Here is a 144,179-nt window from a genome sequence, read left to right on the forward strand (position 1 = left end):
ATGCGTGCGCTTGTGTGAGTGAGCTGTCCATCAACACAGGAGACAGTGAAGAGTAATGGGGAATGAGGTTAACCCCCTAGAGTCGATGTCCGCGCCCCCGTGGAAATCTAATTAGCATGATACAAAAATACCCATCAAAATCCATCGGTTTAAGCTATAGAAATGTTAAGATCACACAGAACACATTTCTCTCTCATTGTTGTTATTATAGCCATGGGCATGGGCTGCGTCTCAATCCACCGCATCCGCCAATGGCGACTTTCCGCATCACAGTTTTCGTCTGAAGTCGGTACCACTGATCTGCTAACATCTGTCTGTAGTGTCCGAACGGTTTAGCCTACGAACACATACATGTCAGTTGTTTTGCTCTAGAATCAAATCAAATCAAATTTATTTATATAGCCCTTCGTATATCAGCTGAAATCTCAAAGTGCTGTACAGAAACCCAGCCTAAAACCCCAAACAGCAAGCAATGCATGTGAAAGAGGCACGGTGGCTAGGAAAAACTCCCTAGGAAAAACTCCCTAGAAAGGCCAAAAACCTAGGAAGAAACCTAGAGAGGAACCAGGCTATGAGGGGTGGCCAGTCCTCTTCTGGCTGTGCCGGGTGGATATTATAACAGAACATGGTCAAGATGTTAAAATGTTCATATGACCAGCATGGTCAAATAATAATAATCATTGTAGTTGTCGAGGGTGCAACAAGGACGTCCGGTGAACAGGTCAGGGTTCCATAGCCGCAGGCAGAACAGTTGAAACTGGAGCAGCAGCATGGCCAGGTGGACTGGGGACAGCAAGGAGTCATCATGCCAGGTAGTCCCGAGGCATGGTCCTAGGGCTCAGGTCCTCCGAGAGAAAGAAAGAAAGAGAGAATTAGAGAGAGCATATTTAAATTCACACAGGACACCGGATAAGACAAGAGAATACTCCAGATGAAACAGACTGACCCTAGCCCCCCGGCACATAAACTACTGCAGCATAAATACTGGAGGCTGAGACAGGAGGGATCAGAAGACACTGTGGCCCCATCCGATGATACCCCCGGACAGGGCCAAACAGGAAGGATATAACCCCACCCACTTTGCCAAAGCACAGCCCCCACACCACTAGAGGGATGTCTACAACCACCAACTTACCGTCCGAAGACAAGGCCGAGTATAGCCCACAGAAATCTCCGCCATGGCATAACCCAAGGGGGGGCGCCAACCCAGACAGGAAGACCACGTCAGTGACTCAACCCACTCAAGTGACGCACCCCTCCCATGGACGGCATGGAAGAACACCAGTAAGTCAGTGACTCAGCCCCTGTAATAGGGTTAGAGGCAGAGAATCCCAGTGGAAAGAGGGGAACCGGCAAGGCAGAGACAGCAAGGGCGGTTCGTTGCTCCAGCCTTTCCGTTCACCTTCACACTCCTGGGCCAGACTACACTTAATCATAGGACCTACTGAAGAGATAAGTCTTCAGTAAAGACTTAAAGGTTGAGACTGAGTCTGCGTCTCTCACATGGGTAGGCAGACTATTCCATAAAAATGGAGCTCTATAGGAGAAAGCCCTACCTCCAGCCGTTTGCTTAGAAATTCTAGGGACAATTAGGAGGCCTGCGTCTTGTGACCGTAGCGTACGTATAGGTATGTACGGCAGGACCAAATCGGAAAGATAGGTAGGAGCAAGCCCATGTAATGCTTTGTAGGTTAGCAGTAAAACCTTGAAATCAGCCCTTGCCTTAACAGGAAGCCAGTGTAGGGAGGCTAGCACTGGAGTAATATGATCAAATTTTTTGGTTCTAGTCAGGATTCTAGCAGCCGTATTTAGCACTAACTGAAGTTTGTTTAGTGCTTTATCCGGGTAGCCGGAAAGTAGAGCATTGCAGTAGTCCAGCCTAGAAGTAACAAAAGCATGGATTAATTTTTCTGCGTCATTTTTGGACAGAAAGTTTCTGATTTTTGCAATGTTACGTAGATGGAAAAAAGCTGTCCTTGAAACAGTCTTGATATGTTCTTCAAAAGAGAGATCAGGGTCCAGAGTAACACCGAGGTCCTTCACAGTTTTATTTGAGACGACTGTACAACCATCCAGATTAATTGTCAGATTGAACAGAAGATCTCTTTGTTTCTTGGGACCTAGAACAAGCATCTCTGTTTTGTCCGAGTTTAAAAGTAGAAAGTTTGCAGCCATCCACTTCCTTATGTCTGAAACACAGGCTTCTAGCGAGGGCAATTTTGGAGCTTCGCCATGTTTCATTGAAATGTACAGCTGTGTGTCGTCCGCATAGCAGTGAAATTTAACATTATGTTTTCGAATGACATCCCCAAGAGGTAAAATATATAGTGAAAACAATAGTGGTCCTAAAACGGAACCTTGAGGAACACCAAAATTTACAATTGATTTGTCAGAGGACAAACCATTCACAGAGACAAACTGATATCTTTACGACAGATAAGATCTAAAACAGGCCAGAACTTGTCCATGTAGACCAATTTGGGTTTCCAATCTCTCCAAAAGAATGTGGTGATCGATGGTATCAAAAGCGCCACTAAGATCTAGGAGCACGAGGACAGATGCAGAGCCTCGGTCTGACGTCATTAAAAGGTCATTTACCACCTTCACAAGTGCAGTCTCAGTGCTATGATGGGGTCTAAAACCAGACTGAAGCGTTTCGTATACATTGTTTGTCTTCAGGAAGGCAGTGAGTTGCTGTGCAACAGCTTTTTCTAACATTTTTGAGAGGAATGGAAGATTCGATATAGGCCGATAGTTTTTTATAATTTCTGGGTCAAGATTCGGCTTTTTCAAGAGAGGCTTTATTACTGCCACTTTTAGTGAGCTTGGTACACATCCGGTGGATAGAGAGCTGTTTATTATGTTCAACATAGGAGGGCCAAGCACAGGAAGCAGCTCTTTCAGTAGTTTAGTTGGAATAGGGTCCAGTATGCAGCTTGAGGGTTTGGAGGCCATGATTATTTTCATCATTGTGTCAAGAGATATAGTACTAAAACACTTTAGTATCTCCCTTGAGCCAAGGTCCTGGCAGAGTTGTGCAGACTCAGGACAATGGAGCTTTGGAGGAATACCCAGATTTAAAGAGGAGTCCGTAATTTGCTTTCTAATGATCATGATCTTTTCCTCAAAGAAGTTCATAAATGTATTACTGCTGAAGTGAAAGCCATCCTCCATTTGCGAATGCTGCTTTTTAGTTAGCTTTGCGACAGTATCAATTTTTTTTCCGGATTGTTCTTATTTTCCTCAATTAAGTTGGAAAAATAGGAATAGAATGCCCACAAGCCTCACAAGACTCGTCTGAAGGTAGTCCGGTACCGGTAACTAACGGAAGTAAATATGGAAGTAGTTTAGAGCAATAAAAAAAAGAGGTTAAATATGGGTCATTTTGTTTTTGTTACAAAAATCCTGATATTTCTTCTATCTCTCCGATAGAGGACAGGCACTTTAAAACAATCTTCCTTTTAAAACATGTTTTGACTATCTGTTTTCTATGTATGAATCTGTTATTCAAGTTTTTCTATGGGTTAATAGCAGTAAGGCCAAGTATTTCATCAAAAGGGGTCCTAAAATTCATAATCAAAGAGCTAAATGATCCTTGGTATGACCATCTTAAAACAATTCCATATGTTAGTTTAGTAGAACTCCAACGCTGCTGGGTTTTTCATGATCAACAGTTCCCCGTGTGTATCAAGAATGGTCCACTACCCAAAGGACATCCAACCAACTTGACACAACTGCGGAAAGCATTGGAGTCAACATGGGCCAGTAGCCCTTTGGAATGCTTTCAACACCTTGTAGAGTGCATGCCTCGATGAATTGAGGCTTTTCTGAAGACAAAAGGCGGTGCAACGCAATTTTAGGAAGGTGTTCCTAATGTTTTGTACACTCAGAGTACAATCTCCACAGGAGCTTCTAATCAGCAGGTTTGCATGGGAAAGAGTTTTGGCTTTCCATAGTGACATCACCATGCTGTAAATTGGTTAATAGACCAATAAGAAAGAGAGTTCCAAACCCCTCTGCCAATAGCAGTTCGTTTTTAGTTTTCCCATCCCCCCTCATAACACTCCCAGACAATCCTAGCAAAATTCTCGCTTGAGAAATATTTTTTTTGCTGAAAAGCTTTTTATGCTCATTTGAATGGAAATCTGTTACTAATAAGGCACTTAATAGTACTATTGTTAGTATTTACTTAAATGTTACCCATGAAAACTGAATAGTATGTGTACATATAGCTAAGGTATGCCAACCATGTTTCACCAACAAAATAACAGAACAAAAACGAAGGCGCAAAGTGGCTCTGATATCTGGCTTATTTGAAGTGTTGATAGGCGAACAGCCATAAAAAGCCAAGTTAATAAGCAATTTAAAGCTTTAAACCCGGGCCATGATGAAAGTTTAATGATATCAGCACAAATTTCCCGTCACATAATCTCCCCATTTAATAAGTCTCCACTGTCAGCAGAACGTTGACGAAAAACAAGCCTAATCCCTCTGATTGACATCTCCAAACTAAATTGGCTGGGAAAAGACTTCAAAATATTTCAGGCAATTAATAAGTGCATTCTTCTCTTTCTTTTGAAAGCCAGTCTGGAATGTTCTTTGGTGGTGTAGTTATAGAGGTGAGAGATTGACTGACTGAGGCATTGTTGGTGTATTAGTGAGGTCGCAGAATGGTCACCTGTGATCTGTACTCACAGCTTACCTCTGTAGGCTATAGCTTAACTACAATATACACACTGTACGTATCAGTTCTGGATCATTATGATACTTCTGATACAGTACTGTATATAGAGCACTACAGGGATCCCTTCCTGCCTCAGCATGTAGCAGGGAAACATAGGACACTGCACACACACACACAGATTCATTATGCTAGCTTGCTCATGAGACAGGATGTCATTAGACTTGAACCAGGCTCATGTTTCTGCATTAATAAGGTTGTCAGGGGTCATCAGTGTTTTAATTGAACTTTAGTCCCCTCTTACGTTTCGCACGCACGCACACGTGCACACACACACACACACCCAACCAACCTCACATACTTGAGCAGAGTGTAATGCTGTCAGTCCATCATCACAGCTGGTTCCTTAAAGGGGAAAGGGCTTAGTTATCAGCTGACCCCTAAAGACGCATCCATCCACACCCTAATGTAAAGGTAACAGGGGCAGGTGTGTGTGGGAAATAGGAGAGAGGATTAAAATAAAGCACTCCAACCATCATTTATTTGATGATGAGAACAACTTCTGGAGTGTTCAGCTGGCAGCTCAGTAAATAGAAAGTTATGTTGTTGGGTTTTGTTTATGAAGTTTTGGATGAGTTGCTGCAGGTGTTTTGGAGCGTTTGGTGCAGACAGCAGACGCAGGTCAGAGACAGACAGAGGGTTGGCATCAGAGCCTGCAGGCTGCAGCACACTGAGAGTGTAGTAGGGCTTCCAGAGTTTGACTGCTCTCTGTTTATCTTCTCTTCTCTCCTCTCCTCTCCTATCTTATTTTTCAGCTCTACCCCACATAGCACACAAACCTCTGCCAAACATAGGCACGATGGATCCCGGGAAGATGTAGTTTAGACATTGTTTGCTAATTGGCAAGACGTCTTGCAGATGTATTTAGAACGTCAACAGCTCTACACCGTTTATACTGTACGTGGGCTTTTGGCACAGACCAAACTAACCAGAAGCATCGAATGAGAGTATAGAATGGATATGTAGGAAGAACCAACAAAGAGAGGATAGACACAGTAGAGACAATGTAAACAAAGACAGAGATTCTGTGAACAGTCACCTGAATCCAGCGGAGGCTCCTCAGAGGAGGAAGGGGAGGACCATCCTCCTCAGTGAATTTCATAAAAATAAAAATAATGAAACATTAAAATCCTTTTTAGATAAAACTATACTAAATATGTTCACGTCACCAAATAATTGATTAAAACACACTGTTTCGCTATGAAGGTCTACAGTAGCCTCAGCAGCACTCTGTAGGGTAGCACCATGTGTAGCCAGAGGACAGCTAGCTTCCGTCCTCCTCTGGGTACATTGACTTCAATACAAGCACTAGGAGGCTCATGGTTTTCACCCCCTTCCATACACTTAAACAGTAATTATGACAACTTTTGAGGACGTCCTCCAACCTATCAGAGCTCTTGCAGCATGAACTGACATATTATCCACCCAATCAAAGGATCAGAGAATGAATCTAGTACTGAAAGCATAAGCTACAGCTAGCTAGTACTGCAGCGCATACAATTTGGTGAGTAGTTGACTCAAATAGATAGAAAGACAATAGTTGAACAGTTTTGAACAAATTAATTTCTTCCAAAATTAAGGAGAAGCAAGAGTGAGAGAGAGAGCCAGCTATATTTCGTAGTGTATATCTATTTTTTTTTTACTTTCACTTTCACTTACTCAGCTAATGAATGAAGCTAGTTAGTTTAGCCTACTCAAACACCCGGCTCAAACAATTAGCTGGCTATGGCTATCCCAAAAATGAACTCTTCCAAGTCAAGGTAAGCTTTTGGTTTTATTAATTTATTGCCACCAGGGCCCGCCGGTGTAACTTCTAAACTGCTTGCTGTACACTGTACTGTATGATTGTAGTGCGTTTACAAACGCGTTAGTTCTAGTAGCTATGATGACTATGACGTTAATATGGTGAAAACGATGTAGGCTGTGTGTAGTGGTTAGCTGTTATGATATGAAGGTTTGGCTTGGAAAGGTTTATTCACCTGGCCAGAGGCAGCTGTTGTATTATGCTCTGAAGTCCACAAGCGAAGGGAAAAGGTGAGAGGAGGAGAGAGCGAAAATGCGAAAAGGAACTAAATATACAACGAGCAAAGTGATCATGAAGTTTATATGTGGCTGCTAGTTCTGTGTTTGCGTGTGATCAGGGGTGTATTCATTCCACCAAAGAAACGGGGATAAATATACCTGAATTTGTCCAATCACTGTCATTTGCAACTGTCAGGCTAATGATTACAACCCAGATCAATAGGACCATGTTAATGTCCTCTGTCAAAATAAACTTGCATTTGCCTCTCTCTAGTGGTAGGCGGCATCATTACATCCATTTATATCAATTCACTGCAAAGTTACCTCAAAAGAGCGGTGTTAGAAAACCATTTATCCAGCTCAACTGCTTCACGGCACAGACATGACAAAGCAATCGCTAAACTTGTCTCGAGCAGGCGGATCTAAATACATAACTTCCATAGCTCTACGATAAAGAATGTATTTTTTACGTCAGAGGCAGACACATTGCTTATTCTCAGAATGACAAAATCGATCCCTTTACATCGCCCTTGTCCCCTGTCTATAGGTGGGACGTACACTGTTTAAATTGCCCAAATGTTGATTTAGACATTCACAAATGTAACAGATTTTGACTATCAGTAATGTCATGATATTTTGGTAAAGTAATAAAGAAGGTGAAATATTTTGTATAGACGTTCCTAAAACAGATTATAACTACAGTTGAAGTCGGAAGTTTACATACACTTTAGCCAAATACATTAAAACTCAGTTTTTCACAATTCCTGACATTTAATCCTAGTAAGAATTCCCTGTCTTAGGTCAGTTAGGATCACCACTTTATTTTAAGAATGTGAAATGTCAGAATAATAGTAGAGAGAATTTCAGCTTTAATTTCTTTCATCACATTCCCAGTGGGTCAGAAGTTTACATACACTCAATTAGTATTTGGTAGCATTGCCTTTAAATTGTTTAACTTGGGTCAAACGTTTCAGGTAGCCTTCCACAAGCTTCCCACAATAAGTTGGGTGAATTTTGGCCCATTCCTCCTGACAGAGCTGGTGTAACTGAGTCAGGTTTGTAGGCCTGCTTGCTCGCACACACTTTTTCAGTTCTGCCCACATATTTTCTATAGGATTGAGGTCAGGGCTTTGTGATGGCCACTCCAATACCTTGACTTTGTTGTCCTTAAGCCATTTTGCCACAACTTTGTCCATTTGGATGACCCATTTGCGATCAAGCTTTAACTTCCTGACTGATGTCTTGAGATGTTGCTTCAATATATCCACATCATTTCCTGCCTCATGATGCCATATATTTTGTGAAGTGCACCAGTCCCTTCTGCAGCAAAGCACCCCACAACATGATGCTGCCACCCCGTGCTTCACGGTTGGGATGGTTTTCTTTGGCTTGCAGGCCTCCCCCTTTTCCCCCCAAACATAACGATGGTCATTATGGCCAAACAGTTATATTTTTCTTTCATCAGATCAGAGTACTTTGTGCCTGCATCTTCACAAGGTCCTTTGCTGTTGTTCTGGGATTGATTTGCACTTTTCACACCAAAGTACGTTCATCTCTAGGAGACAGAAAAGTCTCCTTCCTGAGCGGTATGACATCGGCGTGGTCCCATGGTATTTATACTTGCGTACTATTGTTTGTACAGATGAACGTGGTACCTTCAGCTGTTTGGAAATTGCTCCCAAGGACGAACCAGACTGGCAGGTGTCTTCACTGACATTTTCAACATGTCCCTGATTGAGTCTGTAATACAAACATGTTTCAAGCAGACCACCATAGTCCCTGTGCCCAAGAACACAAAGCCAACCTGCCTTAATGACCACAGACCCGTAGCACTCACATCCGTAGCCATGAAGTGTTTGAAAGGTTAGTAATGGCTCACATCAACACCATTATCCCAGAAACCCTAGACCCACTCCAATTTGCATACCGCCCAAACAGATCCACAGATGATGCAATCTCTATTGCACTCCACACTGCCCTTTCCCACCTGGACAAAAGGACCACTTATGTGAGAATGCTATTCATTGACTACAGCTCTGCGTTCAACACCATAGTACCCTCAAAGCTCATCACTAAGCTAAGGATCCTGGGACTAAACACATTTTTACATTTACATTTTAGTCATTTAGCAGACGCTCTTATCCAGAGCGACTTACAGTAGTGAATGCATACATTTCATACAATTTCATACATTTTTTTTTCCTGTGCAACACCTCCCTCTGCAACTGGATCCTGGACTTCCTGACGGGCCACCCCAGGTGGTGAGGGTAGGTAGCAACACATCTGCCACTCCGATCCTCAACACTGGAGCTCCACAGCGATGCATGCTCAGTCCCCTCCTTTACTCCCTGTTCACCCACGACTGCATGGCCACGTACGACTCCAACACCATCATTAAGTTTGCAGACGACACAACAGTGGTAGGCCTGATCACAGACAACGACGAGACAGCCTATAGGGAGGAGGTCAGAGACCTGGCCGGGTGGTGCCAGAATAACAACCTATTCCTCATTGTAGCCAAGACTAAGGAGATGATTGTGGACTACAGGAAAAGGAGGACCGAGCACACCCCCATTCTCATCGACAGGGCTGTAGTGGAGCAGGTTGAGAGCTTCAAGTTCCTCGGTGTCCACATCAACAACAAACTAGAATGGTCCAAACACACCAAGACAGTCGTGAAGAGGGCACGACAAAGCCTATTCCCCCTCAGGAAACTAAAAAGATTTGGCATGGTTCCTGAAATCCTCAAAAGGTTCTACAGCTGCAACATCTAGAGCATCCTGACTGGTTGCATCACTGCCTGGTACGGAAATTGCTCGGCCTCTGACCGCAAGGCACTACAGAGGGTAGTGCGTACGGCCCAGTACATCACTGGGGCTAAGCTGCCTGCCATCCAGGACCTCTACACCAGGCGGTGTTAGAGGAAGGCCTGGTGTCAAAGACCCCAGCCACCCCAGTCATAGACTGTTCTCTCTACTACCGCATGGCAAGCGGTACCGGAGTGCCAAGTCTAGGACAAAAAGGCTTCTCAACAGTTTTTACCCCCAAGCCATAAGACTCCTGAACAGGTAATGAAATGGCTACCCGGACTATTTGCATTGTGTGCCCCCCCTACCCCCCCAACCCCTCTTTTTACACTGCTGCTACTCTCTGTTTATTATATTTGCATAGTCACTTTAACTATACATTCATGTACATACTACCTCAATTGGGCCGACCAACCAGTGCTCCCGCACATTGGCTAACCGGGCTATCTGCATTGTGTCCCACCACCCGCCACCCACCATCCCCTCTTTTACGCTACTGCTACTCTCTGTTCATCATATATGCATAGTCACTTTAACCATATCTACATGTACATACTACCTCAATCAGCCTGACTAACCGGTGTCTGTATGTAGCCTCACTACTTTTATAGCCTGTCTTTTTACTGTTGTTTTATTTCTTTACTTACCTATTGTTCACCTAACACCTTTTTTGCACTATTGGTTAGAGCCTGTAAGTAAGCATTTCACTGTAAGGTCTACACCTGTTGTATTCGGCGCACGTGACAAATAAACTTTGATTTGATTTGACTTGTGGAGGTCTACAATGATTTTTCTGAAGTCTTGGCTGTTTTCTTTTGATTTTCCCATGATGTCAAGCAAAGAGGCACTGAGTTTGAAGGTAGTCCTTGAAATACATCCACAGGTACACCTCCAATTGACTCAAGTGCTCTCAATTAGCCTATCAGAAGCTTCTAAAGACATGACATAATTTTCTGGAATTTTCCAAGCTGTTTAAAGGCACAGTCAACTTAGTGTATGTAAACTTCTGACCCACTGGAATTGTGATACAGTTAATTATAAGTGAAATAATCTGTCTGTAAACAATTGGTGGAAAAATTACTTGTGTTTTCTCAGACATAAATAAACAATTCCAGTTGGAAGACTGGTTTTTAAACGGCATGTACCGCCACTGCCTGAATCCCACTACTGTGTACTCATAACCTTCTCTGACAGTCTAATGTTAATCTCATTTGTGGTAATTGCTCCAGTCATATCTCTTTATCTTCCTTCAGCGGTACATAACAAAACAATGGCTTTAGGCATAGTATATCATTTAGTGCGGAATATTAAAGACTGGCACCCTATTCTCTGTCACCATAGGGCCCACATGGGGCTCTGGTCAAAATTGGTGCACTATAGTGTGGCAGTATATCTTGAACTTACGTGACTAGCGTGTAGAGGAAGTTTTCTCCATCTGTTGCTATGGGTACCCGTGGAGAATGATGATCCACTGTTGTATTGATGCGACTGGGTTACTTTCATTTATCCAGCACAGCCATCTAGTGGACTAACTTGAGCATGGCATGCAATCGCTTTACCAACCATTGGACACTTTGATTCCACACCTCAGTATGTGGAAACACAGTAAAGAAATGACCCTAACAGAGGTTGATTTTGGAAAGACCCCTAGGCATGGTATACCAGGGTTGAGATTAATTCCAGTCAATTCAGGAAGTGTAACTGACATACCAATTCTAATTATCTTCTATGCTTTTCAATGAGGAACATCTGGAATTAGAATTTGGCTTACTTTCTGAATTGACTGGAATGAAAATGGAATTGATCCCAACCCTGCTGTATACTGTATGTCTTAATAGGTCATAGGAACAATGCTCTTTATCCCAGTGAGTCCTGGGTGTAAGCTATACCTGAACCTCATAGGGGCCTTTATGTGTTATTAATGTGTTATACTCTGCTCCTGAGGGGGATTATTTATTGATTAACTGCGTTTTCTGGAAGGATGTTTGTCTGATCTGAACACTTCTTGCATTGTGTCTTTGTTTAACCCCTCAGGCACTGGCTGAGTCTAGTAGAATGGGGGGTAACTGAAACCCTGAAACAGATCTCCCCGGCCCCCACCCCAATCCTGCTGCTCACTGTAATAAAATTCTAGTTGTTTCAACTAATTATTATTAAGTAACTTGTTCCACAGCCTTTTTTAATTTACTCACATTTTTGGTTAAATTTGGCCCAAACTTCTGTCAACCTAAGTTTCTGCTGAGTTCCACATTTTATTTTAGTGAAACTTTACAACCAACAAAAAAAGAAACAACCAACAAAAAAAGAAACAACCAACAAACCGTGACAACAGAGGTGCTACATGGACTGACTCAAAATAAGATCCCACAAACAACAGGTGGGAAAAGCCTGCCTAAATATGATCCCCAACGAGAATACCATATCAGGCCAACATAGAAATACAAAACTAGAGTACCCATCCTAGTCACACCCTGACCTAACCAAAATAGAGAATTAAAAGGATCTCTAAGGTCAGGGCGTGACAGTTACATTGCTTTTGTGTCTCCAGGTATGCTCACCTCAGAGAGTCTCGACCTCCAACCTCTACACACTGTTTGATCTGACTGTTAGATACACACACACACACACACATATGCATCTGTCCCGACTTCTGCCGAAGCTGTTTCCTCTCCTTGTTCGGGCGATGTTCTGCGGTCGGCGTCGCCGGTCTTCTAGCCATCATCGATCCACTTTTCATTTTCCATTTGTTTTGTCTTGTCTTCACACACACCTGGTTTCAATACCATCATTACATGTTGTGTATTTAACCCTCTGTTCCCCCCATGTCCTTGTCCGGAATTGTTTATTGTAGTGCTTGTGCATGTTATGCTGGTGTGTAACGGGTTTTGTTTACCCATTGATTTATTGTTCTGTTAACGGTGGTTTTATTTATTAAACTGTGCCGTTATAAATCAGTTTTTGCTCTCCTGCGCCTGACTTCTCTGCCGCCAGTACGCACCCCCTACAGAATCCATGCACTGTCACATCCTGACCAGTAAAGGGGTCATTTTGTTATTGTAGTTGGTCAGGACGTGGCAGGGGTGTGTTGTTGGGTTTTTTGGGTACTGTTCTATGTCATCTATTTCTATGTGGTTATCTAGTTGTTCTATTTCTATGTTCAGGTTTTGGTTTGGCCTTCAATTGGAGGAAGCTGTTCTTCGTTGCCTCTAATTGGAGGCCATATTTAAGTCGGGGTTTTCAGCTTGTGTTTGTGGGTGGTTGTTTCCCTGTATAGTCTGAGCACCTTACGGGACTGTTTTTCATCGTTTGTTTTTGTGTAAGTGTATTTTGGGTTTTTCTTCAATAAAAGGAAGATGAGCATTCACGTACCCGCTGCGTTTTGGTCTACCTTTAACGACGCTTGTGACATGCACACATGCACATACACTCACACAGACACGCACACACTGATGGTGATAGTGGCTGATAGTTCTGCTGAAAATGTACAATATATTCCTGCTCCCTTTGTAAACATGAAGGCTCAATATAAACAAGTTGATGATAGCTATTTATTACCTGTTTTCATTTTTTGCACACACATTCAGCTTATGATCTGTTTAACATACATGTTTTGAGGAAGTGAACATTTTCCTTTCCCTAGATTCATCCCCCATCTCCTCCTCCCACCTCCCCAATGTTCCCCTCCTCCCCCACCTCTTCTGCCATACTCTCCTTTTTAAATGTTTACACATTGCCCTCTGATTGTGCAGGAGGGACAGATTTGGGCGACGGCATCAGAAAAAACTTTCCCCACATCCTTAAGAGTACCAGACACTTCTTCCTCAGTACTAAAGGAACAATGATATCATATCCTCTACTTTGACCTCCATCAAATTAAAATTATTTCCTCTGTCTGGTTAGATGTGATTTTTACTCTGTGTGCTGGGTTGTTGCAGATGCCCCATTCAGTGGCGACCCGTCATTCAGGGCTTTTTTTTTGGGGGGGGGGGGGGCTTGCCTGTTTTGCATGTTATATATCATTGAGTTAATAAAGCCACATACAAACATTATCTCTTTTTTGTTTTCTTGAGTAAGGCATCTCCGAAATGCAGGTGTTTCAGCCTTGTTCAGCGCTTTCTGTGGTGGTGGGGCAAGCCAGCAGAAAATACAGAGCGTTGCGCCGTGATTGGCTCAGTGTTCTGTCACTCATGGGGACACTACGTCACCGCAAAGTCTAAGAGGAGACCTCGGAAATTCAAACCTTTTGGGTGCTGCCATAGAGTTACATTAGAAGTGGCCATCCAAGAAGGCTCAAGGTCATTGGTCACAGATAAAATGACGTCAAATAACATATGTACAGAAGCTTTGATTGGACTGATCATGTCAACATCATACTTTCAAAATCTTAGTTAGCAGTCATGAATCAAGTCGACAATCTACTGGCAAATCCTTTTTAATCCTTGTCATATGAAGAGAAATAATGAAGAGAAATTATAGATTAAACGTATCAGTGCTCATCTGCCATTGGACATAAACATTACACAAAAAGTTGGAAATCGCAAATTCAATGAGTGGTTTGGAAGGAATCAGTGACAGTGTCTGTGTGGTCTCAAATCTGGGATTAAGGGGCTTTTTTCAAGTTTAAAATGATAAACATTCAACATTGGCCATGCTGTCAATGAAGCATGATTTGTCCTGCGCTCAAAACAACTGTTAACTCGGAACTGCAAAAACTTGACTTCAGTGAGATCAAAACAACTGGTGAATCGGGAATAAACAAGCTCCAACTTGGAAAATACATTTTGAGCGTCATCCAACTCGGAATTGTAAATCCGGCCTTCTGATGTTTTGGAAGTACCATAAATCCAGAGAATGCCAGACTTTGATGACAAAATTTGCCCACGAAGGCCCGAAGCTCCACCTTCCTGTTCAAGTGAGCACAGCACAACAAGGTGAGTCCAAAAATGTATAGTATGCTGTTCCATAAATGATGTAATATGCCAGGGAGATATGTATACTGTAGCTGAGAAAGTAATACTAAGTGTATGTTGTGTAGTAAGATGTTAGTAGCCCATGTGCCTCACCCAAATAATTTGGTCTATTTATCCCTCTTAATTTCACCTAAAGTTCTGACTGAGTGGTGCACATGTAGCCTTCAACCTGTTTTAGAGAAATGTAATCATCGAAAATTGTAAGAGCTTTCATTTTCTGCTTATATGCCCCCTTTATTTATCCTACGATTCAGACTTGGTGTACAGGGAGAACACTGTAAGAACGGCCCATGTTCTGAATTCTATAACTGTACAGTACCAGTCAAAAGTGTGGACACACCTACTTATTCAAGGGTTTTTCTTTATTTGTACTATTTTCTACATTGTAGAAACTATGGAATAACACATATGGAATCATGTAGTAACCAAAAAAGTGCTAAATACATTTTAGATTGTAGATTCTTCAAAAACGCCCTTTGCCTTGATGACAGCTTTGCACACTCTTGGCATTCTCTCAACCAGCTTAATGAAGAATGCTTTTCCAAAATTCCTGAAGGAGTTCCCACATGTGCTGAGCACTCGTTGGCTGCTTTTCCTTCACTGTGCGGTCCAACTCATCCCAAACCATCTCAATTTGGTTGAGGTCAGGTGATTGTGGAGGCCAAGTCATCTGATGCAGCACTCCATCACTCTCCTTCTTGGTCAAATAGCCCTTACACAGCCTGGAGGTGTGTTGGGTCTTTGTCCTGTTGAAAAACAAATGATAGTCCCACTAAGCGCAAACCAGATGGGATGGCGTATCGCTGCAGAATGCTGTGGTGTCCACACTGGTTAAGTGTGCCTTGAATTCTAAATAAATCACAGACAGTGTCACCAGCAAAGCACCCCTACACCATCACACCTCCTCCTCCATGCTTCACGGTGGGACCACACATGCAGAGACCATCCGTTCACCAACTCTGCATCTCACAAAGACATGGCGGTTGGACTCATCAGACCAAAGGTGTCACGACTTCCACCGAAGTTGGTGCCTCTCCTTGTTCGTTCGGCGGTCGACGTCACCGGCTTTCTAGCTGCCACCAATCTACTTTTCTTTGTCCATTTGTTTTGTCTTGATTGTACACACCTGGTTTCCATTACGTTATAATTTATTCCCTATTTAACCCTCTGGTTCCCACATGGTTTTGTGCATGTTTGTTCTTTGTTAAGTGGTCGCTCTTTTGTGTTGAGCTGGATTGTTTTCCCTGTATGGAATTAGTTTGTGATTTATTTTCGAGTAAAGTACATTTTAACTCAGACCTGTGTCCTGCGCCTGACTCCGTCCTACCCGCTGCACACTGACACTTGACAAAAGGACAGATTTCATTGCTCGTGTTTCTTGGCCCAAGCAAGTTTCTTATTATTATTGGTGTCCTTTAGTAGTGGCTTCTTATCAGCAATATGACCATGAAGGCCTGATTCACGCAGTCTCCCTTAAACAGTTGATGTTGAGATGTGTTTGTTACTTGAACTCAGTGAAGCATTTATTTGGGCTGCAATCTGAGATGCAGTTGCCTCTAATGAACTTATCCTCTGCAGCAACTCTGGGTAACTCTGGGTCTTCTATTCCTGTGGCAGTCCTCATGAGCCAGTTTCATCATAGCGCTTGATGGTTTTTGCGACTGAACTTGAAGAAACTTTAAAAGTTCTTGAAATCTTCCAAATTGACTGACCTTGATGTCTTCAAGTAATGATGGACTGTCGTTTCTCTTTGCTTATTTGAGCTGTTCTTGCCATAATATGGGCTTGGTCTTTTACCAAATAGGGCTATCCTTTGTATACCACCCCTACCTTGTCACAACACAACTGATTGGATCAAGCGCATTAAGAAGGAAAGAAATTCCACAAATTAACTTTTAAGAAGGCACACCTGTTAGTTGAAATGCATTCCAGGTGACTACCTCATGAAGCTTGTTGAGAGAATGCCAAGAGTGTTCAAAGCTGTCATCAAGGCAAAGGGTGGCTACTTTGAAGAATATGAAATATAAAATCTATTTAGATTTGTTTAACACTTTTTTGGTTACTACATGATTCCATATGTGATATTTCATAGTTTTGATATATTCACTATTATTATACAATATTGAAAATAGTAAAAATTAAGAAAAACCTTTGAGTAGGTGTGTCCAAACTATTGACTGGTACTGTACATTTCACAGTGCTTAACAAATAGTTATATTGACTAACTGACTTCCCTAGTTAAATAAATGTTTTAAAAAAATCTAAAATAAAACGTCTGTCCTAGCTCACTCATTCATGTCTTAATTGAAATTACAGATTGCCTCTTATCCGCATGTCGTCCCCTTGTGCTATAGTTTGTACATCTCAATTGTCAGCCATATCAGCTATGTTTTATTAAAGGCAGTACATGAGGCTTAATTAACTGTTTCACTGCCAGACAAGGCACCGCTGATAGCCAGGTGTAACAGTGGTAATATGCTGGGACTGCTGTTGGGACAGCTTTATGTAGGCCCTAACAGTTTGTGGGCACCTTTTGTCACCTTTATAGTGCAATTACTGTATTGTTTAGCGTTGTGTAGTGGCTTTGCTGGCATGCATCCCACTTGTTTATTTTTTTGCCCCACCAAGATGTACATGCTAAAATCGCCACTGGCTCCATGTACTCACTAATTACATTCAGATAGATCAGGTCATGGTGTTGTCTAGTTGTAGTTCTTACACTGGCCAGCAGGGGAAGGTAGCATGCTAGATTTATCTAAGAACTCTTACAAGTTGTCATTGGATTGCTATGCTTCCCATGAAGCACATGATCTCCATATGTTCCCCAGGTTGTCCTCATTACTCCCACCAATTACTTTATTGTAATAGACTCACAGCACAGTGGAAATATGGCAAGACTGACTTAGACAATCTGGTGCATAACTGGATCTGCTAGATATAACTACAGTACAACAGAGCCTTTTTCATGAAGTCATATATGAGCTTTAAACAATTTCAGAAATAAACACAGCAGCCAGGAGAAATTTGACCCATGCTTGACATCCCAAACAGATCCAGCCCTCAGTCCACAATACCCTCTCAATTATGCAAGATTTGACCTATGGGTTAACAGAGGTTACCTCTCATTAAAACCATAATAAACAGTTGATGAACAGATCTAGGTCTGTTTCTGATTTACGTCTTTATCTTTGAAGACAGCATGGCCATTCGGATAGAGGGTGGAGTGAGGAGGGCAGAACAGCCAGGACTGTTCTAACGGAGTCAGGGGCGAGGAGGGCGAGGGAAGGCCGAGGAGAGAAGAACAGCCAGGGCCGTTCTGACAGAGGGAGGGTGGGGGTGGATCTATACAGTTCTGATCAAACTTCCGCATACAGTATGTCTCTGAATATATCTATATGGTTCTGATGTGTCTCTGAATAGATCTATATGTATCTGATGTGTCTCAGAATGGATCTATAGGGTTCTGATGTGTCTCTGAATAGATCTATATGGTTATGATGTGTCTCTGAATAGATCTATAGGGTTTTGATGTGTCTCTGAATAGATCTAGGTTTCAGAGCTGGTCATGGGTGCACCTCAGTCACGCTCAAGGTCCTAAACGATATCGTAACCGCCATCGATAAGAAACAATACTGTACAGCCATTTTCACTGACCTGGCCAAGGCTTTCGACTCTGTCAATCACCACATCCTCATTGGCAGACTCAATAGCCTTGGTTTCTCAAATGATTGCCTAGCCTGGTTCACCAACTACTTCTCTGAAAGAGTTCAATGTGTCAAATCGGATGGCCTGTTGTCCAGGCCTCTGGTAGTCTCTATGGGGGTGCCACAGGGTTCAATTCTTGGGCCAACTCTTTTCTCTTTTCAATGATGTCGCTCTTGCTGCTGGTGAGTCTCTGATCCACCTCTACGCAGACGACACCATTCTGTATACTTCTGGCCCTTCTTTGGACACTGTGTTAACAACCCTCCAGACGAGCTTCAATGCCAGACAACTCTCCTTCCGTGGCCTCCAACTGCCCTTAAATACAAGTAAAACTAAATGCATGCTCTTCAACCGATCGCTGCCTGCACCTGCCCGCCTGTCCAGCATCACTACTCTGGACGGTTCTAACTTAGAATATGTGGACAACTACAAATACCTAGGTGTCTGGTTAGACTGTAAGCTCTCCTTCCAGACTCACATCAAACATCTCCAATCCAAAGTTAAATCTAGAATTGGTTTCCTATTTCGCAACAAAGCATCCTTCAATCATGCTGCCAAACATACCCTCGTAAAACTGACCATCCTACCGATCCTCGACTTCGGCGATGTAATTTACAAAATAGCCTCCAATATCCTACTCAATAAACTGGATGCAGTCTATCACAATGCCATCCGTTTTGTCACCAAAGCCCCATACACTACCCACCACTGCGACCTGTACGCTCTCGTTGGCTGGCCCTCGCTTCATACTCGTCGCCAAATCCACTGGCTCCAGGTCATCTACAAGACCCTGCTAGGTAAAGTCCCGCCTTATCTCCGCTCACTGGTCACCATAGCAGCACCCACCTGTAGCACGCGCTCCAGCAGGTATATCTCTCTGGTCACCCCCAAAGTCAATTCCTCCTTTGGCCATCTCTCCTTCCAGTTCTCTGCTGCCAATGACTGGAACGAACTACAAAAATCTCTGAAACTGGAAACACTTATCTCCCTCACTAGCTTTAAGCACCAGCTGTCAGAGCAGCTCCCAGATCACTGCACCTGTACATAGCCGATCTATAATTTTGCCCAAACAACTACCTTTTCCCCTACTGTATTTATTTATTTTGCTCCTTTGCACCCCATTATTTATATTTCTACTTTGCATTTGTATTTATTTACTTTGCCACCATGGCCTTTTTTGCCTTTACCTCCCTTATCTCACCTCATTTGCTCACATTGTATATAGACTTATTTTTCTACTGTATTATTGACTGCATGTTTGTTTTACTCCATGTGTAACTCTGTGTTGTTGTATGTGTCGAACTGCTTTGCTTTACCTTGGCCAGGTCGCAATTGTAAATGAGAACTTGTTCTCAACTTGCCTACCTGGTTAAATAAAGGTGAAATAAAATAAAAATAAATAAATCTATAGGGTTCTGATGTGTCTCTGAATAGATCTATAGGGTTCTGATGTGTCTCTGAATAGATCTATAGGGTTCTGATGTGTCTCTGAATAGATATATAGGGTTCTGATGTGTATTTGAATAGATATATAGGGTTCTGATGTGTCTCTGAATAGATCTATAAGGTTTCGATGTGTCTCTGAATAGATCTACAGGGTTCTGATGTGTCTCTGAATAGATCTATAGGGTTCTGGTGTGTCTCTGTATAGATATATAGGGTTCTGATGTGTTTCTGAATAGATCTATATGGTTTTGATGTGTCTCTGAATAGATCTATAGGGTCTTGATATGTATCTGAATAGATCTATAGGGTTCTGATGTGTCTCTGAATAGATCTATAGGGTTTTGATATGTATCTGAATAGATATATAGGGTTCTGATGTGTCTCTGAATAGATATATATGTATCTGATGTGTCTCAGAATGGATCTATAGGGTTCTGATGTGTCTCAGAATGGATATATGGTGTAGGCCGTCATTGTAAATAGGAATTTGTTCTTAACTGACTTGCTTAGTTAAATACAGGTTAAATAAAATAAAAATATATAGTTCTGATCAAACTTCCGTATACGGTATGTCTCTGAATAGATCTATATGGGTTCTGATGTGTCTCAGAATGGATCTTTAGGGTTATTTTGTGTCTCAGAATGAATCTATATGCTCTGATGAATGTCTCAGAATGGATCAATATGGATCTGATGTTGTCACATTCGCTGGAATAAATGTCGGACCAAGGCGCAGCGAATGTTGAGTTCCACATTATTTATTAGAAAGTGAAACTTAGCAAAACAAACAATAAACGAACAACGAACCGTGACTGCAGAGATACTACGTGCACTAACTCAAAACAATATCCCATAACCCACAGGTGGAAAAAAATGCTACCTAAGTATGATCCCCAATTAGAGACAATGATAGCCAGCTGCCTCTAATTGGGAATCATACCAAACACCCAAACATAGAAAAACTAAACTAGAACCCCACATAGAAAATAATAACTAGAAAAAACCCCAGTCACACCCTGACCTACTCTACCATAGAAAATAGGAGCTCTCTATGGTCAGGACGTGACAGGTGTATGTCTCAGAATGGATCTATATGGCTCTGATGTATGTCTCAGAATGGATCTATATGGCTCTGATGTATGTCTCAGAATGGATCTATATGGCTCTGATGTAAGTCTCAGAATGGATCTATATGGCTCTGATGTATGTCTCAGAATGGATCTATATGGCTCTGATGTATGTCTCAGAATGGATCTATATGGCCCTGATGTATGTCTCAGAATGGATCTATATGGCTCTGATGCACCTTTACTGCATGTCTCTCAGACAAAACAGCCCTATGGAGGTTTTCTGGTGAAACTATATTGTCTGTATGATTGTCTGTATGCCCATGAACTTTGTCCATGCATAGATGTACATGAGTACACACTATATTTATAAAGTAACAATATTTAAAGTGATACTGATTTGGATCTCACTATTCAAAACCCAGTAAGAGTTGTTGACTTTGCTACTTTGAGATTCTGAATATCAATGAGCTGATTGTCTGGGTAACTGAGCTCTGGGTGACCTCCCTCCCTCTCGCACTGATCACGACATCACATTGAACATAATGACAGAGGGTTGCCGTGGAAATCCTGCAGCATGACCATCGATTGATCTTCTTCTTCTTCTCTCTCTCTCTCTCTCTCTCTCTCTCTCTCTCTCTCTCTCTCTCTCTCTCTCTCTCTCTCTCTCTCTCTCTCTCTCTCTCTCTCTCTCTCTCTCTCTCTCTCTCTCTCTCTCTCCTCTCTCTCTCTCTCTCTCTCTCTCTCTCTCTCTCTCTCTCTCTCTCTCTCTCTCTCTCTCTCTCTCTCTCTCTCTCTCTCTCTCTCTCTCTCTCTCTCTCCTCTCTCTCTCTCTCTCTCTCTCTCTCTCTCTCTCTCTCTCTCTCTCTCTCTCTCTCTCTCTCTCTCTCTCTCTCTCTCTCTCTCTCTCTCTCTCTCTCTCTCTCTCTCAATTCAATTCAATTCAAGGGGTTTCATTGGCATGGGAAACATATGTTAACATTGCCAAAGCAAGTGAAGTAGATAATATGCAAAAGTGAAATAAACAATAAAGATGAACAGTAAACATTACACTCACAGAAGTTCCAAAAGAATAAAGAAATTACAAATGTCATATTATGTATATATACAGTGTTGTAACGATGTACAAATGGTTAAAGTACAAAAGGAAAATAAATAAGCATAAATATGGGTTGTATTTACAATGGTGTTTGTTCTTCACTGGTCTCTCTCTCTCTCTCTGTCTGTCTGTCTGTCTGTCTGTCTGTCTGTCTGTCTGTCTGTCTGTCTGTCTGTCTGTCTGTCTGTCTGTCTGTCTGCTCTGTCTCTCTCTCTCTCTCTCTCTCTCTCTCTCTCTCTCTCTCTCTCTCTCTCTCTCTCTCTCTCTCTCTCTCTCTCTCTGTCTCTCTCTCTCTCTCTCTCTCTGAGGCAGGCAGAATATTCTCCTGTGAAGAAGTTTGATTGCTGAATGGTGGAATGCAACTGTTGCAATTCAAGGAATTTCCTCCACAATAGTTAAGAGGAATGCGCCTTCAGCTCGGAGAGAGGGAGGAGACATTCATCCAGTCTTAGATAAGGAAATGTGAGGACTTACAGTACAGTTAGTTCATGGTTGAGTGCCAATGCTGAGGAGAGGTTCTCCTTCACTGTATTTAATGGTTGTGTCCCAAATGGCATTCTATTCCCTACATAGTGCACTAGGTTCCTGGTCAAAAGTAGTGTACTATAGAGAATAGGGTGCTATTCGGAATGCAGGAAATTCCTTCGCAGAAATGTCCACTTATAATCTACATTAAATCTGAGTCAGTTAATATCTAACTATACAGCAAACTCATCAGTAACCGTTACCATGACTGCAGAGGTACAGTGCATTCGGAAAGTATTCAGACCCCTTGACTTTTTCCACATTTTGTTACGTTACAGCCTTATTGTAAAATTGATTGGATTGTTATTTTATATCTTAAATCTACACACAATACCCCATAATGACAAAGCTAAAACAGGTTTTGTGACATATTTGCATATTTATTTTAAAAAAATAAAAAGCTGAAATATTACTCAGTACTTTGTTGAAGCACCTTTGGCAGCGATTGCAGCCCCAAGTCATCTTGGGTATGATGCTACAAGCTTGGCACACCTGTATTTGGGGAGTTTCTCCCATTCTTCTCTGTAAATGCTCTCAAGCTCTATCAGGTTGGATGGAGAGCGTCGCTGCACAGCTATTTTCAGGTCTCTCCAGAGATGTTAGATCGGGTTCAAGTCCGGGCTCTGGCTGGGCCACTCATGGATATTCAGAGACCTGTCCCGAAGCCACTTGGCTGTGTGCTTTGGCTCGTTGTCCTGTTGGAAGGTGAACTTTTGCCCCAGTCTGAGGTCCTGAGCGCTCTGGAGCAGGTTTTCATTAAGGATCTCTCTGTACTTTGCTTTGTTCATCTGTCCCTCGATCCTGACTAATCTCCCAGTCCCTGCTGCTGAAAAACATTCCCACAGCATGATGCTGCCAATACCATGCTTCATCGTAGGGATGGTGCCAGGCTTCCTCCAGACGTGACGCTTGGCATTCAGGCCAAAGACTTCAATCTTGGTTTCATCAGACCAGAGAATCTTCCTTCTCATGGTCTGAGATTCCTTTAGGTGCCTTTTGGCAAACTCCAAGCGGGCCGTCATGTGCCTTTTACTGAGGAGTGGCTTCCGTCTGGCCACTCTACCATAAAGGCCTGATTGGTGGAGTGCTGCAGAGACGGTTGTCCTTCTGGAAAGTTCTCCGATCTCCACAGAGGAACTCTGGTGCTCAGTCAGAGTGACCATCGGGTTCTTGGTCACCTCCCTGACCAAGGCCCTTCTCCCACGATTGCCCAATTTGGCTGGGCGGCCAGCTCTAGGAAGAGTCTTGGTGTTTCCAAACTTCTTCCATTTAAGAATGATGGAGGCCACTGTGTTCTTGGGGACCTTCAATGCTGCAGAATCTTTTTTGTACCTTTCCTCAGATCTGTACCTCGACACAATCCTGTCTCGGAGCTCTACGGACAATTCTTTTGACCTAATGGCTTTGTTTTTCTCTGACATCCACTGTCAACTGTGGGACCTTATATAGACAGGTGTGTGCCTTTCCAAATCATGTCCAATCAATTGAGTTTACCACAGGTGGACTCCAATCAAGTTGTAGAAAAATCTAATGGAAAATCTCAGGATGCACCTGAGCTTCATTTCGAGTCTCATAGCAAAGGGTCTGAATGCTTATGTAAATAAAGTATTTCTGTTTTTCTTTTTAATGTATTTGCAAAAATGTCTAAAAACCTGTTATCACTTTGTCATTATGGGGTATTGTGTGTAGATTGATGAGTATTTGCATTTATTTAATCAATTTTATAATAAGACCGTAACATAACAAAATGTCCAGGGGTCTGAATAATTTCCAAATGCACTGTATGTGTCTAGCTGTACATGTAGTCAGTCGGCTCAACCAAGGCGTACAGCCACTGTAGCCTACATGTACAATACCCTTACTAGCTCCAACTTCGCTGATATCTACTTTATTGAGGAAAAATGTTCTTACTATGACTGTAAGTCGCTCTTGATAAGAGCGTCTGCTAAATAACTAAAATGTAAATGTCTTATTACCGTCATACATCAGTGTTGTTGGTCGCCATACTGGCATCAGACTGGGGATTAGGGTTAAGCAGGCTTCCAACCCAACCAGGCCCAGAGTCAGAGGCCAGCAGACCAGCAAGCCAGCAGGCCAGCAGGTCATACAGCGCTCAGCTGGGTTAAGCAGAGGGAGAAAATGTGGTCAAAGACTAAACCACACTGTTATGTACTTCAATGCACAAACGCAAACTTAAACATGCTTGCACACACAAACAAAAATGCACACATGCATGCATGCATTCAAGCACACACACACGCACACACAAACAAAAGCACACTCACAAACAGATACATGCTCCGTCTGTGAGCGAGAGATTGGCTGAGGCTGTCTTAATCCCCAGCCATCGATGTCTGAGGACGTTGGGAGATGATGTGGAAACCGGCCACTAGAGGCAACAGTAAGCGATGTTACCTTCAAGTAGATTTGGTTTTGCTAGGGCGTTGTGGACAGGGATTGTCAATGGGCGTAAGAAAGCCATAGAAAGTTGTTTTTGAGATTTGTTTTAAGCCTATCCTTAACCTTAACCCATACCTTAACCCTTTGATGTTTATGCCTAAAATTAAGATTTCGGAGTTAATGTCTGAACTTAACCTTAAACACTTTGAAATTTGACATTTGCAACAACTTCGAAATTTGACATTTGAGAAACATGGATGAACGTCTAATTCTGACTGTGAGAGCTAGTTGCAGCATTCATGGCATGTTCCATAGGTATAAGCTCTCCATTCAAATGTGATTGATTGAATGACGAACACAAGAGTATGTTCAATACCCTGTCTCTAGCATAAGATCATGTAGTCCAATTTCAAACAATTTGAGAAAGAAAAGTACGATGTTTCTATGTCGAGAATGTCTCAAATTATGTCTCATAATATTTATTTATGAAGTCAAAAGGTAATTTCATAGTTGTGATGTCTTCACTATTATTCTACAATGTATAACATAGTCAAAATAAAGACAAACCCTTGACTGGTACTGTACATGAGCCAAAACAATTATTTACGTTTTAGCAGACGCTCTTATCCAGCAAATAGGGTTAAGCACAGCGACAGATTTTTCACATAGTCGGCTTGGGGATTCGAACCAGGGAAACATATCAGTGTGCTCTCTCTCTCTCTGTCAGAATTCTCTCCATATTATCAGCAATAGCAGCGTTCAGATAGCAATATGTTTGAATAAAGCAGAGACAATTGGCATATTGCACCATTCTCTATGCATGTAGACACTGGGATTTTAGTTTTCAAAATATGTGCATGCAATAATGTTGATTATGTGTAATGTATTTTTTTTGTTGAAATGGCTGTGTGTGTACTTAATTGAATAGACCCAAATTGTGAATCAACAAGAAATATGTGACATCATCATCGTCATTGTGACATCATCAACAAATTGAAACATTGTATAATGTTTTACATGTTCCAGACAATGAATGATAAGCAAAATGTTGTGGAATAGGTTATTTTGATCCTGGATGAACCCTTTGTAGGTTAAATGATAGTCATGTGTTAACTGGGTTACATCTGCCCTACTATTCTCGGTGAGTATGGCTGTAGGCCTATGCAATAAATGTCACCAAAAATAATTGAATGTCCTGCATGTGAATGGATTCTTGAAACTGTATTTTACCATTTTATTCCTCGAGGCTATGGTTTATTATGCTCTGTCAGAGGGGCATGAACCATAACTGAGTTTGCAGGTTTGCCTAGATGTATTTGTCGCTCGTTTCCAGCAACAAATGCGTATAATTTACAGGTACTAAAAGTGGACTCAGTCCGTTCCCACTGTCCTTGATCCTATTGCCCAGACTTGCCACTCCTGAATAAGGCTTGCTCTTGTTATTGATGTCGCTTGGCTTGTGCACTGCTGGTGCTGACGTAACCTGACGCACAAAGACAGAGGATCCGCCTCCAAACTCGACTCACTCGGCAACCAAGTCAGTGCTCAGTGCTGTGCGCACGGAGCCCCGTCCCCGCTATTGTCGTTTCTGCTCTGCTGTTTCTCTGTCATCCCCTTCCCTCCATCACTTCCTCCTACATTATAATAGTTTCACTGTGACTGCCTGCGGTCGGCTAACAAGGAAGCGTGGGGAGCGTGGCTCTTCACTTTCGTAGAGAGGGCGTATGGCGGACAGTCATTATTCAGACAACAACAGCCAAAGCATATTAATCCAAAACAAGCAACCGGGACGAGGAGAAATTCGAACTGCAAAATGGCAACAACCACTTATTCTGGATTATGGTCGTGACATGTTATGAACTCTTCGCAAAGTTTTAATGTCATGTGTATTTACTTTGTTTTTAGCGCACCATAAAGACAGCTTTCCAAACCCCTGTTTTGTATCGCTGTCAGTTACTTTTATTCATTGAAATTTGAATCACTGTCCTGGACTGCGTGGTCGTGTACTTGTCCTTTGCGTTTTAAATGTGGCACACTCACTGACCGCCGCCGTGCTGCACGAGTCCTTTAATAATTCAGGGTAAATCTGTGGACGTGTGTTGGCACCAGCGACCGACATGGGGGCTAAGCAGAGCAGCCCAGCCGCTAACGGACGGACCAGGGCTTACTCGGGTTCGGATCTACCTTCTAGCACCTCTACTACCAGCAATGGGAACGGTAGGACTGCAGCCATGGCAATGAGCTATCACTCCTACGGCCAGTCGGCTCATGGGGCCTCGGGAACCACAGTGACCTCCAGTCAACACATTGGCCCCAGGACGAGGTCCGTGGGAGGCAGTTCTGGAGGGTCTGGGCCAAGACCCCAGTCAGGCATCAACATCCCCAACAGCAGTGGAGCCTACAGCTCGCAGGAGTCTGGCAGCAGCACCCCGGAGGAGGCCGAGAGGGACAGGTCCAGCGGGGGGCAAGGGGGTCCCCGGTTGTTGATTGGATCATTACCAGCACACCTTTCACCTCACCTTTTTGGAGGTAAGAGACTGGCTGACAATAAGGTAGCAACATGCAGCAAGCAACTTGCGTCTGTGTAGTGTTGATTCTCAGTTTTATTCACGGAAATGTCACCTTCTCTGTCTAAATGGGTTTTCTACCTATTACTCACAAGTGTGGACCAAATGGGTCCTAACCTCAGTTTTACAGCTACATGCAACTTGGATGACATGTTTGTAGTAATAACTGTATAATAATAGTGTTGTAACAACATTTTAGATTGTTTTATTTATTTATTTATTTCACCTTTATTTAACAAGGTAAGCTAGTTGAGAACAAGTTCTCATTTACAACTGCGACCTGGCCAAGATAAAGCAAAGCAGTGCGACAGAAACAACAACACAGAGTTACACATAATAAACTAGCTTACAGTCAATAACACAATAGAAAAAAAAGAAAGTCTATATACAGTGTGTGCAAATGGCATGAGGAGGTATGGCAATAAATAGTAGCAAAGTAATTACAATTTAGCAGATTAACACTGGAGGGATAGATGAGCAGATGATGATGAGCAGATGATGGTGTGTAAGTAGTGATACTGGTGTGCAAAAGAGCAGCAAAGTAAATAAAAACACTATGGGGAAGAGATAGGTAGATTGGGTGGGCTATTTGCAGATGGACTATGTACAGCTGCAGCGATTGGTTAGCTGCTCAGATAGCTGATGTTTAAAGTTAGTGAGGGAAATGTTAGTCTCCAGCTTCAGCGATTTTTGCAATTCGTTCCAGTCACTGGCAGCAGAGAACTGGAAGGAAAGGTGGCCAAAGGGGGTGTTAGCTTTGGGGATGACCAGTGAGATATACCTGCTGGAGCGCGTGCTACGGGTGGGTGTTGCTATGATGACCAGTGAGCTGAGATAAGGCGGCGCTTTACCTGGCATAGACTTATAGATGACCTGGAGCCAGTGGGTCTGGCGACGAATATGTAGCGAGGGCCAACCAACGAGAGCGTACAGGTCGCAGTGGTGGGTGGTATAAGGCACTTTGGTAACAAAACGGATGGCACTGTGATAGACTGCATCCAATTTGCTGAGTAGAGTATTGGAAGCTATTTTGTAGATGACGTTGCCGAAGTCGAGGATCGGTAGGATAGTCAGTTTTACTAGGGTAAGTTTGGCCGCGTGACTGAAGGAGGTGTTGTTGCGAAATAGAAAGCCGATTGTAGATTTGATTTTGGATTGGAGATGTTTGATATGAGTCTGGAAGGAGAGTTTACAGTCTAGCCAGACACCTAGGTATTTGTAGTTGTCCACGTATTCTAGGTCAGAACCGTCCAGAGTAGTGATGCTAGTCGGGCGGGCGGGTGCGGGCAGCGAACGGTTAAAAGCATGCATTTGGTTTTGCTAGCGTTTAAGAGCAGTTGGAGACCACAGAAGGAGTGTTGTATGGCATTGAAGCTCGTTTGGAGGTTAGTTAACAGAGTGTCCAAAGATGATCATAGTTTACAGTCATAATGCATAGGCTATGATTCAATAACCCCCGCCTCATCCTCTTCCTCCTCCTTATCTTCCCCGTCTTCATCCTCCTCCTTATCACCATCATGTACTTTTACAGTGCACACCATAGTAAGGAGTGTTCATTATCGTCAGTGAATGTGATACCAAACAGCCTTTTTTGGAACGATGGAGAGCATTCATCTGATCTCTGCAACCACAACCCACATCATATCCACTTCAGTATGATACATCCCTGTCAATGATCATCCCACATTTAAAATAAAAAGAAAAAATGTATTTCACCTTTATTTAACCAGGTAGGCAAGTTGAGAACAAGTTCTCATTTACAACTGCGACCTGACATGACATATAGTTGTCGGGGAGACAGACTACCGTAATTTCCGGACTATAAGCCGCAACTTTTTTCCCACGCTTTGAACCTCGCGGCTTAAACAACCTCGCGGCTTAAACAATTTTTTTTCTCTCAAAAAAACACATTCACTAAAATGGGCCGCATGCGAAGAGCAACTTATGGTCAAGTCTGCCAGTGGGTCCTGACAGCGTGGAGCTGCGTGGAGGCGTGGAGGCAAATCCACTATCATCAACGGGTTTCGAAAGGCTGGACTGCTGCATGTTGAAGAGGGCTCAGCGGGGGATTTGCCTCCGGATGAAAGTGACGCAGGGGCGAAAATCTGATATCAACTTTGGAGAGGACAATTACATGAAATTTTCTCAAGAGCAATTCCTGAGAGGGACACCAAAAGTAGTGCTGTAACACATAGCCTACATTGTAATATGGTAAATGTATATTGAGGAACCAAAGAAATAAGGTGTTTGCCGTACTCCTAACTACCGGTACCCAAAACTACACAACTAATCACAACAGCAATACCATTGCCTTTAACAAATCTTAGTTCAGTCACCAGTTTAAGTTGAGAGTGGGGGTATCCATGGCATTTTCCAATTATGTTCCTATTTTACAAGTCAAAAAATTTGAGAACCTTTCATAATGTTGCCAAACAAAGACTCAACAAACTTACCTGAGACTCCCTGTCTCTGCCAGTCTGTCCCTGCATATCTGTCCCCAACTCTGCTGTCTGTGTGCCATCTGTTGCCTGCTCTGCCTAATGACATCATTGTGAAACATTTCCATTAGAATTTAATTTCTTTCTTATGAACATTTTATCAACTAGTCTTTGAGATATTAGGCTACTAGGGTTCTTAATATGCGTTTTGGTGTATTGAAAAATACTCTGATGTCCGTCTTTTATTTTTCTGCCATTTTTCTACCTGGCTGGCTGGCTGGCTGGCTACACATACACACAGTGTGTAGGTTATTTACAGTAGGAGATGGGCTTCTATCATCTTCTATCATTCTATTTGGGCTTCGATCTAAAAGGTAGCTAGCAAATGTGAAACGGATTAAAATGACAAGAGTTGACAGCTGTATGAGTTCACCATTTACACAACATATGCTGCAACCTTTTGTAATTTTAATAGTTTGTTTCATATTGGCTGGCTTCCAACAATAGCTGAATTTGCAAAGCTAGCGAGCACCAATTCAGTTTCAGTGGTGTTTCCTATAATCTTTGCTACCCGGGTTAAATAAAGGTGAAATAAAATAAATAAATAAAAGTTCCCTTGCCACAATTTAGCTTTTGCAACGAGACCATTAAATATATTTAAGACAATGGTAGAAGAGTGTAGTTCTGTTCAGTTTGGACTTCAGTTTATCGCTAACCTTATCACAGGGACTTTGAAGCACTAACTTACATCATCTGCATGCTGATCTTGGAATAAATTGACGATAGCAAAGATTCCATCTTTGACGACACCACATAAATGGAATAGGTACTAGCTAGCTTAATAGGTAATATTTGCGTGCTAGCTCTGCATATTCAGCTAGTGTGTGTGCGCGATTGACTAGATTAACCTCACGTCAGTTACGTTCATTGAGTGCCTTTCAGACAGTAGATACGACCCCTCTGTTACCTTGCCAACTAAGGAACTGGCAGTGGATCAAACCATTGTGAGGCAAAGGGTGGGGGGGGTCGCAATCTTTTGAAACTTAAAAACGCGCTATTAAGTGTCTATAATCAGCACAATTGCTTTCATTGCGTATTATTAATATTATTTAAATGACATAGTTATGTTTCAGTGATATATTGGGGGGGACAAATCATATTTTTCCCAGGATGGGGGGGTCGTGTCACCCCCGTCCCCCCCGGGATTTCCGCCCCCGAAGTGACGAGAGCTACAATGAAAACGATCCTATATTGGATGAAGCAATTCTGAGGCTATTCAACTCCGACACCGAAGGAGATGACTTCAGTGCACAGGAGGAGGAAGATAGTGACCAATGACTTTCTTGGTAGGCTACTGTTTACTGCAAATGTTTTATTTTTTGTTACAAGCCGTGTTTCGTTAAAGCCTATTTATTTTTGTTACAAGCCGTGTTTCGTTAAAGCCTGTGCAAAGTTCATTTGTTTCAATGTACCGGTAGGCACCTGCGGCTTATAGACATGTGCGGCTTATTTATGTTCAAAATAATAATTGTTATTAAATTCAGTGGGTGCGGCTTATATTCAGGTGCGCTTAATAGTCTACCGTAATTTCCGGACTAACTCTCACCACCAGTTTCAGCAGACCCTGATGTAGCTAACAGAGTGACATTGATATCTGCTTGAAGAAGCAAAGGTATAGTAGTTGGTTAAAAGTTGGTTATAGTCTACTACTGTAGTTATAGAGCAAGCTAAATAGTGATATGAGAATCACTCCGCCTAAATGAGGCTACTGTCTGTGTCCAGTCTAAGGTGAGACCGCCTAGTCCAGATCAGACTGTCAACTCAGTATCAGCAGGGCTTGGCATGTTTGCCTTTCTCTTCCGACATGCTGTTTGAGGATTAGTTTGGTCTAGGAATTTAACAGATTAGGTTCAGAAAACCACCCAAAAGATTGTGGTTACTTTGCATTGAGCTGCTAAATATGCAGACATGCTGGATAGAGAGAGAAAGAGAGATTACTTTAGAGAAAGTAATTTCACTCTGCTTTCTCCCCATCTCTGAGGGGAATTATGCTCATAAAACAGAGAGAAAGGGAGGGAGAAATGACATGGATTATCTGGGTCTGGGGAATATTTGCTCAGCAATTCTCATGGCTCTGAATGTTCACTTGCCACTGCCACTCTAAATCCATTAGCTGGATTCTCCTTCTTTAACTTTCAGAAAGGGAAGCTTCGACATGCCTCATCTAACATGCCTCAAGAAATGAATCAAGTCCAACACGGGATGTATCTCGATAGCCACCCTATTCCCTATATAGTGCACTACTTTTGACTATAGGAATAGGTTGCCAGTTGGGACGTACCATGATGTTTGTAAGGTTACATGTGATTGTCCAGTGATGGACCATGTTCATGTTTTCTGAGTTGAAGACACAGCTTTGTAAACCATGTTTATTTCAGGCATAGTTCCGTGAATCCCATTAGAATGTAGACCTAAACAATCGAGCACCAACCGATTGAACCATTCAATCATCAACTCAACCCATTGAATTTCTCTCCACATTCTGCAGCCCTGCTCATTCAGACGTTGCTTCTCCTCTCCCTTGTGCCTTCTTTGATACACTCACCCTGATCTCAAGCTGCAATTCAATTAAAACTCTAATTGGATTTGTCCTCCACTCACCTCAGCTGCACTGTTCACTCTCAGATAATATACACAGCCTGCAGAAGCCCTGCTATCGTTTCATAGGAAACAACCAGGTTCAGACTTCACAGATGTATTCACCTCAGCTACACTGTTCACTCTCAGATAATATACACAGCCTGCAGAAGCCCTGCTATCGTTTCATAGGAAACAACCAGGTTCAGACTTCACAGATGTATTCACCTCAGCTACACTGTTCACTCTCAGATAATATACACAGCCTGCAGAAGCCCTGCTATCGTTTCATAGGAAACAACCAGGTTCAGACTTCACAGATGTATTCACCTCAGCTACACTGTTCACTCTCACAATAGAATAGACTACCCAGCCTCCAGAATCCCTGATGTCACTTAATAATCTTAATGCACCACAGGCCAGCTATTCACTCTCACACAATATAGCCTACAGACAGTATATGCCTTGGGTATCATGTCTGGTGTAAGTTAATACTTCACACAGCTGGAGCACCTGTGGTGGAAACAGAGCAGCCATGTCGTTGAGTGGTTGAGTCGTTGGTTGCTCAGATGGAATTTCCCGGCAGCTCTTGTGTTCTGTGTTGAGAGGCCTGCCTGTTCTCTGCTCTCGACCTTCTTCCTGCACCCGTGTCGTGGTGTGCCATGTCAGGGTGAGCCTCAACCACATCAGCTCCACTCAGATGTAAACACAGTTAGAATTTAGACTCCTGTGTGTCTGAGAGCAGAGGGGGAATATTGTTTTACACACAGACACATGCATATATGCATATATACACACACACATACATGCACACACACACACACACATACCTGCACACACACACACACATTATTTTGACTGGCTGGGATCTACTTCTGCTTTTTGAGATTCAACAACAGTGCATTTTCTTTTCTTTATTCATGTCAATGAGTATTTCATGTTTAATGAGTTGAAGACACAGTTTTGTAAACCATGTTTATTTCAGACATAGTTCCATGAATGCTATAAGTGTTTATATTTGGTTCTATTGCTCTTTTCACTGGTGTTAGTGAGTGAGAGAATGTTGTTGTCCTTGGAAGGAGAGAGATATATAGGCACAGTGTACCAAGCAGCTTTCTGTCTACCGTTTTGGACTCTTTCTCTATGGCTGTTTGAACACGTCTCTCTCCCTCTCTCCCTCTCTCCCTCTCTCCCTTCATCTCTCTCTCTCTCCCTCTCTCCCTCTCTCCCTTCATCTCTCTCTCTCTCCCTCTCTCCCTCTCTCCCTTCATCTCTCTCTCTCTCCCTCTCTCCCTTCATCTCTCTCTCTCTAATGATAATGAAATAATAGTTTAGTGGCTGAGTCAGGGTCATGTTAATACAGTATTATCATGAAAGAAAAACTTGACCCTGTTCATTCCCCGCAAGCACCTTGCAGCCGGGTGAGGTGTGTCTTGGGTACAGGTGTTCTGTAACTGTTTTTAGTTATTTATACAGTTAGTAGGCGGTTTTCCCACTGAAAGCTGCTTGGCGACTCTTCTGTTTAACCTTACCACACATTTTAACTTACCCAGGGGAGCAGTGCTGCTGGTCGTTTCTTTGAATATGCTCTTCTACACCACAGATACACCTACTTTACCTATGACACGGCTGCCAAGAGCAATAATAGATGTGTTTATTTGATTTCTGAAAAGAAGTGAAAGCACAACTTGCCTTGTGAGACTATGCGGGGAGGCAGTTTTGACCACTGAGTAAGAGGGAAGCTTAAAAAGGCACATTAGGCGGAAATAAGACCAGTACACAAGTGTGTGCACGACAGTCGCCTGTTTGTGTCTGAAAAAATTGCTCAGTTACTGTAAATGTGTTTGTCTGAAAGCAGGAGGGTCCTAATTCTGGAACAGAGAAAGAACATACAGGAAATATACAATTTTGTCTTTTTTGTTTCTTTTTTTAAATACTAGCTAGTTGTAATATTGTGTTTATGTCGTCAGGGACAACCTGTAGTACAAAGTGTGTCAGGTGGTGTCATGTATCACATTGTTTAATCAGAGTCACACCTTTCCTGCCCCCACTAAGACGTTGAGGGGCCTGGAGCAGATTAACAGGTCCACACACCTGCTGTAGTAAAGGGGTCAACCGTCCGACCTGATCCAACGTCTAGCCCAGACACTCAGAAAGAAAACGTCTGTTTTGAAAAATGTCCTTCCCATTTCATCAGATTGAATTCCCAATGTATATATTTGTTCTCTACCTCTTAAAACACAGTGAGTAAATAACATGAATGGTAGGAGGGAAGACAAGCTTCAGAAGACTCAGTAGGCTGTAATTTTAGTGTCCTGCCAATGAAACTCATCTCAGGGGAGTCCTCATGGCGCTTCCTACAGTCTTCCTCTGTGTGGTGAATGACTGACTGCTGTGAATGACTGACTGCTGGGAGACAGACAGTGGTTATTGACTGCTAATAGTAAATAACTTGAAATAGATATTTCATGGAGTAGCAGTTTCATGGAGAAGTTTTGTTTGAAAGCTGGAGACGAGCTGGCTTGATTTACAGGCTGAAACGAAGGAAGATTGTCTCCCTGTGAGTATTCACTAAGATTGCACTACTGAAAGTATAGTGCTATACCACCGTCCTGCAGTGCTATTGGCTGGCTGCTGCCAATGGTGTCACACCCTGACCGTAGAGATCCTTATTATTCTCTATGTTTGGTTAGGTCAGGGTGTGACTCGGGTGGGAAAATTTGTTTTCTGTTTCTTTGCTTTTGGGCCGAGTGTGGTTCCCAATCAGAGGCAGCTGCCTATCGTTGTCTCTGATTGGGAATCATACTTAGGCAGCCTGTTTTCTTCCTGTGTTTGTGGGAGGTTGTTTTCTGTTTAGCCTCTGTTGCCTGACAGAACTGTACGTTTTAGGTTTTTCGCCTTTTGTTGTTATGTTTGAGTGTGTTGTGGTAATAAAGAATCATGAGCACTTACCACGCTGCGCTTTGGTCCATTTCTCCATCCAACGTCGGCCGTTACAAATGGCCCCCAGCTATAAGCCAAGTCAGATGGAAGAACAGGAGAGCATTAGAGAGAGTTGTCTCCTGGGTGAAATATTCAACTGTAGGTTCCTGTTCCATCCTCAGTGATGGAAGATCCCTAAGGTGTCAACAAGGCAAGACAAAAGAGTCTGTAGAATTATGCAGTGCTGGTTTGCGTGCGTGACCGAGTGTGCGCCCTTCGTTGTTTTTCCTTTCTATTGAATACGCTATTGTCCGGTTGAAATATTATTGATTATTTAGACAAAAACAACCTGAGGATTAATTATTAACATCGTTTGACATGTTTCGACGAACTTTACCAGTACTATTAGGATGTATTCGTCTGCATGTTTTGATCGCCTTTGAGCCAGTGGATTACTGAACAAAATGCACCAACAAAACTGAGTTTCTGGGATATAAAGAGGGACTTTGTCGAACAAAACAAACATTTATTGTGTAGCTGGGACTCTTGTGACTGCAACCATATGAAGATCTTCAAAGGTAAGTGATCAATTTTATCGCTATTTCTGACTTGTAATTCCTTTACTTGGTTGTAAAATGTTTGTATGCTTTTGTAAGCGGGGCGCTATCCTCAGATAATCGCATGGTATGCTTTCGCCGTAAAGCCTTTTTGAAATCTGACAAAGCGGCTGGATTAACAAGAAGTTAATCTTTAAGCCGATGTATAACACTTGTATTTTTTATGAATGTTTATTATGACTATTTCTGTATTTTGAATTTGGCGCTCTGCAATTTCACCGGATGTTGTCGAGGTGGGTCGCTAGCGGAACGCCTGCGCCAGAAAGGTTAAAGCTGTCTTGGTCTAAAGTGCTAGTAGCTTTGTGGTCTGTATTGAGCATGTGCTGTTGGTTGCATGTTTCTGGGTCTGTGTTGGTCTGTTTTGGTCTGTGATTTAGACTGTCTTGGTCTGTGCTTTGGTCTATAGTGGTGGTCCAGAAAGCTAGTTTTGACAGCTTCTCATCACTGCTTTGTTGAAGCACATTTGGCAGCGAGAACAGCCTCGAGTCTTCTTGGGTATGATGCTACAAACTTGGCACACCTGACTTCCGGCGCCGACAAAGATGGCCGCCTCGCTTCGCATTCCTAGGAAACTATGCAGTATTTTGCTTTTTTATGTGTTATTTCTTACATTGTTACCCCAGGTAATCTTAGGTTTTACTACATACAGTCGGGAGGAACTATTGGATATAAGAGCAACGTCAATTCACCAACATTACGACCAGAAATACGAAGTGGATCCTCTGTTTGGCCCACCACCCAGGACAATGGATCGGATCCCAGCCGGCGAGCCAAAACAACGGCACCGCAGAAGAAGGGGCAGACGGAGCGGTCTTCTGGTCAGGCTCCGTAGACGGGCACATCGTGCACCGCTCCCGAGCATACTACTCGCCAATGTCCAGTCTCTTGACAACAAGGTAGATGAAATCCGAGCAAGGGTAGCGTTCCAGAGAGACATCCGAGACTGTAACGTTCATTGTTTCACGGAAACATGGCTCACTCGAGACACGCTATCTGAGTCGGTACAGCCACCTGGTTTCTTCACGCATTGCACCGACCGAAACAAGCATCTCTCTGGTAAGAAGATGGGTGGGGGTGTATGCCTTATGATTAACGAGACATGGTGTGATCATAACAACATACAGGAACTCAAGTATATCCAAGATGGCGTAGCAGTTCAGTTCAGACGTCCTGTCGTGTCCCGTGTATATATATATTTACATATTTTTTTCTTCACTGATCTTTTTACATTTTTTATTCTAAATACTCAACCTCAAAGCACTCTCCTGCAACCCGCCTCACCAATTTAAAAAAGAAAGTATTATTTACCTCATCTGAATTCCACAACAGAAGCTAGCCAGAGGTTAGCCATTTTCACTGGCTAACGTTGAAGTCCAGCTAGCCACGGTTAGCTGTCCTCAGCTATCCATTAGCTCGAAAAGCTATCGCCAGTTTTTGTACAGCGCGACTCAGACCAAAGCATATCGGACCTATTCTCTCTCCTTTCCCCGATTTCTACCGCAGGCTCTGGACATTTACACCTGGATCTTGCAGCTAACTAGCTGCTACCTGAGTGACTATTGGCAACGTCGGTCACGGAATTAACACACATTATTACGGAGCTAGCCAGCTAGCCAGCTGAAGAGTTCCGTCAGCCACTCGTGGGCTATTCCTGAGCTAGCCAGCTGAAGTGTCTCCTGGGCTACAACTCACCTATCATGACCCGTTTTACTGCCGATGCGGAGCCCCATCGGGTCTTCACGACTGGACCACCGACGTTATCTGCCCGAGGGAGTTATCCAACTGGCCCCTTCGTCGCGACGTAACCTGATCGCCCATCTGCGGCCGGCTAATCGTTAGCTGTCTTTTCGGCTGCGATCTGAATAGGTCTATCGGACACTTTTCTTGGGCCACTATAACTAACTATTTTGCCAACTTGGACAGGTCCCCCCTTCCACACGGAACCCCACTAACCTACAGACGGAAACGCACGAGGTGGCTAAAAACAGACCTCCCTCCCATCTTCCACCAGCTTGCTACCTATGGCCCGGCTAGCTGTCTGAATCTCACTGGACCCTTTGATCACTCGGCTAAGCATGCCTCTCCTTAATGTCAATATGCATTGTCCATTGCTGTTCTGGTTAGTGTTTATTGGCTTATTTCACTGTAGAGCCTCTAGCCCTGCTCATTATACCTTATCCAACCTCTCAGTTCCTCCACCCACACATGCTATGACATCTTCTGGTTTCAATGATGTTTCTAGAGACAATATCTCTCTCATAATCACTAAATGCCTAGGTTTACCTTCTCTGTACTCACATCCCACCATACCTTTGTCTGTACATTATACCTTGAAGCTATTTTATCGCCCCCAGAAACCTGCTCCTTTTTCTCTCTATTCTGGACGTCACAGACGACTAATTCTTATAGCTTTTAGCCGTACCCTCATACTTATTCTTCTCTGCTCCTCTGGGGATGTAGAGGTGAATCCAGGCCCTGTAGTGCCTGGCTCCACTCCTACTCCCCAGGCGCTCTCTTTTGATGACTTCTGTAACCGTAATAACCTTGGTTTCATGCATGTTAACATTAGAAGCCTCCTCCCTAAGTTTGTTTTATTCACTGCTTTAGCACACTCTGCCAACCCGGATGTCCTAGCTGTGTCTGAATCTTGGCTTAGGAAGTCCACCAAAAACTGTGAAGTCTTCATCCCTAACTACAACGTTTTCAGACAAGATAGAACAACCAAAGGGGGCGGTGTTGCAATATACTGCAGAGATAGCCTGCAGAGTTCTGTCCTGCTATCCAGGTCTGTACCCAAACAATTTGAACTTCTACTTTTAAAAATCCACCTCTCCAAAAACAAGTCTCTCACCGTTGCCGCCTGCTATAGACCCCCCTCGGCCCCTAGCTGTGCTCTGGACACCATATGTGAACTGATTGCCCCCCATCTATCTTCAGAGCTTGTGCTGCTAGGTGACCTAAACTGGGACATGCTTAACACCCCAGCCATCCTACAATCCAAGCTTGATGCCCTCAATCTCACACAAATTATTAATGAACCCACCAGGTACAACCCCAAAGCCGCAAACACTGGTACCCTCATAGATTTCATCCTAACCAACGTGCCCTCTAAATACACCTCTGCTGTTTTCAACCAAGATCTCAGCGATCACTGCCTCATTGCCTGCACCCGTAATGGGTCAGCGGTCAAACGACCTCCACTCATCACTGTCAAACGCTCCCTGAAACATTTCAACGAGCAAGCCTTTCTAATCGACCTGGCCCTGGTATCCTGGAAGGATATTGACCTCATCCCGTCAGTAGAGGATGCCTGGTTATTTTTTTTAAATGCCTTCCTCTCCAACTTAAATAAGCATGCCCCTTTCAAGAAATTTAGAACCAGGAACAGATATAGCCCTTGGTTCTCCCCAGACCTGACTGCCCTTAACCAACACAAAAATATCCTGTGGCGTTCTGCATTAGCATCGAACTGCCCCCGCGATATGCAACTTTTTAGGGAAGTTAGAAACCAATACACACATGCAGTTAGAAACGCCAAGGCTAGCTTTTTCAAACAGAAATTTGCTTCGTGCAACTCCAACTCTAAAAAGTTCTGGGACATTGTAAAGTCCATGGAGAATAAGAACACCTCCTCCCAACTGCCCACTGCACTGAGGATAGGAAACTCTGTCACCACCGATAAGCCCACTATAATTGAGAATTTCAATAAGCATTTTTCTACGGCTGGCCATGCTTTCCACCTAACTACCCCTACTGCATTCAACAGCACTGCACCCCCCACAGCTACTCGCCCAAGCCTCCCCCATTTCTCCTTCTCCCAAATCCATTCAGCTGATGTTCTGAAAGAGCTGCAAAATCTGGACCCCTACAAATCAGCTGGGCTTGACAATCTGGACCCTTTCTTTCTAAAAATTATCTGCCGAAATTATTGCAACCCCTATAACTAGCCTGTTCAACCTCTCTTTCGTGTCGTCTGAGATTCCCATAGATTGGAAAGCAGCTGCTGTCATCCCCCTCTTCAAAGGAGGTGACACTCTTGACCCAAATTGCTACAGACCTATATCCATCCTACCCTGCCTTTCTAAGGTCTTCGAAAGCCAAGTCAACAAACAGATTACCGACTATTTCGAATCCCACCGCACCCTCTCCGCTATGCAATCTGGTTTCAGAGCTGGTCATGGGTGCACCTCAGCCACGCTCAAGGTCCTAAACGACATCGTAACCGCCATCGATAAGAAACAATACCGTGCTGCCGTATTCATTGACCTGGCCAAAGCTTTTGACTCTGTTAATCACCACATCCTCATCGGCAGACTCAGTAGCCTTGGTTTCTCAAACGATTGCGTCGCCTGGTTCACCAACTACTTCTCTGACAGAGTTCAGTGTGTCAAATCGGAGGGCCTACTGTCTGGACCTCTGGCAGTCTCTATGGGGGTACCACAGGGTTCAATTCTTGGGCCAACTCTTTTCTCTGTATACATAAATGATGTCGCTCTTGCTGCTGGTGAATCTCTGATCCACCTCTACGCAGACGACACCATTCTGTATACTTCTGGCCCTTCTTTGGACACTGTGTTAACAACCCTCCAGACAAGCTTCAATGCCATTCAACTCTCCTTCCGTGGTCTCCAACTGCTCCTAAACACAAGTAAAACTAAATGCATGCTCTTCAACCGATCGCTGCCTGCACCTGCCCGCCCGTCCAGCATAACTTCTCTGGACGGTTCTAACTTAGAATTTGTGGACAACTATAAATACCTAGGTGTCTGGTTAGACTGTAAACTCTCCTTCCAGACTCACATCAATCATCTCCAATCCAAAGTGAAATCTAGAATTGGCTTCCTATTTCGCAACAAAGCATCCTTCACTCATGCTGCCAAACATACCCTCGTAAAACTGACCATCCTACCAATCCTCGACTTCGGCGATGTCATTTACAAAATAGTCTCCAATACCCTACTCAACAAGCTGGATGCAGTCTATCACAGTGCCATCTGTTTTGTCACCAAAGCCCCATATACTACCCACCACTGCGACCTGTACGCTCTCGTTGGCTGGCCTTCGCTTCATAATCGTCGCCAAACACATTGGCTCCAGGTCATCTACAAGACCCTGCTAGGTAAAGTCCCCCCTTATCTCCGCTCACTGGTCACCATAGCAGCACCCACCTGTAGCACGCACTCCAGCAGGTATATCTCTCTGGTCACCCCTAAAGCCAACTCCTCCTTTAGTCGTCTCTCATTCCAGTTCTCTGCTGCCAATGACTGGAACGAACTACAAAAATCTCTGAAACTGGAAACACTTATCTCCCTCACTAGCTTTAAGCACCAGCTGTCAGAGCAGCTCACAGATCACTGCACCTGTACATAGCCCATCTATAATTTAGCCCAAACAACTACCTCTTCCCCTACTGTATTTATTTATTTTATTTATTTTGCTCCTTTTCACCATATTATTTATATTTTAACTTTGAACTTTCTTCAAACTACAAATCTACCATTCCAGTGTTTTTCTTGCTATACTTTGCCACCATGGCATTTTTTGCCTTTACCTCCCTTATCTCACATCATTTGCTCACATTGTATATAGTCTTATTTTTTTCTACTGCATCATTGATTGTATGTTGTTTTACTCCATGTGTAACTCTGTGTTGTTGTATGTTGTCGAACTGCTTTGCTTTATCTTGACCAGGTCGCAATTGTAAATGAGAACTTGTTCTCAACTTGCATACCTGGTTAAATAAAGGTGAAATAAATAAATAAATAAATAAATCAAAAAAGTCATTTTGTTCACCTGACTTAGAATTCCTCACTATCAAATGCCGACCGCATTATCTACCAAGAGAATTCGCTTCGATTATAATCACAGCAGTGTATATCCCCCCCAAGCAGACACATCGACGGCCCTGAAAGAACTTCATTGGACTCTATGTAAACTGGAAACCACATATCCTGAGGCTGCATTTATTGTAGCCGGGGATTTTAACAAGGCTAATCTGAAAACAAGGCTCCCCAAATCCTATCAGCATATCGGTTGTGCTACCAGGGCGGGCAAAACCCTAGACCACTGTTATTCTAACTTCCGCGACGCATATAAGGCCCTCCCCCGCCCTCCCTTTGGAAAAGCTGACCACGACTCCATTTTGTTGCTCCCAGCCTATAGACAGAAGCTAAAACAGGAAGCTCGCGCCCTCAGGTCTGTTCAACGCTGGTCCGACAAATCGGATTCCACGCTTCAAGATTGCTTCGATCACGTGGACTGGGATATGTTCCGCATTGCTGCGGACAACAACATTGACGAATACGCTGACTCGGTGTGCGAGTTCATTAACAAGTGCATCGGTGATGTCGTACCAACAGCGTCTATTAAAACATTCCCCAACCAGAAAACGTGGATTGATGGCAGCATTTGCGCAAAACTGAACGCGCGAACCACTGCTTTTAATCAGGGCATTGTGACCGGAAACATGACCGAATATAAACAGTGTAGCTATTCCCTCCGCAAGGCAATCAAACAAGCTAAGCGTCAGTACAGAGACAAAGTGGATTTGCAATTCAACGGCTCAGACACGAGAGGTATGTGGCAGGGTCTACAGTCAATCACGGACTACAAAAGAAAAATCAGCCCCGTCGCGGATCACGATGCCTTGCTCCCAGACAGACTAAACAACTTTTTTGCTCACTTTGAGGACAATACAGTGGCACTAACACGGCCCGCTACCAAAACCTGCGGGCTCTCCTTCACTGTAGCCAACGTGAGTAAAACATTTAAACGTGTTAACCCTTGCAAGGCTGCAGGCCCAGACGGCATCCCCGGCCGCGTCCTCAGAGCATGCGCAGACCAGCTGGCTGGTGTGTTTACAGACTTATTCAATCAATCCTTATCCCAGTCTGCTGTCCCCACATGCTTCAAGAGGGCCACCATTGTTCCTGTTCCCAAGAAAGCTAAGGTAACTGAGCTAAATTACTACCGCCCTGTAGCACTCACTTCCGTCATCATGAAGTGCTTTGAGAGACTAGTCAAGGACCATATCACCTCCACCCTACCTGACACCCTAGACCCACTCCGATTTGCTTACCGACCCAATAGGTCCACAGACAATGCAATCGCCATCACACTGCAGACTGCCCTAACCCATCTGGACAAGAGGAATACCTATGTAAGAATGCTGTTCATCGATTACAGCTCAGAATTTAACACCATAGTACCCTCCAAACTCCTCATTAAGCTCCAGACCCTGGGTCTCGACCCCGCCCTCTGCAACTGGGTCCTGGACTTTCTGACGGGCCGCCCCCATGTGGTGAGGGTAGGTAACAACATCTCCACACCGCTGATCCTCAACACAGGGTCCCCACAAGGGTGCGCTCTCAGCCCTCTTCTGTACTCCCTGTTCACCCACGACTGCGTGGCCATGCACGCATCCAACTCAATCATCAAGTTTGCAGACGACACTACAGTGGTAGGCTTGATTACCAACAACGACGAGACGGCCTACAGGGAGGAGGTGAGGGCCCTCGGAGTGTGGTGTCAGGAAAATAACCTCGCACTCAATGTTAACAAAACAAAAGAGATGATCGTGGACTTCAGGAAACAGCAGAGGGAGCAGCCCCCTATCTACATTAGTGGAGAAGGTGGAAAGTTTTAAGTTCCTCGGCGTACACATCACGGACAAACTGAAATGGTCCACCCACACAGAGCGTGGTGAAGAAGGCGCAGCAGCGCCTCTTCAACCTCAGGAGGCTGAAGAAATTCGGCTTGTCACCAAAAACACAAACTTTTACAGATGCACAATCGAGAGCATCCTGTCGGGCTGTATCACCGCCTGGTACAGCAGCTGCTCCACCCATAACCGGAAGGCTCTCCAGAGGGTAGTGAGGTCTGCACAACGCATCACCGGGTGCAAACTACCTGCCCTCCAGGACACCTACACCACCCGATGTCACAGGAAGGCCAAAAAGATCATCAAGGACAGCAACCACCCGAACCACTGCCTGTTCACCTCGCTAACATCCAGAAGGCGAGGTCAGTACAGGTGCATCAAAGCTGGAACTGAGAGACTGAAAAACAGCTTCTATCTCAAGGCCATCAGACTGTTAAACAGCCATCACTAACATTGAGTGGCTGCTGCCAACATACCGACTCAACTCAAGCCACTTTAATAATGGGAAAATTGATGTAATCAATTTATCACTTGCCACTTTATTTATATTAGATAATGTTTACATAACCTACATTATTCATCTCATATGTACGCCATACCATCTACTGCATCTTGATGTAATTAGATGTATCACTAGCCACTTTAAACAATGCCACTTTATATAATGTTTTCATAACCTACATTACTCATCTCGTATGTATATACTGTACTCTATACCATCTACTGCATCTTGCCATCCTGATGTAATGTATCACTAGCCACCTTAAACAATGCTGCTTTACAGTGGGGGAAAAAAGTATTTGATCCCCTGCTGATTTTGTACGTTTGCCCACTTACAAAGAAATGATCAGTCTATAATTTTAATAGTAGGTTTATTTGAACAGTGACAGACAGAATAACAACAAAAAAATCCAGAAAAACGCATGTCAAAAATGTTATAAAATGATTTGCATTTTAATGAGGGAAATAAGTATTTGACCCCTCTGTAAAACATGACTTAGTACTTGGTGGCAAAACCCGTGTTGGCAATCACAGAGGTCAGACGTTTCTTGTAGTTGGCCACCAGGTTTGCACACATCTCAGGAGGGATTTTGTCCCACTCCTCTTTGCAGATCTTCTCCAAGTTATTAAGGTTTTGAGGCTGACGTTTGGCAACTCGAACCTTCAGCTCCCTCCACAGATTTTCTATGGGATTAAGGTCTGGAGACTGGCTAAGCCACTCCAGGACCTTAATGTGCTTCTTCTTGAGCCACTCCTTTGTTGCCTTGGCCATGTGTTTAGGGTCATTGTCATGCTGGAATACCCATCCACGACCCATTTTCAATGCCCTGGCTGAGGGAAGGAGGTTCTCACCCAAGATTTGACGGTACATGGCCCCGTCCATCGTCCCTTTGATGCGGTGAAGTTGTCCTGTCCCCTTAGCAGAAAAACACCCCCAAAGCATAATGTTTCCACCTCCATGTTTGACGGTGGAGATGGTGTTCTTGGGGTCATAGGCAGCATTCCTCCTCCTCCAAACATGGCGAGTTGAGTTGATGTCAAAGAGCTCCATTTTGGTCTCATCTGACCACAACACTTTCACCAGTTGTCCTCTGAATCATTCAGACGTTCATTGGCAAACTTCAGACGGGCATGTATATGTATTCTTGAGCAGGGGGACCTTGCGGGCGCTGCAGGATTTCAGTCCTTCACGGCGTAGTGTGTTACCAATTGTTTTCTTGGTGACTATGGTCCCAGCTGCCTTGAGATCATTGACAAGATCCTCCCGTGTAGTTCTGGGCTGATTCCTCACCGTTCTCATGATCATTGCAACTCCACGAGGTGAGATCTTGCATGGAGCCCCAGGGCGAGGGATATTGACAGTTCTTTTGTGTTTCTTCCATTTGCGAATAATTGCACCAAATGTTGTCACCTTCTCACCAAGCTGCTTGGCGATGGTCTTGTAGCCCATTCCAGCCTTGTGTAGGTCTACAATCTTGTCCCTGAAATCCTTGGAGAGCTCTTTGGTCTTGGCCATGGTGGAGAGTTTGGAATCTGATTGATTGATTGCTTCAGTGGACAGGTGTCTTTTTTACAGGTAACAAGCTGCGGTTAGGAGCACTCCCTTTTAGAGTGTGCTCCTAATCTCAGCTCGTTACCTGTATAAAAGACACTTGGGAGCCAGAAACCTTTCTGATTAAGAGGGGGTCAAATACTTATTTCCCTCATTAAAATGCAAATCAATTTATAACATTTTTGACATGCGCTTTTCTGGATATTTTTGTTGTTATTCGGTCTCTTGCTGTTCAAATAAATACTCCATTAAAATTATAGACTGATCCTTTCTGTGTCAGTGGGCAAATGTACAAAATCAGCAGGGGATCAAATACTTTTTTCCCCCACTGTATATGTTTTCATACCCTACAATACTCATCTCATATGTATATACTGTACTCCATACCATCTACTACATCTTGCCTATGCCGTTCGGCCATCACTCATTTATATATTTTTATGTACATATTCGTATTCGTTCCTTTACACTTGTGTGTACAAGGTAGTTGTTGTGGAATTGGTAGATTACTTGTTAGATATTACTGCGTGGTCGGAACTAGAAGCACAAGCATTTCGCTACACTTGCGTTAACACCTGCTAACCATGTGTATGTGACAAATAAATGTGATTTGATTTGGGGAGTTTCTCCCATTTTTCTCTGCAGATCTTCTCAAGCTTTGTCTGGATGGATGTGGAGCGTCGCTGCGCAGCTATTTTCAGGTGTCTCTAGAGATGTTCAATCGGTTCAAGTCCAGGCTTTGGCTGGGCCACTCAAGGACATTCAGAGACTTGTCCCGAAGCCACTCCTGCGTTGTCTTGGCTGTGTGCTTAGGGTAGTTGTCCTGTTGGAAGGTGAACCTTTGCGCTAGTCTGAGGTCCTGAGTGCTCTGGAGCAGATTTTCATCCAGGACTTCTCTGTACTTTGCTCCGTTCATCTTTCCCTCGATCCTTACTAGTGTCCCAGTCCCTGCCGCTGAAAAACATCCCCACAGCATGATGCTGCCACCACCATGCTTCACCGTAGGGATGGAGCCAGGTTTCCTCAAGACGTGACACTTGGCATTCAGGCCAAAGACTTCAATCTTGATTTTATCAGACCAGAGAATCTTGTTTCCCATGGTCTGAGAGTCATAGGTGCCTTTTGGAAAACTCCAAACAGGCTGTCATGTGCCTTTTACTGAGCAATGGCTTCCGTCTGGCCACTCTACCATAGAGGTCTGATTGGTAGAGTGCTGCAGAGATGTTTGTCCTTCTGGAATGTTCTCTGATCTCCACAGAGGAACTTTGGTGCTCAGTCAGCGTTGCCATCGGGTTCTTGGTCACCTCCCTGACCAAGGCCCTTCTCTCCCGATTGCTCACTTTGGCCGGGCGGCCAGCTCTAGGAAGAGTCTTGGTGGTTCCAAACTTCTTCTATTTAAGACTGATGGAGGCCACTGTGTTCTTGGGGACCTTCAATGCTGCAGTAATTTGTTGGTACCCTTCCCCAGATCTGTTCCTCGACACAATCATGTCTCGGAGCTTTACAGGCAATTCCTTCGACCTCTTGGCTTGGTTTTTGCTCTGACATGCACAGTCAACTGTGGGACCTTATATAGACAGGTGGTTGCCTTTCCAAATCAAGTCAAATCAATTTAATTTACCACAGGTGGACTCCAATCAAGTTGTAGAAACATCTCAAGGATGATCAATGGAAACAGGATGCACCTGAGCTCAATTTCGAGTCTCATATCAAAAGGTCTGAATACTGAATATTTCTGTTTTTTATTCATTCATTCTGACTGCAACATTCTAGCAGTGCAATTAATACATTTCATATATGCTATTGCAAAAATAATACTTTAGTTGTCTTTATGAAGGCCTTGGGTAACTTTAGAATACTATTTTTATTTTATTTCAAATAACACAATAGCATGTTCATTAGTTTATGTTACTACAGGCTACATTAAAAAAAAAAACATTGTTTCAAGTGTTCAATCAATTTATTTGGTGGATTGAGATTGTTACAACTATGAAACAGAATGCATCTGTGTTGGATCACGGTAACAGTTTATTTTTATTACCACAAAATACCAATACATCAGTAGCCTAAATAGTGAAACGCAGCACAAACGCAATAATGCCATTATAATGAGTAGTGTCGGTATGACAGCAGTCAAACATAGTCAGCTCGGGCTTGTGTGCAATGGCATCAGTTGGATTTCATTTAGCTTTTATCCACTTGTCCTAACAGTTGACTCAATATTCATACCTTTCACTTGCTTGACACACTTTGACATGCTTTGTTTGGTTGTAGTGGGTAATAGTCTCCGGTTTCCTCTTGTTGTGTCCCGTCGTCTTCGACGTTGTGGAGTACAACGGTTGTGCAGGTGCCTTATTTTGCACAGAGGGAGGGAGCTCCCATCTCACTTTGTTCATGTTGCCGGCAGAATTGTTTTCTTTGCAAGCAACTTGTTCGCCAATGACAGTGAAGTGAAGAAAATGTCCATGGTGACATTTCTCCCCTTGCCAACGCAAGGTTCCACAAGCCTCATCACCACATTCTTCGACACTGGCTCACCTGCTGCCGATGTGGATATTTTCCCAGATATTGAAAGCCGTTCAGCATGTACAATTACGCATGCTCTCACTGTGTAGCCTGCTCCAAGTAGGTCAAAGTAGACTGATAAGACTGCTTTTGTTCGGTGGACTGATATTGGGTACATACCATCTGAAGATTAGATTTAGAATGGATCAATACAGTAGAATGGCCTGCCCTGTTCTTCGTTCACAATTGGTGATTACATAATTATGATCGTTCGCTTCCCCTCGGTCATCAACTCACCCCATTCTCCCTCTTTCTCCCCATCATACTTTAATTAAATAATTTAATATGTTGTTATATGTGTGAAATTAGTTTCGGTAGGGTTTAGGTTGAAGGCAATTATCCGGGTGATTATCAGCTGGACAATGTGCTTTCAACTGTCGGTCAGGAGGCAGTGTGTTATATAGACTTATTTAGGAAAAGTCAAGGACGGAGCGGAGCAGGCCCTACTGTCAGGAGGCAGTGTGTTATATAGACTTATTTAGGAAAAGTCAAGGACGGACCGGAGCAGGCCCTACTGTCAGGAGGCAGTGTGTTATATAGGCTTATTTAGGAAAAGTCAAGGACGGAGCGGAGCAGGCCCTACTGTCAGGAGGCAGTGTGTTATATAGGCTTATTTAGGAAAAGTCAAGGACGGAGCGGAGCAGGCCCTACTGTCAGGAGGCAGTGTGTTATATAGACTTATTTAGGAAAAGTCAAGGACGGAGCGGAGCAGGCCCTACTGTCAGGAGGCAGTGTGTTATATAGGCTTATTTAGGAAAAGTCAAGGACGGAGCGGAGCAGGCCCTACTGTCAGGAGGCAGTGTGTTATATAGGCTTATTTAGGAAAAGTCAAGGACGGAGCGGAGCAGGCCCTACTGTCAGGAGGCAGTGTGTTATATAGGCTTATTTAGGAAAAGTCAAGGACGGAGCGGAGCAGGCCCTACTGTCAGGAGGCAGTGTGTTATATAGGCTTATTTAGGAAAAGTCAAGGACGGAGCGGAGCAGGCCCTACTGTCAGGAGGCAGTGTGTTATATAGACTTATTTAGGAAAAGTCAAGGACGGAGCGGAGCAGGCCCTACTGTCAGGAGGCAGTGTGTTATATAGGCTTATTTAGGAAAAGTCAAGGACGGAGCGGAGCAGGCCCTACTGTCAGGAGGCAGTGTGTTATATAGGCTTATTTAGGAAAAGTCAAGGACGGAGCGGAGCAGGCCCTACTGTCAGGAGGCAGTGTGTTATATAGACTTATTTAGGAAAAGTCAAGGACGGACCGGAGCAGGCCCTACTGTCAGGAGGCAGTGTGTTATATAGACTTATTTAGGAAAAGTCAAGGACGGAGCGGAGCAGGCCCTACTGTCAGGAGGCAGTGTGTTATATAGGCTTATTTAGGAAAAGTCAAGGATGGAGCGGAGCAGGCCCTACTGTCAGGAGGCAGTGTGTTATATAGGCTTATTTAGGAAAAGTCAAGGACGGAGCGGAGCAGGCCCTACTGTCAGGAGGCAGTGTGTTATATAGACTTATTTAGGAAAAGTCAAGGACGGAGGGGGGCATGACTTAAAAAACGGCAGAGTAATAAAATGAATAAATTCATGAGCGGTCAAAATGAGAAGAATAAGGGTGATCAAAGGTGAAAGAAAGAAGTGTGTGTGTGTGAGAGAGTGAGAGAGAGAGAGGAGGAGAGGAGTACATCTGACGAAATGGCTGCAGTGCAGAGCTAACAAATTGAAAAATCAATTGCGGTTGAGCTGCCGATGGGAGTAAACATATTTATTATGGACTGAATATATCAGCATTTGTCTCCTATAACCGGCATGGTTGGATTACAGAGGAAGGCCTGGTCAAGAGAGAGTGTGTGTGTGTATGTGTGTTTGTGTGTATGTGTGTGTGTGTGTGAGAAACTACAGTGGTATAATAATAGCTTTTATGTCAAATCAGCAGTGAAAATACTGCTTCCCAGATTGACTCAAGCTGACCCTGAACAACAAATCACTTCTTCTGGAATTACTTTTGTCATGTAATCTCTCATGCGACAGTGATCAAAGTACAGGAGCATGGGTAATGCCTTTCTCACCACTCACTTACTGCAGTCATGTGAAACACACACACACACACACACACACACACACACACACACACACACACTCACTGACTGAGAGATAGAGAGTGTCACTGTCTTGTTTTGCCTGATTACTGTCCTGTGTTATTCCCATGTTGGACTACCGTCCTCATAATCTAGCAATACTAGCATAAAGAAATGCTTGAGAGGCCTCTCTCTCTCCGTTAACTCCTCCTCTCACCCCTCGTCTCTCCTCTCCAGCACAGCGTGCGCTTGATATTTCATGCCCGTCTCTGTGCCTGCCTGCCTGACGCCCAGTGCATTTGGCTGCATACATTAATTAATTTGTGATGGCTCTCCTTCATTCTCTTCAAACTGGCACATTCTTCTGCTCTCAACTTGTAGAGGCAAGAGCTCAAAGTGAAAGTCGGGGGAGGGGAGAGAGAGGGATTGGGGAGAGGGAGGGAGGGAGGGGGAGAGAGATGGTAGAAAGGCAATTCCTTCAACTTGATAGATAGAATGATAAAGGAAGTGATCAGGAGAGGATAGAGTAAAAGACAAACAGGATGTCCCAGAATTCACTATGGGTTGTTGAGTATGGAGTACAGAATGGGTGATTTGGGGGAGTGATAGATGACATGATGATGGGACATAGCGAGCTACCTTGCCCTTATTTTCTCAGTTAGAGCAAGGTGGGTCTCGCTCAATCATTGACCACAGTGACAGCTAATCTATACTGAGCCCTGCCTCACCTTAGTCACCTGTAGACAACCCACGCTGTCATTAAAATGGAAATTCCCCACCGCGCACACACACACACACACACACACACACACACACACACACACTCTGACACTCCATTATGCCATATCGCTGGTTAGTGTGTCCCAACAACAAGTTGTTAGTTTGTGGATGTGACTATGCATAAGGTTCTGCCTAATTATTAACCTGCCTCTTTAAGTTTCCTCTCTGTGATGAACGCAGGCTGTTGTTCTGTTTAGACGCTGGTTGTTTGTGTCTGCCTGCATTTGTCTTGTCTGTCTGGCTGTCCATCCATCCATCTGTCTGTCTGTTTGTCCGTTAGCCAGCAGCTGCTCTCCCCTCTCCGTCCCAGGCCTGACAGTCATCCATCTGTCTGTCTGTTTGTCCGTTAGCCAGCAGCTGGTCTCCCCTCTCCGTCCCAGGCCTGACAGTCATCCATCTGTCTGTCTGTCTGTTTGTCTGTTAGCCAGCAGCTGGTCTCCCCTCTCTGTCCCAGGCCTGACAGTCATCCATCTGTCTGTCTGTTTGTCTGTTAGCCAGCAGCTGGTCTCCCCTCTCCGTCCCAGGCCTGTCCATCCATCTGTCTGTCTGTTTGTCCGTTAGCCAGCAGCTGGTCTCCCCTCTCCGCCCCAGGCCTGACAGTCATCCATCTGTCTGTCTGTTTGTCTGTTAGCCAGCAGCTGGTCTCCCCTCTCCGTCCCAGGCCTGACAGTCATCCATCTGTCTGTCTGTTTGTCTGTTAGCCAGCAGCTGGTCTCCCCTCTCCGCCCCAGGCCTGACAGTCATCCATCTGTCTGTTTGTCCGTTAGCCAGCAGCTGGTCTCCCCTCTCCGTCCCAGGCCTGACAGTCATCCATCTGTCTGTCTGTTTGTCCGTTAGCCAGCAACCTGGTCTCCCCTCTCCGCCCCAGGCCTGACAGTCATCCATCTGTCTGTCTGTTTGTCCGTTAGCCAGCAGCTGGTCTCCCCTCTCCGCCCCAGGCCTGTCCATCCATCTGTCTGTCTGTTTGTCCGTTAGCCAGCAGCTGGTCTCCCCTCTCCGTCCCAGGCCTGACAGTCATCCATCTGTTTGTCTGTTTGTCCGTTAGCCAGCAGCTGGTCTCCCCTCTCCGTCCCAGGCCTGTCCATCCATCCATCTGTCTGTCTGTTTGTTCGTTAGCCAGCAGCTGGTCTCCCCTCTCCGCCCCAGGCCTGTCCATCCATCTGTCTGTCTGTTTGTCCGTTAGCCAGCAGCTGGTCTCCCCTCTCCGCCCCAGGCCTGACAGTCATCCATCTGTCTGTCTGTTTGTCCGTTAGCCAGCAGCTGGTCTCCCCTCTCCGTCCCAGGCCTGTCCATCCATCCATATGTCTGTCTGTTTGTCCGTTAGCCAGCAGCTGGTCTCCCCTCTCCGCCCCAGGCCTGTCCATCCATCTGTCTTGTCTGTTTGTCCGTTAGCCAGCAGCTGGTCTCCCCTCTCCGCCCCAGGCCTGTCCATCCATCCATCTGTCTGTCTGTTTGTCCGTTAGCCAGCAGCTGGTCTCCCCTCTCCGCCCCAGGCCTGTCCATCCATCTGTCTTGTCTGTTTGTCCGTTAGCCAGCAGCTGGTCTCCCCTCTCCGCCCCAGGCCTGTCCATCCATCCATCTGTCTGTCTGTTTGTCCGTTAGCCAGCAGCTGGTCTCCCCTCTCCCCTCTCCGCCTGACAGTCATCCATCTGAGCCGTGTCATCTTTTGATAGGGGTGTGTGTTAATGTGGCAACATGTCTCATTTGTCCCGTCATTAACTCACATGGTCCTGGCTGCACCTGTAAAACTGTCATTCCACCTTTAAAGATGCCGTTTTGTCTTTACGAGTGACACACTTAATGACAGGAGCGTCTGGTGGTCTCTGGGGAACTAGATGTGGAGGCTCATCTTGCTGCGATGGCAGGGGACCAGAGGAGGAGGGCTGGAGGTAGAGTCAGTCACACATAGAGTCAGTTAACTGTCAACGTCAGCACCTGCTGCTCACTCAACTGGCTGTGAGTCAACACACATGGAAATGCACTCACACACTCACACATGCCCACACACACACACACACACACACACACAAACACACACACTTGTGAACAGAGGGAGCAGGACAAGAGTGTCAGGCAGGAGGAAGTGTGTGTGTGTTATCTGCAGTTTGCTGTCAGCAGGTATTGTGCTGGTGCACCAACCAGAACACTCCCGCCCTCCGCCCAGTGAACACTCACCACTAGACATACAGTATTAGGATAGTCCACCAGCCAGTGGGTTTGTTTTGCAGGAGGAGCAGTCTGGAGTGGGAGGGAGGGGAGGAGACGAAGGGTACTGTGGTGTATTTGAAGAAAGGAGAGGAGAGGAGGAAAGGGAGGAGAAAGGATGGGGAGAGGGAGGTACTGTGGTGTATTTGAAGAAAGGAGAGGAGAGGAGGAAAGGGAGGAGAAAGGATGGGGAGAGGGAGGTACTGTGGTGTATTTGAAGAAAGGAGAGGAGAGGAGGAAAGGGAGGAGAAAGGATGGGGAGAGGGAGGTACTGTGGTGTATTTGAAGAAAGGAGAGGAGAGGAGGAAAGGGAGGAGAAAGGGTGGGGAGAGGGAGGTACTGTGGTGTATTTGAAGAAAGGAGGGGAGAGGAGAAAGGGTGGGGAGAGGGAGGTACTGTGGTGTATTTGAAGAAAGGAGGGGAGAGGAGAAAGGGTGGGGAGAGGGAGGTACTGTGGTGTATTTGAAGAAAGGAGGGGAGAGGAGAAAGGGTGGGGAGAGGGAGGTACTGTGGTGTATTTGAAGAAAGGAGGGGAGAGGAGAAAGGGTGGGGAGAGGGAGGTACTGTGGTGTCTGTGGTTTGTATGCTGGTGCTAAATCTGACTTCTGTGAAGCATGGTGTTGGCAGCATCATTATTTGCATATAGGCCTACTGTAGCTCTGATTGGCTATGGTGCATGGGTCTGTTTAGAGTCCGGTCCTGGACAAGACTGACACGTTTTTATTATGTTTTATTTACTGCAGTGTCTATTAATTGTCCCACTCTATATTGCTATAGAATTTTCACAAATGCCTTACTATATGTAATTCCCAAACATTCTATGGAAGTATGAAAATGTGAAAAGTGCTTGCTGGGAGTGTATATGAACAGATATGAATACGATTTCATGTTGTAAAACGCTTTCAGTTCCACTTTAAGGGGTCAGGTGGCCAGGGGGCCAGGGTAGAGGATGGAGGATAGAGGACAGTGAGGCCAGAGCAAGGGATCAGGGAGCAAAGATTAGGGCAGGAGGGATGGAAGGTGCCACTGTCAAGCTCAGGTTATGAGGCAGGCAGGGAACACATGAGAACAGATTAGGATGGGGGCAGGGACGGGTTAGTGGCTTGGATGGATGGCTGTTTGGCAGTGTGGTTGTAAAGCTTATGTCTGAAGCAGTTACACATTCGTAACATATCATGCAAATTGCAAACAAAAATGTACGTCCCTTTTTCCAGGATGTTACATATCATACAAAATGGATGACGTTTTACACAATTGTGCTCAATTTTCGGGGACCCGTTTTGGCTTGTGAGCGCTACTTTCAAAACTACTCGCTGAAATTCTCCAAAAACCTTTATAACGCATCTTTAATGGACAGACACTCTACACTACACTGTTATACAGCATAGTCAGAGCTGACCAGCTTCCATTGCTTCTGCTCCGATACTTTCCGATGCACACATTCATGCATGTGTACATAGTCTACATACACACACAGAATCGCAGACAACCACTGCAAACATGGACAGAATCAAACGGCAGTGGATGAGAAGAGACGTAAAATGGTCTGATGGTACTCTCTGATAGTGAGGAAATGTTTGTGTGTGTGTGTGTGTGTGTGTGTAGGCGTGTGACTGTGTGTTGCCATGTGTTCACTGCTCTTGCTGCACTTAGTTATCACCTTCTCACTTAACTTCCTGCTCCTTTCCAGTAATAGGCAGCAGTAAAAAAGGATTTGACCTGTCACGTCCTGACCATAGTAAGATGTGATTTTCTATGGTAGAGTAGGTCAGGGCGTGACGGGGTGTTTTGTGTTTTTCTATATTTTCTATTTCTATGTTCTTAGGTTCTAGTTTTTGTATTTCTATGTTGGCTTGTTTGGGATGATCTCCAATTGGAGGCAGCTGGTCCTCGTTGTCTCTAATTGGAGATCATATTTAAGTAGGGGTTTTTCTTCCTGGGTTTTGTGGGTGATACATTTTTGAGTAGTGTGTATTTCTCTCTGCGTCACAGTTTTGTTATTTTGTTATTTCAAGTATTTGGTGTATTGCAACGTTTCACGGTAATAATAAATATGTGGAACTACAACCATTCTGCACTTTGGTCCGATCCTTTAAACAGCCGTGACATGACCTGAAGATGATTATGACAAACCATGCTGAAATGTCGTATACCCATCTTAGCCACATTCCAGTAGAGAAAGCCACACGCTCTCTCGGTTAGATATCTATTGTAGGAGTATTATTCTCATACTAAGCAGTTTCGCTTCTTATATCGACGGCTAAGCAGTTTCCTCCCCTTTTTAAGCCGCACAAACTGTTGCTGACAGTCTTAATTTTGTAAATAATTATCATCAAGGATTACATCTAAGTGCTTTCGACAAGTCACCGTGGCGAAACGCCCACAACTTGCAGCAAAGTCAACTATATTCTAATGGTTCCACACATTTGCATTCAACTGGTCTGTCTGTGCTCTACTCGGTTAGTCAATATTTACTGAGTGACTATCTAATAGCCCAAGCAGGATTTTTTCTTCATCACACAAAATTCCCTGACATATAAGACCCATGATTTAACTGACGATCACTTTGTCTTTCACTATGAAAGGGGGTGGATCTTAATCTGGGTCTCCAGTTCTTGACCTGATTATTACTAGACTGCACTGCACTCTCCTGAGGGTACAAGTGTTAAAGGCCTACTGCCTACAGTATGCTGTTTCCTGACTTTTGTCTGTCATGGGGTAGACTGGGTTTGTTTGTATCATTTAGGATATGATCTGTCCTCCTGCCCAATAGCAGACACAGTTACACTGAAGAGGAAATGGGACCTTTGACATTTATGTTGGGAAATAGTGGTGGTTGACTAAAAAGCAGAAAACATAGTTCTCCTCAGCTCTGCTCTTACAGGAGAATTACATCTGTATTTTCCCTGTTGTTTCTCTTCTCTCTTGTTCTTCTTCCCCTGTGAGAGTAAGACAGTTCCTCCTCCTCTTCCCCTGTGAGAGTAAGACAGTTCCTCCTCCTCTTCCCCTGTGAGAGTAAGACAATTCATCAAATCAAAGTATTTTGTCACGAGCGCCGAATACAACAGGTACAACCTTACACCTAACAGTGAAATGCTTACTTACAGGCCCTAACTAACAGTGCAATCTTTAAGTAACAAATAGGTATTAGGTGAACAATAGATAAGTAAAGAAATAAACAACAGTAAAAAGACAATGAAAAATGACAGTAGCGAGGCTATATATAGTAGCAAGTAGAGGTCGACCGATTATGATTTTTCAACGCCGATACCGATTATTGGAGGACCAAAAAAAGCCGATACCGATTAATCTGTCGATTTTTATGTATATATTTGTAATAATGACAATTACAACAATACTGAATGAACACTTTTATTTTAACTTAATATAATACATAAATAAAATTGATTTAGTCTCAAATAAATAATGAAACGTTCCATTTGGTTTAAATATTGCAAAAACACAGTGTTGGAGAAGAAAGTAAAAGTGCAATATGTGCCATGTAAAAAAGCTAACGTTTCAGTTCCTTGCTCAGAACATGAGAACATATGAAAGCTGGTGGTTCAATATTCCCAGTTCGCGTAACAGGTGGTCAGCCTGCCAAGCAGTTTCCTCGTGGATTGCAATGTAATTGGCATAATCGGCGTCCTGAAAGGCTGATTACCGTTTGTTATGAAAACTTGAAATCGGCCCTAATTAATCGTCCGACCTCTAGTAGCAAGGCTATATACAGGCACTGGTTAGTCGGGCTAATTGAGGTAGTATGTGCATGAATGTATAGTTAAAGTGACTATGCATATATGATAAACAGAGAGTGGCAGCAGCATAAAAGAGGGGTTGGGGGGCGGGACAATGCAAATAGTCTGGGTAGCCATTTGATTACTTGTTCCGGAGTCTTATGGCTTGGGGGTAAAAGCTGTTGAGAAGCCTTTTGGTCCTAGACTTGGCGCTCCGGTATCGCTTGCCATGCGGTAGTAGAGAGAACAGTCTATGACTGGGGTGGCTGGGGTCTAGGACAATTTTTAGGGCCTTCCTCTGACACCGCCTGGTGTAGAGGTCCTGGATGGCAGGCAGCTTAGCCCCAGTGATGTACTGGGCCGTACGCACTACCTTCTGTAGTGCCTTGCGGTCGGAGGCCGAGCAGTTGCCATACCAGGCAGTGATGCAACCAGTCAGGATGCTCTCGATGTTGCAGCTGTAGAACCTTTTGAGGATCTGAGGACCCATGCCAAATATTTTTGGAGAGTAGGCTTATCCGTGCCCTCTTCACGACTGTCTTGGTGTGTTTGGACCATTCTAGTTTGTTGGTGATGTGGACACCAAGGAACTTGAAGCTCTCAACTCGCTCCAATACAGCCCCATCGATGAGAATGGGGGCGTGCTCGGTCCTCCTTTTCTTGTAGTCCACAATCATCTCCTTTGTCTTGATTATGTTGAGGGATAGGTTGTTATTCTGGCACCACCCGGCCAGGTCTCTGACCTCCTCCTTATTGACCGTTGTCAGTGATCAGGCCTACCACTGTTGTGTCGTCTGCAAACTTAATGATGGTGTTGGAGTCGTGCCTGGCCACCCAGTCGTGGATGAACAGGGAGTACAGGAGGGGACTGAGCACGCACCCCTGAGGGGCTCCAGTGTTGAGGATCAGCGTGGCGGATGTGTTGTTACCTACCCTTACCACCTGGGGTAGGCCCGTCAGGAAGTCCAGGATCCAGTTGCAGAGGGAGGTGTTTAGTCCCAGGATCCTTAGCTTAGTGATCCGCTTTGTGGGCACTATGGTGTTGAACGCTGAGCTGTAGTCAATGAATAGCATTCTCACATAGGTGTTCCTTTTGTCCAGGTGGGAAAGGGCAGTGTGGAGTGTGTCCTGGTGTTTGTGTGGAGTGTGTCCTGGTGTTTGTGTGGAGTGTGTCCTGGTGTTTGTGTGGAGTGTGTCCTGGTGTTTGTGTGGAGTGTGCTCTGGTGTTTGTGTGCAGTGTGTTCTGGTGTTTGCGTGTAGTGCGTTATATTCAGGGCTGGATACTTGTCTTGTGTAATGATGATGTGTCTTTGTTTGTTGGGGTCTGTGTTTTTCCACTCTGGAAAAGTACAGGGACTAGGGCTGTTTAGATGGCTGCTGTGTTGTTGATAAATCTGGCCATTTATCACCATGTTGTAACACAGCCATTGGAGCGACCATTTCAACTTGCTCAGATGAAGGCCTATAATATGTCCATGCAGTCGTTTAGTATGTCCCTCTCACGCTCTGGCCCAGTCTGTGTTCCTGCTGCTGTATGAAGTCCACGTAGACACACCAGACCATCCATCCAGGAATCAATAGTCAATCTTCCTCCTCATCGTGTGATGAACTACACCACCGCTTCGTCCGCTTGACACACACACACGCACACACATAGACAGGCATGTCTGGATGTGCAGGCAGGTAAGGTAAGCTGTGATACTGAGCCCAGTCAGAGCACGACAGAGTGTAAGGTATTCAACAAATGGAGTTAGTTATTAAGCTGAAGTTACATGATAGGGAAGATCCTCCAGTGTAGCACACGTGGATGGCTGATGTCACTCACGTCCCTGAGACCCTGCATAGCATGTTTATGCATGTTGCCTTCACAAACGTCAACTCAAAGTGGTCTACTGGTAGTAGACTGGCGGGAATACAGCTAACTCTGGACTACATATGCCCTATGAGAGAGACTGGGGTCAACTCAAGGTACACTCAAAACTCATATTAGAGAAAGGCACAGCATGTGGGTTTGTATGCTTCTGAGGAAGTTGCTTATGTGGCTCTATGTAGTAATAACATTCTGCAGCATGTTGAAGGTAACTTTACCGTCTTGCTGGGCCTAAAGCCCAAACACTGTTCCCACACCAGCGAGCGCAGACGAAGCCCAGTGAGGGAAATGGGATTTACAGTCGTGACAGAGCAGAGCTGTGTCCATCCTGCTGCCGTAAATAGGCTAAGTGGTAGGAAGTGTCATTTTGTGTAATCCTCTCTCTCTCTCTGTCTCTCTGTCTCTCTCTCTCTCCTACAGGGGACAACTGTAGAGATATACTACTGCTGCTGACTGTCTGCTGACTGTCTGCTGAAACTACACCAGTCCTCTTCCTGTTTATGGTTAGAGACAGTACTCAATCTGGGCTCTTACAAGTCCCCAAACACCAGATACTGTCAAATAGCTATAAGGTGGTCCTTAATAAACCAGATTTTCATGCATACGGTTAGTGAGAGTGAGAGAGTGAGAGAGTGAGAGAGTGAGTGAGAGAGTGAGAGTGAGTGAGTGAGAGTGTGTGAGAGAGAGGATTACACAAAATGACACTTCCTACCACTTAGCCTATTTACGGCAGCAGGATGGACACAGCTCTGCTCTGCCACGACTGTAAATCCCATTTCCCTCACTGGTCTTCGTCGGCGCTCGCTGGTGTTAATTGGTCTTTACTTTTGTTAAAAGTAGTGAACTACAGTATATAGGGAATAGAGTGCCATTTGGGATGAAGAGTTGGAGAAGAAATGGTGAGCAATCATGAGCAGACCACCCTGCCACATTACCACCACATCCCACTTCCAGGGCCTCAACATGCTCCGCTCCACTAACTCTGCTTCTCTAACCATTTGAAAGCCAACATGCTTCACGAGTACTGAAACAATATCAAAACATTGTGTGTGGCAGGGGAAATCATTTACCCAGACAGAAGTGCTAGACCTTGGCCCTTGTCTCTCTCTCTCTGTCCCTCCCTGTTTCTCTGTCTCTCTCACTCATTCTCTCTCTGTCCCTCCCTGTTTCTCTGTCTCTCTCTCTCTCTCTTTCTCTGCCCCCCTGCTATATTGGCATGACGTAACAATGTACACATTGCCAAAGCGTACTCTCTCTTTCTCTCTCTCTCTCTCTTTCAATCTCTCTCTCTCTCTTATTCTCCCTCTCACCCCAACCCTTTTTTTTGAGTGTATGATGATTTATTTTGTGTTGAGGTAGATTAATCAAAGAATTTCCACTCATCCAGTCAGCTATGTAGTGTACCGTCTCTTTACCTCGCTCCTCCATCCTTCTTCCCTCCATCCCTCCCTCCTTCTTCCCTCCATCCCTCCCTCCTGGAAAAGTCATTCCCACAGGGTCAGTGGTTTGAGAAGCCCATCTCTAGCACAAGACACAGGAGGGTAAATCTGTACATTTCTCCACGACATGTACAATATTGTTGTTTTTGTCATTCACGATATGTGTTGCTTGTACAATACTAACACCGTAGCTGTTCTCAGTTAACCTGATATGGATAGGGGGCAGTATTTTCACGGCCGGATGAAAAACGTACCCGATTTAAACTGGTTACTACTCTTGCCCAGAAATGAGAATATGCACATTATTAGTAGATTTGGATAGAAAACACTATGAAGTTTCTAAAACTGTTTGAATGGTGTCTGTATAACAGAACTCATATGGCAGGCAAAAACATGAGAAAAATTCAACCAGGAAGTGTAGGATCTGAGAAATGTAGTTCTTCTTTCTAGTCCCTTTCGAAACTACAGTATCTGTGCTGTTACGTTGCACTTTCTAAGGCTTCCATTGGCTGTCAAAAGCCCTCAGAAAGTAGATTGAGCCTTCTCCTGTCTTTGGGCAGAGTATAGGAGCTCAGTTACTGAGTGGTGTGCCTGAGGACAAAGAGATTGGATATGCGCGTTCCCACGAGCACGCAGTTTTTTCTTTTCCTCCTTGAATTAATACACTATTGTCCGGTTGGAATATTATCGCAATTTTACGTTAAAAATAGCATAAAAATTGATTTTAAACAGCGTTTGACATGCTTCTAAGTACGGTCGGTAATGGAACATTTTGACTTTTTGTGTCTCGAATTGCGCTCGCGCGTTACCCTTTGGATAGTGACCTGAACGCACAAACAAAATGGAGGTATTTGGACATAACTATGGATTATTTAGAACAAAAACAACATTTCTTGTGGAAGTAGCAGTCCTGGGAGTGCATTCTGACAAAGATCAGCAAAGGTAATACAATATTTCTAATACTAATTCTGAGTTTAGGTTGCCCCGAACTTGGCGGGTGTCTGAATAGCTCGCCGTGATGGCGAGCTATGTACTCAGAATATTGAAAAATGTACTTTCGCCGAAAAGCTATTTTAAAATCTGACACAGCGATTGCATAAAGGAGTTTTGTATCTATAATTCTTAAAATAATTGTTATGTATTTTGTCAACGTTTATTATTTTTGTTTAGTATTTTTGTAAATTCACCATAAGTTTTTGGTGGGAATACATTTTCTGAACATCACGCGCCAATGTAAAAAGCTGTTTTTGGATATAAATATGAACTTGATTGAACAAAACATACATGTATTGTATAACATAATGTCCTAGGACTGTCATCTGATGAAATCATCAAAGGTTAGTGCTTCATTTAGCTGTGTTTTGGGTTTTATTGACATATATGCTTGCTTGGAAAATGGCTGTGTGGTTATTTTGGTTTATGTACTCTCCTATCATAATCTAATGTTTTGCTTTCGCTGTAAAGCCTTTTTGAAAAAAAATTGAAATATTCCATTACCGTACTTCGAAGCATGTCAAACGCTGTTTAAAATCAATTTTTATGCAATTTTTCTCGTAAAAAAAGCGATAATATTCCGACCGGGAGTCGTTGTTTTCGTTCAAAGACTGATAATCTACAATGGACTCTTCACGTGCACGCGCACACCTGTCTCATTGTTCTCAGATCGACCACTTACCAAATGTGCTACTGTTTTTCAGCCATGGGCTGCAAAGTCATCATTCAACGTTCTGGCGCCTTCTGAGAGCCTATGGGAGCCTTAGAAAATGTCACGTTACAGCAGAGATCCTTTGTTTTGGATAGAGATGACAAAGACGGCCAAGAAATGGTCAGACAGGGTACTTCCTGTACAGAATCTTCTCAGGTTTTGGCCTGCCATTTGAGTTCTGTTATACTCACAGACACCATTCAAACAGTTTTAGAAACTTTGGAGTGTTTTCTATCCAAAGCTACTAATTATATGCATATTCTAGTTTCTGGGCAGGAGTAATAACCAGATTAAATCAGGGACGTTTTTTATCCGGGCCGTGAAAATACTGCCCCCTATCCATAACAAGTTAACCAAGGACACTGAATTTGACTAGAAATGACTGTTCTGCCATATTACCATTGTGTAATGCTGTACTGCTGCCTAACACCTAAGCTACTCTAGGCCTAAACAGAAAATAATACAAGTGTGCTGGGTCTTCTTTTGTTCCTTTCTCATGTACTGCACTGTTTGAGTTGACTGGATCTGAGTTAGACGATACATCCAGTAAGTTTTCCATCTGGGTCAAAGAAACAGTTGCTGAATGTCACGCATGATGCTACAATATGGTTTGGTTTACATGTGTTCCAGCTGTTCCCTTTATCCTTGTAATGCTAAGATGTCATGGCCTGGTTTAGGCTACATGTGTTCTCTACTGTATGCTGAGTACTGTATGTCCTAGTAGTTAAAACAGACCTGCTTTACGTGTGCTACTCTACACTGAGGACGCTGTCATATATCCCCTTATGATCCGGATCCTGGAGCGTTTGATACCCTGATCCACTCTATAAAGCATGTGTGAAACGCAAACAAACCCTGGCTGGAATGAATCCTGGACCTGTGTGAATATCGGTACTAGGTATTGTGACACGGCAGCAGAAGTCGCATGGAACTTTTTGGCCCATTGTAAGCTCGCTAACGTCATGTAAAATGTGTGTCTGCTAATCCTACCATGAAACGGTTATTTTCAGGTCTTGTGAAAGCAAAACGTATTTGTAGAATTCTCACAAACGCTCCAGGAAACCGAACCAGGGTACCGAACTTCATATAAAAAATGCTGTGTTTGCCCTTGTACTGAAGGTGACTGGCGGTCTGCAGTATAGTACCACTGGAATGCCTGGGAAAACTGTGGTCATTTTTTACAAGCCACTGTAGCAGAACATGTCCTTAACTGCTTTACGATCCTATTCAAAAGTTACAAAGACATGATTATCTGTGTTATGTTAAGAATGAGGCTCTTATTGCACTGGGTTATTACACTAGGTCTTTTCTCCTTTTGTCTATAAGCCTGAGTCTAGATTCCCTGTTTTGAAGCGATCTATCCATAGATTGTGACGCACTCCCAGGGTATTCAGGTCTTGTGTTTTCAGGGATTCTCTCTCTTTTGCTCTCTCTCTCGCTTGCTCTCTCTACCCACCCACCCTCTCTCTATATACTGAATTAAGTATACAAAATCATTGGCTGCTAATTAGGCTATATCTCTTTTAATTAGACACTATTCATTCTCTGTGTCATTATGTTTAACAGAATTTCGAAGTAAATCTTTAAAAAAAAACGACTACAGGAGGGTGATGATGAATCTGTCAATAGGTAGGTGGTACAGACCAAGAGTTTTCAAACTTTTCCTCAGGGACCCCCTCCGTTCCATGTATTTTAACTATTCCTGAGCTAGGGAATATTTTACAATATACTGGTGTTGATGCATGGACCGGTTTTGTTTTTTACTTGACGTTCTATAACGGTATTTGAATGTTTGGTTTGTTAAATGTGATACGCTGTGTGTAACGTCCATTTTATAGTTTACTTCGCTACTTGAGTCATATGTCTCTCTCCATGCCGCTTACCACACAGACCCATCCGCGCCCCCTGTCACTCAAGGAGCGCATTTGTTCTTCCTCGACTACGAGACACTTGCGTTCAGTCTGCATGGTCAATGCAGCATAAGCAACAATGTTGATGACATTGACAACGATGCTGTTTTCACATTGCTTCTTAATTTACATCCACCAGCGTTCTATAATTTCCCAATTTGTTTGTGTTTCTTACATCTGCAAACAGTTAGTTTGTATTTTCTTTGCAAGTTGTACCTTAATCGTATTATCCGCGAATGCTAATCGCTAGTTAGCTGGCTAGCTAGCTAATACGTGTACTGAGTCAGAGCAAACATAATTAGCTATATAGCCTGATAATACCAGTGATGGTGTAGACCTAAATCAGCATGTTTGTGCAACAGTATCTTATAAATCAAAGAGTAATACAAGAAGCATGAATATGTTGAACTTTCAATGTAGCCAAAGTTTATAGGGTCCCCTAGGAAACACTGGTTCCTACCCTCTCACAATAACTCCTCCCTGGCATCTCCATTCATTGCCATGTCAAACAACACTGTATTCAAAGTGCCCCCCTATTATATTCTAACTATATAATTAGAATAATTATATTTCCATGATTCCAACAGTTCACCCATGTGTTGCTCGAAATCGCGAGTCAAATCGCAAATGCAACATTTGGTTAAAAATAAGGCCTAGATTGTTTAATACAATCAGAATGGAGAAAGACCCATTGAAATCACTAAGAATGTACTGTACGTGTTGCCACCCTAGGGTCACGCACTACTCATAAAGCAAATGTAGAACTTTTATTATAAAAAAACATAAAATACAGCCAAATACCATCCAATGTTTTTTAAATACCGCAATGTGATTTTTGGGCCATATCGTTCAGCCCTATCCTAAACTAGCGCGCGGCGCGCCTGATTCAGTTTGTCAACTAATCATCAAGCCCTTGATTTGTGAGCTAGTTCAGGGCTACAACAAAATGATGAAATGTCTGGGGGAGAGGTTTGAAAATCATTGGTGTGTAGGCTATAGCCCTGAACTGTGTTTAACAATTCGACCAAGGCCATAGGCCAACATCAACCTAACGTAATAGGTTTGGATCTGTTTAACCAGCCTGTTTAAAATACCCTCAGATGCTTTGAATAATAATATTATTATAATAAGTAATCTGAAATAATGTCTACATACTTGTTCCTATAGTTACTTAGGAACTACTTATAAAACAGTAATTTGATCGCTTAAATGCGTTGTCTTTGACTTCCTGTGTGTGGTAGCAGTGAAAGATAGTTGAGACAGACCAGACAGACTTTATGCCCTGCATGATGCTGATGACTGTTTGTCTCTACGTTTACAGAAGACATGTCAGGGCACACACAGATCACACTGTTTCAGCTCTCACTAGAGGTTTCCCTTCATTTACTTTCTGGCACGCTTGCACGCACAAAACACACATACACACTCTCTCTTTCTCTCTCTCTCTCACACACACCACCACATGTCTCAAGCTTTATTAAATGTGCTGGATACTTTTAATTACTTCACTGATCAGAATCGATCACATGCTAAAAGTATTACAGAGGAGATAAAAAAAAATAAAAAGCAGACTGAACATTATTAAGAGCATTGGGCCAGCAGTAACCGGAAGGTCGCTGGTTCGAATCCCCAAGCCAGTAAGGTGGCAAAATCTGCAGTTCTTCCCTTGAGCAAGGTAGTTAACCCCCAAACAACAACTGCTCCCCGGGCACCGATGACGTGGATTAGGACAGCCCCCCGGACCTCTCTGATTCAGAGGGGTTGGGTTAAATGCGGAAGACGCATTTCAGTTGAATGCATTCAGTTGTGCAACTAACTAGGTATCCCCTTTCCCCTTAAGAAGATTCCTTATCAGTGAAGACTTAAGCCAAAGCTTCTATTTAGGCACTGTAGTCAGGTCGTACCAATGTCATTATTACCATTCCATGTCACAGATGGTCATTTGAATCTCTTCCCTCATGGCTCTAGGGGTCAATTGATACTGATTCATGAACTCCAGTTGCACCTTGAGCTCTTTGTCTGCGTCCAAATGCTACCCTTTATAGTGCACTCCTTTTGACCAGGGTACCAATGGCTCTGGTCAGAAGTAGGGCAGTGTAGGCTTACACTGGAATCTCACACTCTCATATGCAGATTTATTCTGTCCGTTACTGTAATGATATTGCTGTGTCACTCCAATACAATGAGCTCAGTCCTCGCTCTCATGTAGGCTATTCTCACATGTGACTGAAATCACACCTTTCAGAGTTAACACTCCATTGAGTTTCACACAATAGCTTTCTGGGTAATTAAATTGGACTTTGACGATGCTGTGCCTCACTGTTCACAGAACAGGTCTGATGGTATCAAGTCTGACTCAAACCTAGCTGCGGCTTTAAATGGTGTGAAATGGCTGTTCAACATCACTTTGAGCTGGAAGATTAAAATGTCTGTGCTTGCTCGCCTGTGTTACATTCCTTACTGCTGCTTTATGCATGGTTGTTAGTTACCACTAACCCTTTGTGCTGGTGGAGGGCGACCATGGTAACATGCAAGTGATTATGTGTGTGTTCCCAGTTACCATCACACAGCATTCAACAGACACACACACACACACCGTACGGTACATAGCACACTCACACAATACATGGAGAGGGCAGTGTGACTTAAACACTGTCCTGTGATAAGGAGATGTGAATGAGACAGATATTTTACCAGGCAAGTCATTTAAGATCAAATCCTTATTTACAATAACAGCCTAACGGGGAACAGGGGGTTAACTGCCTTGTTCAGAATTACAGATTTTTACCTTGTCAGCTCAGGGATTCGATCCAGCAATCCTTCGGTTACTGGCCAGTTACTGGCCCAACACCCTAACCACTAGGCTACCTGCCGCCCCTGATAAACTAGCATTCAACGGACACATGTCATGCACACACTGATTGCAGAGAGGGCAGCAGTGTGATTAATGTTGCTATGACGTTGAGAGAGATGGAGGTAAAGACAGACCTTGCATTGTATTACAGGATCCTAGCAGCATTTAACTGTTTATGTAGTAGCAGTGACACTGTGAGTCATTGTACTAAAAAATCTGAAACATAGGAGTCTGTTTGCGGTGGTTGTGGCATACAGTACCGGGTCAAATACAAGTCAGAAATACTTTCAATTATTTACCTCAGATTTTGCAAAAGTGTTTGAGGTGTTTGACCCAAGTTTGTTTGGACTTCATCTCGGTTAACCTAGAACCAAAATCTTGCATAGAGAGATTAGTTTGGCCTATAGAATAAAAACGTGAGTTGACTCCGGCCAGGCTGGTAATAATGTTGTGTAGTTTTACTGCTGCTGCTGTGTCCTCTGTATTAAGGCTTGGGGGGGATTCCAAATGGCACCCTATTCTCTTCATAGTGCACTACTTTTTATTAGAGCCCTATGGGCCCTTGTCAATAGTAGTGCACTATAAAGGGAAAAGGTTGCTATATGAGACGGAGCCTTGGTGTTGTCGTAGAGGGGGGTTGCTGTGGGTTTGTTCAGACTACCTAAAGCCAGCTTTCGTGTGGGAGCCAAAGAGATCAACCAGGAGAGCTCCAGTGTGGGCCAACAACACAGTCACACATTTTTCAATTGTGTGGAACAACACAGTCACACATGTTTCCACTGTGACTGTCATTAAGCTGCATGAGGAAGGACTGTACTGCACACACTCAAACCACACAGTCTGTCCTCCAGAGACAAAGATAAGCATAGTGGCGGAAATGAGCTGAGCAAAAAATCCTGCTCAAAATAAGACGTTTAGCCTAGTCACTGGGAGGTTCAGACTACACAACACCTACAGTATGTGGAGCTAGGCTAACTGGGCTTTGGCTGTAGATATGGGGAGCTAGGCTAACTGGGCTGTGGCTGTAGATATGGGGAGCTAGGCTAACTGGGCTGTGGCTGTAGATATGGGGAGCTAGGCGGACTGGGCTTTGGCTGTAGATATGGGGAGCTAGTCTAACTGGGCTGTGGCTGTAGATATGGGGAGCTAGGCTAACTGGGCTGTGGCTGTAGATATGGGGAGCAAGGCTAACTGGGCAGTGGCTGTAGATATGGGGAGCTAGGCTAACTGGGCTGTGGCTGTAGATATGGGGAGCTAGGCGGACTGGGCTTTGGCTGTAGATATGGGGAGCTAGTCTAACTGGGCTGTGGCTGTAGATATGGGGAGCTAGTCTAACTGGGCTGTGGCTGTAGATATGGGGAGCTAGGCTAACTGGGCTGTGGCTGTAGATATGGGGAGCTAGGCTAACTGGGCTGTGGCTGTAGATATGGGGAGCAAGGCTAACTGGGCAGTGGCTGTAGATATGGGGAGCTAGGCGGACTGGGCTTTGGCTGTAGATATGGGGAGCTAGTCTAACTGGGCTGTGGCTGTAGATATGGGGAGCTAGGCTAACTGGGCTGTGGCTGTAGATATGGGGAGCTAGGCAGACTGGGCTTTGGCTGTAGATATGGGGAGCAAGGCTAACTGGGCAGTGGCTGTAGATATGGGGAGCTAGGCTAACTGGGCTGTGGCTGTAGAACTGTGGCTGTTGCTATGTCTCAGTCCCTTCCCTCCGGTTTAGTAGAAAGCCACCTTGATAAGTTAATCCTGTGTGGAAGGATCCTGTGTGGATGGAGGGATGGGTTAGGGAGGGAGCGAGGGAGGGAGGGATGGATACGTGCGTCTTGGTTCTCCTGTGTGCTCCTGCCGGGTGAGCTGCTTTCCTGCCTGTCTAATCTCTCTCTCTCTGCTGCCTGCTCAGTCCTCCCATCTGGATGGAGCAGGTGTGGTGTGTGTTTGTGTGGCACAAGTGTCTCTCCTCTCTCTCTTCTCTTCTCTCTCTCCTCTCTCTCTCTGTATCTCTTTCCACTGACCCCTCCACACAGAGCAAGGGTCATGGAGGCCAGAGGCTTTATTGGTTCAGTGACACACAAATCCTCAGCATATCTTCAAGTTTTTTGGCTTGAGATGGAGAGGGAGCGCGAGAGGGGGAGAGAAAGGGAGGGAGAGACAGACAGAGGGAGAGAGAGGTCACCTTGCTGTCTCATAGTGTCAGGGTCATTGTGTAAGACTGCCCCACTAGGTCAGTACTTGATGCCAGTTATATGTGAGCTGACTGGGAGAAAACAAGACTAATGTCGACTGGGGGAAACCCCTGTTCAACACACTGCATAGAAGATCACAAAATCAATGTACTGTCTGCCCTGGTCTGCCCAGCAGAGTAGACAGCCTTCAGATAACCTCATACCATCACAGATATAGATGGTACAGTGGATGTGTGTCGTCTGTTTCACTAAACAGTTCATATTAATAGTTGTAAAGTTGGTAACTTGGCCTCATGCAGACCTCTGAATCTAATGTGTAATTTAGCCTTTTTGAGTTAACAGGGTGAGCATACTACTAGCAGTGTCTCTGTGAGCCCTGTGCAGTACAGTGCAGTATAGCCTAGCAGTGTCTCTGTGAGCCTTGTGCAGTACAGTGCAGTATAGCCTAGCAGTGTCTCTGTGAGCCCTGTGCAGTATAGTGCAGTATAGCCTAGCAGTGTCTCTGTGAGCCCTGTGCAGTACAGTGCAGTATAGCCTAGCAGTGTCTCTGTGAGCCCTGTGAAGTACAGTGCAGTATAGCCTTGCAGTGTCTCTGTGAGCCCTGTGCAGTACAGTGCAGTATAGCCTAGCAGTGTCTCTGTGAGCCCTGTGCAGTACAGTGCAGTATTGCCTAGCAGTGTCTCTGTGAGCCCTGTGCAGTACAGTGCAGTATTGCCTAGCAGTGTCTCTGTGAGCCCTGTGCAGTACAGTGCAGTATTGCCTAGCAGTGTCTCTGTGAGCCCTGTGCAGTACAGTGCAGTATAGCCTAGCAGTGTCTCTGTGAGCCCTGTGCAGTACAGTGCAGTATTGCCTAGCAGTGTCTCTGTGAGCCCTGTGCAGTACAGTGCAGTATTGCCTAGCAGTGTCTCTGTGAGCCCTGTGCAGTACAGTGCAGTATTGCCTAGCAGTGTCTCTGTGAGCCCTGTGCAGTACAGTGCAGTATAGCCTAGCAGTGTCTCTGTGAGCCCTGTGCAGTACAGTGCAGTATTGCCTAGCAGTGTCTCTGTGAGCCCTGTGCAGTACAGTGCAGTATAGCCTAGCAGTGTCTCTGTGAGCCCTGTGTTACTGAGTGTTACTGATAAGCTTAGGCTTGCAGGACTAATGAGCAGCGGTATGGACACCATGGATACGGTTGCCGTGCAGGGTGGAACTCACCGGGACGGTTTACTGTGAATGTGGGTCATTAGCAGCCGGGAGCAGAGCGCTAAAAACACACTCCTTATTGTAACAACACACAGAGACAGCACAGTTTGCCCACGTGCCACTCACCACGCAGCCTCTGCTTGTCGGAGTGGGCACTCCAAACACAGTTCTTTAGTTGCAGTGCCGGCCTGCCAGGGTCTGTGGCTTTGTTTTCTACCTTCGCTTTTTTTCGTTGCTTCGACTATTTTTCATCTCCTTTGTTTTTTCTGTGTGTTGACCATCTGCTGGTTGACGTGGGATAGCAGACAGACAGATGATGATAATTAACAGAAAGAAGAAAGCCTGCTGATGATAGATAGGCTAACTGCCTATACAAACACTCCAGGGCCTAGGCCTGAGCCTGCCTGTCCTGAACACAACATTCCTCTTCATAGCCCTCTGCTATCTGCTCCGAGGGGCTTGCTCGTCTGTCTGTCTGTCTGTCTATCTGTCTGTCTATCTGTCTGTCTGTCTGTCTGTCTGTCTGTCTGTCTGTCTGTCTGTCTGTCTGTCTGTCTGTCTGTCTGTCTGTCTGTCTGTCTGTCTGTCTGTCTGTCTGTGAGGTATTGAGATGTGAACAGACAGAGGAAGGACACCCCATCTCCTCAACCTTCCAGTATCATCATCACCTTCACTTGTCAACTCGTCAGGAAGTACCCTACTTCTACTTTCCTCCAGTGACTGAAAGCTGGTTTATTTATTCTCAACTCTTCCCCACTCTCCCCTCCCTTTCCCTTCTTCTTTCTCCTCTTTTTTGACCCTCCTCCTGTTCCCCTTGTGTGATGGTGCCAGGATCCCTCTTCCTCTCTCTCTCTCCCTCTATCTGTCTCTCTTTCTCTCTGGCTCAGGGTTTCACTCAATAGGATGACCCTTAATCGTCCCATTGATCTAGGTCTCCCTCCCCGTCTTCCACCTCCTCTCTCTGTGTGGGTCTGTGTGTGACAGCCACAGTGGAGACCCAGACATAAGCTTAGCCCGGTCCAACAACAGAATGCTGGGGTCAAGACCAGGTCAGGCCCAGAGTCATAGAAACTTTGTCCCAAGTGCTGTAGTTTCAGGTCCTTAACCCCACCCCCCATGTATTAATCAGGGTAATAGGGATAATATGGTCATGTTTATATCCTCCCAGGCCCTCACTCCCTCATGCAGGCCCTCTGTGGCCTACACTGCTCTACTGTCAATGACAGTCAACAGGGCATGTGAGCTGATGAGAGAGAATAGGGCATGGTGCAGTGGCTGCAGTGGGCGGTTTAGCTTCTATCATCTCTTTCTATTTTCTCTTCTTGTCATGATACTCTGTCTGTTCTGTCTGTCTGCTCCCTGGAGCTGATTGTTTCTGTCTTTCCAGATCCAAACCCAGCCAAGCCCCCCAGACACAATCAATTTCCTCCCTCCTTTTAGCAAAAACAGAGGAAATTACAGGCTTTCTTTTTCTCTTTATCCTCCCTCCTTCCCTCCCTAATACCATCTCTCCCTCCCATACTATATTTCTGTAAATAGAGAGCCCGTCTGATGTGTCATCAGTGTTGTCCTTGTTCTCTGATTTTAATTGTAGTCCCTGACACGTCAGACTGTGACACATGGGGAGAGTGAGGCTGTCTGGCAGATGGGTGGCTGGTGATAGTGTCTCTCTAATATTACCCTCCCCTCTTTCCTCATCTCTCCTCTCTTATCATCTTTCTCCTCTCCTCGTCTCCTCACCCCTCCTCTCTCCTCTCTCCTCCTCTCAGAGAGCTCGTCCAAAGAGTGTCATCACTTCACATCTAATAAAAATGCCCTAAAATAGGGTTGTGCCACAAACAGAAGATTATAAACTGGGTGGTTCGAGCCCTGAATGCTGATTGGCTGACAGCCGTGGTATATCAGACCGTATACCATGGGAATGACAAAACATGTATTTGCACTGCTCTAATTATGTTGGTAACCAGTTTATAATAGCATTAAGGCACCTCGGGGGTTTGTGGTATATGGCCAATATACCACAGCTAAGGGCTGTATCCAGGCACCCTGCGTTGTGTAGTGCATAAGAACAGCCCTTAGCTGTGGTATATTGGCCATATACCACTCGCCCTCTGGCCTTATTGCTTAATTAGACAATGGTTCGCTGGACTCTTTATGGAAATCACATCCTTCTCTGTAACTAGAGTAGCTAAAACTTTGTGTGTGGTGACAGCCCAGTGCCATGCCTTACTTCCTGACTGTGATGTAGCAGTCAGGCCCGCTGGCAGGGTTAACCTGGCCCCTATATTTAAGCTCTACACTGACTATACAAAACATTAGAAACACCTGCTCTTTCCATGACAGACTGACCAGGTGAATCCAGGTAACAACTATGATCCCTTATTCATGTCACTTATTAAATCCACTTCAATCAGTGTAGATGAAGGGGAGGAGACAGGATTTTTAAGCCATGAGACAATTGAGACATGGATTGTGTATGTGTGCCATTCAGAGGGTGAATGGGTAAGAAAATAGATTGAAGTGCCTTTGAATGGGGTATGGTAGTAAGTGCCAGGCACACTTGTTTGTGTCCCAAACTGCAACGCTGCTGGGTTTTTCACACTCAACAGTTTCCCGTGTGTATTAACAATGGTCCACCATGCAAAGGACATCCAGCCAACTTGAAACAACTGTGGGAAGCATTGGAGTCAACAAACGCTGGACGATATGGCCAAAATATCAAATCACAGGTATAAAAAAAGGACGGTAATTTGATGGTATTTGATGTTTTTGAATAATAAAATCTCTAAACTTGCTGTATGAGTAGTGTGGCCCTAGAGTAGCAACACATACATTCTACCTGATTTTAATGAGTCTTTGTCCATTCTGATTGTTTAACACTGTTCAATTCAACTTCAGCTGATAATCATTTTCATCAACTCAGCATTAGGTAGGTGTTCCTAATGTTTAGTATACTCAGTGTATAATCTATTTTTGTCTCTCTCTCTCTACACATTCTCTTTCTATTTCACTCTCTCTCTATCTCAGTCTATACTCATACTTTTAGCAGTAATCATACAACATTCATGTCTGTCTGTGTAATAATGTCCCAACCAGTCAGACGGTCTACCCAGCCAGAGGAACTTTATGTACCACAGAGCTTATCATGCTAAAGCTATGGTGACGTTATCATCACCAGCAGCATCGAGGAAGTCCCAGGGACCAGGGACGCTAGCTCTGCTCAGCCCAGATCCCTCCCTCCATCGCCAGGCAGAGATGCTTCTTCCCCCTGCTCTCTCCTGGGGCTCCAGCCCTCAGAATCAATCATTGATGTGGCAGAGAGAGTGCAGGACAGGGGACTGGGGAGTGGAGAACAGCTCCTTGCCAAGACTTTTGCTTGGTGGCAGACTCCAGGCTGCATGGCAGCACTGGCTTTTAGAAGGCTTTTTAGGCTGCCGATGATAAATATGGAAAAGTCCACATTTTAGGCTGCTGTCACTATGTATTTGCTGAGGTTTGAAAATAATCCACAGCGTGTTGTACGAATAGGACGACATTGTCCCTGTTCAGTATCATCATAAAATCCTGTCGTTTGAAGGTTTTTGTTGAAATAAAAGAACATAACCTAGTCTCTTCATGCAATAATCTGATGGTTAAAAGACTGACTGTGTGTTGCGTCATCTTTGTTGTCATAGTCAGGTTGGTTGTCTCTGCATGGCTGTCCTGTCCAGCGTGTTAGTCTGGTGACTGATTATGGGGACCTACATCACAAGGATGGGGACATTTTGGGGATTGTTTTGGTGCTCATGACAAACTGTTGTTTACCATAGACAATTCTATTTCTGCATTTTATTTTAAGACTGTAACAGCCCATGAGAAAGGGGGTTCTCCTTTTTCTGAGATGTGTTTTACAACAAATGAGGAGCTAGATGTAGGAGCTAGATGTAGTGATTGTCCCTCTATACCATAGTCAACAGACAAGGATGAAAAAGCTGGACTGGGGCCCTGGAGGACTGGAGCTCTTCTCCACTCTTCTCTCTCTGTGTGTGTGTGTGTGTGTGTGTGTGTGTGTGTGTGTGTGTGTGTGTGTGTGTGTGTGTGTGGTGACATACAAGTCGAATCAAATTGTATTTGTCACACTTCATAAACAACAGGTGTAGACTAACAGTGAAATGATTTATGGTTCCTTTTCCAACAATGCAAAGTTAAAGATAAAACAAAATAAATGATTGAAATAGTGACAATAGCGCTGCACGGCTGTGAGAGGAGAAGGAAGTTCTCAGGCCAGGCCCCACGCACCATCCCATTTAGAGCTAGCCTGCCGATCCATAAAGGGATAATGTAATACATAAAGGGGATTTAATAAGATCGAGGATGGGGGCTAGAGGGGATAGATGCTGACTCAGGACTTTGGTTTGGCTTATAAGAGATCCTGAGATAAGGAAGGGGTTCCTAATACAAAACAGAGCATGATGTTCCTAATGCTATTTGTTGCTGCAGTACCAAATATTTGAATATGAATGGACATTAGTATTTGTTTACTTGGGAGAGTATCCATTTAACGGCTTTGTCGAAAATTAAATGCAATGATCTATGTGACATTGCTACATAGCCTACAAGCATAGACCACCTCCTCCTCTCATCTCCTCCCCATCTCCTCCTCTCATCTACTCCCCATCTCCTCCTCTTCTCCTCTACTCATCTCCTCCTCTCATCTCCTCCTCTACTCCCCATCTCCTCTACTCATCTCCTCCTCTACTCCCCATCTCCTCCTCTCCTCCTCTACTCCCCATCTCCTCCTCTCATCTCCTCCTCTACTCATCTCCTCATCTACTCCCCATCTCCTCCTCTCATCTACTCCTCTCATCTCCTCCTCTACTCATCTCCTCCTCTCATCTACTCCCCATCTCCTCCTCTACTCCTCTCATCTACTCCCCATCTCCTCCTCTACTCCTCTCATCTACTCCCCATCTCCTCCTCTCATCTCCTCCTCTACTCCCCATCTCCTCCTCTCATCTCCTCCTCTACTCCCCATCTCCTCCTCTCATCTCCTCCTCTACTCCCCATCTCCTCCTCTCATCTCCTCCTCTACCCCCATCTCCATCTCCTCTACTCCCCATCTCCCCCTCTACTCCCCATCTCCTCCTCTCCTCTACTCCCCATCTCCTCCTCTACTCCCCATCTCCTCCTCTCAACTCCTCCTCTACTCCCCATCTCCTCCTCTCATCTCCTCCTCTCATCTCCTCCTCTACCCCCATCTCCTCCTCTCCTCCTCTACTCCCCATCTCCTCCTCTCATCTCCTCCTCTACCCCCCATCTCCTCCTCTACTCCCCATCTCCTCCCCTACTCCCCATCTCCTCCTCTACTCCCCATCTCCTCCCCTACTCCCATTTCCTCCTCTACTCCTCATCTCCTCCTCTACTCCTCATCTCCTACTCTACCCCCCATCTCCTCCTCTCATCTCCTCCTCTACTCATCTCCTCCTCTACTCCCCATCTTCTCCTCTCATCTCCCCCTCTACTCATCTCCTCCTCTACTCCCCATCTCCTCCTCTCATCTCCTCCTCTACCCCCCATCTCCTCCTCTCCTCCTCTACCCCCATCTCCTCCTCTCATCTCCTCCACTCCCCATATCCTCCTCTCATCTCCTCCTCTCCCCATCTCCTACTCTACCCCCCATCTCCTCCTCTCATCTCCTCCTCTACTCCTCTCATCTCCTCCTTTACTCCCCATTTCCTCCTCTTCTCCTCTCCTCATCATCTCCTTCTCTCCTTATCTGGCTGTTGCTAATGGTGCTGGCCTCTCCACTGAGCAAATGGAAGCTGGCCTCTCTCCTCTTCCCATGGGACTGACTGACTCGGAGAACATTGGCTTGAGGATGTTTTTTACTTTGCACTTTTTGTTTTCTGTTCTGTTCCTGTATTTTACCAAATATGATATTGAGATCAATGTTTTAGTAACCTCGACTAAGCATGTGTATAAAAGAGGGGACGGGGGGGTTCTTCCTTACCACCATTCTGTATGGGCTCTATCAGGCTGATGTGTGAACGTCATCACCCTTAAGGCCATGCATTCCAACTCTGGCTTTTATAGCCTGCCATCATTTTATTACTTTATCATGCTGATTATCACCTCATGTTCTTGCTCTGATGATCTCACTAACTCTAGTCTGTTTATCAAGATAAAGGTTCCACTTCCGCTCTCCTCCATTCCTCCATAGTCATTCCTTCAATTAAATGTCCCTCTCTCAACATTCACTTATAATTGAATTTAATTCCAGTCAATTAAACAACACCGTGATCAGAGAATGTATGTTTTTTTTATATGCAGCATGACGCAAGATCAGAGCCCTGAAATCGAATTACCCAGAGAAAAGATGTAGACTAGCTGCCAAAGCTATGTTGTTGTTGTTATTATTCATTCACTCTCTCTCTCTCTCTCTCTCTCTCTCTCTCTCTCGCTCTCTCTCTCTCTCTCTCTCTCTCTCTCTCTCTCTCTCTCTCTCTCTCTCTCTCTCTCTCTCTCTCTCTCTCTCTTCTCTCTCTATCTCGCTCTCTCTCTCTATCTCTCTCTCTCTCTCTCTCTCTCTCTCTCTCTCTCTCTCTCTCTCTCTCTCTCTCTCTCTCTCTCTCCTCTCTCTCTCTCCTCTCTCTCTCTCTCTCTCTCTCTCTCTCTCTCTCTCTCTCTACTCTCTCTCTCTCTCTCTCCTCTCTCTATCTCTCTCTCTCTCTCTCTCTCTCTCTCTCTCTCTCTCTCTCTCTCTCTCTCTCTCTCTCTCTCTCTCTCTCTCTCTCTCTCTCTCTCTCTCTCTCTCTCTCTCTCTCTCTCTCTCTCTCTCTCTGCATGCTGGGAATTTTTGGGAGTTTGAGTGTTTGGTGAGGACTCTGTCCTAACTAACTTTCTAGACTCTTGTCTTGATCTTTTCCTTACATTTTATTTTCTATGGTATACGGTTAATGCAATATTTGTTTTAGCGGTATCCACAGTTTTTTTCAGAGTTAGGGTGGAAGAGGACAGAGTAAGTTTTCTGGGGTTTGCAAGGCGTGGTATGCGCGATGGCTTCTCAGCCTAGCGCGGAGGAGATGCTGTCGATACGGCATGGATTCAGGTGTGTTCCTGAGAATGGAGTTAAGGTGGAGGAGGTTCTGCTCGCGGTCGGCGAACAGGTAGGAGCTGAATTTATACATTCTGCTTCTAGAATGAACAAAGCTGTGGTTGTGTTCATGAAAAGAGAAAATTTGGTTGGTAGGCTAATTGCTAGCGGAATATTTGTAAGGGATGTGTTGGTGCCAGTTTTACCTCTTTCTACCCCTTCGACAAGAGTAGTCGTTGCAAATTTACCTCCGTTTATTACGGACGATCAGATCAGGAAAGAGCTGAGTCGTTTTGGTAAGTTTGCTAGCGGGTTTCGTGTACTGTCGGCAGGCTTTCAGGCAGCTGCTGTTAAGCACGTTGTTTCGTTCCGGAGGCAAGTGTTTATGTTTCTGAACAACAATGAGCAACAGCTAAATGTGCATTTTAAAGTGAGGCATGGGGAGGGGCTCTATGCAGGGTTTGCCAGCACAGACAGTCTACGGTGTTTTGAGTGTGGGGATTTGGGGCATAAGAGCTTTGCATGCCCACATAAAGGCCGTAGACAAAGTGAGGGTACAAGCACTGGTGGGGGAAATCGAGATCAAAGTGCAGGGGGTAATGAGATGCAGACAGCAGAGGCTGGGCCTAGTCATACCAGGGATGGTGGGGTAGCTGAGGCTGGGTCTAGTCAGACTAGAGATGGTGGGGTAGTGGAGGCTGGGTCTAGTCAGACTAGAGATGGTGGTGTAGCGGAGGCTGGGCCTAGTCAGGCTAGAGATGGTGGGGTAGTGGAGGCTGGGCCTAGTCAGGCTAGAGATGGTGGGGTAGTGGAGGCTGGGTCTAGTCAGGCTAGAGATGGTGGGGTAGTGGAGGCTGGGTCTAGTCAGGCTAGAGATGGTGGGGTAGTGGAGGCTGGGCCTAGTCAGGCTAGAGATGGTGGGGTAGTGGAGGCTGAGCCTTGTCAGGCTAGAGATGGTGGGGTAGCTGAGGCTGGGTTTAGCTATGATATGGAGGGTGGTGTAGAGGATGCTAAGTCTAGTCAGGTTATGACAGTGGATGAAGAGAGTACAGTGGGGAAGTGTAAGAGACTAGGGGGGAGGAGGAGGGTGCCAAGCGGAAAAGGAAAAAGGGTGTGGTTAAAGGCACAATGGAAACTTTGCCTGTTGCTGTGGGAGATGCCCTGACCAGAGAGGAAGGGCAGGTGGTCAGGGTGGGAGATAGAGATGAGGAGGAAAGTGAGTCTGAGGAAGAGGATGAGGAGTTATTTTTTTCAGACTCCTCTTCAATAGGCCCGGAGCTGACAGCCAGTCAAGCAGAGGGGTCTAAGTACACGGTGAGGGAACTGACAAGGTTCCTGAATGAGACCAAGGGGAAAAAAGTCAATCTTGAGGCTTTTTTCCCTGATTCAAGAAAGTTTGTACGATCAGTACAACATGCTGTGAGAAATGAGGGGCATGGTGTCCTCTCACCCAGGAAACGGTTTAGGTTGAGGAAGTGGGTCACAACAGTGCGTAAGGGTCTACCTTCGGACACTGTTTAGATGTATACTTTCTTTCTGACACTGGGGTTTTTGAGCTTTGCTATTGGTCTCTTTCTCTGCTGGCTTTTCTCCCACTTCTTATGGAGACTCTACGGGTAGGCTCGCTCAATATAAATGGCGCCAGAGATGCGGGAAAGAGGAGTGTGTTGGGTGAATATGTAAAACAAAAAAAAGTACAGGTGTTGTTTCTGCAGGAGACACATAGTGATGTATTGAATGAAGTCGATTGGGGGCTCTGGTGGAAAGGGGCAAGTGTGTTGAGCCATGGGACAAATCTTAGTGCAGGAGTGGCAGTCCTTTTTGCACCGGGTCTGTCTGTAAAAATTTGCTCCTCAAAGGAGGTGTGTAGGGGTAGGCTCCTTGTTGTTAAAGCAGAAATTAACAATATGGGGTTTGTCTTTATAAATGTGTATGCGCCTAACACAGGGAGAGAAAGAGGGGTTCTATTTGGGAGTCTTAGACAGGAACTCTCACAGGTAGCGCCTGAGGAGACACTGGTGGTTGGAGGGGACTGGAACTGCACAATAGATTTTACAAAAGACAGAAATGGGGAAGAGCCTCATTCAGTGTCAGTGGGAGTGTTAAGGGATATTATTAATCAGTTTGACCTAGTGGATGTTTGGAGAACTAAACATCCGAACACAAGACAGTATACATGGGTGAAGGTTTTTGGGGCTAGGGTGAGTGCAGCCCGACTTGATCGTTTGTATATGTCTAGGAATCGGAGCAATAGGCTGTTGGGCGCTACCATTCTCCCAGTGGGGTTTTCCGATCATCATATAACCATGGCTTGGCTTTCTATTTCACCAGGGCCCCGGCAGGCATCCTATTGGAAATTCAATGTAAAGCTCTTACAAGATGCCACTTTTTGCGCAGGTTTCCAGACCTTCTGGGAAAGGTGGAGGCAGCGAATAGAGGATTATGAGTCTCTGAGCCAATGGTGGGATGTGGGGAAAGTCCAAATTCGGCTTTTCTGTCAACAGTACACAGCTCTCTCATCCTCAGAGGCTAGGAGAGTTTTGGGGGAACTAGAGCGGTGTATTAGTGAGATGGAGGTACAGATGGTGGGGCAAGGCAATGTAGGCCTCCAGGCTAATTTAGCTGAATTACGCAGGGACCTGGGCAGTTTTTTCCAGGTTAAAGCAAAGGGAGCACTTGTAAGAGCTAGATTCTCCATGCTCAAGGAGATGGATGCTCCCAGCTCCTTCTTCTTTGGTTTGGAAAGACAGAGCAGTGAAGCCAAGGGTATGCATTGTCTACGGCTGTCTGATGGGCGGGTGACCTCTGTGGTGGGTGAGATGCGGGAGCGGACTGTGGAGTTTTATACTGAATTGTATAGGGCAGAAGAGTGTGATCCTGTGTGTGCTCAGGTCTTGTTCACAGGACTCCCTAAACTCTCTCTGGCACAGAGGGATGATTTGGACGTTCCTCTGTTGTCCCATGAACTGGCAGAGGCCGTAACCCAGATGTCCACCGGTCGTGCACCGGGGGTTGATGGACTCCCAGTGGAGTTTTATAAAAAATTCTGGGGAATAGTTGGACGGGACTTCTTTTGCGTGTTGCGTGAATGCGTCGGGGTAGGGGAGTTGCCGATGAGCTGCCGTCGGGCGGCTCTGACTCTCCTGCCCAAAAAAGGAGACTTGTGTGAACTTAAGAACTGGAGGCCTGTGGCATTGCTCTGTGCGGACTACAAGATATTTGCCAAGGTCCTCTCTAACAGACTGAAGTCCCACTTGGACTCGATAGTACATAAAGACCAAACATATTGTGTACCGGGACGCTCAATCACGGACAACTTGTTCTTAATTAGGGACATGTTGGACTTGTCGAGAGGGTCTAATGTGAACTTCGGACTGGTCTCTTTAGATCAAGAGAAGGCTTTTGATAGAGTGGACCATGAGTATCTGTTTAATGTGATGTCTGTGTTTGGGTTTGGGAGGAGTTTTTTGACCTGTGTGAAGCTGTTGTATGCTGGGGCGTCATGCATGGTCAAGGTGGGAGGGGGGCTCAGTAGGCCAGTCTGGGTGAGACGGGGCATTAGACAAGGATGCCCTCTATCTGGGCAGTTATACACACTAGCCATTGAGCCTTTTTTAGGACTGCTACGCAGGAGACTGCAGGGAGTGTGCTGGACAGGCATGGATGTGTTGACAGGAATAGCAGTGTCAGCATATGCAGATGATGTTTCTGTGATGGTCAGGGATGGCCAAGATATGCAGGCACTGGAGACCAGTCTGAAGGTGTACGAGGGAGCTTCTTCAGCTAAGGTAAACTGGGGCAAGAGCAAAGCTCTGTTATGCGGGGCATGGGGGGATAGGGCTCCTCCTCTGCTTCCAGGGGGTTTGCAGTGGGGTTGTGAAGGGCTTAAAGTGTTGGGGGTGTACCTGGGCTCGGAGAGGTGGGTCAGGAAGAACTGGGAGGGGCTGTCACAGGCAGTGGTGTCAAGACTGGCCAGGTGGAGGTGGCTCCTGTCCCAAGTGTCATATAGAGGGAGGGTGCTGATAATTAACAACCTGGTGGCATCTTCCCTGTGGCATAAACTGGCTGTCCTCAACCCCCCCGCCGGTCTGCTCGCAGACCTGCAACGCAAGCTGGTGGACTTCTTCTGGTCGGGCCATCACTGGCTGAGGGCAGCAGTGTTGTATATGACCGTCCATGAAGGAGGACAGGGCCTGGTGGAACTGGAGAGCAGGATGGCTGCGTTCCGGCTAAAGGCGGTGCAGAGACTGCTGTACCATACTGACGTTGGCTGGAGGGAACCAGCATGCGCGCTGCTGAGGAGAGCTGGCGGATTAGGTTTGGATCGGCAGCTGTTCCTCATGAGGCTGGAGAGGCTGAGTACAGCAGGTCTCTCAGACTTTTACTCTGGGGTGCTGAGGGCCTGGCAGCTGCTAAGGCCCACACGAGAAGGGGGTGTGGAGCCTGGGCTGTGGGTGTGGGAGGAGCCTATCTTCCACAACCCAGCCATCCCTTTGAGATCGGTCCAGTCGGCCACCCTGCAGAGACAACTGATGGCAGGGGGTATAAAAAGGCTGGGTGACTTGAGACTGCTGGGAGAGGAGGGGTGGAAAAGCCCGGAAGTCTTGGCACAGCAAACAGGGATAATGTCTCTTAGGCTACTGGAGAGATTCCTGGAGGAGGTCCAGGAGGCACTGTCTGAGCCGGTAAGAGGGATGTTTGAGCAGCCAAAGGGAGAGGGGCCACCAAGCTTTCCGCCACTGCAGGTGAAGGCAGAGACTGGAGACTGGCAAGGGGGTCTGGAGGACTTGTTAGATCTTAACACTCCGAGCCTGGGTGAGTTTGAAGGGGTGGGAGGTAAAGCCCTCTACAACCTCTGTGTTAAGGTGAGGAACATTAGGAGCCTAACAGGAGTAAAGGCACATCAGTGGCAGGGGGTATGTGGGGAGGAGAGTATGGTGGGTTTTAGATGGAGGGGGCTCTACAAACCCCCAGCACCAAAGAGGTCAGGGGACCTCCAGTGGAGGGTTCTACATGGAGCCCTGGCCACTAACAGCTGGCTGGCACGGGTTGAACCGGGAGTTGGGCAGGAGTGTCCTTTCTGTAAAATGAAAGAAACAGTGCACCATGTGTTTTCTGTGTGCACCAGGTTAATTCCATTAATGTCTCTGTTGGAATGTCTGTGTGAGAGGTTGGGGGTGGTCTTTACTGTTGGGGTGTTCATAATGGGATACAGGTATTCAAATAAGGAGAAGGCCAAATGTGTTTTGTTGAATTTTCTGTTTGCTCAGGCGAAGTTGTCTATTTGGCTAACAAGGAGGAACAGGGTCAAAGGTGGGGGGATAACAGACCCTTTACTATTGTTTAATGGGATGGTCTCTGCGCGCCTTAGGGTTGAGTTTGAGTTCTATAAAATGATAAAAAGTGTGGAGATGTTTCAGGAGATATGGTGTGTTGGGGGGGCTGTCTGTATAGCTGGGGAAGATGTTTTGGATATACGGTTATAGGAGTAGGTATTGTTTTGAGTATTGTGATGTTGGTGTATGAATCACAGGATGTATTTTTGGTTTTATTTTTAAGGGGGGGGGGTTGGGTGGTGAGTTTTAAATGAAATGAGAATGGTTCAATAAAGAAAGACAAAAAGTCTCTCTCTCTCTCTCTCTCTCTCACTCTCTCACTCTCAATTCGCTTTATTGGCATGACGTAACAATGTACATATTGCCAAAGCTTACTTTGGATATTTACAATATGAGAATCAAAAATTGTCAACGGGACAACAGTAACAACAATAACCAACGGTCAATATAACCATACATTCAACAATAATCATACAGTTGAGGACATGTGCAGGTTTATTGGTCTGTCAGACACTGTCCCTCAACTTATGGCAGGCAGCAATGTAGTGCGCTGCCAACCCACAGCTCTCTGCGTCCTCCCCCAACAGGATGGGTAGCCTATCCTCATCAGAGAGGTCTTTAAAACCTTGAATAAGGGTTTCAAATTTGGGGAAATGACACTCTCTAATTGTTTTATATTTTTGACATTTTGTCAGGAAATGCAGCTCCGTCTCAGGTTCTGCTGTTGTGCAGTGGTTGCACAGCCTTTCCTCTACAGGGAGCCAGGTTTTCCTGTGTCTACCCTTCTCAATGGCAAGGCTGTGCTCACTGAGCCTGTACTTTGTCAAGGTTTTTCTAAGGTTTTGATCAGTAACCATGGTCAAATATTTAGCCATAGTGTACTGTCGATTTAGGGCCAGATAGCACTGCATTTTGCTTTGTGTTTGTGCTTGCGTTTCCCAATAAGCAATGTAGTTTTGTTTTGACTGTGTTGTAATTTGGTTTATTCTGATTGATTGGATGTTCTGGTCCTGAGGCTTCAGTGTGTTAGTAGAACAGGTTTGTGAACTCAGCCCCAGGACCAGCTGGATGAGGGGACTCTTTTCTTTGCTCAGCTCTTGGCATTGCAGGGCTTGGTAATGATATGAGAGGGGGTCACTGTATTTTAGATGTTTCCAAAACTTAATTGCTCTTTTTTGAGTTTTTATTATTAGTGGATATTGGCCTAATTCTGCCCTGCATGCATTGTTTGTAGTTTTCCTCTGGACACGTAGGAGAATCTTACAGAACTCTGCATGTAGGGTTTCAATGGGGTGTTTGTCCCATTTGATGAAATCTTGTTTTGCAAGTGGACCCCACACCTCGCTGCCATAAAGTGCAATTGGTTCAATGACATATTCAATTAGTTTTAGCCAAATTTTAATAGGTATTTCAATTTGAATTTGCTTTTTAATGGCGTAGAATGCCCTGCGTGCTTTCTCTCTCAGTTCATTCACTGCCTCATTAAGGTGTCCAGTTGAGCTTATTTTTAAACCTAAGTAATTGTAGTGTGTACAGTACTCTATATATTTTGTACCAATTGAGAACTTGTCTAATTCCCTGAGATCTGGATCTTCTCTGGAAAATCATTATTTTAGTCTTTTTGGGGTTTACTGCCAGGGCCCAGGTCTGGCAGTACTGCTCTAGCAGGTCCAGGCTCTGCTGTAGGCCAGGTGCTGTGGGTGACAGCAGGCATAGGTCATCTGCGAAGAGTAGGCATTTAACTTCTGAATTGTGGAGACTAACACCAGGGGCTGAGGATTTTTCTAGAATAGTGGCCAATTCGTTAATGTAAATATTGAAGAGTGCAGGGCTCAGATTGCAACCCTGACGAAGGCCCCGCCCCTGGTTAAAGAATTCTGTCCTTTTCTTACCAATTTTAATGCTGCACGTATTGCCAGTATACATTGATTTAATTATGTCATATGTTTTACCCCCTACACCACTTTCAATAACTTTGTAGAACAGTCCTGTATGCCAAATAGAATCAAATGCTTTTTGGAAGTCGATAAAGCAAGTGTATATTTTGGTATTATTTTGGTGGACATGTTTATCTATCAGGGTGTGTAAGGTGTAAATATGATCAGTTGTGCGATGTTTTGGTATAAATCCAATTTGGCTTTTACTCAAGACATTGTGCTTATTAAGGAAGTTTAGAACTCTTACATTGATGATACTACAGAAAACCTTCCCCAGGTTACTGTTCACACAAATGCCTCTGTAATTGTTAGGGTCAAATTTGTCTCCATTCTTAAAGATTGGGGTTATGAGTCCTTGATTCCAGATGTCAGGGAAATAACCTACACTCAGGATCAAATTAAACAATTTTAATATAGCCAATTGAAATTTTGCACTAGTGAGTTTGAGCATCTCATTTAGGATGCCATCAGGTCCGCAGGCTTTTTTAAATTTGAGAGCCTGAAGTTTCTTATAGAGCTCCTGGTCAGTAATTGGGGAGTCCAATGGGTTTTGATTGTCCTTTATAGCTTTTTCTAATCCATTCAACTTCTCATGGATTTGGCGTTGTTCTGCGTTTGTGTCAATTTGAACGGTGTTGTAGAGTGTTTTGAAATGGGTTGTCCATATGTCACCATTTTGTATTGCTAATTCCTCTTGTTTAGATTTTTTTAGTTTTTTCCAATTTTGCCAAAAGTTGTTTGTGTTTATGGACTCCTCAATTAGTGTCAGCTGCTTGCTGTTGTACTGTGCTTTTTTGGTTCTGAGTGTACGTTTATAGAGTTTTAAAGTCTCACAGTAATGAAGGCGTAATTCACCATTATTTGGGTCTCTGTGCTTTTGGTTGGATAGTGTTCTAAGTTTTTTCCTTATAATTTTACAATCTGCATCAAACCAGTTGTCATCTGTGATTTTTTTAGTTTTGTTTTTTATCAATTTCAATTGTGCTTCTTTTGCCGTTTGCCTGAATATATAGTTGATGTTTCGTACTGCTAGATTGATGCCTTCTTTACTGTGAGTGAATGTGGTATCCAGAAAGTTATCTAAGAGTGTTTGGATATTTTGGTTCCAGGTTGCTTTCTGGTATTCTTCTGTGCTGTTTTGGGCCCATCTGTATGAATTTCTGATGTTGTACAGCTTACTGGGCTGTGAATGTGTGGTTGTTTCCAGGTCTGTTCTTTTGAGGAACAACGTAATTTGGCTGTGATCAGACAGAGGTGTTAGTGGCTTGACAGTGAATGAGCTGAGAGAGAAAGGGTCCATGTCTGTGATCATATAGTCTACTGTACTGTGGCCAAGAGGTGAGCAATAGGTGAATCTCCCCAAAGAGTCCCCCCGTAACCTACCATTGACAAAGTACAGACCCAGGCTTCTACAGAGCTGCAAAAGATCCCTTCCGTTTTTGTTGACGGTGCTGTCACTGTTGTTTCTATGGGGGAGATTAAGATAGTTAGAAACAGTATGGCCTGTAATAAAGCTGTCCCCTCGTGTGCTCGTTAGATCTGGTAGTGTTCTTGTGCGCGCATTTGTGTCCCCTCTCTCTCTCTCTGTGTCTCTCTGTGTCTCTCTGTGTCTCTCTGTGTCTCTCTGTGTATGTATGTTGCCTGTAGGAGTACTGGGGTCTATGTGTGTTGGTGTAAGACGTTTGAGTTGCTGTTTTCTGGCCGTTGGTCCTGGATCTAGCCCTGGCCTGCTCTGTGTTGATGTGGTCATTGGTTATTATGCAGCTGCTCCCCTCCTGTGGCCATGGTTTACAGTAAATAACCCAGAGACAAAGAGAGGATACACACACAAAGGACAGTCATTAGATAGGAGTGTGTTACCTTTAACACCAAGCAAGCAGCCGTGTTGGGTTTGTATTACACTGCATGTGGTCAGACAGATAGATAGCTTCTCTTGCGAAGGCTGGAGATGTCAGGTGAACAATCATACAGACAGCATTAACACGTAGTATGTGACGGTCTGCGTCACCTTTAGATGGTCTGTATTGACTCAGTACATCCAGAGTCCAGACTGGCTGGACCTGACCCCTAGTCCCTACAGCTGGCCAGACAGGCCATACTACAGTCCCACTGTGCTCCATTCTGCCCTATAGGCCTAGTTGGCAGACATACCATGCTAGTACACCTCCCTACTCTGTGTGCACTGGGCAGACACAGTCACAGCTGCCCTTCTCCCCGTCATGGTCTGCCTCGTCTACTAGTCTGCTGTGCCAGAGCAGCAGGGTGTCAGCTTGGTGTCTAAATGGAGGGAGGGAAGAGGAGGTGAGTAAAGGAGAGATGATTAACCCCCTCAGTTAGTCAGAGGAGGATTGCTTTCCCAATTTGAATGGGTCTGTTGAGGCTTATGCTGAGGGAGTAGTGTAGTAGATCAGCTTTGAATTTCTCACCTCTTGTCTCTTGTTATCTCCTCTAGTCCCTGCTGGAAGTGGGACACTCCTCTCCTCCTCTCCAATACCCTCCCCACAGAAAGGGATTAGCATTTAGTACAGCCAATATCTACACACACACACTGGTGTCTGTTTGTACGCACACACACCAGGATGAGTCATATATTATGAAGAGGCATTTTCCAGGAAATTATTCTGAAAATACCCGGACGCACACACACACACACACACACACACTGGTGTCAGAAGTGGGATTGCGCCCGTGAAGCCATTGAAGAGGCGTGTACATGTGATGTGAGAGACTTGGTAAAGAGAAGTGTGGGGACACGCTCTCCCGAAGGAAAGGGGGTAATGTAGCGACCTTAACCCAACACCTAGCAACCTCGTCAAGAGGTTCGGACCTCTTGGTCTAATTGTTAAGGTGTTTTACATTCGCTAAACTCGGGCCCGAGTCCCAGATCGGGCTCCAGCTATGATGGGGCTACCCCCCCCCCCGAATGGGGCTACCCCCCGAATTTTCTACAGTATTGTCTTCAGATCTGTAGACGTAACTGTACCCCTGCAGAGTTGAGTTGGGCTAGAGATTGATTGTTGCCTGTAGGAGTGCAGGGTCTACACGGGTGTGTGTTGTGACTGAGTATTTCCAGATTCATTTCCTGGAAAGTGCATCCTCGTAATACATCAGTCATCCTGGTGTGTGTGTCCATAGCTGGGGTTCCATCCAATTGGAGACAGATTTTCATGCGAATATTCTAAAATCTGCATATAAACAATATGTGCATGTTCCCACCACTTGTTGTGGACAAAAGGCTGCGTGATGACGAAGTGCACTCAAAAATGACTTCTGCAGTTAAGTTCCCATGTACCAATTAAAATACATAAGTTACATGGGTTTCAATCACAATTTCAACTACAGGTGGTTTTGTCACACAAACATGCACAATCTAGTTTTGCTTCAGGCTCTCTCTCTAGACAAGACTTGGCTGATAAAGTGGACATATGATTAGATATGGATAAGAGCGAGATCATTTTGTTTAAGAATTGGCAGCCAAGCACCTATCATTATGTCAACAGCATTGAAATAATAGCCTACCCTCCATATTTAGCCTATTGGAAATGTGCATGATCACCATGCACTTAACCACAATGTGAAGTACATCATAACTTATTTCATCTGCTTGTGAACTTGAAATGCTTTTTCACGTTGTGACGGTGGGCGCGTATCATGCGTTTATTTCGATATGATGATTATTATATCAATGTTTGCACATAAAGGCATTACCAACGCCATTTCTCACATAATTCATTTTACTGACACAAGATCCCACCTTGTGGAACAAACAAATGGTCTGTCCTAATGTATCAAATTGTACCGACATGACGGTCGTTTTTATGCGACAGGTAATTCTTCTGCATGAAATGGTTAGGTTAATGTGCCTGTGGGTCTGTTTGCATGCACACATCAGGATGACTGATATATTATATGGATGTATTTTACAGGAAATAATCTGGAAATACACACACACACACACACACACACACACTGTGTATACTATAGTGAGCTGCAGGATATAATGGGTATGATAGGCAGAGAGGACAGGGCCTTGAGGTGAGAACCTGTTGGCCACTGGCTGAATAATCCCTTTATCCCAGGAGCCTTGTAGACCAAGGTGACAGACTCGATCAGTCCGGACACACACACACACATATCATACCACATCATCAATAACAACATTAACCCTATACTACCCCTATCAGTTCTACACTAACCACACGTTATCATACCACATCATCGATAACAACATTAACCCCTATACTACTACCACATCATCAATAACAACATTAACCCCTATACTACCCCTATCAGTCCTACACTAACCACACGTTATCATACCACATCATCGATAACAACATTAACCCCTATACTACCCCTATCAGTCCTACACTAACCACACGTTATCATACCACATCATCGATAACAACATTAACCCCTATACTACCCCTATCAGTCCTACACTAACCACACGTTATCATACCACATCATCGATAACAACATTAACCCCTATACTACCCCTATCAGTCCTACACTAACCACAGTTATCATACCACATCATCAATAACAACATTAACCCCTATACTACCCCTATCAGTCCTACACTAACCACACGTATCATACCACATCATCAATAACAACATTAACCCCTATACTACCCCTATCAGTCCTACACTAACCACACGTTATCATACCACATCATCAATAACAACATTAACCCCTATATACCCCTATCAGTCCTACACTAACCACACGTTATCATACACATCATCAATAACAACCTTAACCCCTATACTACCCCTATCAGTCCTACACTAACCACACGTATCATACCACATCATCAATACAACATTAACCCTGTACTACCCTATCAGTCCTACACTAACCACACGTTATCATACCACTCATCAATAACAACATTAACCCTGATACTACCCCTAATTCAGGTCCTACACTAACCACACGTTCTCATACCACGATCATCAATAACAAACAACATTAACCCTGTACTACCCCTATCAGTCCTACACTAACCACACGTTATCATACCACATCATCAATAACAACATTAACCCCTATACTACCCCTATCAGTCCTACACAACCCCACGTTTCATACCACATCATCAATAACAACATTAACCCCTATACTACCCCTATCAGTCCTATACTAACCACAACGTTATCATACCAAATCATCGATAACAACATTAACCCTATACTACCCCTATCAGTCCTACACTAACCACACGTTATCATACCACATCATCAATAATAACATTAACCCCTATACTACCCCTGTCAGTCCTACACTAACCACACGTTATCATACCACATCATCAATAACAACATTAACCCCTATACTACCCCTATCAGTCCTACACTAACCACACGTTATCATACCACATCATCAATAACAACATTAACCCCTATACTACTACCACATCATCAATAACAACATTAACCCCTATACTACCCCTATCAGTCCTACACTAACCACACGTTATCATACCACATCATCAATAACAACATTAACCCCTATTACTACCCTATCAGTCCTACACTAACCACACGTTATCATACCACATCATCGATAACAAACATAAACCCCTATTACTACCCCTATCAGTCCTACACTAACCACACGTTATCATACAACATCATCGATAACATTAACCCCTATACTACCCCTATCAGTCCTACACTAACCCACACGTTATCATACCACATCATCAATAACAACATAACCCCTATACTACCCCTATCAGTCCTACACTAACCACACGTTATCATACCACATCATCAATAACAACATTAACCCCTATACTACCCCTATCAGTCCTACACTAACCACACGTTATCATACCACATCATCAATAACAACATTAACCCCTATACTACCCCTATCAGTCCTACACTAACCACACGTTATCATACCACATCATCAATAACAACATTAACCCCTATACTACCCCTATCAGTCCTACACTAACCACACGTTATCATACCACATCATCAATAACAACATTAACCCCTATACTACCCCTATCAGTCCTACACTAACCACACGTTATCATACCACATCATCAATAACAACATTAACCCCTATACTACCCCTATCAGTCCTACACTAACCACACGTTATCATACCACATCATCAATAACAACATTAACCCTGTACTACCCCTATCAGTCCTACACTAACCACACGTTATCATACCACATCATCAATAACAACATTAACCCTGTACTACCCCTATCAGTCCTACACTAACCACACGTTATCATACCACATCATCAATAACAACATTAACCCCTATACTACCCCTATCAGTCCTACACTAACCACACGTTATCATACCACATCATCAATAACAACATTAACCCTATACTACCCCTATCAGTCCTACACTAACCACACGTTATCATACCACATCATCAATAACAACATTAACCCCTATACTACCCCTATCAGTCCTACACTAACCACACGTTATCATACCACATCATCAATAACAACATTAACCCCTATACTACCCCTATCAGTCCTATACTAACCACACGTTATCATACCACATCATCGATAACAACATTAACCCTATACTACCCCTATCAGTCCTACACTAACCACACGTTATCATACCACATCATCAATAATAACATTAACCCCTATACTACCCCTGTCAGTCCTACACTAACCACACGTTATCATACCACATCATCAATAACAACATTAACCCCTATACTACCCCTATCAGTCCTACACTAACCACACGTTATCATACCACATCATCAATAACAACATTAACCCCTATACTACTACCACATCATCAATAACAACATTAACCCCTATACTACCCCTATCAGTCCTACACTAACCACACGTTATCATACCACATCATCAATAACAACATTAACCCTATACTACCCCTATCAGTCCTACACTAACCACACGTTATCATACCACATCATCGATAACAACATTAACCCCTATACTACCCCTATCAGTCCTCACTAACCACACGTTATCATACCCACATCATCGATAACAACATTAACCCCTATACTACCCCTATCAGTCCTACACTAACCACACGTTATCATACAACATCATCAATAACAACATTAACCCCTATACTACCCCCTATCAGTCCTACACTAACCACCACGTATCATACCACATCCATCAATAACAACATTAACCCCTATACTACCCCTATCAAGTCCTTACACTAACCACACGTTATCTACCACAATCATCAATAACAACATTAACCCCTATACTACCCCTATCAGTCCTACACTAACCACACGTTATCATACCACATCATCAATAACAACATTAACCCCTATACTACCCCTATCAGTCCTACACTAACCACACGTTATCATACCACATCATCAATAACAACATTAACCCCTACTACCCTATCAGTCCTACACTAACCACACGTTATCATACCACATCATCAATAACAACATTAACCCCTATACTACCCCTATCAGTCCTACACTAACCACACGTTATCATACCACATCATCAATAACAACATTAACCCCTATACTACCCCTATCAGTCCTACACTAACCACACGTTATCATACCACATCATCAATAACAACATTAACCCTATACTACCCCTATCAGTCCTACACTAACCACACGTTATCATACCACATCATCAATAACAACATTAACCCTATACTACCCCTATCAGTCCTACACTAACCACACGTTATCATACCACATCATCGATAACAACATTAACCCCTATACTACCCCTATCAGTCCTACACTAACCACACGTTATCATACCACATCATCGATAACAACATTAACCCCTATACTACCCCTATCAGTCCTACACTAACCACACGTTATCATACCACATCATCGATAACAACATTAACCCCTATACTACCCCTATCAGTCCTACACTAACCACACGTTATCATACCACATCATCGATAACAACATTAACCCCTATACTACCCCTATCAGTCCTACACTAACCACACGTTATCATACCACATCATCAATAACAACATTAACCCTATACTACCCCTATCAGTCCTACACTAACCACACGTTATCATACCACATCATCCATAACAACATTAACCCCTATACTACCCCTATCAGTCCTACACTAACCACACGTCATCATACCACATCATCCATAACAACATTAACCCCTATACTACCCCTATCAGTCCTACACTAACCACACGTCATCATACCACATCATCGATAACAACATTAACCCCTATACTACCCCTATCAGTCCTACACTAACCACACGTCATCATACCACATCATCGATAACAACATTAACCCTATACTACCCCTATCAGTCCTACACTAACCACACGTTATCATACCACATCATCGATAACAACATTAACCCCTATACTACCCCTATCAGTCCTACACTAACCACACGTTATCATACCACATCATCAATAACAACATTAACCCCTATACTACCCCTATCAGTCCTACACTAACCACACGTTATCATACCACATCATCAATAACAACATTAACCCTATACTACCCCTATCAGTCCTACACTAACCACACGTTATCATACCACATCATCGATAACAACATTAACCCCTATACTACCCCTATCAGTCCTACACTAACCACACGTTATCATACCACATCATCGATAACAACATTAACCCCTATACTACCCCTATCAGTCCTACACTAACCACACGTTATCATACCACATCATCAATAACAACATTAACCCCTATACTACCCCTATCAGTCCTACACTAACCACACGTTATCATACCACATCATCAATAACAACATTAACCCCTATACTACCCCTATCAGTCCTACACTAACCACACGTTATCATACCACATCATCAATAACAACATTAACCCTATACTACCCCTATCAGTCCTACACTAACCACACGTTATCATACCACATCATCAATAACAACATTAACCCCTATACTACCCCTATCAGTCCTACACTAACCACACGTTATCATACCACATCATCCATAATAACATTAACCCCTATACTACCCCTATCAGTCCTACACTAACCACACGTTATCATACCACATCATCAATAACAACATTAACCCTATACTACCCCTGTCAGTCCTACACTAACCACACGTTATCATACCACATCATCAATAACAACATTAACCCCTATACTACCCCTATCAGTCCTACACTAACCACACGTTATCATACCACATCATCAATAACAACATTAACCCTATACTACCCCTATCAGTCCTACACTAACCACACGTTATCATACCACATCATCAATAACAACATTAACCCCTATACTACCCCTATCAGTCCTACACTAACCACACGTTATCATACCACATCATCAATAACAACATTAACCCCTATACTACCCCTATCAGTCCTACACTAACCACACGTTATCATACCACATCATCGATAACAACATTAACCCCTATACTACCCCTATCAGTCCTACACTAACCACACGTTATCATACCACATCATCGATAACAACATTAACCCCTATACTACCCCTATCAGTCCTACACTAACCACACGTTATCATACCACATCATCAATAACAACATTAACCCTGTACTACCCCTATCAGTCCTACACTAACCACATGTTATCATACCACATCATCAATAACAACATTAACCCTATACTACCCCTATCAGTCCTACACTAACCACACGTTATCATACCACATCATCCATAACAACATTAACCCCTATACTACCCCTATCAGTCCTACACTAACCACACGTTATCATACCACATCATCCATAACAACATTAACCCCTATACTACCCCTATCAGTCCTACACTAACCACACGTTATCATACCACATCATCGATAACAACATTAACCCCTATACTACCCCTATCAGTCCTACACTAACCACACGTTATCATACCACATCATCGATAACAACATTAACCCTATACTACCCCTATCAGTCCTACACTAACCACACGTTATCATACCACATCATCGATAACAACATTAACCCCTATACTACCCCTATCAGTCCTACACTAACCACACGTTATCATACCACATCATCGATAACAACATTAACCCCTATACTACCCCTATCAGTCCTACACTAACCACACGTTATCATACCACATCATCAATAACAACATTAACCCCTATACTACCCCTATCAGTCCTACACTAACCACACGTTATCATACCACATCATCGATAACAACATTAACCCCTATACTACCCCTATCAGTCCTACACTAACCACACGTTATCATACCACATCATCGATAACAACATTAACCCCTATACTACCCCTATCAGTCCTACACTAACCACACGTTATCATACCACATCATCGATAACAACATTAACCCCTATACTACCCCTATCAGTCCTACACTAACCACACGTTATCATACCACATCATCGATAACAACATTAACCCCCATACTACCCCTATCAGTCCTACACGTTATCATACCACATCATCAATAACAACATTAACCCCTATACTACCCCTATCAGTCCTACACTAACCACACGTTATCATACCACATCATCGATAACAACATTAACCCCTATACTACCCCTATCAGTCCTACACGTTATCATACCACATCCTCGATAACAACATTAACCCCTATACTACCCCTATCAGTCCTACACTAACCACACGTTATCATACCACATCCTCGATAACAACATTAACCCCTATACTACCCCTATCAGTCCTACACTAACCACACGTTATCATACCACATCATCAATAACAACATTAACCCCTATACTACCCCTATCAGTCCTACACTAACCACACGTTATCATACCACATCATCAAAAACAACATTAACCCCTATACTGCCCCTATCAGTCCTACACTAACCACACGTTATCATACCACATCATCAATAACAACATTAACCCTATACTACCCCTATCAGTCCTACACTAACCACACGTTATCATACCACATCATCAATAACAACATTAACCCTATACTACCCCTATCAGTCCTACACTAACCACACGTTATCATACCACATCATCGATAACAACATTAACCCCTATACTACCCCTATCAGTCCTACACTAACCACACGTTATCATACCACATCATCAATAACAACATTAACCCCTATACTACCCCTATCAGTCCTACACTAACCACACGTTATCATACCACATCATCAATAACAACATTAACCCCTATACTACCCCTATCAGTCCTACACTAACCACACGTTATCATACCACATCATCAATAACAACATTAACCCCTATACTACCCCTATCAGTCCTACACTAACCACACGTTATCATACCACATCATCAATAACAACATTAACCCCTATACTACCCCTATCAGTCCTATACTAACCACACGTTATCATACCACATCATCAATAACAACATTAACCCTGTACTACCCCTATCAGTCCTATACTAACCACACGTTATCATACCACATCATCAATAACAACATTAACCCCTATACTACCCCTATCAGTCCTACACTAACCACACGTTATCATACCACATCATCAATAACAACATTAACCCCTATACTACTACCACATCATAAATAACAACATTAACCCCTATACTACCCCTATCAGTCCTACACTAACCAAACGTTATCATACCACATCATCAATAACAACATTAACCCCTATACTACTACCACATCATCAATAACAACATTAACCCCTATACTACCCCTATCAGTCCTACACTAACCACACGTTATCATACCACATCATCAATAACAACATTAACCCCTATACTACCCCTATCAGTCCTACACTAACCACACGTTATCATACCACATCATCGATAACAACATTAACCCCTATACTACCCCTATCAGTCCTACACTAACCACACGTTATCATACCACATCATCGATAACAACATTAACCCCTATACTACCCCTATCAGTCCTACACTAACCACACGTTATCATACCACATCATCGATAACAACATTAACCCCTATACTACCCCTATCAGTCCTACACTAACCACACGTTATCATACCACATCATCGATAACAACATTAACCCCTATACTACCCCTATCAGTCCTACACTAACCACACGTTATCATACCACATCATCGATAACAACATTAACCCCTATACTACCCCTATCAGTCCTACACTAACCACACGTTATCATACCACATCATCGATAACAACATTAACCCCTATACTACCCCTATCAGTCCTACACTAACCACACGTTATCATACCACATCATCAATAACAACATTAACCCCTATACTACCCCTATCAGTCCTACACTAACCACACGTTATCATACCACATCATCAATAACAACATTAACCCCTATACTACCCCTATCAGTCCTACACTAACCACACGTTATCATACCACATCATCAATAACAACATTAACCCCTATACTACCCCTATCAGTCCTACACTAACCACACGTTATCATACCACATCATCAATAACAACATTAACCCCTATACTACCCCTATCAGTCCTACACTAACCACACGTTATCATACCACATCATCAATAACAACATTAACCCCTATACTACCCCTATCAGTCCTACACTAACCACACGTTATCATACCACATCATCAATAACAACATTAACCCCTATACTACCCCTATCAGTCCTACACTAACCACACGTTATCATACCACATCATCAATAACAACATTAACCCCTATACTACCCCTATCAGTCCTACACTAACCACACGTTATCATACCACATCATCAATAACAACATTAACCCCTATACTACCCCTATCAGTCCTACACTAACCACACGTTATCATACCACATCATCAATAACAACATTAACCCCTATACTACCCCTATCAGTCCTACACTAACCACACGTTATCATACCACATCATCAATAACATTAACCCCTATACTACCCCTATCAGTCCTACACTAACCACACGTTATCATACCACATCATCAATAACAACATTAACCCCTATACTACCCCTATCAGTCCTACACTAACCACACGTTATCATACCACATCATCGATAACAACATTAACCCCTATACTACCCCTATCAGTCCTACACTAACCACACGTTATCATACCACATCATCGATAACAACATTAACCCCTATACTACCCCTATCAGTCCTACACTAACCACACGTTATCATACCACATCCTCGATAACAACATTAACCCCTATACTACCCCTATCAGTCCTACACTAACCACACGTTATCATACCACATCATCAATAACAACATTAACCCTGTCTGTCAGTCTGTTTGGCTGTCGACTTGTGTTAACTGTTTAGTGCAGAGCTACCAAACACGATCATGAATAATCTCCGTTTAAAGGGCGTCTCGGCAATCTGCTGCATCATAGTGATAATGTCAAGACAAGCTTCGTAATCAGTGTTAAATATCACCTCATTTTAATTCATATTTGCTGTTAATATCACAGGGAGATTATTGAGTGTGACTCATAGAATGTAATTGCAGGAGAATGTAATAGGGAGAATTCAGTTTGTAATGTCAGAGAGAATGTTGTGATGGCTGGGTGGAGGGGTTCGGGTGTGTGATGCTGTGTTATGGTAACAGTATAGGTACTTAATGATTACCCTGTACAGAATTAGTTTTCTGATATTTACCACTTTGTCTTCCTTTCCTCCTCCCTTCTCCCTCCATGCAGGCTTCATGTGCCCAGTCTGCTCCAAGTTCGTCTCCACGGATGAGATAGATCTACACATCGTCATGTGCTTGACCAAACCCAGAGTGACGTATAACGGTAAGACTGCCAACTCTACCCCTAGACTGTTCTCCTTTGCTGAACTGGTGCTTGTGAAGGGGAGGGCTTAGTGTGTGTGGCCAGACAAGATGTTGCCGTGGCCGTCTGTGAGTTCATTGACAAGCTAATTTATTGCAACATGGTTGCTGTCAGACAGTGTCTGAATGAGCTGCTTGTTGTTTGACCGTTAAAATACCACTCCTCCCCGTCAGTGACTAATGTGACTGGTGTCACGGCAGGTGTTAGCTCTGTGTCTTAATGGCAAGACAGTGTTTTATGGCAGATCTGTTACAGAGGGGACGGTCACTGGACTCCCTGATCTGTCCAATACTGTCTGCCTAAATTGATCAAAATAACTCTCTCCTCTCTCTGCAGTTCAATTCAAACACAAACTCTCTCTCTATATCTTTCATTTGTCTCCCATTGTGTTGCCACTTTAATGCCTTAATCAGCCTTTGCACGTTTTCAGACATTGTCAGTCTATATAAACACACAGTGGAATTACTATGATGCCAACACACAGCCAAGTACATCATAACAGGCTGGGTTGGGGCTCAAGTCATATTACTATGGTTATGAGTGATCTACTCCATAAATAATTGTAATCTAAGGTTCCTAATCAATTGCATCTCCCCGTGGTTTCTTAATCTCTTTCTGACGACTGGTCCGATTGATTTATGGGCCATATCTTCATAAACAAACTGAGCAGGTCGCAAGTCTTAAGTGGAACGTGTTTATGTGAATGACAGTGAAAACATGTAATGTATTTGATACTGTCATCTCTGCAGGGGAGATGTAAACTAGGAAACAGCAGTGAGAGGGGAAAGTTGGAGCCCCCCAAATTACTTTTAGCCCTGTTTACATTCCTGGTTGAGAAGAAGCAGAGTTCAACACACACACACACACACACACACACACACACACACACACACACACACAGAGCTCAGCCCTCCATCTTATATTAAGAAAGGTCCAGTGGCGTTTGTTTTATTAAGAGCTATCTTATCAGTCTTAAAGGGCTGACTAATTTCCTCTTACTTCCTCAAGGGGATATGACCTCATGCTCACTGTGTGTTTCTGGAGCACAGAGTAGCACAGACCACACACACACACACACACACACACACACACACACACACACACAAACCGCACTCACACCACACACACACTCAGGGCTGAGTCATTTCTGCCTCACACACTTGTATCTCCCTGCCTCTCTTTTCCACTCAAACTCTATGGGGAAATACTTCCTACATTGGGCCCAGGCTCTGGAAGTCATTGCCTAATAGCCCTAATGAGGAGTTTGTAGTGGCCCCTTCTAAGCACTAAGTCTGGATGCATGTTGTCTACGTCCCAAATGGCACCTCATTCACTATATAGTGCACTACTTTTGACTAGAGCCCTATGTGACCTGGGCAAAAGTAGTGTACTATATAGGGAATAGAAGGCCATTTGGCTGAAGTTTACTGATAAGATCAATAATAATCACACAAATGTATTGTTAGCTCTTGTATACTCCATGTCTTCCTCAACATCAACAACATAGCCCAGTGTACATTCAACACTGAGACATAGCGACTTCTGATGCAATAATATGTGTCTGTTTTTCTTCTCTGAGCAGTCCTCTCACATGCCTCTGGCAGCTCATGTGGCCAATATTAGATTTTTCAGCAGAGGTCAAATTCTGGACACTTCTATAACTGTTATATTATTGGATCATGGAGCTTCTGTCCACAGTGACTTGCTGTAAAAGCCTAGTCAAACAGGCATTCATCTTGGCTCAGGAGTGGGGAAGGGTGGCAGCAGCAGTTTCTCTGTGTCTGCTTGTTTTTAGTGCAACTGTGATGTAACAGTATTGGGCTGATTATGGGTGAAGGTCAGTAGACCTGGTTTCTCATACATCAACATGACTGAGGGAAAGTCATCCATCATCAAACACAGTGGGGGGATGAATTAAGGGGTGGTGGCCGTGTTGTGTGTCTGTGTGTTTGCGTGTGTGTGCTTCACTCCTGATATTGTGGTTGTCTGTGTTTATGTGCTGTCTGTGACACAATCTCTCCCCTGCCTGCCTGCATCACAGGAGACCAAGTATGACTCAAGCCCCAGACAGATGTATCAGTCATGTGGACTTTAAACCGCTTGTTTTGTCTCCCTCAGCCTGAAGAAGGGCTTTTTAAACACACCCAGTTGACAGAGAGGACAAATGCTGCTGTTTAAAGATAATCCCCAGGTTTTAAACAGCCCAACAGCGTTTAAAAAAAAACCTGCTGGTCATCAGAGATGACATTCTCCAGTAATGGAAGCCAATTTACTATGTTAATAGACCTTAGAGAAGACTGGCTGGGGAATGAGTGGTGAGTCATGACTTTCACTCTCTTTACTCCCCCTCCCATCCTTCTCTGAATAGGTTTCTCCCGGTCCTGGCCTGCCCTGGTACCCCTGTAGACAGCCCCTTTTCAGCCAGTCATTCTCTTCCTGAGCACTGTGTCCTATGCTGTCCTCCAGGCTTTCTGCACTCTCCACTCCTCTCCAGCTAATCTCTGTGTCTGGAGAGAGAGGGAGAGTATGAGAGAGACAGGGATAGAGGGGGTGGGGGGGAGAGAAAAGGAAAATAGAGAGGGAGAGACACTTTAGTCTACAGTTTTAGTAAAGAGTGTATATGTTTATGTGTCTGAATATGGAGAGAGAGATGATTGTTAGTGTCCCCTGTGTGCAGGTCTGGTCTGGCTCATCAGTCATGTGGGGAGGAGTGTAATGGAGCTGGACAGGAGAGATTATCACTGAGCCCTCCCCTCCCTCTCCTCCTCTCTTCTCTCCTCTCTCAGCACCACTCTGACAGCCAGCTCTGTGTTTCTACCTCTCCTCTCCTCCTCTCTTCCTCTCTCCTCTCTCAGCACCACTCTGACAGCCAGCTCTGTGGTTCTACCTCTCCTCTCCTCCTCTCTTCTCTCCTCTCCTCTCTCAGCACCACTCTGACAGCCAGCTCTGTGTTTCTACCTCTCCTCTCTTCCTCTCTCCTCTCTCAGCACCACTCTGACAGCCAGCTCTGTGTTTCTACCTCTCCTCTCCTCCTCTCTTCTCTCAGCACCACTCTGACCGCTAGCTTTGTGTTTCTACCTCTCCTCTCCTCCTCTCTTCTCTCCTCTCTCAGCACCACTCTGACAGCCAGCTCTGTGTTTCTACCTCTCCTCCTCTCTCAGCACCACTCTGACAGCCAGCTCTGTGTTTCTACCTCTTCTATTCCTCTGCAGTACGGGACAGGGGAAAGAAAGAGAGGGCGAGAGAGGAAGCTTCTTTTTCACACAACTGGCTCTACTCCCGAAGCGAATCCCATTACCTCTCTCACTTACCCTTTCTCTCTCTCGCTCTCGCCCTCTTTCTCTCTTTCTCTCCCTCCCTCCCTGTACTCTCTCTCTCTCTCTCTCTCTCTTGCCCTCCCGTCCATACATACAGAATGTGATGCTGTTCATACTGTATGCCCCCCACTGTACTGCAGACAGGGAGGACCTAGCTGCATTCTGTTTACACACACACACACACACACACACACACACACACACAGTGGGAGAGACGTGCTAGGGGAAGGGTATGCTCAGAGCTGCAGCAGGACATCCTATGGACCACTCTACAGCCCTGTTACATGACGTGACACCACGCCCTAGGACATATCTACCTACTGTCGTGTCTTTGGCATCATTAAAGTGAAGACTTATTTTATCAAATCAATTCTCTGTAATTATTAATATTATGTAAATGTAATTAACTAGGAAGTCGGGGCACCAAGGAAAATCTTCAGATTACAAAGTTATAATTTTCCTAATATAACTCTTCAGATATTTTAATATCTGATCAATTAGTCTTCTAATTAATGAATTATTCTTTACCTCACATTAGTCTCATTCCAAACGTCGTAAAATGTTGGTTATCTGCACGAACCCAGCCTTTACTATGAATCATCATTCACCAATTGTCTTAATCATTTATTTACTAACTAACTAAATAATCACAGACATGCATAAACAAACAAACAGTAGATATGGTTACAAGGACATGATAGGGGCGGTTCCCTAACCATTTCCCACCGTGTAGCCAATGCTCCACGTGGTATGGTTAGGAATTCAACAACCATTACAACCTTAGCTTAAACTGAGGTTTTTGTGGTCTCTACTCAAACCTTTGCCCCTCAGCTGACCGAGGTACGCATGGTCTGAAGAGGATTTCTTCAGGTGGGGGTTTTATTCAGAACAGTAGAAAAGGGCTGTTCCATGAGCCAGATGATGTCTGTGTTCATGGGGGTGGGCCAATGACTTAGTTCAACTTTAAAAGGGAATACAATTCTCTCACATTAACATCGTTACATCATTTCACAAATAGTTTCATCTTTACTCATTCATTTTATACAATAATTAGACGCAAACCTCATAATGGAGGCACCTGTATAAAACAGAGTTATAGTAATGTGGCTGTATTGTCTTTCATGAGGTCACAAACATGAAACAAAACGGACCGGGTCGTAGCTGGCTTCTCCACCGACCGGTTACACATTCTCCAAAACATGGATATTGTTCAGTTCTGTGATGTAGAAGAAGTTCCTTTGTTCTCTCTATGTGTCTCCTTCTGCATGGCCGGGGGAGAGTCTCCTCCAGGAATTTACGACCTGCGATAACAGAACCTGGGTGTAGGAGAGGAGAGAGAGGGGGAAGGCACTCGCTATACCCAAAGAGCGCTACACTCTCCTGTTCCTGAGACACTCTGATTGGACCAGGAAACAGGAAGTAGCAGTAGGCCTGAGCAACCAATGATAGTGAGAGAGGGGACTCTCCCTCCACAGTCCAGGCACTCAAACTGGACACTCCAGATACTGCATTTACTGTCCAGCCCCCTCACTGTCTGTGTGTTACTGTATCATAGTCCTGTGTTGTGTGATACTGTCCTAATGACTCAGGGAGAAGACAGCACAAAACCCACTCACATAGAGACACAATACAGTAGCCTGCCAGATGTACTGCTGCTGAGGGGTGTTGGTGTTGAACTCTGAGAACACTGCAGTACTGCTGTTAGTGATGGAGACTGTCTGTCTGTCTCTCACATGTCTGTCTGTCTGTGCTTTTATGAGGGGGGCAGGGGGACATTTTGTGTGTGTGTCTACCTAAGAGGGAAAGGCAGGGGTAGCCTAGCTAGTATTAGTATATTAGGGAATAGTGTGTAAGTGTACTGTAGTAGTGTACTATAGAGGGAGACAGTGCTAGGACAGGGAAACTAGTGAGCACAGAACTGTTAGACGCCTTCTCAGCAGGTGATTTCTATAGTCATGGAAATGCACACACACACAAGAAAAGGTGTTTTCCATCAGCAAAGAAGATCAAAACACAGGTTCTCACACCCTTTTGTAACTTTGTATTTCCACCATGTCCCAACCAAGAATAACAGAGAAAAACCGGAGTGGTGGGAGGTCTCAATCATGGTACAATATTACCATAAATCAAAACAGTGAAACCCTATTCTAACATGGAACAAACCGTAGAAAATGTGGCCTATCTCTATCTGTCAGACCAACAGACTCTCTGATCACCGCCAAGAGAGGGCTGTCTCCAGCCTCCACACTCCAGCCCTGTGGTTCTTTGCAGGCATTGACAAGGCTGTGGAGGGGGAGAGTGCAGCTGGCTGAGGGGGAGAGTGCAGCTGGCTTTGGCCTGGTTGATTAAATGGGCAGTCTGGCTCTCTTTCTGTTCCCCCCTCTCTCTCTCTCTCTCCCTCTCCTCTCTCCTCCCTCTCTGGGTATGCCTGCCTGCCTGCTGCCCTGCATGTTAAAGCTGGTCCTCTTGGCTCAGTGTCAGAGCAGGGCTCTCTGCTGGGACTCTCTCCACATTCCAAATACTGCCAACTTCCTTTTCAGCAAAAACATCACAGAAGAGCCTGAAAAGCAGGGACTAATCGATACCTGTCCACAGTGACTCATCATCATGGCTTTATCTCCCTGTCCTTACTTTAATTAGCCTATAGGGGCTTTCTGCCCAGCCCGTGACACACAGACAGGACTTCGGTGTGTGTGTGTGTGTGTGTGCGTGGCCTTCCAGGTCTAAAAGGAGTCCATGTGGCTTTAGAGTGGCCCAGGCTCTGTGCTGTTGGATCAGACTCAGGTCTCAGTGATGTGTTGTGTTCACTGTTTAGAATGAGAGGAGGCTCAACACTGATCCTGTGGGACCCTAAGCATGATAAGCATGATGGGATGTTAATTAACGCAGGAACCACACCTGTGTGGAAGCACCTGTTTTCAATATACTTTGTATCCCTCATTTACTCACGTGTTTCCATTATTTTGGCAGTTAACTGTACACACAATGTGTATGTGCAGTTATGTGTGTGTGTGTGTGTGTGTGGTGCTGTGCACGGTGTGTGTTGTCCCTCCCTCTATCTGTCAAGGTCACTGAGAGGATGTCATAAATCCAGTCTAAAGCACTGACCATCCCAGTCTCAGCTCTGAGCAGCCTGCTGCCTGCAGCCCAACACATACCCACCGCTCCAATGTCATGTACACCAAAAACACTGCTGTTTAGCTCTGTTTACCATGCACGTACACACACATATAAACACACCGTGCCAAATCTTCCTCACACACACACACACACCACTCTCATATGCACACACACAATCAATACACCCAACATCCTAAACTATGGTATTCAGAAATGTTCAACGCAAGGTAGAGACACACACAGCTGGTCTCTGGAGCTATGCAGCCCCGGTCTATTCCTGTAGCAGTGGAAACAGAGTCCAGGCTGAGCTGAACACATACAGTACACACCACAGCAGCTGCCCTGTCACTGATCTCCTATTGGATGGAGTCTAGAGCCCAACTGTTAGCAGCTCCAGCAGGCTTAAAGGTTACATCACACTCAGCTCGTCATGACTAATGGCACCGATAAATCACACACACACACTGAGTCACTAACGGTCAGCCATGGATTTAGGTTCAACTCCATTTAAGAACCAATGCTACCTCACATATCTATGTCCCTGTAACTCTAACTAAAGTGAAATTAAAACAATTTTATCACCTTGGAATCAGATCAGAGAGAACATCGTATTGTAAAATAATTGTAATTTTATTGGTTACGTACACGTGACCAGATGTTATTGCGGGTGAAGTGAAATGCTTGTGTTTCTAGCTCCGACAGTGCAGTAATATCTAACAAGTAATATCTAACAGTTTCACAACATATACCCAATACACACAAATCTAAGTAAAGGAATGGAATTAAGAATCTGTAAATATATGGACGAGCAATGTCAGAGCGGCATAGACTAAGATAATGAAGAACTGTAGCTTCTGGGTGCATCACACCCTGTTCAGATCATGAAGTACTGTAGCTTCTGGTTGCATCACACCCTGTTCAGATCATGAAGTACTGTAGCTTCTGGTTGCATCACACCCTGTTCAGATCATGAAGTACTGTAGCTTCTGGTTGCATCACACCCAGTTCAGATCATGAAGTACTGTAGCTTCTGGTTGCATCGCACCCTGTTCAGATCATGAAGTACTGTAGCTTCTGGTTGCATCGCATGCTATTCAGATCATGAAGTACTGTAGCTTCTGGTTGCATCGCATGCTATTCAGATCATGAAGTACTGTAGCTTCTGGTTGCATCGCACCCTGTTCAGATCATGAAGTACTGTAGCTTCTGGTTGCATCGCATGCTATTCAGATCATGAAGTACTGTAGCTTCTGGTTGCATCGCATGCTATTCAGATCATGAAGTACTGTAGCTTCTGGTTGCATCGCACCCTGTTCAGATCATGAAGTACTGTAGCTTCTGGTTGCATCACACCCTGTTCAGATCATGAAGTACTGTAGCTTCTGGTTGCATCGCACCCTGTTCAGATCATGAAGTACTGTAGCTTCTGGTTGCATCACACCCTATTCCCTCTATAGTGCACTACTTTTGACAAGGGCCCATATACTGTAGAGCAAGCACTATATAGGGAATATACTGTACTGCACATACTCTTGCTTGCACATATACTCTCTTTTGCTCACTTTCTTGCACTCACTCTCTCTCTCTCCGTATCTCTCTCATATACACACACAGTCTATCAGGCACCTGCCATTCCCCTGGTAATTCTTATACATTAATTGTCTCTAGGAGATAATAAATATAAAGTGCTGATGTCATCATGCCTCGTTCTATCACTCTCTCTTGCTCCACCATGCTGTTTGTCATCATAATTTTTCTACCCTCCTAATATGCGATTCTCTCTCATTATATATATATATATATATATATATATATATATATACACACACACACATACACATTTGTCACATGCACCGAATACAACAGGTGTAGACCTTACAGTGAAATGCTTACTTATAAGCCCTTAACCAACAATGGAGTTAAGAAAAATACCCCCCAAAAATAAATAAAAGTAACAAATAATTCAAGAGCCAGGAAAATAGCAATAATGAGGCTATATACAAGGGGTACCGGTACAGAGTCAATGTGTTAGTTGAGGTAAAAAGTACATGTTGGTAGAGGTAATATGTACACTGGTTAGTCAAGGTAATTGAGGTAATATGTACATGTTGGTAGAGGTAATATGTACATGTTGGAAGAGGTAATATGTACACCGGTTAGTCAAGGTAATTGAGGTAATATGTACATGTAGGTAGAGTTATTAAAATGACTATGCATAGATAATAACAGAGAGTAGCAGCGGCATAAAAGAGGGAGGGGGCAATGCAAATAGACTGGGTAGCCATTTGATTAGATGTTCAGGAGTCTTATGGCTTGGGGGTAGAAGCTGTTTAGAAGCCTTTTGGACCTAGACTTGGCGCTCCGATTACCGCTTGCCGTTCGGTGGCAGAGAGAACAGTCTATGACAGTTTTTAGGGCCTGGTATAGAGGTCCTGGATGGCAGGAAGCTTGGCCCGGTGATGTACTGGGTCATACGCACTACCCTCTGTAGTGCCTTGCGGTCTGAGGCCGAGCAGCTTCCATACCAGGCAGTGATGCAACCCGTCAGGATGCTCTCGATAGTGCAGCTGTAGAACCTTTTTAAGGTCTGAGGACCCATGCCAAATATTTCTCCTGAGGGGGAATAGGTTTTGTCGTGCCCTATTCACGACTGTCTTGGTGTGCTTGGACCATGTTCGTTTTTTGGTGATGTGGACACCAAGGTACTTGAAGTTCTCAACCTGCTCCACTACAGCTCCGTCGGTGAGAATGGGGGCGTGCTCGGTCCTCCTTTTCCTGTAGTCCACAATCATCTCCTTTGTCTTGATCACATTGAGGGAGAGGTTGTTGTCCTTGCACCACACGGTCAGGTCTCTGACCTCCTCCCTATAGGCTGTCTCATAGTTGTCGGTGATCAGGCCTACCACTGTTGTGTCATCGACAAACTTAATGATGGTGTTGGAGTCATTCGTGGCCATGCAGTCATTAGTGAACAGGGAGTACAGGAGGGGACTGAGCACGCACCCCTGAGGGGCCCCAGTGTTGAGGATAAGCGTGGCGGATGTGTTGTTACCTACCCTTACCACCTGGGAGCGGCCCATCAGGAAGTCAAGGATCCAGTTGCAGAGGGAGGTGTTTAGTCCCTGGGTCCTTAGCTTAGAGATGAGCTTTGAGGGCACTATGGTGTTGAACGCTGAGCTGTAGTCAATGAATAGCATTTTCACATTGGTGTTCCTTTTGTCCAGGTGTGAAAGGGCAGTGTGGAGTGCAATAGAGCTTGCATCATCGGTGGATCTGTATGCACATTGGAGTGGGTCTAGGGTTTCTGGGATAATGGTGTTGATGTGAGCCATGACCAGCCTTCAAAGCACTTCATGGCTACAGACGTGAGTGCACAGGTCGGTAGTCATTTAGGCAGGTTACCTTAGTGTTCTTGGGTACAGGTACTATGGTGGTCTGCTTGAAACATGTTGGTATTACAGACTCAGACAGGGAGAGGTTGAAAATGTCAGTGAAGACACTTGCCAGTTGGTCAGCACATGCTCGGAGTACACGTCCTGATAATCCGTCTGGCCCTGCGGCCTTGTGAATGTTGACCTGTTTAAAGGTCTTACTCTAGCCCTGCCACATCCGACGAACGTTGAAGCCGGTGTAGTACGATTCGATCTTAGTCCTATATTGATGCTTTGCCTGTTTGATGGTTCGTCGGATGGCATAGCGGGATTTTTTTATAAGCTTCCAGGTTAGAGTCCCGCTCCTTGAAAGCGGCAGCTCTACCCTTTAGCTCAGTGCGGATGTTGCCTGTAATCCATAGCCTCTGTTTGGGGTATGTACGTTGTAACGGTTTTGACTTGAGGTTATCATTTATAGGGGTGCCAGGTAGGTTGTGCCTACCAGAGAAAATATTGGTTTCTCCTTTTGGTTTGGGAGGGAATGAGTCCCATCTGGTCCATCAAGTCTACACCAATACAAAGGACTCATGTAAAAGTCAGGATGGAAATACACTTTTCATAAACCCTTAAAACATTACAAAGAACTTACAAAACAACTGTATTCTTTTGCGTGGTTGTATTACAAACAAATGATCACACACACACATATAACAATATACAATAATGAGCTTTAAACAGCTCTAGTTCCTCCAGAAATGTCCTGTACCTCGGGCCTAAAAAGAGTCCAGCCCGGTAAACAAGTTCAGGGAACTCAAGTGACCTTAGTCACGCAATGGTTGTCCGTTATACAGTGTAGCATAAACCCAGTGTCAATCATACAATCAAAATAACAAATATTTTACCACAACTATAAAGCGTATCACATCTTAATAAGTCCTCAACTACAACTAACTACATAAATCACGGTATACATCACACCAAAACAAATGAAATACCGTATACAAAAAGGTTGTAGTCAGTCGGTCAGTCAGACAAGCCAATCCGCCGACAGATCTCCAGCGGAGAAAGGCCACGAAAACCAACGGAGGTGTAGTCCACGGATGCAAAGAGTGGATCCGATCCTGGGTAAACTTGCTATTAGGCTACACAAAGCACACTTTTAAAGCAACACAACAAACAGAAGAGAGATGCTTCAGAACTGAGGGTTGAACACATCCTCATTCACGTCTCTATCACAACCCCACTTTTGCACAGCTGATGCTGGCTATTTAATTGGGAATTAAAGGGAAATCGCCCTATTGGAAGGAGAAGCACTATTTAATTGAGAATTAAAGGGAAAGCGCCCTATTGGAAGAAGCACTGAGACGGTTCAGAAAAATTCACGGCCGTCACAACGTACAGACACTGTGGGGACGACGTCATCGATCCACATATTGATGAAGCCAGTGACTGATGGTGTACTCCTCAATGCCATCGGAAGAATCCCGGAACATGTTCCAGTGTGTGATATCAAAACAGTTCTGTAGTTTAGCATCTGCTTCATCTGACCACTTTTTTATATCCCGAGACACTGATGCTTCCTGCTATAATTTTCTGCTTGTAAACAGGAATCAGGAGGATATAATTATTGTCAGATTTGCCAAATGGAGGGCGAGGGAGAGCTTTATACTTGTCTCTGTGTGTGAAGACTCTCTTGTTCTTCTCTAATTGTCTGGAGTTAAGGAAGAATTGACAATTTAACAAGGAAACTAACACTGTGGGATTTAAGGGGTCAGATATCTCCAATACATAATTCTTAAAGATTTTGGATTGGACTCTAATTAAATAATAGAATAACAATTTTCTCAAAATTGCATCATATTCCAGCCCAAGACACCTCCTGCAGTGTGTGGGATGGGTGTGTGTACGTGTGTACGTGTGTGTACGTGTGTGCGTGTATGTGCAAGGTCACCAACATCAAAAACCCACGTGGTAGTAGATTATTTATAAAGGAATGCTCTCTCTCTCTCTCTCTCCCGCTCTCTCTCTCCATCTCTCGCTCGCTCCCTCTCTCTCTCCCTGTCTCTCTCTCCCTCTCTTTCTCTCTCATTTCAATTCAAAGGGCTTTATTGGCATAGGAAACATATGTTTACATTGCCAAACAAGTTAAATAGATAATAAACAAAGGTAACATAAACAATCAAAATGTACAGTAAACATTACATTCACAAAAGAGGAATAGAGACATTTCAAATGTCATATTATGGCTATGTACAGTGTTACAACAATATACATCTCTCTCTCTCTCTCTCTCTCTCTCTCTCTCTCTCTCTCTCTCTCTCTCTCTCTCTATCTATCTCTATCTCTCTATATATATATATATATATATATATATATATATATATGCCTGCTGTCCTGCTCTCTGTTTAACACACACACACACAGTGTGTTGATCAGTAGCCTGGCGTTTTAATGAGGCCACAACCCTCCGGTGTGTGTGTACATGTGTGCGTGTCCTTTTTCTGAGTCCCTTGCCCCCCATCTGTGTTTTCTGTAGCTGTCAGCTGTGCCAGTAACATGTGTTTCTATAACACATCAGATAAAAATAATCAACAATTGAGAGAGAGAGTTCTCCTTTGACTGGACCCACGCATACCCCTGTCTTGCTCAGTCCTGGGTTAACCTTCACAGTGGAAGCAAGTTTGTGCAAGTTGTTGTGTATGGGTGTGTGGGTTTGTGTGTATTTAAGTAGGTGCGTGTGTGTACACACACTGCACACAATGAACTCTGCATGTGAGCAGTTTTCCTTCTCACTTCCTTCCAGCATGAGTAAATAATCAATTATTGAAGCAGGATTTGGTCTGAGGGCGATAGATAACATGACATACACAACCACAGAACCAACTGTTGAAATAAAGATAGTCCCTCTGTTTATGGAGAGATTTGTTGAATTATGCAACTTATTAACCCAGGCAGACACAATGGTACAAGTATGCAAGCACTTGAGTGAGTCTGACATGGCACCCTATTCCCTATATAGTACACTACTTTTGACCAGGTCTCCTGTCTAATAGGGAATATGGTGCCATTTTGGACTCAACCTTGTGTTGTGTGAAGGCATAAGTAAATTAATTATTTTAGGTGACAGTTATTGGGAATATCCCCTTTGCTCATTCTGAAACAGTCATCAACCACTAAACATTAACCTTGACTGACAATCCATTGATTTGGTTGTGCTAGACAGTGTAGTTTGACTGGGTGAATTATTCCCTGAGTAGAGTAATAAATTAATATAGAGAATAGATGGTTGTAATGCCGCTCTGTGACCTCAGAAGGGATCCTATGACAGAGAAGTGCTGTGTTGTCAGTCTGGAGCCATAATAGACACTGTAGTAGTGGGATTCCTCCTATCAGTTCCACACTATACAGAGCTTGATGCAGAACAGCACTTGCTTTAAACTATGTGTGTTGTTGTTTGTAAGGAAGAAAGACCAAATGCACCTCTCCATCTCCTCTCAGCATTACATCACATGTCCCACTGCATTAGAGCCTACTCCCAATGCCAGTTTGGTCCATATAGACTAATAGGGTTTAACCATGGATATAGAGCTTCCCCTTCAGGAAATGTAGTGTAAATGCAATCATTCTTAGCCAATCGTGGCGGTATCATGTTGGTGTGTGTTTTGATCATCATAGGTGTTCTCTCTATCTTTCTCTCTCTCTCTCCAGCCTCCACGCTTAAGCCCTGTGGTTCTTGGCAGGCTGTGACTAGGGCTGTTTGCAGGCTTTGACAATGCTGTGGAGGTGGAGAGTGCAGCTAGCTTTGGCCTGGTTGATTATATGGGCAGTCTAGCTCTATTTTCTATCACTCACTCACACTCTCTCTCTCTTGCTCTCTCTCTCTCTCCCTCCAGAGGATGTCCTGAGTAAGGATGCAGGGGAATGTGCAATCTGCCTAGAGGAGCTGGTACAGGGGGACACCATTGCTCGCCTGCCCTGTCTCTGCATATACCACAAAGGGTAAGTCCCCCTCTCTCTATCCCTCTCTCTCCCCTTCTTTCTATATACCTCTGTCCTTCTCTCCCCCTCTCTCTCCCCCTCTCTCTATCACAAAATGTTTCTGTACAACCTACGACAAGAGGGATCTCTCCTGTTTTTCTCAACCGGTGTATGTATGCATCATCTATCCTGCTCTCTCTCTCTCTCTCTCTCTCTCTCTCTGTCTCCCTCCCCCTCCCTTCTTTTGTTCTGTATACAGTGCATTTACAAAGTATTCAGACCCCTTGACTTTTCCACATTTTTTTACGTTACAGCCTTATTCTAAAATGTATTAAATTGTTTTTTTCACCCTCATCAATCTACAAACAATACCCGTTAATGACAAAGCATAAACATGTTTTAGGAAATTGTTGCTTAAATATCACATTTACATAAGTATTCAGACCCTTTACTCAGTACTTTGTTGAAGCACCTTTGGCAGCGATTACAGCCTTGAGACGTCTTGGGTATGATGCTACAAGCTTGGCACACCTGTATTTGAGGAGTTTCTCCTATTCCTCTCTACAGATCCTCTCAAGCTCTATCAGGTTGGATGGGGAGCGTCGCTGCACAGCTATTTTCAGGTCTCTCCAGAAATGTTTGACCGGGTTCAAGTCCGGCCTCTGGCTGGGCCACTCAAGGACATTCAAAAACTTGTCCCGAAGCCACTTCTGCGTTGTCTTGGCTATGTTCTTAGGCTCGTTGTCCTGTTGGAAGTTGAACCTCCGCCCCAGTCTGAGTTCCTGAGTGCTCTGGAGCAGGTTTTCATCCAGGACTTCTCTGTACTTTGCTTCGCTCATCTTTCCCTCGATCCTGACTAGTCTCCCAGTCCCTGCAGCTGAAAAACATCCCCATGGCATGATACTGCCACCACAATGCTTCACCGTAGGGATGGTGCCAGGTTTCCTCCAGATGTGACGCTTGGCATTCAGGCCTAAGAGTTCAATCTTGGTTTCATCAGACCAGAGAGTCTTGTTTCTCATAGGCTGTCATGTGCCTTTTACTGAGGAGTGGCTTCCGTCTGGCCATTCTACCATAATGACCTAATTGGTGGAGTGCAGCACAGATGCTTGTCCTTTTGGAAGTTTCTTCCATCTCCACAGAGGAACTCTGGAGCTCTGCCAGAGTGACCATTGGGTTCTTGGTCACCTCCCTGACCAAGGCCCTTCTCCCCCAATTGCTCAGTTTGGCCGGGCGGTCAGCTCTAGGAAGGAAGAGTCTTGGTGTTTCCAAACTTCTTCCATTTAAGAATGATAGAGGCCACTGTGTTCTTGGGGACCTTCAATGCTGAATAAATGTTTTGGTACACTTCCCCAGATCTGTGCCTCGACAAAATCCTGTCTCGGAGCTCTACGGACAATTCTTTCAACCTCATGGCTTGGTTTTTGCTCTGACATCAACTGTCAACTGTGGGACCTTATATAGGCAGGTGTGTGCCTATCCAAATCATGTCCAATCAATTGAATTTACCACAGGTGGACTCCAATCAAGTTGTAGAAACATCTCAAGGACGATCAATGGAAACAGGATGCACCTGAGCACAATTTTGAGTCTCATAGCAAAGGGTCTGAATACTTATGTAAATGGTATTTATGTTAAAACCTCTCTGTGATAGGGTCTAGTTTCCTGATTTTCCGCCTGACTGACGTGCCCAAAGTACTGCCTGTTACTCAGGCCCAGAAGCCAGGATATGCATATAATTGGTTGCATTGGATAGAAAACACGTTGAAGTTTCTAAAACTGTTAAAATAATGTCTGAGACTATAACAGAATTGATATGGTTGGAAAAAATCAGAAGAAAAACCGAGATTTCTTAATTTCTTTTTTAGGTCCCAGGCTCTTACAATGGAAAACTGTGGGTCCTATGTAATTCCGGCTCCCAGATTGCAATTCCTATGGCTTCCACTAGATGTCAACAGTCTTTATTCAAGGTTTCAGGCTTGTTTCTTGAAAAACAAGCAAGAATTGGGAGTTTTGGTGAAGAGGGCACCGGAACAATATCAGTCTTTCGGCGCGAGCAGAAGAGTGCGCGCGCTTACTAATTTTACTTTCCTTTTGAACATACTACTTTCCGTATGAAAAATTATAGTTTATTTACATTTTAGGGTACCTGAGGATTTAAATAGAAACATCGTTTAACTTGTTCGGACTAAGTTTAGCGGTAACTTTTTGGACTCCTTTGTCTGCATGTTGAACGACTGGATTACTGAAATCGATGGCGCCAACTAAACAGACCTTTTGGGATAAAAACAATGATTTTATCTAACACAATGACCATTCATGTTGTAGCTGGGACCCTTGGGATTGCAGAGGAAGATCTTCAAAAGTAAGTGATTTATTTAATCGCTATTTGTGATTTTATGAAGCCTGTGCTGGTTGAAAAATATGTTGATGTGGGGCGCCGTCCTCAGACAATTGCATGGTATGCTTTCGCTGTAAAGCCTATTGTAAATCGGACAATGCAGGTAGATTAACAAGAATGTAAGCTTTTAAATGATATAAGATACTTGTATGTTCATGAATGTTTAATATTACGATTATTTATTTGAATTACGCACCCTCCAATTTCACCGGATGTTGTCGACTGGTGTCCCGCTAGCGGGACTCCTATCCCTAAAAACCTGTTTCCACTTTGTCATTATGGGTTATTGTGTGTAGATTGATGAAGAAAAAAATAATTTCATCCATTTTAGAATAAGGCTGTAACGTGGAATCGTTTTGGGGGGGAAAAGGGGTCTGAATTCTTTCCGAATGCACTGTATGTAGTATGTGCTATGTTCTCCCTGACTGTGTCTGATGTTCTCTCTCTGTCAGCTGTATTGATGAGTGGTTTGAGGTAAACAGATCGTGTCCAGAACATCCCTCAGACTAAAGGGCCTCGCTACTTTTCTCCACAGGTAAATTCTATATTAATATGTATTTTCTCCACAGGTAAATTCCACATTTCCTGAGTGTTGTTGATGTTGATGCATTACTGTGATAAGTCACTTTAATATTCTGTGGGAAACTTAAAAGTTTCCACCGTAGAATTCCCCAAACGGAAATGCAGTACTGTATTGACACAAAACAGGAAAAATATAATACAGTATTATACCTTTTAGTTCAGTCGAGTTCTTTCTTTCTATTGTTCTGTTTCAGCATCACATGTTAGCCCTCAGTATATTCAGATTTCTGTTGTTTTTCCTAGCTGCAGGTTTCTTACTCCCTCGATAAGAAGAGTGATCTGCTCCAATAACAACAGTCCTCAATGTGAATCCCCTCCCCTTCCCCGTCGACCAAGGAGACTTCTGGACAGACACACTGTGACTCTGTGGCCAGTACAGAACTTACCCCTGACCCTACCCCTCTACCCCCACCACCTCCAGTACGTCTCAACAGCCCTCAACACACCTCACCCTGACCCTACCCCTCTACCCCCACCACCTCCAGTACGTCTCAACAGCCCTCAACACACCTCACCCTGATCCTACCCCTCTACCCCCATCACCTCCAGTACCTCTCAACAGCCCTCAACACACCTCACCCTGACCCTACCCCTCTACCCCCATCACCTCCAGTACGTCTCAACAGCCCTCAACACACCTCACCCTGACCCTACCCCTCTACCCCCACCACCTCCAGTACGTCTCAACAGCCCTCAACACACCTCACCCTGACCCTACCCCTCTACCCCATCACCTCCAGTACGTCTCAACAGCCCTCAACACACCTCACCCTGACCCTACACCTCTACCCCCATCACCTCCAGTACGTCTCCACAGCCCTCAACACACCTCACCCTGATCCTACCCCTCTACCCCCATCACCTCCAGTACCTCTCAACAGCCCTCAACACACCTCACCCTGACCCTACCCCTCTACCCCCACCACCTCCAGTACGTCTCCACAGCCCTCAACACACCTCACCCTGATCCTACCCCTCTACCCCCATCACCTCCAGTACCTCTCAACAGCCCTCAACACACCTCACCCTGACCCTACCCCTCTACCCCATCACCTCCAGTACGTCTCAACAGCCCTCAACACACCTCACCCTGACCCTACCCCTCTACCCCCATCACCTCCAGTACGTCTCAACAGCCCTCAACACACCTCACCCTGACCCTACCCCTCTACCCCCACCACCTCCAGTACGTCTCAACAGCCCTCAACACACCTCACCCTGACCCTACCCCTCTACCCCCATCACCTCCAGTACCTCTCAACAGCCCTCAACACACCTCACCCTGACCCTACCCCTCTACCCCCACCACCTCCAGTACGTCTCAACAGCCCTCAACACACCTCACCCTGACCCTACCCCTCTACCCCCATCACCTCCAGTACGTCTCAACAGCCCTCAACACACCTCACCCTGACCCTACCCCTCTACCCCCATCACCTCCAGTACGTCTCAACAGCCCTCAACACACCTCAACTCAAACCAGTCAAGTACCGCAGTGTGCCAAAACTCATTAAAAGCAATTTTCAGGGAAACTACATTTAATGCTGATCTATCTATTTATCTCCACACACACACACAATCTGCTCCAAGACCAGACAGACACAGACACACAAACTCACAAATACACACACACACACGCACAAACACAACCAACCTCTGCTTTGTCCTCAAAGAGACAGACAGACAGACAGACAGACAGACAGACAGACAGACAGACAGACAGACAGACAGACAGACAGACAGACAGACAGACAGACAGACAGACAGACATGCTTATCCGCCAGCCTGATGTTGAAGGGAAGACACAACACCTCTTTTGCACAACTATCCAATCAGGAAAAGCTGTTGCTCTCAACACGCCCTCTCACTCTCTGCTGCATCAATGGAACGGCTGTATATGCCACCCACAGACGTTTTGCATTCCATCCCATTTGTCGTGCCTCGGTGATTCAGCTGCTGTGATTGGCTGAGCTCCAGGGCTACTGTGACTTGGAATTCCCTCCTCCTGTGTTATTGGACAGCAGATTCAGGTCTCCTCCCATCTGTTTGGTCTGAGTGATTGTACACCTGGACATTTCAGGGAGCAAGCTGAGGGGAGAAGGGGCAAGGGGAAGTCAGTCCTCATACCCTCTCCCACTCTTTCCCCATCCTCACCAACTGTGTCTACCAGTGCCTTCACCTTCAGATCCTAATGGCCTACCAGGGCAAAGTCAGGACAACAGAACAGTGTGATTGGTGGGTGGGGGACAGAGGACAGGAGGTCAGGTATCAGTCTATACTAAATCCTCCCTCCCTAGCCCTTCCCCCTGTTTGTTGTTGACTGGATGACGACAGACGGAGAGAGACCCAGCAGAGTCAGACTCAGCTGAATGTGAAACTCTTCTTAACTCTAACCTTTACTCCACTGGGACATGACTGGAACTGGAACTGGCTGCTAGCCACACTGAAATTAGAAGTGCCCTGCTATATGCTGTCCCGCTCTCTCTTTCTCACTCTCTCCTTTCCCCTGACTAGCTATCTAACTCACAACCTTCAATGCCTCTGTGGTAGCAACAATACGTGAACTGGACTGTGCTACCAGAAGCGTGTGGCTCGGCTAGTGGCAACTACAACTCCCTGCAGGCACTTCTCTGGAGTGAGAACGTTAATTAGTTTTTGTAGCAGCAATAGCTGTCTGACTGGGAGATGAGGCCCTCTGTGCTTAGCCTGAATCCCAGCTGAATTACTGTGTTTCACAATTGTTTTACTGTACATCTTCAGTTTGGCAATTGTAAAGAGGAGCAATTCAGTTGGGATCCAGGCTACAATGTGCTGACCCCAGATCAGATATCCCCCTTCCCCAGGGGCCAGGTGACATTATGTGGTGTATATACTCTAGCCTTCTACAGGGTTCACACACCCATCCTCTTCTCTCTCTCACTCACTCTGACTTTTAATCTTTATTTATCATTATGAGACTTAGCAGTTATTATTATGCAAATTATTTTATTTTAAGTGTGCCGGTTTTGACATAATGGTGTAATTGCATATCTGTGTATGTATGCGTGAGTTATAGTGAAACTAAGTCAGGCCTTAATGCAAGAGAATGACATGAATAACTATGTCTTCTATTCATGTTTGTCCATTTCAGTGCTGTTTCAAATAGCTGTTTGAGCTAGCACACTTTTTACCCAATCATAATCATCTACCAATCAACCTATCACAGTAGAGGTAAGAGGGCGGGGCAGGAGGTAGGCGATTGATGGAGCTCCACGCCAAAGCCAATCAGAATAAGGGGAATACTGATGTCTTCAAAAAAGTTATCATTAGAATGTTGGATCCCCTGAAACTTTGTCAGCGTGTTTGAAGGTTATACACATTTCTTATCTAATACATTTCAGCTTCCAGAAACCCTGTGTTGTAATATTTAAACAAGGCCTTGATGTTGTTCTCTTTAATGTTTTGAGAGCTTTCCCAGGATGCGCTGCTAACTAGTATACTAGACCTCCATCTTCACCATTGGGTTGCAAATAAGGGCAGAGTAAGAAAGTGATAGACAAATTCAATGAATAAGACAAAAGGATTTATTGGCTATGCTTTTCACAATCATTGTGGAGGATTTTCAATCTCCACAGTTTAGAGATTTTAGATTATAGAATATTATTATGACATATCTAGGAATAAGATCAATAGTGTTTATATTGGTTGCCCAATTCAAACTTGTAACGACCAGTCAGACAAATTAACAAAGAGCATTAATAGGGGATCTGGGTATTATGGTATGGATATACTAAATATAGTGTTACCATGGCTACTGGGTCAGTTACACCATATTAACTGTGGTTTCTCCAAAAGAGCCCTCATCATGCCTCTAAAACATGCTGCTAACAATTTATTTTTCAAGAAGTACAGCGAGGCATAAAGCACTTTGGAATTGGGACAATAAAAATACCACACCCAAATGGACTGTTTCCCCATTTGTCATCATGTACTATAGCTAATAAAGTTTAATCTAAATCCAGATGGAAGTTTCTCCTCATTGCACATCAGTGAGGGAGAAACTAGAATGTCTGGTCTGAAACTAGAATGTCTAGTCTAACTGCATGGTTTGTCCCATGGCTACTGTACTGTAAATGTATTGAAATGTTGTCGAATGGCTCACGATTGTGAAGCATACTACTGTATGTGTACAATATGCCCTTATTGTCATGGGTATGTGTGTAGCACGAGGATCCTCCCTAGCTAGCCTACCAGAACAGCCTTATATGAGCTACTGTAGCTAGAATCAGTTTTAAATCACATTTTCCCCCATTTCAGTTTTGTTAGTCTTTTATTTTGGATATTTGAGTTTCTTTGGGGGGCGAGTGGGGAGGCAGCCTAGCACCTAAACTGATTTCGTTATGTTTTACTGTAGAGAATTCAGTTTGGATGTCAGGCCAGTGGTAAAGGAGGGGGGTTAAATGGTAATTTTGTGTAAATGTTTTGGTTTTGCTGCTTATGCTACAGTTGCCAATTTGAGCCCATATCAATCCAATTGGATCGATGTCTATCCAAATCTACCGTGTTGAAAAGCTCCATATGGATGGACTTGTGAGGATGCAGTGTTGAAAAGCTCCATATGGATGGACTTGTGAGGATGCAGTGTTGAAAAGCTCCATATGGATGGACTTGTGAGGATGCAGTGTTGAAAAGCTCCATATGGATGGACTTGTGAGGATGCAGTGTTGAAAAGCTCCATATGGATGGACTTGTGAGGGTGCAGTGTTGAAAAGCTCCATATGGATGGACTTGTGAGGATGCAGTGTTAAAAACAGTCAACATACATGAATGCGGGATGTGTTAGAGAACACACACATGTCATCAGGTAGCTATACTTGATGTTCCGTTCATGATACTATAATATACCATGACAGTGAACATACTGTAGATGATTATTAGTTGGGGATGAGCTTGCTTGAATGAATGTGGAGGTGTAGTAGGGCATTCATGTAATAGTTGAGAGGTGAAGGAAACTATTTTTATTTGGGTTATACCTCCCAAGGTACTTCAGAGACAGGCCAACAGTACATAACTAGAAATGTTATTTTAGAAAGTTTTTAGACATACAGTATGTTATAACATTCCATTTATGTAAAAATATGTACAGAATTTGAAATTAAAAGAGCAATGTTTTTGGAGCACATTCTTTTAATTGTACTAGTGTGACTTACAGTGTGTCTTGGTGGATGAGTGTTTCACTTTCAATGCATTATGGCAGAAGCTTTCTCAACAGTCATTGAAAAAGTTGCATTACTGGTCAAAAGTTTTAGAACACCTACTCATTCAAGGCTTTTTCTTTATTTGTACTATTTTCTACATTGTAGAATAATAGTGAAGACATCAAAAATATGAAATAACACATATCATGTAGTAACCAAAAAAGTGTTAAACAAATCAAAATACATTTTATATTTGAGATTCTTCAAATAACCACCTTTTGCCTTGATGACAGCTTTGCACACTCTTGGCATTCTCTCAGCCAGCTTCACCTGGAATGCTTTTCCAACAGTCTTGAAGGAGATCTCACATATGCTGAGCACTAGTTGGCTGCTTTTCCTTCCTTCTGCGGTCCGACTCATCCAAAACCATCTCAATTTGGGTTGAGGTCGGGGGATTGTGGAGGCCAGGTCATCTGATGCAGCACCCCATCACTCTCCTTTTTGGTAAAATAGCCCTTACACAGCCTGTTGGGTCATTGTCCTGTTGAAAGGACAATTCTTGTGGCGGTCCTCATGAGAGCCAGTTTCATCATAGCGCTTGATGGTTTTTGCGACTGCACTTGATGAAACTTTAAAACTTCTTTACATTTTCCGTATTGACTGACCTTCATGTCTTAAAGTAATGATGGACTGTCGTTTCTCTTGCTTATTTGAGCTGTTTTTGCCATAATATAGACTTGGTCTTTTACCAAATAGGGCTATGTTCTGTATACCCCCCTAACTTGTCACAACACAACTGATTGGCTCAAACGCATTAAGAAGGATAGAAATTCCACAAATGAACTTTTAAGAAGGCACATCTGTTAATTGAAATGTATTCTAGGTGACTACCTCATGAAGCTGGTTGGGAGAATGTCAATAGTGTGCAAAGCTGTCATCGAAGGAAAAGGGTGGCTACTTTGAAGAATCTCAAATAAAAAATATTTTAATTTGTTTAACACTATTTTGGTTACTACATGATTCCAAATGTGTTATTCCATAGTTTTGATGTCTTCACTGTTATTATACAATGTAGAATTATTATTTTTTTTATTAAGAAAAACCCTTGAATGAGTAGGTGTGTCCAAACTTTTGACTGGTACTGTGTATATGCACTGCTCAAAAAAATAAAGGGAACACTAAAATAACACATCCTAGATCTGAATGAATGAAATAATCTTATTAAATACTTTTTTCTTTACATAGTTGAATGTGCTGACAACAAAAGCACACAAAAATAATCAATGGAAATCCAATTGATCAACCCATGGAGGTCTGGATTTGGAGTCACACTCAAAATTAAAGTGGAAAACCACACTACAGGCTGATCCAACTTTGATGTAATGTCCTTAAAACAAGTCAAAATGAGGCTCAGTAGTGTGTGTGGCCTCCACGTGCCTGTATGACCTCCCTACAATGCCTGGGCATGCTCCTGATGAGGTGGCGGATGGTCTCCTGAGGGATCTCCTCCCAGACCTGGACTAAAGCATCCGCCAACTCCTGGACAGTCTGTGGTGCAACGTGGCGTTGGTGGATGGAGCGAGACATGATGTCCCAGATGTGCTCAATTGGATTCAGGTCTGGGGAACGGGCGGGCCAGTCCATAGCATCAATGCCTTCCTCTTGCAGGAACTGCTGACACACTCCAGCCACATGAGGTCTAGTATTGTCTTGCATTAGGAGGAACCCAGGGCCAACCGCACCAGCATATGGTCTCACAAGGGGTCCGAGGATCTCATCTCGGTACCTAATGGCAGTCAGGCTACCTCTGGCGAGCACATGGAGGGCTGTGCAGCCCCCCAAAGAAATGCCACCCCACACCATGACTGACCCACCGCCAAACCGGTCATGCTGGAGGATGTTGCAGGCAGCAAAATGTTCTCCACGGCGTCTCCAGACTCTGTCACATGTGCTCAGTGTGAACCTGCTTTCATCTGTGAAGAGCACAGGGCGCCAGTGGCGAATTTGCCAATCTTGGTGTTCTCTGGCAAATGCCAAACGTCTGCACGGTGTTGGGCTGTAAGCACAACCCCCACCTGTGGACGTCAGGCCCTCATACCACCCTCATGGAGTCTGTTTTTGACCGTTTGAGCAGACACATGCACATTTGTGGCCTGCTGGAGGTCATTTTGCAGGGCTAGGGCAGTGCTCCTCCTGCTCCTCCTTGCACAAAGGTGGAGGTAGCGGTCCTGCTGCTGGGTTGTTGCCCTCCTACGGCCTCCTCCACGTCTTCTGATGTACTGGCCTGTCTCCTGGTAGCGCCTCCATGCTCTGGACACTACGCTGACAGACACAGCAAACCTTCTTGCCACAGCTCGCATTGATGTGCCATCCTGGATGAGCTACACTACCTGAGCCACTTGTGTGGGTTGTAGACTCTGTCTCATGCTACCACTAGAGTGAAAGCACCACCAGCATTCAAAAGTGACCAAAACATCAGCCAGGAAGCATAGGAACTGAGAAGTGGTCTGTGGTCACCACCTGCAGAACCACTCCTTTATTGAGGGTGTCTTGCTAATTGCCTATAATTTCCACCTGTTGTCTATTCCATTTGCACAACAGCATGTGAAATTTATTGTCAATCAGTGTTGCTTCCTAAGTGGACAGTTTGATTTCACAGAAGTGTGATTGACTTGGAGTTACATTGTGTTGTTTAAGTGTTCCCTTTATTTTTTTGAGCAGTGTGTATATATATATATATATATATATATATCTTTGGGGTGGGGGGTAGCAGTAAAATCTCATACACCCAGTTACTTCTCTGCAGCTGCTACCACAACATCTATCCTCTGATTTAGGTTCCATTTCTGCGGTACAATTGACAAAACCTTTGAATGAGTAGGTGTTCTAAAACGTTTGACCGGTAGTGTATAAGGAAGTTGTATAATGTCCTGTCTTCCTCTATTTGTTTGTTTGTTCCTGTCATCGCCTGCTAACCTATATTCCTTAGTCACCATGACCACAAACTGACCATAACACGGTAAGGTCTACACTTGTCTGTTATGTGTCATACAGATACAGTTCTAGCCAGTATACAAGAATAAGGGAATGAGGCAGAGAGTTAGGGCAAATGATAAGGGAGGTTTGAGAGCAGTTGCCTAGTCTCCAGTTAATTGCATACAATTCTGTTTATTTACACTGTGCTCTGTTGTGGTGCAGGAGAAATTCAATACTGCAATTCAGCACCAGTAAAGTATTTCCTTTGGTCAACAAAAGCAGTTTCAAATCAAACTGTATTTGTCACATGACCCAAATACAACAAGTGTAGACATTACCGTGAAATGCTTACTTACAAGCCCTTAACTCTTCTTCAACTGCACTGTTGGTTAAGAAAATAAACTAAAGTTAAAAATAATAAAAAGTAACACAATAACGAGGCTATATACAAGGGGTACCTGTACCAAGTCAGTGTGCGGGGGTACAGGTTAGAGGTAATTTGTACATGTAAGTAGGGGTGAAGTGACTATGCATAGATCAGGGATGCAAACTGGCGAGGGTCCAAAAAGGTGACACTTTTTTTGTACTGAAACATGCAAAAAATCCCTGCTGGGGGAAATGCAGAGTTTAACTAATTAAACAACAAAGAATATGATCTACATGATCAGTCTCTGTGTAAAATAAAAAGTGGTTAATGTGAACCTAACTCACAGCTAAAAAAATTTAAAGAAAGCAATTAAATGTTATTTGTTGCCTAGACTTTACTGCAAACAAGTATTGGGAAAAAACAACACACTAATATTGCAGTTAGCCATGACAGCCTTTATAATAGAACACTTGTGACCTCACACACAGCTAAATATTGCATTTTCCAAAATAAAGCATCTTCAAGTAGAAATAGAATGAAACAAACAGGCATTCTATTTTCACTCTATTATTGTGGCCACTATAGTAGACATTGATCAAGTGCACAAGGTTACACTTCCAAAAATAATTTTCACTGAGTACACATTTTAATAATCCCCCCTCACTCACGTGTTACTATCAAGTTCAACACAACAGTTTAACAAGCAACACCTAATTTTCACCTAATTCTCTCATTCTGAAAATGAACCACATAATGTAGAGGTAAAACATTAGTTCACAGATAGCAGTTAGTTCGTTAGCTAGTTAACATTTCACGGATTGCCAGGGTCCAGTAAGCAACTAACGCGTTATAACTTGAACGGCAAGGAGTCGTATACGAGTTAGTATTATAGCGAATTGGTTAGGTTACTAACGTTAACGTTAGCTCATCTGATGTTGCTGTCTGACTTTATTAGCCAGCAAATTTCCACACCATAAACTCAATTATTTGATCAGTTAAGTTGTCTGTTGCTCAACATTTCTCTGGCTAGCTAACGGAGATTTCGATCCAGATAGTAAGATACTTAACAATGCTAACAATACTTGTTCCATCACACTTTCTCCCTCACCTCAAACTTCCCAAATGACAGCTGTTTTTCTGTAACAGCTCATGAAGTACGCTTCATCACCTTATCACCCCCATGTCCGTGGTCAGGCTTCTCACCTATCTCGTCTTTATCGTCCAGGGGACGTGCTGCTGTAATCGACAAACTGCCTTTCTACTCTGCGGTCTTTCCAGGGAGCGTGCGCTAATGCTGTAACTAGCAATTTGGTTGTCTCTTCTCTCTTCAGTCGCGTGCTGCATTCTGTTGTTGTGAACGATTGGCTGAGCCTTGGATACAGACAGTATTGCTCCAAACACGCATCACTCATTCGCTTACAGCCAGTAGTCAAGGCTTTTACTCATATGGCAGAATTACCTAGCTAATACAGCATGTTCAAATATTTACAAAATGTATTATGCAAGAAAACTCACGAAGAACTTTAAGTTTCGGTAACAGACGTGACCAATCTACACACGCTCCAGCGCAGTTCTGTCTCAGTGGAAGCGTAGCCTTCCCTCAGCCTCAAACAGCTTCTCTTCCTCTTCAGAAAGACAGTTTCCTTTCAAACTGTGGGTGGGTGATGACAGAGCACATAATAATCAGCAATACAATAAAAGACCCACAACCATCAAAGTGGAAATGGTGAAAGATGTTTTGAAATGAAAATGTGTCTAAGGAATATATCAAATACTATTATTGTCACGTCCTGACCAGTAAAAGGGGTTATTTGTCATTATAGTTGGTCAGGGCGTGGCAGGGGGGTGTTTGTTTTGGGTATTTTGGGTTTAGGTTCTAGTTTTCCTATTTCTATGTTTACATCTAGTTTTTCTATTTCTATGTGAGTTTTGGCAATGACCTCCAATTAGAGGCAGCTGGTTGTGGTTGTCTCTAATTGGAGGCCATATTTAGTTGTGTTTGTTTTCACTTGTTTGTGGGTGGTTGTTTCTAGTATAGTCTGTGCACCTTACTGGACTGTTTTCGTTGTTTGTTTTGTTTAAGTGTTTTTCCTTTAATAAAATAAGACGATGAGCACTTTACCCGCTGCACCTTGGTCAAATCCTTACAACGCCTATGACAATTATTAACCTGATACAAAAAAAATTAGTAATGTGCCTTTAAGTGAGCGACATTGCGTACACACACCAGATCTCTTTGAGTGATGTGTTGTGGGAGAGAGCCTCTGACAGCTGTCTGATTCCATCCACTGTCATCTGATTATTGATTAACCTGCGCAGAGTGGAACAGAGGGATCACTAGGTTAACCGGCTAACTTTTATTCACATTAAGAAATAACTTTGGTTCATTCATTCTGAAGCTAAACTTCATTATTGGTTGTTGGGAGTGTGTTGAGACTGGGGCCTGCCTTACCAGAGGTGAGATAGACCCGTGTTGGATCTGATCAGTTCTGCCATGTCTGGTGCTACATCATCTGACAACTCGTTTTGCACCAACCTTGAAAACCACAACACACATTTAAACTGTGTTAACTACAAAGCACAAATACACATTAAATATACAGAGACAAATACTGTCACAGAAATTTGATGTATGAATAAGATTGTCCTACCAGAAGATTCTGAGCATTGTGTTGCCTTTCAGTGCTTCGGCCAAGCTCCTCCCACCTTCTGAAGTGATGCCATTGGCTGAGAGGCTAAGGGAGAGAAGAGCATAGAAATATAATTACTTTTAGTAGTACATAAGTATACTGTATTACTTTAGGTAATGATATTACTATGAGGCAAAGTGATATACTGTAAAATAGATACTGTTGTTTCAGTGTTTGTGAGTAAGGGAGTTCAATAACCCATACTGTAGCTGAATGTGCGTTAGTAAAATGATACACCAATGGGTTATGCTTCTTTATTTCTGACCTCAACCGCAGTTGTGGGAGAACTGTAAAAGACATTTCACAATCAGTGCCACATACTTATTAAGAGAAGTGATAACGATGACATATCTTGCCATCCATCTCACCTGAGGTTGGTAAGACTTGGGTGATTCCTCAGGGCCTCTGCAAATGCTCTTGCTCCTTCATCCCCAATGTTGTTCCCCCACATTCTGAAAAACAGGAACAATCCATCCCATGCACTCAAATAAATAAAAAAATATTGTAATACTGCACTTACCCCACATCAAAGATAGATGAGCTCTTCTGAATGGCACTGGCCAGATACCTGCCACCCACACTGGTGAACTTGTTGCTGCCAACCCTTTGAACAAATCAAAGTGCCAAAAATAAACATTTTAATTCATACACAAGTCATTATATCATTGACTGGACATACTAATTTACATACTTGACGACTCTTAACTTAGGACATTCCTCAATGATTTGAGCGATTAGCTTGGCACCGATGTCCGTGATGAGATTATTGTAAAGTCTGCAAAATCAAGACAACAGAAATACAGTCACGTCATATGAATTTGTCATACAGCACAATACAGTACTAAAGTTTGACAGGCAAGTTGACCCTGATAGACACTGACTCACCCCAGAACCTCCACCACTCTGTGTTTGATAAGCTCCTCAGCCAGTACTTCAACGCTGCTGTCTGAGATCTGATTGACACACAATCTGAAATGGAAAAACTAATTTAGATGAAAAGTTATACTTTAAAGTAAAGGTCGACCGATTATGATATTTTTCAACGCCGATACCGATTATTGGAGGACCAAAAAAGGCCGGTACCGATTGTTATGAAAACTTGAAATCGGCCCTAATTAAAATCGGCCATTCCGATTAATCGGTCGACCTCTACTTTAAAGTTATACTAGTATTTTTTATAGCAGTAAGAAATGATTTGTCTATGTTATTTGTAAACAAGTGTACCTTTCATGTAAACAGTGGCATCAAATACAAACTGTTTCCATCTGCATGTATTCCGAATTCCTCACCTCACCACGGTCATCTTACTGAATGAAGGCCTGAGCTGCTTGACCCCATAGTCACTGATGTTGTTGTTGTCCATGTCCACCCCTAGCCTCTTCCGCCGGTGCTGCAGCACAAAGTTGAGGGCACTGCAGTCGCCAGAGAACACATTACAGTAGCCCAGCTTGATGTAGTCAGCTGTGATGCCCTTCGCAGTCAGCTGGGCCACCTCTTTACTTCCTGTCTCGAAGATGCAACGCAGCATCCACAGGAAGTTGGGAAGGACATGCACCTTGCTGCCCTCCTGCTCTGTGCTGTGGAGTGGCAGGCCACGGAGGTGGGACCGAACGCTGGTGGACAGGTAGGACTTGAGGACCGCCCGCTTCCTCTTCAGTAGCGCTGGAGGAACCATGTGCTCCAGCAGGCCGGCGTTGGTCTTAGACAGCAATCCACACAGGAAGAGGTTGGTGTACTGGAGATGCTCGTTGGTCTTGAATGGATCCTTTCCCCTTGGTTTGGAGGAGCCACCGATGCAGGGTAAGACACACGATAAACAAGATGTGTTGTCCCTCCTGCTGCACTCGGTGAAGAACTTGAGGATGTTTCCTACGCTGGCCTGTTCGTCCAGAACCAGGGAGAATGCAGCCAAGAAGGACTGCAGGGTGAGGTGAAAGAACTCAAAGGTGGAAGGGTTTCCACAGGCATCGTAGCAGCTGACTGGTCGTAGGAAACCCACCTGAAGGTCCTCCTCAGTCAGGCCACAGGAGGCCACCTCCTCCTGGTCGAACACAAAGCCTCCTCTCTCCATGCCCAGCAGAGCCAGCTTGGAGAAGGCTGTCAGTGGCCTCAGCCCTGCCCTGAAGGTATCAGCGGGGCACCTGGTGTTTCTCTTCAGGAGGCCCGGTGGGGGAGAGGCCCCCCGGCTGAAGAAGACTTCAGAAAGCAGAAGGAATATGTTAGTGAGGGTCACGCAAGCCTCTGGCAGCTCAAAGTCGTCGTAGACTGAGCGCAGGTGTTTAAAGCTCTTGAAGACGATCCAGCAGAAGAGGGGGATGGAGCAGAGGCCACAGAGGTGGGGGCTGGCATCCAGCTGGACTGAGACCAAGTCCCGGTGCTCTTGGTCCTTGAAGTGCAGGTTGGTGTAGATTTGAAGGTGGGCCAGAGAGAACCCACGCAGTGCCACCCTCTTCCGGATCACCCTGCTCTGGACCTCAGTGCCTGTCCGAGCAGTAAGGACTTTCCGAGAACCATTGAGCAGCTTCCCACAGAGCAGGTTAATGAGCACCAGAAGAGGGTGAGTCTTCTCCTCTGGAGAAACCACCTCAGGCATGTTCTCCAGGTCCAGATCAGCGTGGATCTCATCATAGCCGTCAAAAGTAAAGATAACCTTTTTGGGGAAGCGGAGGATGTAGCTGAACACCTCATTGTCCGCATCTTGGTCGGGGTAGCAGTTGTATTTGAAAAGCAGGTCCCTGAGTGAGATCTCGTCTGTCTCCTTGAACGTGCTGAACATCCTACAACGGAACTTGAAGAAGAACATGGTGTCTGTCTGTTCCAGCTCCCTATTGGACCACAGTCTCTGGAGCTTCTGGAGGAGGATAGACTTGCCCACCCCAGCGTCCCCCGTGATGAGCACCGTCTCTGCCTGTGGGTTAAAGACACCCTGCTCTCCTAGGAGCTGCTCCAGACCCTCCAGTTGGCCCAGGCTCTCATTGCGGTCATTCAGGAGCTCCATCAGGGTGTCAGTATAGAGCTCCTCCAGCAGGGTTTCCTCTCGCTTGGTGTAGGATGCAATGAAGCGTGTGTCTCGGCCCAGCTCGTGCCTCAGCTTCTCACAGTACCTACTAACTGAGAGGGGGTAGGGAGAATACACTGCAGTCTCATTCTCAACCACTGATATTCAGCCAAAATATACAATAGTTGCCCTCGTGATTCTCTAAAATCTTACATTTTCAATGCACTGTATTTTATTGTTAAGTAAAATTCCAATAACACATATGAAGTGCTGCACCATACAGTCTACTGACATACTTACTAGGGTCCGTGTTCTTTACTGGTATGTGCCGTATGAAGTCTGATGGCTGGTAGTTGATCTCTTTAAGCCATGGTTGGAGGTCTATGTATGCATCATAAACTTTGTAGAGAATATATAGGAAGTATTCACATGCCTGCTCCCCTTTGCTTTGGACCAATTCCAGGATTTTACGCACCTGCGCAATGTCAATCATAAGTAAATCATATTTACTTTACAGTGATTCAATATTTAATAATAATTTGACAGCTAACAGTTTCCCCCTTTTACACACCTGCACGATGGCAATCATATTTACTTACCAGTGATTCATATTTAATTAATATTACTTCCCACATTTTGATTAATGTGGCCAAACAGGATTTTTCACAGATAAGATACCAAATGCCATTGTATTGCAAGATCAAGTCTTGTCTTTATATTTTCTCATCTTAAAATCAATTAGTCCATTTTAGTTAGGGCCTAGTAGGCTATTTGTGAATGCAAGAGCATGTCTTTGTGATGGGTGCTTTGTCATTTAATATTGTGGTCCTAATGGACATGTATCCTCTCTGAAACCCTCCTATGGTAAATTACCTGGTCTGTCTTGGTGGCTGCGCGCTGGATGATTTCTGCATCCTCGATACACAGAAAACCACTTTCTAAGAGGTTATCCATAATACACTGCGTGCTCTTCACATGGGAAACCAGTAGCTCACGATGCAAGGTGAGCATTTGGACAGTGGACACATGGCCCGTTAGTCCAGAACGGGCTTCCTCGGCACTGGAGCCCATAATATACATGGCTTCAGCTGCCTGTATTTACTGGAAAATGTAAGAAGAAATTCTAGTCAGATAATCAGTTAGGAGAAAATGATCCAACAGTACGGATAAAAGACATAGTAATCTATGGCTTTCAGTTACGATATACGTATATGGGCTGCCTATACATACCGTCAGAACCTTTGATAACATTGTTCTTATCCGCGCTGTCCAAGTCCGCGGCGGAAAAACTCGGGAACTACGGCTCTCTTCAAAAACAAACTCCAGTCTTGGTTATTAAACCATTAAATAGCGTACGACCGGATAATAACAAAACGTTTCTCTAGGACCGTTTGAATAGGAATCTAGTCTTGTCTCAAACAATGTCAGGAGTGGAAAAAACACTGAACACAGTACTGGTTCTTTGAGGAAGTGAAACCAAACACAGCCTCGGATGCGCGTAATAAGCGACCGCGCTTTTGGCATGCTGTTGACTGCTTCTTTTTATACAGGGTTTTCGCCACTTGTAATTGCTCCACGGTAAATCAGGATTTCTCAAACATGTCCTAATAATTCGAAAGATTGCTTAGAAAACCAGGTGTTTTAATCAGCATATGCTTACTTCGAATTCACCTTTCGCCGATTAAAATAAGTAGAGTAAGGTGTTTACATGACTATTGCATAATATTGTCACAATCAGTTTCATATCAAATTATTACTGTGCATGTAAACGTACTCACTCGTAACCAAACAAAAAATACGATTTAGCTACCAGTGTGATGTGACACAAACCCATCGTAGCAAATGTATGTCAACTTGCTACTGAGACTAAATGTTTTTTATTTATAATCCGTTTTTAAAGCATCCGATCTATCGTGTTGCATTACTGTTGCCAATTTAACATGACTTGCCCATAGCCTACAGATGCGTGTCTTGTCCACTAATTTAATGAAATAAAACCAATACAAATGTTTGTCAGTGTTGGTGTATTCATTTGATAGTTCAATGCACTTGGTAGAAATAAGTATAGCTTCAGAAATTCCCAGTTTAAACTTTACTCTAATTTAGAACCGTCATTGTAAAATAAGAATTTGTTCTTAACTGACTTGCCTAGTTAAATAAAATAAAGGTTAAATAAAATAGAAGATCAGCCTGGGTCCCCTTCATGGGCCCTTGAAGGACAGAATCTTCTGATCTGAGGGGTGGAAACTTTGCTTACTTCACCACAGGTTGTGCAATTATACATTGTTTATTTGCTGAGGATCATTTTAGAATACAGAGAGAAAATCAGGTCAATGACATGGAGGAGGACTGCAGAGATTGTTAGTGTTGATGGTGGGTGAAGAGAGACTTGCACCACAATGTTTGCAAGTCAAAGACACAATTTCCTTCACCCAAAGTACCCATTCATGTGCATTTTACATGTCGGCCTATATATTTTATAGGAAGTCAGCTATAGTCATCACTGTCATGACACAGGTACAATGAAAGACCCATTAACTATAATATATAAGAATCATAATGTTAAAACATCATAATCCAATTGATAGCATATTAGATGTTACAATTACATTACTGATCCTTGACTTTGGCGATGTCATTTACAAAATAGCCTCCAACACTCTACTCAGCAAATTGGATGCAGTCTATCACAGTGCCATCCGTTTCGTCACCAAGGCCCATTATACTACCCACCACTGCGACCTGTATGCTCTCGTTGGCTGGCCCTCGCTTCATATTCGTCGCCAAACCCACTGGCTCCAGGTCATCTATACGTTTCTGCTAGGTAAAGCCCTGCCTTATCTCAGCTCACTGATCACCATAGCAGCACCCACCTGTAGCACGTGCTCCTGCAGGTATATCTCACTGCTCACCCCTTAAGCCAATTTCTCCTTTGGCCACCTTTCCTTCCAGTTCTCTGCTGCCAATGACTGGAACGAACTGCAAAATCACTGAAGCTAGAGACTCATATCTCCCTCACTAACTTTAAGCACCAGCTGTCAGAGCAGCTCACAGATCACTGCACCTGTACATAGCCCATCTGTAAATAGCCCATCCAACTACCTCATCCCCATACTGTTATTTATTTTAATTATTTTGCTCCTTTGCACCCCAGTATCTCTACTTGCACACTCATCTTCTGCACATCTATCACTCCAGTGTTTAATTGCTATATTGTAATTATTTTGCCACTATGGCCTATTTATTGCCTTACCTCCCTTATCCTACCTCATTTGCACACACTGTATATAGACTTTTTCTATTGTATTATTGACTGTATGTTTGTTTATTCCATGTGTAACTGTGTTGTTGCTTGTATTACACTGCTTTGCTTTATCTTGGCCAGGTCGCAGTTGTAAATGAGAACTTGTTCTCAACTAGCCTACCTGGTTAAATAAAGGTGAAATAAAATTAAATTAAAAAACATGAGAAATTTAAGTTTACTGTATCATTTACAATGCTATAACATGTGTTACTGGTGATTTCTATCCTTTGGTGGGCAAATTTCACAATTTAATTTAGTCATCAGTCATAAATGGTTGCTTTGATCACAGATTTGAGATGAAGTTGATTGATGTTCATAGCTAGCTAGCAGCACAAGCAAACATTGTTGAGCAAATCTCTACACACCCACCATCAACACCAGTAATCTGCGCAGTCCTCCTCCAAACCATTGACCTTCTGACTTTGTCTCTGTATTCTAGCAAAGCGACATCATATAGAATTGGAAAACCAGACACAGCGATGATTGGCTTTTTTCCATCTCTTTTGGTTTTGCTTGCCCAGAAGTAATGACAGGCAGAACTATGTTACATGAACAGTAGATGTTCAAGCAAACATCTGCTCCTCACCTGATTGGTTAACTGCAGTGGCCGAGTGAGATTTTCATAAAGTACAGCAGAGCCAGAGAGGAAGAGTGGGAAGAGGCCCAACTCCGTGGAAAATCTGTCTCCCTCCAGCAGGTGGAGTTTTTTCGTTCTTTCTCGCACCTAGCAAGGAGTTTTTGTATGGATGTCATTGAGTGTCGAATTTGGTAAACAACAAAAAATGTATGCTTTATTTGCTACTTTATGTTTATTTGATCGAATATATTTTTCGTAATGCTTACGTTGTTACATGTGTACTGATATAAGTAGGACACATGACATCCAGGAAACTTTGATTAAAAAAACACTTTATATATTGAGATGGCTATGCATATTACAGTTTTTCCCAATTGATAACACATGTTTGCTGAAACTTCATCTCAGGTTCTCAAAACTCTAAACACAAAACACAAAACTGTTAGCCAATTTCCCCTAACCCCACAGACATCTTTCAAAATGAAACACAGCAATCAAAATCATGTACTCCTTGCTCCAAATGGCAACCGAGATCACGCTAATGTGACATAATCAAAACACTACAGTCAGAACCTATTTCAGTCTAAAGACTAAGATTTTGTTGTTATACTGTATATTGTTTGTGTGTACTTAAACAAGAAAGGAACTTAAATGCAACATGTTTTGTTTTATATTTCAACATGACTCAATACATGTCAAATAGCATACTGTAAGCACACATACAGTAACAATGCAAAAATACAGTAAATATATTTTGCATATGCAAAGGAAGAAAAATAGGCCGATTTTTACTACAGTACCATATGTTAGATCAATTGTACAAAATAGATAAAGAAACTGTCAAAATACAGTAAAATCATAAGTCAAGAAACAAATATTGCGAAAACAAAATCCTTCATGTCTTGTGTTTTGGTCCACCTACAGATTTTCACAGCAGTATTCTCCTTGGCCAGACAGCAGGGGAAATATCTTCCGGCATGATGCATCCACCCCTGACAGGACTCTGCTGTAATGTCACCACAGGCCTCCTCCATTGCCTGAAGAAGGGCCATACATTTATGGGGTTTGTGATCATACACCTTCCCCCGCCATGCAGAAAACAACTTCTCAACAGGGTTGAGAAATGGGGAATATGGTAGGAGATAGAGAATTGTAAACCTGGGATGGTCATGGAACCAGTTGCAGACCTGAGCAGCCCGATGGAAACTCACGTTGTCCCAAATTAGAACATGGCCCTCCCCTGGCCCTCTCTGCTCTGGCTGAAAAAGATTGTCATGTAAGGTGTTCAGGAAATTAAGGAGATGGGCAGTGTTGTATGGTCCAAGGGTGGCATGGCAGTGGAGGGCTCCATTGTGGCCCATAGCTATGACATTTCCCCCAATGTATCCAGGTACCTCAATGACGGCACGTTGACCAATGATGTTCCTTCCTCTCCTCCTCGTCTTCGCTAAATTGAATCCAGCCTACTCTATGTATATGAGTTCCTGGGGGACGGGACTCCACAAGTCTCTGAAATGACAATAAATACTGTAATTGCTGTATAGTAAAGTGCACTGGCAACATCAATGAGTCTCTAATGTTTTAAGAGTGTAATACTAGTACATTACTTACTTGCACATATTTGTACTGTTTATCCTTCACTCTTTGGGGAATTCCTTTCAAATGGGACTCTGTAGATTTGCTTCATCCGGAAATGGATAATTGATAAGCTCACTATGATGTTATGGAAGATGGCAGGGTTTTCAATAATCTGTTGTTGGATTTCCCACAGTCTTATGGCATTATTTTCAACCACCATTTTCACAATGGCAGCATCCTTTTCGTCTGTAAATGGACGTATTCTACCATCACGTGGTGGTCGTCATTCAGTTCTACAAAAACAAAATAGCATACAGTACAGTAAACACCACAGTAATACAGTATAAAAGATAAACATGTTACAAAATAGTGTAGTTCCCAATTTCATACATACAGTAATACATTGACTTTGTATCCCGTTATAGTGTGTATTGAAATCTACAGTCTTTACTGTGCTTTATGTTGTACTGTTGGTTAAGGCCTTGTAAGTAAGCATTTCACGGTAACGTCTATACCTGTTGTATTCCGCGCATGTGATGAATAACATTTTATTTGATTTCTTCCATCTCTACCTCTCCCTGCTAAGTTTACTTCCATTGTTCTCCAAACACAGGAGTACTAACCTGTAGTCTTTTTATCCATACCAAAAGTCTGATTTCAAAGTGAACATTTACGCAATTAGTGTTTGCACATGTGAAGAGAGAAAGTGATCAATTGGTAATTGAGCTTAGCGTGTTGCACAGTGTTGCTTTTCATTTGCACACAATAGAGTTTAGTTGTGAATGTTGTGCCAAAGGTAGAGAATTGTGTGTTGTTTTAAGCCAAATGTTTGTTATAGAATTGCAATCTGAGTGTAAAGTAAAATATGTGCCAGTAGTATTGCAGATTTGGTGTATGGTTGTCACGTTGGTATGAACAGATTCGGGAGACAGGCGCAGTAATGCTTAATAGTTTTTTTTATTAAACCCAAATTACGGCGTGCAGTGTAAAGGCACGGGGACGAAGACCAAACAAACACGTAACAAAACACTGGGTAGAAACCCAAACAAAAGAGCGTGGAGTAAATAATAACACACGCGCACAATGATTAACACATGGGACAAGACCCGTAATCATCTGCGCAATCCACAATGGCACAAAAGCCAAAACACACAGCAAAGGTACGCACACGCACCGACGGACATAGTAACAATAAACGACAGACTAATGGAAACCAAAGGGCAATCTTATACAAACACTAATCAGTGGGAATAGGGGACAGGTGTGCATAATGAAAGTTCCGGAGGGATCCGTGACAATGGTTCTGCTAAATAAGTTGCAGGTTTGAGTCATTGTGCCTCATGGGCCAGTTTTAGTGTGTAAACAACTGGGGAAAACTGTAATGTTATGAGGCTAGTAGGATAGCGTTTCTCTCCATTGAATACCGGCAGTTAACGTCAACAACCCTCATCAAATATTCAATAAAGGATTGCAATAATGAGATGTATTATTGCAATCCTTTCCAACGGAACGATTTGATTAGTGTAGTGTTAGCTAGCTACATACTTGTCTTTGCATCTAAGATAATTGTGTAGTTTACAGTAATTATCGAGGTTACCTAGCCAGGTTAGCTAGTGTTAGCTAGCTACATAGTTGCCTTGTAAGGTGTAACACTGAAGCTATCGAGGTTACCTGGCCAGCTACACTTTCAAACAAAGTCAACAACGCGGCCACTGCTAGCTAGCCTACTTTACCAGCCAGCAGTACTGTATCATTTTAGTCATTTTAGCCAATAAGTTGTCTTTGTCATAGTTTGTCATAGTTTGATAATTGTGTAGTTTAGAGTAATTATTGAGGTTAGCTGGCCAGCTATTTTCGTCCCCCGCGACGCCATTTCCAAACCTAGCCAACTATTACCGACGAGCAGCATTGTAGAAACTAAATACATTACACAGGAATGTCTTGATTAGTGTTATATTAGCTAGCTACATAGCTGCCTTTGTATCATGATAAGGTGTAGCACTGAAACTATCGAGGTTACCTAGCCAGCTACACTTTCAAACAAAGTCAACAACGCAGCCACTGCTAGCTAGCCTACTTCACCAGCCAGCAGTACTGTATCATTTTAATCATTTTAGTCAAAAAGATTTTTGCAAGGTAAGCTAACTTTCTGAACATTCGAGACGTGTAGTCCACTTGTCATTCCAATCTCCTTTGCATTAGCGTAGCCTCTTCTGTAGCCTGTCAACTATGTGTCTGTCTATCCCTGTTCTCTCCCCTCTGCACAGGCCATACAAACGCCTCACACCGCGTGGCCGCTGCCACTCTAACCTGGTGGTCCCAGCGCGCACGACCCACGTGGAGTTCCAGGTCTCCGGCAGCCTCTGGAACTGCCGGTCTGCGGCCAACAAGGCAGAGTTCATCTCAGCCTATGCTACCCTCCAGTCCCTCGACTTCTTGGCGCTGACGGAAACATGGATTACCACAGGTAACACTGCTACTCCTACTGCTCTCTCCTCGTCTGCCCACGTGTTCTCGCACACCCCGAGAGCGGGATGGTGGCACTGGGATCCTCATCTCTCCCAAGTGGACATTCTCTCTTTCTCCCCTGACCCATCTGTCTATCGCCTCCTTTGAATTCCATGCTGTCACAGTTACCAGCCCTTTCAAGCTTAACATCCTTATCATTTATCGCCCTCCAGGTTCCCTTGGAGAGTTCATCAATGAGCTTGACGACTTGATAAGTTCCTTTCCGGAGGATGGCTCACCTCTCACAGTTCTGGGTGACTTTAACCTCCCCACGTCTACCTTTGACTCATTCCTCTCTGCCTCCTTCTTTCCACTCCTCTCCTCTTTTGACCTCACCCTCTCACCTTCCCCCCTACTCACAAGGCAGGCAATACGCTTGACCTCATCTGTACTAGATGCTGTTCTTCCACTAATCTCATTGCAACTCCCCTCCAAGTCTCCGACCACTACCTTGTATCCTTTTCCCTCTCTCTCTCATCCAACACTTCTCACTCTGCCCCTACTCGGATGGTATTGCGCTGTCCCAACCTTCGCTCTCTCTCTCCCGCTACTCTCTCCTCTTCCATCCTATCATCACTTCCCTCTGCTCAAACCTTCTCCAACCTATCTCTTGATTCTGCCTCCTCAAACCTCCTCTCCTCCCTTTCTGCATCCTTTGACTCTCTATGTCCCCTATCCTCCAGGCCGGCTCGGTCCTCCCCTCCTGCTCCGTGGCTCGACGACTCATTGCGAGCTCACAGAACAGGGTTCCGGGCAGCCGAGCAGAAATGATGGAAAACTCGCCTCCCTGCGGACCTGGTATCCTTTCACTCACTCCTCTCTACATTTTCCTCTTCTGTCTCTGCTGCTAAAGCCACTTTCTACCACTCTAAATTCCAAGCATCTGCCTCTAACCCTAGGAAGCTCTTTGCCACCTTCTCCTCCCTCCTGAATCCTCCTCCCCCCCCTTCCTCCCTCTCTGCGGATGACTTCGTCAACCATTTTGAAAGAAGGTCGACGACATCCGATCCTCGTTTGCTAAGTCAAACGACACCACTGGTCCTGCTCACACTGCCCTACCCTGTGCTTTGACCTCTTTCTCCCCTCTCTCTCCAGATTAAATCTCGCGTCTTGTGACGGCCGGCCGCCCAACAACCTGCCCGCTTGACCCTATCCCCTCCTCTCTTCTCCAGACCATTTCCGGAGACCTTCTCCCTTACCTCACCTCGCTCATCAACTCATCCTTGACCGCTGGCTACGTCCCTTCCGTCTTCAAGAGAGCGAGAGTTGCACCCCTTCTGAAAAAACCTACACTCGATCCCTCCGATGTCAACAACTACAGACCAGTATCCCTTCTTTCTTTTCTCTCCAAAACTCTTGAACGTGCCGTCCTTGGCCAGCTCTCCTGCTATCTCTCTCAGAATGACCTTCTTGATCCAAATCAGTCAGGTTTCAAGACTGGTCATTCAACTGAGACTGCTCTTCTCTGTGTCACGGAGGCTCTCCGCACTGCTAAAGCTAACTCTCTCTCCTCTGCTCTCATCCTTCTAGACCTATCTGCTGCCTTTGATACTGTGAACCATCAGATCCTCCTCTCCACCCTCTCCGAGTTGGGCATCTATGGCACGGCACACGCTTGGATTGCGTCCTACCTGACAGGTCGCTCCTACCAGGTGGCGTGGCGAGAATCTGTCTCCGCACCACGTGCTCTCACCACTGGTGTCCCCTAGGGCTCTGTTCTAGGCCCTCTCCTATTCTCGCTATACACCAAGTCACTTGGCTCTGTCATATCCTCACATGGTCTTTCCTATCATTGCTATGCAGACGACACACAATTAATCTTCTCCTTTCCCCCTTCTGATAACCAGGTGGCGAATCGCATCTCTGCATGTCTGGCAGACATATCAGTGTGGATGACGGATCACCACCTCAAGCTGAACCTCAGCAAGACGGAGCTGCTCTTCCTCCCGGGGAAGGACTGCCCGTTCCATGATCTCGCCATCACGGTTGACAACTCCATTATGTCCTCCTCCCAGAGTGCTAAGAACCTTGGCGTGACCCTGGACAACACCCTGTCGTTCTCCACTAACATCAAGGCGGTGACCCGATCCTGTAGGTTCATGCTCTACAACATTCGCAGAGTACGACCCTGCCTCACACAGGAAGCGGCGCAGGTCCTAATCCAGGCACTTGTCATCTCCCGTCTGGATTACTGCAACTCGCTGTTGGCTGGGCTCCCTGCCTGTGCCATTAAACCCCTACAACTCATCCAGAACGCCGCAGCCCGTCTGGTGTTCAACCTTCCCAAGTTCTCTCACGTCACCCCGCTCCTCCGCTCTCTCCACTGGCTTCCAGTTGAAGCTCGCATCCACTACAAGACCATGGTGCTTGCCTACGGAGCTGTGAGGGGAACGGCACCTCCGTACCTTCAGGCTCTGATCAGGCCCTACACCCAAACAAGGGCACTGCGTTCATCCACCTCTGGCCTGCTCGCCTCCCTACCTCTGAGGAAGCACAGCTCCCGCTCAGCCCAGTCAAAACGGTTCGCTGCTCTGGGACCCCACTGGTGGAACAAGCTCCCTCACGACGCCAGGACAGCGGAGTCAATCACCACCTTCCAGAGACACCTGAAACCCCACCTCTTCAAGGAATACATAGGATAGCATAAAGTAATCCTTCTAACCCCCCCCCCTTAAAAGATTTAGATGAACTATTGTAAAGTGGTTGTTCCACTGGATATCATAAGGTGAATGCACCAATTTGTAAGTCGCTCTGGATAAGAGCGTCTGCTAAATGACTTAAATGTTAAATGTAAATGTATCCACCAATCCAATAGGCGGGATAGGCGGGAGCTAGACAGCCCGCTGTGCCGTTTTTTTTGACGTCTCTATTGTTAGGGTGGAGAAACGTGTATATTGTCAGTATATCCATAATCTTTGGCAGAACTGAACTTTTTCTAACGCTCTGGTAGTAGGATCCTCGCAGCACCTTTCCACAATCCCCTGCGCCTTTCCCTGCCTGCCTCCGCTGAAAATGAAACACTTTCCAAATCAAGTACATGTGTGTCAGGCTTCCCAAGCAAAATAGAAACACTTTGGTGAAACAAAATGCTATGCCAGGCAGGGAAACAATGTCATCCATTTGTCCTTTATTTGGTATCGCATCTAAAATAAATGGCTCACATTTTTTACTAATACACTGAACACATGGGAGTGTTTACCAGTGTGCAGATTGTTTTAACCTCTAGGGCATTTTTACTCCAGCTGATTATGTTGCAAGGGTACAACAGGATAATTGAGTCTTATGTAAAATTCCCTTTATCACCTCTAAATAACCTTGTGAATTTAATTCACACTAAATGCTTCCTCTGGTAGCATCTACAGGCCTTTCCTTTCCCAGCAGGTTTCAACACGGTGATGTCATTTAAAATGGACGGACCGCTGTAGCCATTGGTTTCCACTGCCTCCAGTTCGTTAATGTAATCCAGAGGTAAGCTATTCTGTTTCCCGCGAAGACACTTGAAGACACACAACTTCACTCGAAGACACTGTTTATATGTATGTATGAGTAAAATAATTATTCTATAAACTACTGATAACATTTCTCCCAAATAAAAATATTTAAATAAATATTGTCATTTAGAGCATTTATTTGCAGAAAATGACAACAGGTCAAAATAACAAAAAATATGCAGTGTTGTCAGACCTCTGTCACGATAAATAATTGGACCAAGGCGCAGCGTGAGTAGAGTTCCACATTTTAATAATAGTGAAACTTCTCAAAACAACAAAGATATAATGATGTGAAATACGTAGCGCACACATACAAAACAATATCCCACATTGCAGGTGGGAAAAGGAACACACTAAGTATGATCCCCAATTAGAGGCAATGATTATCAGCTGCCTCCAATTGGGAACCATACACATACACCAACATAGAAATATACTATCTAGAACCCCCCCTAGTCACAACCTCGGATTCCACCAAATATTGATTTCTGATGTTAAAACTAATGTTAAAACATTAGTATTGTGTTGTTTAAAAATGAATATGAAATTATTTTCTTTCCTTTATTCGAAGTCTGACAACACTGCATCTTTTTTGTTATTTTGACCAGTTGTCATTTTCTGCAAATAAATGCTCTAAATGACAATATTTTTATTTGGAATTTGGGAGAAATGTGGTCAATAGACAGAGAAACGGATATTTTGCAGCGGTCTCTTAATTTTTTTTCCAGAGCTGTATACATTCATTATACATGTAAAGTAATCAATCATTTCTAGAATGGTAACATTAATAAATATATTTCAAGCTAGAATCCAACACCAGTGATTCCATGTCTCTGTACATAGGTCAGCAGCCTCTAAGGTGCAGGGTTGAGTAACCGGGTGGTAGCCGGCTAGTGATGGCTATTTACCAGTCTGATGGCATTAAGATTGAAGCTGTTTTTAGTCTCTCGGTCCCAGCTTTGATGCACCTGTACTGACCTCGCCTTCTGGATGATAGTGGGGTGAACAGGCCATGGCTCGGGTGGGTGATGTCCTTGATTATCTTTTTGGCCATCCTGTGACATCAGGTGCTGTAGGTGTCCTGGAGGGCAGGCAGTGTGCCCCCGTTGATGCGTCGGACAGACTGCACCACCCTCTGGAGAGCCCTGCGGTTGCGTGCAGTGCAGCGGTTGCGTGCAGTGCAGTTGCAGTGCAGTTATCTCAATTGTGCATCTGTAAAAGTTTCTGAGGGTCTTAGGGTCCAAGCTGAATTTCCAAGCCGAATTTCTTCAGCCTTCTGAGGTTGAAGAGGCGCTGTTGCACCTTCTTCACCACACTGTCTGTGTGGGTGAACCATTTCAGATTCAGTGATGTGTAAGCCAAGGAACTTGAAGCTTTTAACCTTCTCCCTGCGGTACAGTCGATGTGGATGCGGGCGTGCTCCCTCTGCTGTCTCCTGAAATCCACGATTAGCTCCTTTGTTTTGTTGACAATGAGGGAGAGTTTATTTTCCTGGCACCACTCCGCCAGTAGGCTGTCTCGTCATTGTTGGTAATCAGGCCTACTACTGTTGTGTCGTCTGCAATCTTGATGATTTGAGTTGGAGGTGTCCGTTGCCACGCAGTTATGGGTGAACAGGGAATACAGGAGGGGGCTGAGCACTCACCCTTGTGGGGCCCCTGTGTTGAGGATCAGCGTAGTGGAGGTTTTGTTTCCTACCTTCACCACCTAGGGGCGGCCCGTCAGGCAGTCCAGGACCCAGTTGAAGAGGGCGGGGTTCTGACCCAGGGTCCCTAGCTTAATGATGTGTTGTTGTGTTGTTTATGTTGTTGAAGGCTGAGCTATAGGCGTAAACAACATTCTTACATAGGTATTTCTCTTGTCCAGATAGTATAGAGCGATTGCAACATCTGTGGATCTATTGGGGTGGTATACAAATTGGAGTGGGTCTCGGGTGTCAGGTAAGGTGGAGGTGATATGATCCTTAACTAGCTTCTCAAAGCACTTCATAATGACAGAAGTGAGTGCTACTGTGCGATAGTCATTTAGTTCAGTTACCTTTGTTTTCTTGGGTACAGGAACAATGGTGGACATCTTGAAACATGTGGAGAGAGCAGACTGGGATAGGGAGAGATTGATTGATTGATATATATAATCTGTAAACACTCCAGCCAGCTGGTCTGCACATGCTCTGAGGATGTGGCTAGGGATGCTGTCTGGGCCCTGCAGCCTTGCGAGGGTTAACACACTTAAATGTCTTATTCACGTCGGTCACGGAGAATGTGAGCCCACAGTCTTTGGGAGCGGACCCCGTCGGTGGCACTGTGTTATTCTCAAAGCGGGTGAAGAAGGTGTTTAGCTTGTCCGGGAGCAAGACGCCGGTGTCCGTGACATGGCTGGTTTTCCCCTTGTAATCCGTATGTCTGTAGACCCTGCCACTTACGTCTCTTATCTGAGCCACTTTGTCTCTGTACTGACGTTTTGCCTGTTTGATTGCCTTACGGAGGGAATAACTGCACTGTTTGTTTTCGACTACAATCGCAGTCACCTTGCAGAAGATTCAAAAGATGTTTTGAACAATAGTGTCCCGTCCTCCCAGGCTGCTGGCCTGGAGTAGGATCAGATAGGGCTAAAGTAGTACCGTAGTGGTGAGGTTTTAATGGGTGCATGGTTAGTAGGGCAATTTTTCACAAAGTGTAATGAATTCATACTACAGAATAGTAGGCGGCTACACAACCAATACAGTAGGTGGCGGCATGCACCTATAATATGTGTTTTCAGACCACCAAAATACCAAAGAAGAAGACGACATCATGTAGTAACAGTGTGCAAAGAACAGGGTTGAGAAGAAGGTCAGTGTGCAAAATACAGACATGAAAGATTGCTGTGAAAGAAACAAAGTGTTGTAGGTCAAAAAAGTCAACATGGGAGAGGGAAAGTAATTTTTCCATGCAATTTGTTTTTCTTTTTTGGATACATTAATTCTGCTGGACGATTTAGCAAATTAAAATCAAATCAAACTTTATTTGTCACATGCGCCGAATACAACAAGTGTAGAACTTACCATGAAATGCTTACTTACAAGCCCTTAACCAACAGTGCAGTTCAAGAAGAGTTAAGAAAATATTTACCAAGTAAACTAAAGTAAGGCTACAGTATATACAGGGAGTACCAGTACCGAGTCAGTGTGCGGGGGTACATGTTAGTTGAGGTAATTTGTACATGTAGGTAGGGGTGACGTGACTATGCAAAGATAATAAACAGCAAGTAGCAGCAGTGTGCAAAATAAATGGAGGGGAGGGGTCAATGTAATAGTCCGGGGGCCATTTGATTAATTGTTCAGCAGTCTTATGGCTTGGGGGTAGAAGCTGTTAAGGAGCCTTTTGGTCCTAGACTTAGCGCTCCCGTACAAGCAAAGGTAGTCAGCTAACGTTTGCTAGCTA

At 44.2% G+C, this 144,179-nt stretch overlaps 2 protein-coding genes across 2 annotated transcripts; one reads left to right on the forward strand and one right to left on the reverse strand.

The window, feature by feature from the left end:
- Nucleotides 1–26,281: 26,281 nt before the first annotated feature.
- Nucleotides 26,282–120,252, forward strand: LOC115177466 (E3 ubiquitin-protein ligase znrf2). Its single transcript, XM_029738266.1, has 5 exons — nt 26,282–27,311; nt 98,188–98,283; nt 112,024–112,129; nt 114,962–115,044; nt 115,335–120,252. The coding sequence occupies exons 1-4, from the start codon at nt 26,900–26,902 to the stop codon at nt 115,017–115,019; spliced, it is 672 nt and encodes a 223-aa protein (XP_029594126.1). The 5' UTR covers nt 26,282–26,899; the 3' UTR covers nt 115,020–115,044; nt 115,335–120,252.
- A 3,735-nt stretch (nt 120,253–123,987) lies between these two features.
- Nucleotides 123,988–131,023, reverse strand: LOC115176570 (nucleotide-binding oligomerization domain-containing protein 1). The gene is made up of 12 exons (XM_029736632.1): nt 130,530–131,023; nt 130,173–130,400; nt 129,600–129,774; nt 127,591–129,412; nt 127,187–127,270; nt 126,993–127,076; nt 126,822–126,905; nt 126,670–126,753; nt 126,263–126,346; nt 126,064–126,147; nt 125,839–125,922; nt 123,988–125,262 (listed from the first exon to the last, which is right to left on the reverse strand). Exons 2-12 carry the CDS (start codon nt 130,377–130,379, stop codon nt 125,190–125,192), a joined length of 2,865 nt encoding a protein of 954 aa, XP_029592492.1. The 5' UTR covers nt 130,380–130,400; nt 130,530–131,023; the 3' UTR covers nt 123,988–125,189.
- Nucleotides 131,024–144,179: the final 13,156 nt, after the last annotated feature.

This window comes from Salmo trutta, chromosome 37 (genome assembly GCF_901001165.1).
Source record: "Salmo trutta chromosome 37, fSalTru1.1, whole genome shotgun sequence".
Taxonomy (NCBI): Eukaryota; Metazoa; Chordata; class Actinopteri; order Salmoniformes; family Salmonidae; genus Salmo; species Salmo trutta.

Excerpts from the sequence above, each read along its gene's own strand:
- LOC115177466 (XM_029738266.1), top strand. The coding sequence starts at position 26,900 with ATGGGGGCTAAGCAGAGCAGCCCAGCCGCTAACGGACGGACCAGGGCT. Across the intron at positions 27,312-98,187 it reads TTCACCTCACCTTTTTGGAG|GCTTCATGTGCCCAGTCTGC; the intron begins GTAAGAGACTGG and ends CCCTCCATGCAG. Across the intron at positions 112,130-114,961 it reads CTCTGCATATACCACAAAGG|CTGTATTGATGAGTGGTTTG; the intron begins GTAAGTCCCCCT and ends TCTCTCTGTCAG.
- LOC115176570 (XM_029736632.1), bottom strand. The coding sequence starts at position 130,379 with ATGTATATTATGGGCTCCAGTGCCGAGGAAGCCCGTTCTGGACTAACG. Across the intron at positions 127,077-127,186 it reads AGAGTGGTGGAGGTTCTGGG|ACTTTACAATAATCTCATCA; the intron begins GTGAGTCAGTGT and ends TTGATTTTGCAG. Across the intron at positions 126,148-126,262 it reads ACAATGCTCAGAATCTTCTG|GTTGGTGCAAAACGAGTTGT; the intron begins GTAGGACAATCT and ends GTGGTTTTCAAG.